Source organism: Amblyomma mixtum, chromosome 9 (genome assembly GCF_055824585.1).
Source record: "Amblyomma mixtum isolate Tamu chromosome 9, ASM5582458v1, whole genome shotgun sequence".
Taxonomy (NCBI): domain Eukaryota; kingdom Metazoa; phylum Arthropoda; class Arachnida; order Ixodida; family Ixodidae; genus Amblyomma; species Amblyomma mixtum.
This window is the reverse complement of record NC_143020.1, coordinates 63182675-63308795: the sequence shown is the minus strand read 5'-3', so window position 1 is coordinate 63308795 and position 126121 is coordinate 63182675. Positions and strand designations below refer to the sequence as shown.

The window sequence follows — 126121 nt, the reverse complement described above, 5'->3', positions numbered from 1 at the left end:
TTCCGGAGCCCTTCACTAGTACGTCATCTTTCCTAGCTTGAGTCGCTTTAGGACATTAAACCCCCCATATACTAAACTAAAACTGTTATAAAGCTAACTTTATCCACACAATGTTTTCTCTTTTTGATTTATGCTGGCTCCCAATTTGATAAAAGAGAGGGCTCGTAAGCAGCGTCATTAAGGTCATGGTTCTCACTTGCAGGGATCCCATTTGTTGTTTTAAAATTGCATGGACAAAAGAGGAAGCCCTTCTGACTTTGCACAATGCACGGGTGACTTTTTTCAGCATGTACACCACAACTTTGAAGTGCTTCATCGCCATAGATGATGTTATGTGAGTGGTCACATGCATAGCATCACATCACAGGAGAGGGATCTTGCTGTCAGCCTTGAACCACCATGGCAGTTGCCTGTAAAATATACTGTGGTGTAGTAGTGCACAATACTGGCACCCTGGTTTCGTCACCTGGTGTGCAACACCATGTGTGGGACAGGTTTGCCCATTGGTGCAAAGTCAACAAACAGATGAACATGAGTGCGGGCATATTTTTGGAATGGATTCACATTGTTGTATGTTAACATCACTGCAGTGTGACGAAGTTCAGTGGTGCGTCAGAGTTCGTTGCTCGGCTGCAGGGACAGAAGCTGGCATTGCTCCGTCTAGTGCACTTCTGTGCAGTCCAGAGCTGTATTGTTGCTGTGAATCATGAAACTACTGACATACACTGGAAGGCTTTCTGTTGGTGTATCATGGCATTGCTGACAGACATAGAAAAGGTAGCCTTTTTTTTGTTATAATACAGGTGCAGAAAAAGCACAATATCTGAGCAGGACAATCAATCAAGAACTCAGCCAAGCAATGAATGCAAGGAAAAAAACTACAAAGGTATTGTCTTTGCGTTATTTATCATGTGCGCTTGTCACATTTCGACGCTGGGAGGCTTGGACCTCCTGCGCAATTCTGTGTTCTCTTGGTGTACCTTCCCACATATCACATGTGATGAGAGTAAGATGGCCGACCACCCCTTTCGAACAATCGCAGCGCAAAAGCCTGCAGTCTTTTATTGAAGTGAAAGCTTCACTACGGGACCTCGTGCTTCGATCGCCGGGTGCCTAGGTTTGACTTTCAGCTGAACTATAGGTCAGACTATGGAAAAGAGAAAAAAACAATATCCGTGATTGGGAGTCGAACTCGTGGCTGCTCGAACAAATCTTCTTTAAGGGCCACTCAGTGCAACCATATCGCCGCAGCCAACACGCCTTTTATTAAACTGCACCACACTGTCGCGTTGTGCATTGGAGAGCATTGTCTTCATCAACTTCCGTCTACTCCGTCCCGTGGCACTCCCTGTTCACCGTCATGGACTCTACGTAGCACAAATCCTTGCTTTCCTCCAATTCGAATCTAATAAACATTCTATGTAGTTTTTTATACACCATGTGATACATGCTTAATGCCCACACCCACGGCACTCATATCGTTGCCTTCACAGCTCTTCTAGCATGCGCTCCGCTATCTCTTGGTAGGCTTAGGTACGCGGGAAAGCCCACTTGTTGGCTTTCGCGTGGGGTTCCCGATGAAGGGGGGGGGTGATCAAGTGGAAGCGATAGTGTAAAAATCCCACCTATTGCATGGTACATTGTAGTCCATGCACCTGTGATGTGCCTACAGCAAAAGTAGTGCCAACGATGGAAGGGTCCTTGCTGCTAGGCCAAGAAATGGCCTAGACGTGTAAATTCAGTTTGTTAGCCCGTGGCGAGGCTAAATGGATGTTGACTGGCTTCCAATGGGCACTGAAACTCTCTTAGACATGCTGTGGATGTCCATGGGACGTCCAAGGGAGTTTCAGTGCCCTTTGGATTGTCTTGTGCCTTATGTTTTTTTTTTATAAGCGCTCTCACCATTTTGACACCGATGTGAGTTCCCATCAGGTCTGTCCGCCTTGTTCTTCTGGCAAACCAAAGCTGCTTATCAGGTGCTGTTTGAGCAACGGAGCCTCCTCATAAGTTATTGACACATTTTTCGGCAGTTTTTATATTTTTTAGGGGGGTGACATTTGATGGGTTGACCTTCGGATAATTCAGGCATTTCTTCTGGTCTTTTCAAATGAGAGTTATGAAGGTTTTACTACCCATCATGATATTAATTAGGGGCCACTTATGTGTCAGTTCATAGGTTTAAATTTGTCACTCATTTTCCATCACCACATCACAGGTTGTATACTGTTTATGCTGCTTAAGCAAGAAGTGGACACTTCTATGCACATGGTGTTTTTTTTTTCATTTGTATTCAAAAATTTCAATATTTGCATGCCTAAAATTTATATGCCTGTATGGCACAGAGGACCAGTGCATCATCTGTTCTGTATTTGGTGTCCTGATGAGATTTCATTAGTTTGAAGTCTAGTGTTTGACGGAAACCCGTCTGGTCGGGATGGTACATGACGAAATTAGAAGGCGCCGACCAAAAGAAAGGATGAGATGACGTTTCGGCTCCCCCTCGGGAGCCTTGTTCACAATGAGGCAGAACGTAGCTGCGTTGTCCATTTTATACACGGCGCAAGAGCGAACCCAGGCACCTGGCACCTGACGGAAACTTGCCCCCAATCTACGCCAGGTGCCTGGGTTCGCTCTTGCGCCGTGTATAAAATGGACAATGCAGCTACGTTCTGCCTCATTGTGAACAAGGCTCCCGTGGGGGAGCCGAAACGTCAGCTCATCCTTTCTTTTGGTCGGCGCCTTCTAATTTCGTCAAGATTTCATTAGTAAGCCATAAGTACAATTTTTTTCTAATAAATTTTAAGAATGTATTGATGACAGCACTAAAGAATATTGCAAACACAAGTAGTGTTTTGACCAAGTTTCTCCAAGTTTTTGTGTCCTACTACAAAAGGGTCATACCATGCAAGCAGCGAAACAGCAGTGGATGGTAATGAGTTGGTTTACCAGATGAGATTAGGATATTTTTTGGGATGAGTTGGCTGTATCTGTCTAGAAAAGCACAGGGTGTATTTGGGGTGAGCGAGAGAGACTTTTGTTGTGCAGTGGATGTAGTTCAATGCACAGAATTGAAGAGAAAATGTTATTCAGTAATTATACCAGTCGCCTTGTTTCCTTGAAGCCACACTGAAGCCGCCATTGCAGCAGAGTGGCTCTAAACACTGCCGTTTTCTTCACAGACCTTTGACCGTACAAGCTCCAGGCTAGGAGCGTCCCTTTGGACACGCTAAATTTATTCTTTTACTTTCTCTTCCGAGCGCAAAGTACAAAGAAGAACAACATAACAGGCCCTCTTGGACAGTTCAAACTGGCTGGAGTAAACGGAGAATGAAAGGGCCAGTCTGCCTCCATTTGGGCTCCAGGAACCACTGGGCACTGGTTTGTCAGTCTACGCACATCCCCCTTATGCATGGCTAAGTCTACGAGCCTCCTTATGATGAAGGCTCCACTTCAAAAAAAAAGAAAACTAACATGGCTGTGGGGCATCACTTTAAGCAACAGTGAATGAGAAAACAGAACGCTGAGAAATAGGGGTATGAATGCAACCTATGCTGTGAGCTTAGGCCAGTGTTACTGTCCTATAGTTGTATTAAGGGAGTAATTACTCCTTGACATCCACCTGACCACAGCCATACGGCTACAAAGGAAACCTACTCCACCTTGGGGGATTCCCCTAAACTTTTAACCAGTCCTATAGTTATAAGTTGCTGTCACCTTGTGCCCGCAAAGCGATCATAAAAGAACATTGGAGCATAGAAGGAGCCCAAGGTGCTTCCCACAGTGAAGCCAGCAATAAGAGTGAATGTTGCTTTCAAAACTTTAATGGCATCAAACAGATAAAAGGCAGGTAGTGGAGCTATCGGAATCTCCCAGTTCACCTTCAAGAGATGTGAGAAAGACTAGATGCTGCAGCAGAGAAAAATTTGTGCTTTGAAACCACTAAAGATTGAATGCAGCAGAGGGAGTATATACTCTGATGGTTAAATTCAGGAGAATGTGTGAAATACCTTGGATCAAATTTGAAGGAGAATGTCAAGTACTGTCAGTAGCTCAAGCCAGCCTCCTGGAACACACGTCAGTAACAACAGTTTGAAACAGAACTAAAAGCAAGCTCCACTAAAGAATTATGCACCACAGCCAATGGCATGCAAACTACTCATTCGGGGCATTGGTTTCAGATTCTTGGTGCATATCCTGAACTGAGTACACAAGTAGCGTAGTACAATATGGGGTGATTCACGAGAACTAGGTACAGATTACGAAGACGTCCATACAAGAAACGCGTTTAGTTCAAATGTACTCTGCAAAAATTGTACTGCCCTCTGATGTCACATGAGTATCCCCTATCAGGCTACTCTATTTAAACATAGCTTCATGCGTCTAGTGCTGTCTAGCACCAGTTGTTGCAATTGTATAATTTAACCTGTTCTCTTACCTAACTGATGTCTGGACATAAATTTTGATTTCTTGACTAATGTATTTGTTTGACAAAATCCTTGCACACAGCTCAATATACAGTCAATGTTTGTTAGCCTTGGTATGAGTGGTATCCATTCCCAGGCATGAAGCAAGGAAAGAAACCTTCTCCTTTACCAGTAATACATTTCTAGCCTACCAAGACTTCCTTTTATCATGGAGTATATTTCTAGCACATCTGTTGCATGGTCTCAATAGTGTAGCTGATCAAAATGAGAAGTGCCGAGCAGTCTGATAGATTTAGCTATCTGGCAAACTAACAAAGATGAGCGCATAAGTTTAGTAGACCGTTGAGAGTTTTTCGCGTGTTTACTGCTGGTAATTGTGTTCCTCCATTGTTGCATACCATCTTCCGAATGTATATGCTGCTGTAAATTGGCGAAAGAACTAAAACTGTGGAGCTGCGCTGAGTTTTCTTAATAAAACAGTGATCATTGCAATGAATATCATTCACTTTTAATGTGTCTTTGACGAATTACTGTAATGCATCAGAGCCAAGGCAACTGGTTCGTTATAACAAACTCCTATTTATCACATATGCAACTGACATCGGCATCTGCAGAGACTGCCGTAGTTATATGCTGGATTGAAAAGTTCCTGTATGCAAGCTCTGACCTAATCATGAGCAAACATCACTCACAAAGTAGCAAATTATGGTTCGTGGTCTTTGAGATGTAACTAGACACTGGTAATTGCTTGCATTTTCTGGAATTAAGAAGAAACTCCTGTTGGCTGTGTGTACAGTGTCCGCAGATGTGAGCCAATTAAGCATCGGATCCGACAGGCTGCTTCACCTGCCAGGCAAAAAAGCAATAGACATTCTGGATCGGTGACTGGACGAGTTTTGCGCCTGTTTTGCCGTATGTATCACATTTTTGCCGTGTTTTGGTTAGAGGAGTGATGGCTCTTCTTTTGGCTTTAATTCTAGCAAGAAAATGAAATGGCATGTTCAAGAACTGCAAAACTTGTCCCCCTACCGAGCCAATTAAATGCTTGATTCTCCAACTGGCAGTGGGGTGCAGCTCATTGTTTTAGATGCTCGGACAGCCTTTCTGGAAACTGCACTAGTTTTTCATCAGTTACAAAAAATCCAGCCCAGTGCATGTTTTAAATTGCTTCTTAAAGAACGAAGATCATGATGCTATCTTGTACATACTTCACTTTAATGCACATTAACACCGTTTCAGAAAAAATAAACGGCTAATGAACATTATATTACAAGAGTGTTTAGGAAACTAAAAATACGATGAATATGCAGCATTTTATGACAATGGTTCAAAATCAGAATGCTACCTTGGAAGTGCCGTAGTACAAAACAATTGGGAAAGAGCAGAATACGACTATCTCAGAGTGAGTCCATCTTTGCTGCAGAGTGTTAGGCCCTCTCTGAGGCTGTAGAAAAATAATCAATGATATATAATAATATCAACAAAATCATTTCAACTGACTCTCTGGGCATACTCATGTACCTAACTTCACCATACAAATGCAGTTGCACCACTAACCTGAGGCACAACGTAAGACCCACAGCATGTGGACACGACAAAATTTTGTAGTTTCAAGCGAGACTTTGGAATCAGTGGCAATTGGGAAGCAGATCAAGTTGCTGCACAAGCTCGGCACGAATAAATCAAGAGTGAACATTCCCTACAAATGGTACTCTATAAGCTCTATACTTGATAAGCTTTCAACCACCATCGTTGAAATCGAGCAAGGTGGGAGCGAAAGGAGAGATAGAGGTCGGCCTATGGCTTCATGTGCCTTCAGTGCCGCGTTTCTGGGCATGCAGCGCACATCTGTCACTCAGCATGATCGACTCAGGTGTTCACTGTCCCAGGGGGCCAGTTAAGCGTCTTTCTTTTGCTTTTGAAAGCTCCCGCACTTCATATGTTTCAGCTAAAAACGCGACTGTGTCCACTGTTTCAGGGGGCCAGTTCTGCACCTTTCCTTTGCTCTATCTCAAGGGCGAATGAAGGTGAAATATCTAGACACGGTGACCTTGGCTTTACTTAGCGTAGTGAAGCTTTCGGTTCAAAACTCTGCGCATGATCAGGGCCTTGTAAACAAAGGCCCTGGCCATGTAACGACGTGCGTCGTACGTTGCGCGTGGTGGCACCTAACTGCACGCGTTCTAGCGCTGCGCATTCAACGCCTCGGCGGAGTGTAGTTTCAATACAGTGGAGAAATATCTCCGCATATGGTTTCTATTCGCGCAGTACGCAATGACGTCGATGAACCATTGCACGTAAAAGTTGCGCCCCATCGGTTGCGATATCGAAACAAACAGTGTCGTACTTTGGTTTTGCTTTCGATCGCGTTGCAAGGCCACACCTGACAGCCAGTTTTCAATTAACTATGCCATTAACTATACTTTGCGCGCAAATCAAACTTTTTTTGTCACTAATACTTAAATGAGCTTGTCTACATGATCTTGATATGTTTATTTTTATTTATTTCAAGTGCCCACGCCCAACGTTGCCCACGCCAACCATGCAGGGAAATTGTACGATGGCACAAGCTGCATTGCGGGCGGCATCAATTATTGCACACATTTCGTGTGTTGCCAGTTGTGCCAGTTATTCATACTATTGCTTTACATGTTCGTTGTTGTTTTGTCAGTCTGTGAGAAGAAGAAGCTTTGTAGAAAGGAATCTATGCGCTTACAGAGCAAGGATTACTTTGTGCGATCCGGTGAACGTCACTTTTGCAGCGTGCGCGTGTGAAGACATGGTCCGTCATTGTGCCCGCGTGCCCAAAATGTCACCGCGCTGTCACGAGAATTCGGGCTTATTAACGCCTTTACCAGGGAGATGAGAGCCGTAAAAGTGTATAACCACAATATAGAAAATATTGCTTCCGTGAAACCTTCCGGATTTATTCCTTTAAACGTCTTACTTGAACACTTGCATCTTCGAGAGAGTAGATGCAATAAATTGCAAAGCTGTAATTGGAGTTAAGTTATTTAAATTCGTTAGGTGTCTTCAGCCATGACCATCTCACTGACTAGGTCGCCAGTGAACTTTCCAGGCCTTATTTATCTTGTAGCAGGCTTTAGCAAAGACGGGATGGTCTTGGAGATCGCGCACATTCGCATTTCTTCTCGGATGTCTGCGTTCGTATGTATTCGTAATCGCATAGCAAATGCAACAATTACATCTTTTGCAGTCTATAGCTTTGCCGTGAAAAGGTGATGCTTAATGAATTTTGTCGCGGTATGTGTGACAGCCATTCATGGTACGTTATGCTGACTTTTGGAAGCCGGTGAACCGTATCTCGATGGCGGTACCTGTAACAAAGTTTACGCCGGAAATTGGTACAAACAGCTTCTAGTTGCACCGTACCACCAGGCTTTTTTTTTTTTTGTATACGGATGTAGTCTCCTTCATGCTCGCATGACATGCAAGTGTAAAGGTATCTTTCGGCGTCCGAATATAGCCGCTTCATAGGAATGAAAAATACATGTTACCCTTCGATTGCAGTAAATGATATACTTTAAAAAGCAGCACTACGTCCCAAAGCCATATTGAACAATGCTGGAGTCATTTTTTTGTGTGTTTTGAGCCCATTTAGTTTGTTCTAGTTTTGCAGGCATTGGAGGGGCACCAGTAACCAGGGAAAAAACATTCCAGCGGAACTGCTGCTAGCCTATGCCGACCAATAGCTTGATTCTCCTATCCTGTAAAATATGTATTTCAGGATGTGTCTTTGTGCCGCGCACCATGAGATCTCCCCTAGATACATAGATAACTGTTGGCATCCCCTTTGTATCAGACCTATGGTGAGGGCCACCTCGCCTAGAAAGTTAAAGTGGTTCATTGTTTTATTTTTCTACTGGCCATTCTTATTTGTAAGCTTTGAATCCTGTTCTGTTTATTTTTCTACCATTCAAGGCTATTTTTTGTATTCTATGCGATATTCCGTCGATTTCTGTGATGTGTTGTGCAATTTATTCATTCTGTTGTTTCTCGGAGTCTGATGGCTCATTAACCATTGTGTGCTTTTCTGAGCGTTCCTTGCAAGTTACGCTCTAGCACCTAGGTTCACAAATTGTTCTGCCTTTCTTAGTTGTGATTATGTCTCTTCTTCTACTCATCATTTTATTTATTTCAGATGAAGATATTGTATAAAAGTAATGCAGGAGTTGTTTTTGCAGTGCAGATTGATACTAAGCTTGAAATAACAACTACAGCATTCTTTTTCTTGTTCAGCAAATCATATGTTTGGTAGTGCACATGTTTCTCACTTCCGGGATTGAAAATGCTGTATTGAATTTGTTTTGGATGGTTGTAGTGCATGAATATTGCCATATTTTTATGTTTAATCATACCTTCGAAGAGTCAGTGGAGGACATCTCATCCTGACCTATGTACTGTGTTGCCATATGTCACGACACCGACCATTAGGCCACAGCCACAAACGTAGTCATGTGGCATCAGATACCAAAATTTTTCTGTCACAAAGCATAGGGTCGCATTGTAAGCTGGCAGGCAGTCGGTTCCATGGTAAAAAAAACCCCTCAATTATAGACGCTCTGCATTATCCCCTGACGTCCCAGCAGCCGCGTATGTGGCCAGAAAGCATGACCAGTATCTCATCTTTTTATCGGCTGCCTGCTTGGTAATGTGGTCATACTTTTCGGCCTTGCATACGTGTGGCTACAGAGATCCAAATTAAGGCTCACGAATGCACCTTCTTGGTCTGACGCTCTTTAGGTTAGGTTTGTATCCTAATGTTTTCAGTTACATGTTTCAAGTTGCATGGGCCGCATTTTTAAGCTTAGTGCAGATATGTGCTATTTTGCCCTTGTGCCAGAATTAGACAGCTTTTATACGTGTCATGATATATCGGTTGCAGATCATTGTGGTAATATGAACTCTAAGCAGTTTAGCTTGAAGGGACTCGATAAAAGCTACTGCACTCATGTTAACTAGCAATGAGGATGGGACAAAACGCCCTTCCTTGCTTCCGTGGAATCCCCTTCTTCGGTCGCCCGCAGACGTTGCCAGCGTCCTTGGTCGCAGCAGTTAATCATTCTTCGTCTCCACTGTTGATAATGAAGGAGGTATAAAAATATAAGCATGTAACGTCGTTACATAAACACAGATCGTAATATGAGCCTGACCTTGACTCGCTGATGGCTCAGATCACGAATGTGAGCCTAGATCCGACTTGCTCAGCACTGAGATAATCATCTGAATATGAGCCGGTGTGAGTCTACTCATAACTCACTCTGCTGATCTAGGACTGCCTGATACGTATTCAATACACAAAGTTTATAAACAATGCTGCTGTGGCCTTGGAGACTTCTCACGCTACTACTTTCTTACGATACTACGCAAGTTGCAGGCATGAGAAGCAGTATTAGGAGGACACAGAGTGTATGCTTGAATGCACCTTATCTTCATTTGTGTGTGCGTGCAAAGTTAGGTGCATGAGGATCCATCTATCTGTGCCGCGAGAACTGTCCAGACCAGCTGTGCTAAAATTATCACAAGTGACATTGCATTTTAGCTGGTAGAGAACATCAGTTTCAAAAATTTGTACTCGCAGTTAACAGTAGATTGTCATTTCACTTCTCTTTCCTTCTTCATATCCTTTCGTTGTGCATGCAGAAAAAAAAAGAAAACAACAGAATGTGTAGTCAGACGTGGATTTTGTGCATTCTCACTTTCTGGTTTATTGCCATTTGCATAAAAGAATAGACCCCGTTACTTGTGGCATTTGTGTTTGTTTTGTAGTGATGCTCATTTGTTCTCCATTACTTTGCAGGCCATAATTGATAAGCCAATGTGTACAAGGTTCCAGAGGAAGATGCCTTCAATACCACACCTGACAACCTTGCAGCTCTCTATTGCTTGATGCTCATAAGCTAGAAAATTGCAAGTGCAATGATGCCAGTGCACTGCGTTTATATACAAAGTTGAGATGCATGGGTTTTAAGGATTTTGCTCTAATACAAGAATTTAAATAATAAGGAAAATAGGGACTGCACTCAAAAAACATTTTTTAGTGAACTCGTTTTGAAAATTATATAATTCTTTTAAAAGGAATGGCTTGGGATAGACAGAGAAGGAGGGAATAACAGAAATTAATATATGCACCAAGTTTTTCCTTATTCTTAGCTCAAGGGTTGTGTAGCAGGACTCATTGGCATGCATTGGTTGAACAGTTTGAATCTTGGATGCCCCACTCGAGCTGTACTGTGCATTGTGCCATGCGCATGTGATTGTTTTCAACCTAATTAGTTGAACACACACGTCCGACCTGCGCATATGTTAATATGTCATTATGTAAATAGATTTCTTGTATGTGTATCTCTCCGCCCTATCCTTTCCTAACTGTCTCCTAACCTCTTTCATTTCATTTCTGCACCCTGCCTGCTATCCAATTATTTCAGCTGCCCCAGCTCAGGTGCTTCACGTAGCAATGGCAGATGCCGGGGCTAGCAAAAATCTTTTCCTTCCTTTTATTATATTTATTAAAACCACTACTACTACTACAGTTTAAATTAAGCTCTCAGTGGGATTCTCATTTCAGTCGTGTTATTAACTGAACACCTGACCACATAGAAGAAACAAGTGAAGCCTGCAACATGTGTACCCTTGTTGTGGGCAGTTGATAGTAGTAGTAGAATCACATTATTTGGTCACTCAGAAGCAGAAGGGCCATGGGGCATTCCAGAAGACAATGGGTCGAATTGGCATACATTTTAAGACAGTTATATCATTCAAGAGGTGTTGCATATTATTGTAAGAAAGTCTGTGCCGGTGCCAGCACGGTGTCGCACGTCACTTTCTTGAGTAACTGTGATTTGGAGGACTGAAAGAAACAAATAAGCACTGGTGCGCACCTTTAATAAAGAAGGTCCATTGGTTCCGAAATATTATGTATAATCAGAAGTATAGTGGCAGAAAATGGTGCCTTGATTTTTGGTGCAAAATGGAATGAATCAGACCCCATCCTGTTATTCACAGATAAAAGCGAGACCACCTCTGAGATGATGGTCATTGTGAACAACTTCATGTGTGACATGGTATTAAAACACAAAATGCAGTTGTGCTAGATGTGTGATCATTCTGTTCAGCGTGCAAAGTGTTTCTTTCATTTATGCAGTATTCTTTCATGTTTCTCACTCGAAGCGCAAACATAAAGGGTGAAAACTGTGTGCGTTAAAATAATTGGCCTTTTGTTGCATCTGTGTTTGACACATCAATCTTTGTCCTCATTCTTGTTCTGTATGGCCTCGAAATTTTGCGAATGCTTGCTTACGTCATTCAGTGTGTGACTCCAGTACTTTGCACTTCTGGTTGGGGCTTTTTGATGACTCTACATACCTCTGCAAAACCTGTGCTGTATCATGTGGTGTATTCTACATGCTACTGTATTTTCTGCTATTCACTGGTTTATGGGCGTCCTTATTAGCTTGCTATGATTCCTTGGTAAGAAGTGACTGACCTCATTTTCATCATGCACTTAGCATTACTGACTCTATCCAAACTACATATATTCATTGCTGTGTTGTGCATTTAGCGTGCATTCTGACATCTTTCATTTTATTTTGGGGCTTTTTTTGGAGCAGGCAACATTTGGCTCTATGGACTGTACTCTGACAATCTTTTTTTTAGTCTTCTACGAATACTGAATGTTGATCTCTACATCTGGAATTCATTGTGTATGGGTTTCATTTCATGATGGTGGTATCGGCTTTGATTTGTTTTTGAGCTGGAAATTGTTTTATTCGCATAGGAAGCCATTTTAAAAAATTGACCTATGCTTTTTTTTAAGCTGTGTGCTCTTGTGATACTGTATACTATTGCACAATGCAGTGCCAGTTTTACCAGATTTACTGAGCCGCACTCCAAGGCTGCCCCATTTTTTTGGCAGTGATAACATTTCATGCAGCCTAAATGTTTTTTATTGCCTGCGTGCAGAATGGACTGTAGGGACATCTTGGTTCAGGCATGATTTCTCTTTAAGGCAGATCTGTTGAATAAACCTTTTGATAGACATCCACCACTTCTGATGAGTGTCCTCTGCATTCTGCTTTTGTTCCTAATTCGTAGTGAACTGTTGATTGTTGGTTCATGCAGTTTATTTAATGTACTCTGCTTGTGCAACACAGGTTCAGTCGTGACACAGAGCGACCATGGCGCACCTCCTGTGCAAGACTCAACCAGTGAAAGGCACCCTGTGAGCCGCTCCATGGAATCTACTCCTTCTGGCTTGCGTAACCACCGGGGTGATCCAACAGGAAGTAAGGTTCACAAATGCACCCACTGCAGCAAGTTATTCAAAAAAAGATACCATCTAGTGCAGCATCTCAGAGTCCATACCGGGGACCGCCCATACCATTGTAATGACTGTGGAAAGAGCTTTACACAAAAGTGTTCCCTACAGCTACACCAGCGCATTCACACAGGCGAGCGTCCTTACCGTTGTGATCACTGTGGAAACAGCTTTGCACAAAAGGCCCATCTGGAGGCACACCAGCGCACCCACACAGGTGAACGACCTTACCGTTGTGACCATTGTGGTGACAGCTTTGCACGCAAGTTCACTCTAGAGCAACACATGCACCTTCACACTGGTGAACGTCCTTACCATTGCGACCACTGTGGTAGCAGCTTTGCACAGAAGTTTACCCTAAAGCAACACCAGCGCACACACAGGTGAGCATCCCTATTGCTGTGACCACTATGGTAGCAGCTTTGCACAGAGCAGTCACCTGGTGACACACATCCGTACCCACACAGGTGAAAAGCCGTATCAGTGCCAGCTGTGCCCCATGACTTTTGCGGTACGTTCAGGTCTTGTGACTCACGTTAGATCCCATAAGGGTGAAAAGCCCTACCAATGCGACTTGTGTGAAAAGAGATTCACTCAAAGGCATAATTTGAACCAACACAAGATGGCTCTTCACAAAAAATAGCAGTGGTTCGTGATGACCTTAGTCAATGTGTTTTGCTAGCTACCATTTTGTTTGCCAGCTAATGAGATACTAGCTGACTACCCTATGAAAGGTGTTGGTAGCTAACCTCATCAACTCCATCATGCAGTTTTCATCATTAACTCCTGATTGTTAACTCTCATCATTAGCTCTAATGCGGTTTTCAGAAAACATTTGTTCCCTTGGGCAACACACAGACAGTCACCCAGTCTTTCCTGAACACGGAGAGAGAGCCTGTTCTGCTCATAAACCTGCATGAATGGAAATAACATCTCGGTAGTATGTGGATGGCATCACTTTTTGTTGGAGAGACACTTTCAAACACTTTGTATTGAATGTTTATTGCTGGTGCCAGTTGTCGGCCTGCCTCGGTGAAGAAATTTCGTGGGGTAAAAGTGCTCAAAATTTCTTTTAATCTTTTAGCCTGCGGGGGCTAATTTTTGTGATAAAAATATATATTCGCTCATTTATGTCACAACCTTTAAATGTTTGTATGACAACAGAGAAAACTTGACTTTGTGTAAATTTTTGTGGGTTTATTCTTCAGTGTTTGTGGCAGGAATCATTAAGGGCGAGTAAGTGTCCAGTCTCAAATGGATGTGTCTTGCGTACGTTTTGTGGTTTTAAGAGTTCTTAGTAGTTTGAAGCGGAAACTAGCAAAAGAGTTCACTAACATCTGATTTATCATTTCTTAGTGCATTGTCTGCGCTGAATTTAAATGACGTATTTGAGGATCATTGTGTCGGCACCTTTTTTAATCTGTTTTGGTTGTCTGAATATCTGGTGTTAGTGACCATTTCAAATTGTGCTAGCTTCTTTGTTGTGTTGGTGTTACTTGAAAAGGGCCTTCTTCATTTATATAAGGTTTTCTCGATAACAAGCTGCAAACGTCATGGCTGCTGAAACAAAAAATACTGTGTTTAGTGCCAACGAAAAACATTGTAATCTTGTAGTGCATTGTAAAGTTCATAATTTATGTTAACTCTATGAAACTGCTTAGTGCACATAAGTATGTTGTTGCAATTTTCATTACAAAATGTTCAATACATTCTGGCTCTTTGTAAAGCTCTCTGTAATGTAGCTGACCAAAATGAGAAAAGTGGCCAGCAGTGTGCTAGATTTAGCTATCTCGCAAGCTAACAAAGATGACCGCATAAGTTTAGTAGACCGTTTGGAGTTTTTTGTGTGTTTACTGCTCGTAATTGTATTGCTGGATTGTGTCATATGATCTTCAGAACATATCTTGTTGTAAATTGAAAAGAAAATGAAAACTGCACAGTTGTACTGAGTTTTTTTAATAAAACCGTGATCCTTGCGATGAATAACAGACACTTGGAATGTATCTTTGACAAATTACTGCAATGCATCCGAGCGAAGATAAGTGGCACATTGTAACAAACTTCTATTTATAACCTATGCAGCTGAAGGCGGCGTCTACAGACTTCTTTATTTCTATGCTGGATTGAAAAATTTCTGTATGCAAGCTGCTGACCTGATCATGAGCATACATCGCTTGCAAGGCAGCAAATTATGGCCTGTGTCCTTTGAGATATAATTAAATACTGGTGCTTGCCTTCTGTTTCTTGAATTAAGAAGAAACTGTGGTTGGCTGCGAGTACAGCTTTCGCAGGTGCAAGCCAAGCACCTGATCCAACAGGCTTCTTCATCTGCCAGACAAAGAAGCAAGTGACATTCTGGCTGAGTGGCTGGACGAGTTGCGCGTCTGTTTTGAAAATTACTGTCGCATTTTTGTCATGTTTTAGTGAGACGTGTGATGGCTCTTCCTTTGCCTTTAGGAGGGAAGTGGTCTTTAAAAAACTTCTGCTGATAAAGTCATCATTATGGAATCTTGATGGAAGATGCATTTTTGTGTGCTGATTCCAAATACTACGTAATTTATTTTTATGTAAAACGTCCTGATGCACTTTATGTACATAAACTTTTTTTGCCGAGAGCTTACAAGATATTTTTCTGTAGAGGACTTGCTAGAATGCATGCTGTTGGATTCTCTTATTTATTTTGTAACAAGGGGGTTTATTTAGAGGACCAGGTGAGCGTGGTCACTGAGCGCAGCCGTCCAAACGTTGCTCCGCTGCCTCTGCCGCGACCTCCTCGTCTTCGACTAGTCGCAGAGGTCTACTGCGGGTCATCTTCTTCATCATAATCACCCCTCGAGCAAAGAGGGAGCCATCCTGGCGACTTAAGGGGTAGACAAGGTGGCCGGATCGTAGTACAGCTTCAGTCGCTGCACGTGAACAGTCTCAAGCCCACGGCAGCGGAGGTCGGCAGGAGGTGTGACAGGCTCGACGATATAGTTTACTGGAGATGTCTTTTGAATTACACGGTAAGGGCCTTGTTACTTTGCGAGCAGCTTTTGGGACAGGTGCAGAGCGGCGGGAGGAACCCACAGCCAAACAAGAGAGCCAGGTGGGGAGGTGTTGACCGGCTGGACGCTTTCGCTGCGAGATTGTTGACGGAACTGATGTTCCAACGTAATCGATCGCGCAAGGCACCTGCAGTCTTCAGCGTGCTTCGCTGATTGCGACACAGGAGTAGATTCCGAGGGATCAGGGCTGTACGGGAGGATAGTGTCAATCGTTGAAGAGGGCTCACGTCCATGGAGAAGAAAGAACGGCGAGAATCCGGTTGTGGTGTTCGTGGCCGTATTGTAGGCGAAGGTAACGAAAGGGAGGATGTCGTCCCAATTAGAGTGGTCTAAAGCAATATACATTGATATCATGTCTCCAAGCATGCAGTTGAAGCGTTCAGTGAGACCGTTAGTTTGCGAGTGGTAGGCACTGGTGGTACGGCGTACAGTCCGACATTCTCGTAGGAGCACTTCGAAAACTTCGGACAAGAAAACTCGGCCCCGTTCGCTGAAAAGCTCGCGGGACACGCCGTGACGTAAAACCAGGTGACGCAAAATAAAAGTGGCTGCATCACCGGCAGTAGCGGTTGGCAATGCTGCTGTTTCTGCATAGCGGGTCAGGTGGTCGACGGCCACAATTATCCAGCGATTGCCGGCGGTGGTATAAGGAAGTGGTCCGTACAAATCAATGCCCACGCGGTCAAAAGGTCGGCTTGGACATGGTATTGGCTGTAGCGGAGAAGATGAACGGCTCGGAGGAGATTTGCGGCGTTGACATTCGTAACAGGAGCGGATGTATTTTTGAACGTAGGAATACAGGCCTCGCCAGTCTTGAATACACCGGCATGAGTGCAGTGAGGGCTGAAGTGATAGAATGCACAGACTTCAGATCGCGGATGGCGTGGAACCACAAGCAACCACTTTCACCTGTCAGGGAGGTAGTTGCGACGGTATAGCAGTTGATCTCGAACGGCAAAGTGGGGTGCTTGGCGACGGAGAGCTCGAGGTGCTGAATGTGGCGAAGGTTGAGACAAATAAGTTTGAAGGGAGGTGATCCAGGGATCTTTTTGTTGCTCAGAGATCATGTTGCTGAAGCATACAGAAGACAACAGAGCCTCGGATGATGAAGGCGTCGAAGAGAGGTTGGGTAGCGGGATAGGAGAGCGGGACAAAGCATCCGTGTCAGCATGTTTCCGGCCAGACCGGTAGACAACACGGATGTCAAGTTCGAGGAGCCGGAGAGCCCAAAGCCGGAGAGTACCTGTTCCCTGAAGATTTCACAATTGTGACTTCATTTATAAAATTTTTTTTCTAAGATCCCACTTCTCTTCTTTTTAGCAAGAAAATTAAATGGCATCTTCGAGGAACCGCACAACTTGCCCATCTACTGAGCCAAGCCTTCGGATGCTTCACTGACTGGTAGTGGGGAGCAGCCCACTTTTATGGCTGCTCGGACAGCCTTTCTGGAAATTGTATATGCGAGTGGCACCACCCAGTGGGCAATAAACTCCCTTGGATGTCCTGTGGACGTTTTGGATGCCCATTCGATGTCCAAGTTAGTTTCAATGACCATTGGGCAGTTTGTCATGAGTTACAGTAGGCAAGTGCCAATGTTTTAAATTGATTCTTAAAGAACGCAGACCATAATGCTATCTTGTACATACTTCAGATTACCACACATTAACACATTTTTAGAAAAAATGAACTGTGAATGAACATATATTACAGAAATATTTAGGAAACAAAAAATACGAAGAATATGCAGCATCTTATGCTAATGGTTCAAAATCAGCATGCTGCGTTGGAAGTGCCGTAGTACAAAAAAATTAGGAAAGAACAGTGCGGCTATCTCAGAGTGCGTCCATCTTTTCTGCAGTGTGTTACGCTGCATCTGTGACTCTAGAAAAAGTAGTAAATGATAACATCGAGAACAGCATCATTTCCACTGATTCTCTGAGTGCACTCGCCTCACTTCACTATGCAAATGCAGTTACATCCCTTGTCAGAGACATTATACACAAGAGCCACAATAGGTGGACATGAGAAAATTTTGCTGTGTTCCGAGTGACATAGGAAGCAGTGGAAATCAGAAAGTAGATCAATGTCCTGCACAAGCTTGGCACAAAGAAATCAAGAGTGAACATTCCCTACATGTGGTACTCTGTAAGCTCTATATTCTATATGCTTTCAACCACTATTGTTGAAATACTTATCCCATGCAACATTTGTACGCCCAACTGGAGTATGCATGCACTATTTGGAACCCTAATCAATCTTTCTAATGCACTAGAAGCAATACAAAGCCACGCTGCTAGGTTCATCATCTCTGCTTATTAGCATCCTGAAAGTGTCACCAAACTAAAATGCAATGCTCATCTCACAGATTTAACTAACTGACGTCACATCGCAAGACTATGTCTATATCACCAGTTCGATTATCATGTTCCGCACCGGTCATTTATCATGTTATCCCTGCCTACTGCACCTCCAGCCGCACGAACCATGAAAAGACCCCTTATCCTCCGCCTATCTGCACATCTGTCTTCATTTTTTGTAGGCACTGTGAAAGACCGGAATGACTTGCCCGGCCACATCATGCCCCATTCTGACCAATTGATCACTATTCAAGTCATCAATTGAGGCATTGTTATATGCTCTGTAACCCACTCCCTCATGTAAAACACCTTCAAAGGGCCTTTGAGATAGTAAGAAATAAGTAAATAAAAATGTCTTAAGGAAATATTGAAGTAAATCTTAAGACACACCTAGTAAAACCTTTTATAGCAGAATTGAGGTCATGGTCACTCCGAAAATGATTCATTGAAGTCATTTATATGGATATACATAGAAAAAAATAGGTTTAAAGGTCCTTCAGGTAGGTGCTCAGCTAAATTGGGACCAACTGCGTTTTGACTGAAAAGTATGTCAATTTGATCAAGCAGAGAGAAAGAGCGAGGATTAGAACTTCAATGAGGAACTTAATTGGCTCATATTTTTTTGGCATCATAAAGAAATATAAGCTGAAATAATTTGCTTATCATTAACCCATTAGGGCCCAAGAAAAATCTAACTCAGGGACTTTATTCATTTTTAGCACATAATGCTCTCTTATAAAAAAAAACAGATTACTTAAATTTCGTTACGATTGCTTCATTTGTTCCAAAGTTACACAGGTCTACTTTTTGTATCACGCTGGGTCTTCCCCATAGCACGTGGCTACTGTGCTCCACTCCTATACTGGGTGGCATGAGTTTTGTTAATGTGTCAGTGATTTATACACAGGGTGATATAACACTTCTTACATGCGATCATGAATCTTTTCTGGCTATACTGGCACTGCAGTTATTCTAATTTCCGCAGGAATCATTCTCCTTTTCAAAGAAGCATCATATACGGTTGAGCCAGAGTGTGTGATAACTTCTGGTTGCTGCTTGTGAACGCGTAGGTAATGACAAGTAACGTTCTTCCCAAAGCAAAGATAGTCAGCGGGCTCGTATCTAGCAGTTTGGTAGATTTTTCGGGCCTCTACAATTGCAAAGTGGAGCTTTCGTGTCAACAGCCGCTCCCACTTTTTGTTCCTGATGCCGATGTAGTAGCAGTTGATGGCTTGATCCGAACGGTGTACACCTGCCATACCACTTTTGTAAAAGGGGAGGAGTTTTGGCTTACAAAAGTCCTGTTTTTCATGCGCTCTAGGCAACCACCACTTTACAAACATGTAGAATCAATGCTATTATAGGCGCAGGCCATACTTTCAACACTGTCGTCCTTACTACAATAAAAGCACGTAACCTAAATTATTGAAGCAAGAACCAATTTTTCCTGGCTTCGTCTATTCTGTTCCATTCTTTTGGCCGAGTGGACACTTTCTAAACCCGTTTTGGCGAACGGTTCATGTAGCCTGAGGTTCCTCCGGGTGGAGCGTTATCAAAATGACTTGACGGGTAAAAAAAATGGCCAAAAAAAGATGAAATGGCCTCAAAGCATTGAAATACCCTCAGGCAACGACAGGACAATGCGTGCTTACAAAAGTTTTTTTTCAGTACTCGAGGACTTTCCACAGTAGGTGTGAGATGCATGACAGTAACCGTCTGCTCTGCCGAACATCCAGTTCTTATAACCAAAACTTTACTATAACCAATTAAAATCGCACCATCGTCATATTCAGGATAGCTAGCAATAAGTACAGCAGTCTCAGAGGCCGCGCTGAGCAGACAAAGTGTTTTTTTTTTTTCAAAGAATCACAAGGAACCATGAGATCTATGACTTAGAGTAAATAGGCGCCCTCGTGCACACAGGAAGGCCCAGCGTACTATAGAAAGTACAGCAACATATAATTCATCATAGTGCAAAAAAAGCCAAAGGTGTGGGACATTCAAAGCATCCATTCTTTAATTTCGTCTTTCGTGCTGCTCTATACTTGAAACTATCGTAATATGTACATCAACGTGGCCGTGAAAAATATATAAGGCAGTGACTACTGGTGCAGTTCTCTGGAAACAAACATCGTGAACTTTCACCATGGAAAGGTGACATACTGAGAAGAGGAAACGCGAATTCTTAGTTAAGGGTCATTGACCAATCCCCTGGTGACAAATACGTCTGACTGAGTTGAAAAGAAAAATTTAATCTTTCGTGTTTAAATCATTAAAAAATTAGCTGTACTTTTAAAAGTACGCTGGACCTAATGGGCTAAGTTTTCAGGTTAAAAACTCTTGAAGTTTAATTATTATCAAAGTTACTGAATCAAGCAAAAAACTGTGTAAAGCATATATCAAACCCCATTAAATGTGAAGCTTGCAGGAATGTACTATCAGATGAGTCTGTGCTCACTGCCAAAATGATGCAGAGAAGTGCCAATAGCCCCTATAGAAGAATTTAAATGCCCAGATTACAGTATAAATCTATCATAAATCATCATCTTCAGAACAATGTTTGCAATGTTTCAAATCAGGTCATTTATTTAGCAGAACAAAATAAAAGGTACTGCACTCGTTCTGTGTATACGCTGATGAAAAGGCATGAATGCCTGACAGTGTACCAGTGCTCTTTCCTATAGTAGTCATTATTTAAAGTCATTTTATGCCTCCTTTGCATATATTGGATGAGCACACTACACAGTTTTATTCTGACAAAAGAGGAGTCCTGAGCGTGCGAGTTCTGCGGAGAAGTGGTCACTAAAAATCATATCTTCATGCACAAAGCTGGACAAAGTGAGGAAAAAATATTTTCAACTGTTTTATTCTGAATGTCTGCCGGTCTTTTCAAAAACCCTTGTTTGCTCTTTGGAGAAAGTGTGCTTGTGGAAATGTCTCGTTTTTATATATTTTTAAAAAAGCAAGCTTATCAAACCATGAGATTTTATAAGCTTCCCTGAGGTTTCTCGAAAGCAAACAAAATCTATTCTTTGGTGGGCGCATGGTAGTCGCAGTCGCGTACGCGCCATAAAACTCAACGCGAAGACAAAGACGAACGCGATATATCTTGTTGAGCGATATATCTGCTTTTGAAATTTGCTTCTAGGAATTTTTTTTGTAAAAATCCGGCAGATAAATATGGAAGTCTCTGTATGTTGCGGAAAAGGGAACAGGGAGCTCGCATATCAGGGTAATAGCTCCTCTACTCCACAACGAATGCGCCAAAATCCATTACAACTGCTGGAGTAGAACGTTACCGTCTACAATCGCAATTAACGAAATGTACCTCCAAAGGATCTCGTTGCATAGCGTCACCTTATCGCGTTTTCTGAACATAAGCCCGGACAGGAGCTCTATTTTAAAACTCTACGCCTGGTCAGCTGACACATATGGTTTCTATTCGGGCCGTATGCAGTGGCGACGAGTAAACCATCGCACGCACATGTTAAGCCGACATTCAAGCATTGCGCTCTAACGCGTGCGATATCGAAACCAACAGTGTTTTGCTTTCGATCGCGTTAGGAGGTCACAAGTTTCCAATCAACTGTACCTTGTGCAGAGATCAAACTTTGCTGCATCATCCGAACTTAATTGAGGCTGTCTACATGGTCCTCATGACGTGTTTTTTTTTTCTCTATTTAAATGTACCCACGCCAACCATGCAAAGAAGATGTACGATGGCGCAAGCTGCATCGCGGGCGACATCAACACGCACACTTTTCGTGTGTTTCCGGTTTATGCCAGTTCCACAATCTGTAGCTTACGTGTTGTCAGTCTGTGAGAAGAAGAAGCCTTGCAGAAAGAAATCTATGCCAACACAGAGCAAGTATAACTTCGTGCGACCCATTGAACGTAACTTTTGCAGCGTGCGCGTATGATGACATGGTCCGTCTGTTATGAAAATTGATATGGGGTATGTTTTCAGCCGTGAACATCTCACTGACTCGGTCGCCAGTGAGCTTTCCGCGCCTTATTTTTCTTGTAGCAAGCTTTAGCAAAGACAGCATGTTCGTGAAAATCGCGCCGTGTGGATTTCTTCTCGGATGACTGCGTTCTTTTGTGTTCGTAATGATACTTTGCGGTAAAAAGGGTGATGATTTATAAATTCTGAGCCGCCGCGCTGGCTCAGTGGTTATGGCGCTCGGCTGCCTGCTGACCCAAATGGCGCGGGGTCGATCCCGGCCGCGGCGGTTGAATTTTGATGGAGGCGAAATTCGAGAGACCCGTGTACTGGCGATGTCAGTACTTGCTAAAGAACCCCAGGTGATCGAAATTTCCGGAGCCCTTCACTACGGCGTTCTAGCCTGAGTCACTTTGGGGCATTAAACCCCCCATAAACCAAAACCATATCTGTGGCGTAATGTGTCGTGAAAACCGTTCATATTATGTTATGGTGACTTGTTGAAGCTGGTGTACCATATCACGATGGCGGTACCTGTAACCAGCAGTTTACGCCGAAACTGGTGCAAACAGCTTCAAGGCATATCACCAGTCTCTTTTTTTTTTTGCATACAGAAGTACTAGGAATGAAAAATGCATGATACCCTTCAATTCCATTAAATAGTCTATTTTAAAAGGCAGGACTACATCCCATAGCCATATTGAACAATGCCAGTGTATTTTGTGTGTGTGTGTGCTGTGCTTGTTTTGTGTGTTCTCAGTTTTGCAGGCAATGAAGAAGCACCAGTAGCCAGGGGAAGAACATTCCAGTGGAAGAACTGCAGCCAGTCTTTGCTGACCTACAGCATGATGCTCCTATCCAGTAAAATATGTATTGCGGGAGGTGTCTTTATACCATGCATCAAGATATCTCCTCTAGATAAATGGATAACTGTTGGCATCCTTTTTACATCAGGCCAGTGGGGAGTGCCACCTTGCCTAGGAAGTTTAAGTGGTGAATTGTTTTATTTTTATACTGGCCCTTCCTATTTGTAAGCTTTTGATCATCTGCTGTTTATATTTTTTCCCATTCAAGGCTATTTTTTGTATCCTACGATATATTCTTTCGATTTCTATGACGTACTGTGCAATTTTTTCATTCTGCTTTTTCTTGGAGTCTGATGGCTCATTAGCCATTGTGTGTTTTTGTAAGTGCTCCTTGCTAGTTACGCACTAGCTGCCCAAGGCTCACAAATTGTCCTGCCTTTCTTAGTTGTGATAATGCCTCTACTTCCAGCTGTCACTTTATTTATTTCATATCTCCTTTTTTGTCTGTTTTTTTTTGGCAAAATATTTTTGCTAGGAAGTTTCAGATGAAACGATTGCATAAAAATAAGACAGGAGTCATTTCTGCATTGGAGTTGCAGCTTGAAATTGCAACTGAAGCATTCTTTTTCTGGTTGAGCAAATCTTTGGTTGGTTGTGCACCTCATGTCCCGAATTGAAAATACTGTATTGAATTTGCATTGGCTTATTGTATTGCTTGAATATTGCCATATTTTATGTTTAAATCATGCCCTCAAAGGGTCAGTGGAGGACATCTCATCCTGGTCTGCGTACTGTTGCCACATATCACGACAGCGACCATTAGGCCACAGACACAAACATGGTCATGTGGCGTCAGTAGTCAAAATTTTTCTGTGGCAAGGCGTAGGGTTGCATTATAAGCTGGCAGCTGGTTACTGCCATGTAAAAAAAGCTCGATGTTGGATGCAGTGCATTATCCTCTCACGTCCCTGCAGCTGCATATGTGGCCAGAAAGCATGACCAGTTTGTGAGCTTCTTATCGGCTGCCTGCTTGGTACTCTGGGCAAACTTTCTGGCCGCGCACATGTTTGGCTATAGAGATCCGAATTAAGGCTCACGAATGCATGTTGTTGGTCTGACTCTGTTGGGTTAAGTTTATGCCAAAAGTAGACAGCTTGTCTACGTGTCACAAATGTTGTGCTGATTGCAAATCATTGTAGTAATATGATGAACTCTCAGCAGCATGGAGGGACTCGAACAAAGCTACCGGCTCATTATCTGCACCTGCATAAACTAGCAGTGGGAATGGGACGAAATACCCTCTTCCTTGCTTCCGCGGAATCCCCTTCTTCGGTCACCCGCAGACGTTACCAGACTGCCTCACCCTCAAGCGTTCTTAATAGCGGCACTGAATAATTCCTCTTCTCCACTGTTATTAAACAAGGATGCAAAAAAATGTAAGCTTGCACCATCATTTCAAAAACACAGATCATAATATGAGCCTGAGCCCGAACTATCTCACGGCTAGAATCAAAATCTGAACGTGGGTCTGGATCCGACTTGTTCACCACTCAGATAATCATCTCAATATGAGCCTACGTGAGTCTACTCATGAGTCAGTCTGCTGATCTAGGACTGCATTATATGTATTTGATACACAAAGCATATGAACAGTGCTCTTGTGGCCTTGGAGACCCTTACGCTACTATGTTCTTTTTCAAAATGCAGTCATTAGGACCAATATTAGGAGGACACAGAGTACATGCTTGAGGAAGAGCCTTTGAATGCAGCCTACTGCTACAGACATGCAGAACCTTACCTTCACTTATGTGCATGTGCAAAGTTAGGTTCATCAGAATCCATCTGTCTGCACAAAGAGAACCGTCCAGACCAGCTGTGCTAAAAATATCACATGTGACATTGCATTTTAGCTGGTAGAGAACATCAGTTTCAGAAATTTATACTCGATGTTTACAGTACATTGCCATTGCACTTCTCTTTCCCTATCGATATCCTTTCACATTTTGTGCCTGCAGAACAAAGTGCATGACAGAATGTTTAGTCAGATGTGGATTTTGTGCAATTTTGTTTCTTTGTGCATTGCCATTTGCACACAAGCATACAGGCGTGGCTGCTTGTGGCATTTGTGTTTGTTTTATAATGACAAACAAAAATAGTGCAGGGGCAGAATAGGGACAAGCAAGGACACACACGAGCACTACACAGACTCGTACTAGCGCTTGTGTGTGTCCTTGCTTGTCCCTGTTCTGCCCCTGCACTATTTTTGTTTGGCATGTGTTACCAACAAGCGCAAACTGCCAACTTTATAGTGACGCTGATTTGTTCTACGTTACTTTGCAGGCCATTACCGATAAGCTAATGTGTACAAGGTTCTAGAGGAAGAAACCTTCAATACCACACCTGCCAGCCTTCCCTTACTCCATCGCTTGATGCTCATAACCTGGAAAATTGCTTGTGCAATGATCTCAGTGCATTGTGTCTATGTTCAAAGTGAGCTAGAAGTGTTTTTAATGATTTTGCTTGAATTCCAGGGATTCAAATTATAACGAAATTGGGTGCTGCTCTTAAAACGAATTTTTTTAGTGAACTCGTTTTTGTAAACAGTAAAATTCTTTCCACGCGAATGACAATAGGCTTGGGATGGAGAGGGAAGGAGGGAATAACGGGAATAAAAATAGGCACCAAGTTCTATCTTACTCTTTCCTGAAGGGTCGTTTAGAAAGACACACTGGCGTGCAAAGTTTGAACAGTTTAAATTAAGCTCTCAATGGAATTCCCATTGCTGTCACGGTACTAACCCTGACCACATAGAGCAATTGAGTAAAGCTTGTAACGGGTGTACTCTTGTGGTGGGCAATTGTAGTGCTAGTAGAATCACATTAATTGGTCACTCAGAGGCTGAATGGCCATGGGGCATTTCAGAAGACACTGGGTCAGATTGGAATATGTTTTAGGGCAGTTATGACATTCAGGAGAAAGTAAGAAAGTCTGTGCCGATGTCAGTAGGACATTGCATGTCACTTCGTCAAGTACTTTGTGAGACGGAGAATGGAACAAAAAAAATCTGGTGTCCACCTTTATTGAAGGAGGCCCATTGGTTTCAAAATAGTATGCTCCATCAAAAATGCAAATTGCAAAAAATGATGACTTTATTTTTGGTAAAAAATGGGGTGACTCAGACTCCATCCCGTTATTAAGAGATCAAATCAAGATCACCTCTGCAATGATGGTCGTTGTGAAAAACTTCATGTGTGACATTGCATGAAAGCACAAATTTATGCTGGTACTTGTGTAATTGTTCTGTTATGTGCACGAATTGATTTTTTTTTCATTTATGCAACATTCTTACATTTTTCAATCAAAGAAGAAACAAAGGGTGAAAACTGTGTGCATTGAAATTATTGGGCTTTTGGCCATCTGTGTTTGACACATCAATCTTTATCCTGAATCTTGTGCTGTATGACCTTGAATCTGTGAATGCTTGCTTACTTTTGATGTATCTCCACCACTTTGCACTCCTGCTTTGTCTCCTGGTTGGGCTTTTGTGATGACTGTTGCTCTGCAAAACCTGTTCTGTATCGTGTGGTGAATTTTATATTCTACTGTATCTGCCGCTGTTTACTGGTTGATGGGCATCCTTTTGGCTTTGTGAAGAGTGCACTATGATTAGTGTACTCTTAGCATTAGTGACTTTCTAAACTAAGTTCATTGCTGTGTTCATTTAGCCCACATTCTCAGGTATTCCATTTCGTTTTGAGGCCTTTCTACGAGCATGTTACATTTAGTTCTGTGGAGTGTACTGTGACAATGTTTGTTTTAGTTTTCTAACAATACTAAATGTATATCCACACATCTGGAATTCAGTATGTATTGATTTCATTTCAAGCACGTCATTTCATTGACCTGGAAATTGTTTTGTTTTAAGGCAGAGCCATTTAAAAAAATTGGCCTATGTTTTTGTTAAGCTGGGTGCCGTAGGGATGTATGCACTGTTGCACAATGCAGCACCAGTTTTAGAAAATTTACTCACCCCCAGTTTTTGTTTTTTACTTTTCCTAGACTGGTTTCTTTGCATCTCAAAATGTCTGTAAAACGAGTATAGTGCTGCTGCGATTTCTGCTCTGATTATTACAACAACAGATGACAGGTCGCACTTTTATTCGCTGTTTCTCGCCACATTCACTCTCCCTGCAACGATGGCTTAAACAAAGCCGAAAGTTGGGCAAGTTGGATAGCGTTCATGATGTAACAATAGCGCACAAGGAACACGAGGGACGGAAAGAAAATGACACAGACAAGCGCTTGTCTGCGTCATTTCCTTTCCGTCCCTTGTGTTCTTTGTGCACTATTTTTGCATCATGAACGATGGCCTAGTCATTGGAGCGTGCATCTCACATGTTGGATGTGCAGGGTTGGACTCCCTGTGCCACTGGGTACCCACCAGTGGTACATTATGCAACCTTTGTCCCTGGCTTCTCCTTTGTGGAGTGCCTGGAAATGGGTATTAGACCCACCCCCTTGCATTGACGAAAGTGCCTTGTCTGGAATGTTTGCTTTCAAGCTCACTTGTTTTCAGGCTCACCCTACTCAGTTTACTTCACCTCTAAAAGCTGTTTTTCAAGAGTGTATTCCATATTCACTGTGTTGTACACATGACACCACATGAACTGTTGCACTTGTAATCTTGTATCATAGTGGATGTAATCTGATTCTCACATGCAGGCTTGTGCTCCGGGGACCACAAACATGGTGTACCTTCTGGACATAACTCACCAGGTTAGAATCTGCAGTTTTTCTCCATATATGCTTTCCTGAAGGTTGTCTTTCAAAGAGCAGGTTGTAGGATACGGAAGCTTTAGTTTACTGAACTTTGTTGAATGATGGTAATATTGGCCTTCGATATTCTGCAAAGTTGTATTTTATGATATGTGAACTATACTAATCGAACTGTCTCCGCTGTGAGTTCCGTTCATTGATGCAAGAAATCGTACAGGAGACTATGGGCTCGTCTGGCCTTTAGCCTTTTCCTCCTATTAGACCCTAAGGAGGAAATAAAGGAAAGAAAGTGGCATTTTGCATTGGGTAAGCATAGCTGACTGCCACTTGTTTAGCCATTAAGCCCACCTGTGTGGACTTTAGACTGTGTCCGTCAAGATGTCAGTAATGTAAGCACTAGGGTCAAATGCAGCAACTTTGGATGGATTACAAAGGCTGCCCATTTTTTTTTGGCAATGATAACATCTAATGTTGCCTAAATGTTTTTTTTTTCCCTGCGTGCAGAATTGACTGTAGAGACATCTTGTTTCAGGCCTGAGTTCTTTTAAGGCTGATCTGTTGAATGAGATTTTTGATATACATCCACAGCTTTTGATGAGTGTGTCCTCCGCATTAAACTTTTATTCCTACTTCCAAGTGAACTTTGGATTGTTGATTCTTGCATTTTTTTTTTAAATTACTCTGCCTGTGCAACACAGGTTCAGTCGTCACACAGAGCGACCATGACGCACCTCCTCTGCTAGATTCAACCAGTGAAAGGCACCCTGTGAGCCACTGCACGGAATCTACTCTTTCTGGCATGGGGAACCGCCAGGGTAAACCCACAGGAAATAAGCTGCACAAATGCACCCACTGCAACAAGGGATTCAAGAAAAGATACTATCTTGTGCGGCATCTACGAGTCCATACCGGCGACCGCCCATACCATTGTAGCAACTGTGGAGATAGCTTTGCACGAAAGTTCACGCTAAAGCAACACCAGCTCGTGCACACAGGCGAGCGTCCTTACTTTTGTGACGAATGTGGACACAGCTTTACACTCTTGGCTTCTCTGAAAAGACATGAGCGCATTCACACAGGTGACCGCCCATACCATTGTGATGACTGTGGAAACAGCTTTGCATTGAAGAGTGACCTGGTGGTACACCAGCGCATTCACACAGGGGAACGTCCTTACCATTGCGACCACTGTGGTAGCAGCTTTACACAGAGTGGTCACCTGGTGGCACACATCCGTACCCACACGGGTGAAAAGCCATATCAGTGCCAGCTGTGCCCCATGACTTTTGCGGTACGTTCAACTCTTGTCACTCACGTTAGATCCCATAAGGGTGAAAAGCCCTATCAATGTGACTTGTGCGAAAAGAGATTCGCTCACAGCCATAATTTAATCCACCACAAGAAGGCTGTTCACAAAAAATAGCAGTGGTCCAAGATGCCCCTGGTACAAGTGTTTCGGTAACTACCAATTTGTGTACAAGCTACCAAGATTCTACCTCAGTGCCGTATGAAAAGTGTTGGTAGCTAAACTGTATCATTAACTTTATTTTTAAGTTTTGTTCACTTTAACGCAGTTTTCAGAAAACAACATTTGTTCCTTTAGGCAACACACAGACAGTCACCCAGGAGATTGAGCCTGCTATGCTCGCAAACCTGCATGAATGAAGATAAAATCATGATAATACGTGGATGGCATCACTTCTTGTTAGAGAATGACTTTCAATAACTTTATATCCAATATTTATCGCTGGTGCCAGTTGTCAGCCTGCCTCAGTGAAGATGTTTCGTGGATTAATAGTGCACAAAGCTCCTTTTAATCTTTTGGGCTGAGAGGGCTGATTTTTTTTTTACTATCAATATAAATTCACTCATTTATGTCACATCACAACCTATAAATATTTGTATGACAACAAATGAAAACTTGATCTTGTGTAAATCTGTGTGTTTATTCCAACAGTTTTTGTGGCAGGAATAAGTGGGGACGATTAGATGTCCAGCGTCAAAATGATGTGTCTTGTGTTAGTTTGGTGGTTTAAAGAGTTCTCTGTTGTTTGGAATGAGGACTAACAAAAGAATTCACTAACATCTTCTTTATTATTACTCAGAGCACTGTCTCTGCTGGATATAAATGATATAATATTTGTGGATCAATGTGTGTGCACTATTTTTAATCTATTTTGGTTGTCAGAATAGGATCTGTTTGTGATCATTTAACTTTGTGCTAGCTTCTGTGTTGTGTTGGTTTTACTTCAAGACGCTTTCTCGATTTGCATTAGGTGTTCATGATAACATGCTCCAAGGGTCATGGCTGCTGAAACAAAAAATACTGTGATTAGTGCCTACGAAAAGCATTGCAATCTTGTAATGTATTGTAAAGCTCGTATCTGGGTCAATTGTATGAAATTGCTTAGTGTACACGAGTATTTTATTACAGTTGCCATTACAAAATCTTCAATACAGTCTGGCTCTTTGTAAAGCTGACTTGTTTGACATATTGTGCATTAAAATTGAATAACAGTGCAGTTCTAAGAAAGGGTTTTTTTTAGTCTTATACTTTGAGCATCCTTAGGCATCTCTGTGCCTTGCATCCAGTAAAGAATTGCTATCGTCACTCTTTTTCTCACACTGTGCTGTTCCCCACAGCAAAGCTATATTGTCTGTTGGCATTGCATTTCCAGTGGCACAATAAGTTGTGGTTGTTTTTTTTTGGTTACTTTGGAGAAAAGTTCTCTCCAACTTATCATTCTATCAACCACTGTGTGGTTAGTACATAGGCATGCCGTTACACATTCATTCTAATAAAGATCGATGAGCAGCCTTTTAGGTGAATTCAAAAACAATAACCCTTGTTCTTCTTTGTTTCATGTTGCGCAGTCTTCCCCATGCAGGACACCGCTTTCATGTATAGTAACTGTGAAAGTTTATTTAGAAAAACTTGTACCTGCTAGCGTAGCTTCAAGAGGGTCTAAACTTTTCGTATGCAGGGTTTGTGTTGAGTTGGTTCACTTTTCTGCATTGTATATGTTCAGAAAGATCGGCAGTTTTAAAATTCATCCCCATCGAATACATTCTAATTCTGCAATAAAAACAAAGCATTTCTGGCACTTGTCATAAGGAAACCACCGCGCGTGATGAGAAATGCGATTTTAAAGTCAATGTCAAAAGTTTGAAGATTTATCACACTTCGCAGGTTGTGAATCTGCCCAGTATCCTACGTTGTAGGACAGCTTAAAAATTGGCTTTGAGAAAAATATTTCCGCCACTAAAAGGATAATTCTGATTTGTGGTTGAAATAAACGTTATATCAAAATATTTAAATTCTTCAAATTTCTGAAGTATCGGCATATACGAGTTCAGCTGTGTACCTTGAGAATGTTACGTTGTGTACTCAAAGAATGATTACAAAGCATGTCGCAGCTACAAAGCCGCTGCCTCAGTGGTTATGGCGCTCGGCTGCTGACACAAAAGACGCAGGTTTGATACCCGTAGCGACGGTCGGTTTTCAATGGAAGTGAAATTCTAGAAGCCTGTGGACTGTGCAATGTCTGTGCACATTAAGAACCCCAGGTACTCAAAAATTTCCGGAGCCCTTTAATACATTGTCCCTCATAGCCTAAGTTGCTTTGGGATGTTAAAGCCCCATAAACTAAACTAAACTATCTACAATGCCAACTCTGTACAGAAAATGCCCTCACTTTGATTACATCAAAAACAGATCAGGTGATTTTCATTTGTTATCGCTCACGATTTCATGATAAGAGAAAGGGCTTGTAAGGAGCATCATTAAGGTCTTGATTCTCACTTACAGGGATCCCATTTGTTGTTTTAAAATTGCATGGACAAATGAGGAATCACTTCTGACTCTGCACACTGCACGGGTGGCTTTTTTCAGCGCACACACCGCAACTTTGAAATAAGTGAGTGCTGACATGCATACCACCACATCCTTCACACAGCAGAACCACAGGGGAGGGATCGTGCTGTCAGCCTTGCATCACCACGGTCATCATCATCAGCCTGACTAGGCCCACTGAAGGGCAAAGGCCTCTCCCATCAGAAGGGTGTATGCTTGGGCTTGTTGGTTCATATTTGAAAGGTAAAAACATCGCGCAAAGAAACAAGGACACAGAAAGACAAACAACACACGGCGCTAACTTCCAACAGTGGTTTATTTCAGAAAGGAAAGGTGGTTTTATATCGACATCAAGACCAACGCGCCGTCAAACCATGCGCTAGCGAAGCGTATCAGCCAGATATGCGAGCTCTTTTGCCAGCAATGAAACAGAGGGGGTACTAACACAATCATCTTTCAAAAGTGATATCCATTTCGCTTCTATGATTTCTCATGTCAACTGGTTATTGTGCACTTTTAAAACCATGCATTGTTCAAGAAGCGGTATGCAGTGACACACACGGCAGTGGGCTGACAACCCTTTTCCACGCATATCATCTACGTCACGCCCATGCTCTCGAAGCCTATCATTCAGGCATCTACCGGTTTGCCCTACATACTGCTTGCCACGGAATCTGATAAATTACATTTTCAATACAATTGACAAACTTTTTCCTATGTTTTTTCGTACAACCAACACCCTTTTTAGATTTTTTGAAATGTTTCGTACACAGATGACTCAACTTCTTAGGCGCCGAAAAAACCACTATAGCTCCCAAACGTTGCGCTATTTTTTTGAGATTATGAGAAAGTTTATGAAAATAAGGAATGACGGCAACTTTTCCTTTCTTACTCATGGCTTCTTGGTTATCCTGGCCTTTTTTATTGCAGACTTTCTTCAAAACCCCTTCCGCCACAGACACTAGGACATGGGAAGGGTACCCAGCATTCGCAAGCCTCTTACACTGCTGAGAAAAACTTTCATGCATGAGGTGCGGGCAAGACTTCTTCAAACAATTCAAAAATGAAAGGCTAGCAATAGATCTTTTTACGAGCTTAGAATGGGCTGAATGGAAAGGTAACAATGGTTTTTTGCCACGAGGTTTGAACATCCAGCACGTCCGGTCATGATGCATTGTGATGCTGATTTCAAGGAATTGGATAACCCTGTTTTCAGGTAGTTCAAACTTTAGTTCAAGAGGACTAAACTGGTTACGAAAAAGAGTGAGAACATTAAGAACATCATCCATAAAGGAACTGTCATTACTGTTAAGTACAATCAGAAAGTCATCAACGTACCTAAAAATCTTGATTACATTGGTATCTTTTACAATATCAGCAAAAGACCTGTCCAAACGGGCTAAAAACAAATCGCTGAGGATGGGTGCAATGCATGAACCTATACAGATGCCATCTTTCTGAAGATAAGGTTTTTCATCCCATACTATGAACGCTGACTTGAGATATAATTTCAAAAGTTCTATAAATCCATTCACCGAGATGCCAGAAGCATTTTGAAAAGCAGTTCGCCCTTGCTGGTCTATACATTCTTTAATACAGGATAACAAAGCATCATGCGGAATGGAATAATACAGATCTTTTATGTCCACAGAAAAACCGCATAGGCCCTGTCCCTCATGTGACTTGAAAAAATCTAGAACCTGCTCAGAATTACAGACTAGAAAGGGATCCTGAACGGAAAGTAGCTTTAGTTTTTCTTGTAGGAACATGGCAACCGATTTTTGCCAAGTACCATTTTCCGATACAATGACTCGGAAAGGAACATCAGTTTTATGGGTTTTTGCATTGAAGAAAACGTGAAGAAAGTCCTTTTTACAATAAACCACTGTTGGAAGTTAGCGCCGTGTGTTGTCTGTCTTTCTGTGTCCTTGTTTCTTTGCGCTACGTTTTTGCCTCTCCCATGTCTCTCCAATTAACCCTGTCCTTTTCCAGCTGCAGCTCAGAGCTGTAGTTCGTAGTGAATCATGGAACTGCTAACAAGTACTGGAAGGTTTTCTGTGGGTTGATCATGGAAATGCTGACAGACACAGGAAATCTAGTCGTTTTTGTTATACGACAGATGTGGAAAAAGCACAATATTTAAGCTTGTACATTCAATCAAAAAATCAGTGAAACAATAGATGTTAAGAAAGCAGTACAAAGATATTGTCGTCGCATTAGTTATGTCGGCCTACCTCGTTTGGATGCTGTGAGGCTTGGACCTCCTGTGCAATTCTGTTTGTGTACTTTCCCACATATCACATGTTATGAGATTAATATTGCCGACCACCCTTTCATACAATAACTGTGTGAAAGCCTGCAGTTTTTGATTTATCCATAATATGATGAATGTTTAATGCCCATACCCACGGCAGTCGTTTCGTCACCGTCACAGCTTTTCTAGCATGAGCTCCGCTATCTCTTTGTAAACTAAGGTATGCGGGAAAGCCCACTTGTTGACTTTCGCACAGGGTTCCCGAAGGAAAGGGGGCGGTGAGTCGAGGTGTCACTGGCAGTGCAATGGATAGTGTAAAAATCTCACCTATTGCATGGTGCATTGTAGTCCACACACCTCTGCCTGAAATAGCCTAGACATGTAGATTCAGTTTCTGAGCTACGCTGTTGCCTGTAGCGATGCCAACTGCACGTCATCTGACTTCCAATGGTCACTGAACTTCTGTTAGACGTCCTGGGGACATGTATGGGACATCCAAGGAAGTTTCAGTACCCATTTGGTTGTTATGGGTCATATCTTTTTTTTATAAGCAGTCTCATCATTTTGACGCCAGCGTGTGTTCCTTTCAGTTATGACCGCTTTGTTCTTCCAGGACACCAATGCTGCTCATCAGGTGCTGCTTCCTGTTTGCTGCAGGAATTTCGATTTCTCACTCATTTTGCATGACCAACCACTGCGGTGCTCTAGTCATTAGAGCATCCGCCTCGCATACGAGAGGTGCAGGGTTCGATCCTCAATGCTGACAGGTACCCACTCTTGATTAAGCGGGTACAAGCTTTCCCCTGCTTCTCTAGGGTGAAATGCTTGGGAAGTGGGTCTTTGACCCCACCTTGAGTAAAAGAAGGAACTTTGTGCCATGGTGCTCTTTGGCCACAGATGCCCTCACGCCGTAAAAATTAATCATCATTTTGCATGACCACATCGTAGGCTGTATACTGCTATGCTGACTAATCAAAAAGTGCTCAGGAAGTACGCACTTCTGTGCACATCATGTTTTTTTTGCTTGGTGCTGTGTCAGTATAGCTTTGTTTACTTGGGTTCCAAAGTCGATGCATTGTTTTTAAAATAAGAAAGGCATTCGCTCATTGATCATTTTCTGAAATTTTTTTATACTGAACAGCCTAAGCTGTGAGCTTCAGGCAGAGTTGGAGCCCTAAAGTTATATGCTGCTGTCAGCTGATGCCTGCAAGGTGACGATATAGTATCAATGGAAAGAAGTAACCCACAGTGCTTCCCAATACATCGAATCAGCAACATGTGCTGTTACAAGAGGGGCATCATCGAGCCTGAAAACATTGCTTCAAAACCTTTATTGGCATCAAACAGAGAAAAGCCAGATAGGAGAGCTACATGGGAAACTCCCAGTTCATCTTCAACAGATGCGAGAAAAAGTATATGCACAGAAAAATTTGTGTTCTGAAACTTCTAAATGTAGACTCCATCAGAGGGAGTGCATACACAGATGGGTAAAGTTAGGAGCACATATGAAGTACCTTGGATTAAATTTGAAGCTGTATTATATGTACTGTCAGTATCAAGCGAACCTCCTAGGAACAGATAAGGAACAATAGTTTCAAACTGAATTAAAGACAAGCTCAAGTTTCCTTCAAGGAATTATTCATCATATCAAATGGGATGCAAACTGCATTCGGGCATTAGTTTTGGATTCTTAGTATACACCCTGCATTAAATTAAAATGTATGAAAAGCATTAAATTCAATTGTACTCGGCAGCAGTTATCCTGTCATCTCAAATCACATGAGTACCACATATCAGGCTACTTTGTTAAACATTGCTTCATGTGTCTAGTGCTGTCTATCACCGGTTATCGCAATTGTTTTCTTCAATCTCTATTCATGCTTTACTGATATTTGGACATAAATTTTGATTCCTTCACCATTGTATTTGTTCAACTAAAATCTGGCAGATATCTCAAAATACAGGCAATGTTTGCAAGCCTTGCATTGTGGTCTGTATTTCCATGCATGTGGTAAGGAAACAAACCTTCTCCTATGCCAATAATAGACTTCTAGCCCACATAGACTTCCTTTTATCATTGAGCATATTCCTAGGTCATCTTTTGCTTGCTCTGAATAATGTAGATGACCATAATGAGGAAAGTGCCCAGCAGTCTGCTAGATTTAGCTATCTCGCATGCTAATAAAGATGAGCGCATAAGTTTAGAAGACCGTCGGGAGTTATTCGTGTGTTCACTGCCCGTAACTGCGTTGGTCCACTGTGCCATCCCATCTTCCGAATGCACCCTATTGCAAATTAAAAAACAAAAACTGCCGAGCAGTGCTGAGTTTTCTTAATAAAACATTGGTCATTGCGATGAATAATGCTCACTTGGAATATGTCGTTGATAAATTACTGCAGTGCATCAGAGCCAAGATAGGAGGGGATATCCAAAAGTTTTAATTATAACAAAGAAGTCTTAGAGATATTTTCATGAAACATTTTATGCATAATCAGTGCCTCTGCCATGCATAATGATGCAAATATCAAATCTTTGTCTGAAGTAGTTTTCTTTCCATAGGCTGTAGAAGACATCAACCTGCATGATGAACAAAATTGAATCCCGAAGTGTTATACAGTTCCTCCATTTGAAGGGTAACAATGCACGTCATATCCACGACAAAATGAAAGCTGTGTTTGGGGATGAAAGCCAATCATGTGACCCGGTTGTGAGGTGGAAGAGGAACTTTCAAAGTGGTCACATGTCTCTGACACACAAGCCACGAGTGGGTAGACCCTCAATCAAGGATGATCTTGCCATGCTGAATAAAGTGGAGGCTGTTATCCTCAACAACAGAAGATCTACCATTTAAAGAGTGATGGCGGAGACTTGACTAAGTTTCGAACTGCGTGGAGGATTATTTATGGGGAACTGGACATGAATAAGGTGTCTGGCCGCTGGGTACCTTGCTTTTTGACACCTCTTCAAAAGGAAACTGGCACCGACTTTTCCCAGATGAATTTGACTCTGTTGGAGCGAAATGAAGGGGATTTTTTTGCTCGTCTCATCACTATGAACAAGTGATGGGTGTATTTCTATGAATCGCAGACCAAAGAAATGAGCACGGAGTGGAAACATCCATCCTCCCCCCTCCCAAGAAGATGAAGGTCCAGAAATCTGCCGGGAAGAAGATGCTATCCGATTCTTTGGGATAGTCATTGGTTAATAACCGACTACGTTTCGAAGGGCGGGACCCTCAACAATGATTACTACTGCAGCCTTGCGGAGAAAATGCGTGATGCATTGAAACAAAAATGTCTTGGCATGATCAGCAAAGGCGTCCGTCTCCTGGTCGACAATGCACCTGTCCATTTGGTTCAAGCACCCGTTGTCACCGCCCACCCGTTAGGCTATGAACCTTTGCAGCATTCACCTTATTCACCTGATCTTGCTTCAATCCACTTCTTCCTCTTTCCTGAGATGAAGGGACCAATTCGTGGTCTGTGATTTGGCGACAGAGGGGATGCCATTTTCGAAGTGGAACAGTGGTCTTTGAGCAAAGCGGAGGAGTTCTACAAAGAAAGCTTGAATCAGGTGAAGAAATGGTGGCAAAAATGTCGACTCTGCAGGAAGAGACTACGTGTAGAACTAACTTTTACCATTGCAAGTGAGTGTTGTATGTTTTGATTTCATGGTGATAATTAAAAGCTTTGGGTACTCCCTTGTAACTGGTGCGTTATGACAAACTCCTATTTATCACGTATGCAACTGACGCTGGTATCTACAGAGACTTGTTTTTATGCTGGATTTAAAAGTTTCTGCTTGTAAGCTACTAACCTAATCGTGAGCAAACATTGCTCACAAAGTAGCAAATTATGGTCTATGTTCTTTAAGATATAATTAAACATGGTTGCTTACCTGCAGTTTCTGGAATTAAGAAGAAACTGCTGTTCGCTGCGAGTACAGTTTTTGTAGATGTGAGCCAAGCATCTGATCCGACAGGCTGCTTCACGTGCCAGACAAAGAAGCAAATGACAATCTGGCTAGGTGGCTGGACGATTGTTGTGCCGGTTTTGAAAATTATCATATGTGTCACTTTTTGTCGTGTTTTGGGTGGAGCAGTGATGGCTCTTTGGCTTTAATTTTAGCAAGAAAACTAAACGGCATCTTTGAAGAACCGCACAACTCGACCACCTACTGAGCCAAGCAATTGCTTGATTCTCCGACTGGCAGTGGGGTGCAATAGTTTGCTTTGGCTACTTGTGCAGCCTTCCTGGAAACTGTACTTGTAGGTGGCATCAGTTTTTCATCAATTACAGAAAGTCTATGATAGTGCTGATGTTTTAAATATCTTCTTAAAGATTGCAGACCATAATGCTATCTTGTACATACTCCACATTACCATACATTAGCACATTTTCAGAAAAAATAAACAGCGAATGAACACATATTACAAGAATGCTTGCTTATCGACAGGTGTGTTGTGCTGAGCTGAGATGGTCAACAGCAGATTAGAACTTCATTGAGGGACTTCAGTCATGTATGATTACTAAATTGGCCTGATAAAGAAATAAAGATAGAGATAGTTTGCTTATGAGGCTGAAAGTTCTTGAAGTTTGTTATCAAAGTTGATCAAGCAAGATAACTGTGGAAAGCATATATTGAATCCCATTAAAAGAGAAGGCTGTGCTCACTGCAGAAATGATGCAGACAACACAGTAAGTGCAAATAGCTCCATTTAGAACAATTTAAATGCCCAGATTGCAGTATAAATGTCCAGTGCAGTATAATTAATAATTAATTACTAACCACTGACTGATTAGTAATCAATGTATATTTACTTAATAGTTATTACTACTTAATGCCTAATTACTAATAAATTACTATTCACTAATTATTCCTAATTAATGGCCAATTACTGATGACTACGCAATGTGCTTAATGACCCAGATGTAAGTATTCCATCAATGATGTGATCAGAGCTATAGTGTGACAGAATTTTGGCCAACAGTATACGAGCCATTTGAAGGGTTTCATTTTAAAGTGCTTGCAAACTCTCAAATGAGGTCATTATTAAGGAGAACAAAATTAAAGGTACTGCACTCATTCTGTCTATACTCGATGAAAAGGCATGAACGCCTGACAGTGTACCTGCGCAGCTCTTTCATATATATAAATCATGAAGTCATTTTATGTCGCCTTTGGGCAGTTCTGTTATAGTTTACAATAGTTCTATTCTTGCAAGAGGAGGCATCAACATGAGAGTTGTGCAGAGAAGTGATCACCGTAAATCGAATTTTATGTTCATGCGCAAAGCAGCACAAAGTGCGGAAAAAACATTTTCCACTGTTTTATTCTGAATGTCTACCCGTCTTTTCACTCTGTTTGCTCACTGGAGCAAGTGCACTTGTGAATGTAACTTAGGAGGGTAGATGTGTAGGCCAGTTGGTGAGACATGAAGGAGCTAGACACCGCAGCAGACACGGGACCGCCCTGTGTCGTCTTCTTTCTCTGTCCCGTGTCTGCTGCGGTGTCTAGCTCCTTGTGAATGTGTCGCGCGTGTTTTGAATAAAAAAGGCTTATCATACTTTGAGATTTTAAGCATCTCAGAGGTTTCTTAATAGCAAACGAATTCTATTCTTTGGTTGACGCATATGCTAGTCACATATCGCTATGCGCCAAAACTCAAAGCAAAATAAATGTGCACTATATCTAGTGAGTGATATATTTGGTCGCTTGATATTTGCGCTGATGAATTTTTTTTTTAATCCGGCAACTAGATAAATAGGGAAGCCTCTGTATGTTGCTTAAAAGGTAACAGGGAGCTCGTAAATCCTCCTTTACTCCACAACGAAGGCGCCGCGATATCCATTACAACTGCCGGAGTAGAGCGCTATACCATCTACTACAATCGCAATTAACGAAGGGTACCTCGAAAGGATCTCGTTGTATAGTGTCACCTAATCGCGTATTCTGAAAACATGCCCTGACAGGAGCGGTGTTCAAAACTCTACGCATCATCAGGTCCTTCTCACAAAGGCCCTGGCCATGCAAAGACTTCAGGGTACGCGCGTTGCGAGTGGCGGCAGTGCTGCGCATTCAACGCGTCGACGGAGTGTAGTTTGAGTACAGTGGAGAGGAATCACCACGTACGGTTTCTATTCGCGCAGTACGCAGTGGCGACGAGTAAACCATCGTACGTACACGTTGCGCCCCGTCGGGTGCGATATCGAAACCAACAGCGTCGAAATTCGGTTTTGCTTTCGATTGCGCTGACAGCCAGTTTTCAATCAACTACACTTTGCGCACAGATCGGACTTTGCTTCCTCATTAGTACTTAATTGAGACTGTCTACATGGTGCTCTTTATTTTTTATTTTTTTGTATTTAAACGTGCCCACGCCAACCATGGGGGAAGATGTATCAAGGAGCAAGTTGCATCGCGGGACGCATCAACAATCGCACGTATTTCGTGTGTTGCCGCATGTGTGCTTTACATATTCGCTTTTGTGTGTTGTCAGTCTGTGAGAAGACGAAGCTTTTTGCAGAAGGAAATCTTTGTGCCTACAGAGAAAGGATAACTTCGTGCAACCCGGTGAACGTCACTTTTGCAGCGTGCGCGTGTGAAGACATGGTCTGTCTTTGTGCGCGTGTGCCCAAACGTCACCGCGCAGTCACGAAAGATTCGGGCTTATTAACGCCTTTACCAAGGACATGAAAGAAGCAGAAGTGTATAACCGCAATTCTGGACAAATTTTCTTCAGTGAAACTTGCCGGTGTTATTCCTTTAAACGTGTTACTTGAACACTTGCATGTGCGGGCAAGTAGACGCAATGAATTGCAAAGCTGTAATTGGCGTTAATTTATGTAAATTCATTAGGTGTGTGTCTTCAGCCGTGACCATCTCACTGAATTGATCGCCGGTGAACTTTCCACGCCTTATTTCTCTTGCAGCAGGCTTTAGCAAAGACAGCATGTTCGGGGAGATCGCGCCGTTCGCATTTCTTCTCGGATGTTTGTGTTATTCTGTCTTCGTAATCGCATAGCAAATGCAACAGTCAGTTATTTTTCAGTCTGTAGCTTTGCGGCAAGAAGGCTGATGATTTATGGACTCGGTGGCGATTTGTGTGATAACCGTCCATCGTGTGTTGTGGTGACTTGCTGGTGAATCATATCCCGATGGCGGTACCTGTAACCAGCAGTTTACGCCGGAAACTGGTACAGACAGCTTCTAATTACGGAATATCAGCAGGCCTTTTTTTTTTCTTTTGTATACGAAAGTAGTCTTCTTCATGCTCGCATGGCGTGCTAGTATAAAATCGTTTGTCCGCGTCCCTTGCCCCAATGCCGCTACAGAGGAATGAAAAACGCATGCTATTCTTCGACTGCACTGATTGGTGTACTTGAAAATCGTTTTAGGCCTGTTTTGTGTGTTCTCAGTTTTGCAGGCATTGGAGGGGCACCAGTAGCCATGGGAAAGAGCATTCCAGAGGAAGATCTGCAGCCAGCCTATGCCGACCAATAGCTTGATGCTCCTGTCCTGTAAAACATTCTATTGCGGGGCCTGTCTTTGTACCATGCACCAAGAGATCTCCCCTAGATAAATGGATAACTATTGGCATCCCCTTTGTATCAGGCCTGTGGCCAGACCCACCTCGCCTAGTATAGTTAAAAGTGGTTAATATTTTCTGCTGGCTGTTCTTTTTTCTGAGCTTTGATTAATCCTGGTCTGTTTATTTTTTTTCCCCATTCAAGGCTATTTTTTATTCTGTGCTGTATTTCCGATTTCTGTGATGTGTCAATTTTTTTATTCTGTTGTTTCTTGGAGTCTGATGGCACATTAGCCGTTCTGTGTTCTTGTAAGAGTTCCTTGCAAGTTACACACTAGCTCCTCCACGCTCGCAAATTGTCCTGCCTTTCTTAGTTGTGGTAATGCCTCTTCTTCTAGCCATCATTTTATTTATTTCATATCTGCTTTATTGCCTGTTATTTGGCTAAATATTTGGGCTTGAAAGTTTCAGATGAAATGAGTAAAAGCAAGGCAGGAGTGATTTTGCATTGCAGTTGGATATTTAGCTTGATATTGCAACTGAGGCATTCTTTTTCTTGTTGATCAAGTGTTTGGTTGGTTGAGCACATATTTCTTATGTCCTAAATTGAAAATACTTTACTGAATTTGTATTGGTTGGCTGTATTGCATCAATGTAGCCATATTTCTATGTTTAATCATACTTTCAAAGGGTTAGTGGAGGACATCTCATCCTGACCTACGTACTGTGTTGTCACATGTCACGACAGCGACCATTAGGCCACAGCCACAAACGCAGTCGTGTGATGTCACAAGTCAAAATTTTTCTGTGGCAAAGCGTAGGGTCGCATTGTAAGCTGGCAGTTGGTCAATGCTATGGTAAAAAAAAGCTCAGTGTTGGACGCGCTGCATTATCCCGTGAGGTCTGTGCAGTCGAATATGTGGCCAGAAAGCATGACCTATTTGTGAGCTTCATATCGGCTGCCTCCTTGGTAATCTGGTCATGCTTTTCGGTCTGGCTTTAGAGATCCGAATTAAGGCTTGCGAATGCATGTTCTTGGTCTGACGCTGTTTGGGTCAAGTTTATGCCAAAAGTGGACAGCTTATCTATGTGTCACGAATGTTATGCTGATTGCAAATAACTGTAGTAATATGAACTCTCAGCAGCCTGGAGGGACTCGGACAAAGCTACCGGCTCATTACTGCACCCACGTAAACTAGCAATGGGAAAGGGACGAAATACCGTCTTCTTTGGTTTCGTTTAATCCCCTTCGATCGCCCGCAGTAGTCACCAGCCTGCCTCGCCCTCAAGTGTCCTTGATTGTGGCAGTAAATCATCCCTCTTCTCCGCTGTTATTAAACAAGGAGGCTTAGAAGTCTAAGCGTGCACCATCGTTGCAAAGACACAGATCATAATATGAGCCTGAGCTCGGACTCTCCTGCGACTCTGATCATAATGTGAGCCCAGATTTGATTCACTCACCACACAGATAATCATCTGAATATGAGCCTAAGTGAGTGAGTCAGTCTGCTGATCAAGGACTGCGTTATCCTTATTCAATACACAAAGCATGTAAACAATGCTGTTGTGTCCTTGGAGACTTCTCCTTATGCTACTATGCTCCGTTTCAAATTGCAGGCATGAATAGCAGTATTAGGAGGACGTAGAGTACATGCTTGAAGAAGAGCCTTTGCATGCAACCTACTGCTACGAACATATGCAGAACCTTACCTTCACTTATGTGCATGTGTAAAGTTAGGTGCATGAGAATCCATCTGTCAGCTGTGCTAAAAATATCATGTGACATTGCATTTTAGCTGGTGGAAAACATCAATTTCAAAAATCTGTACTCGCAGTTAACAGTAGATTGCCGTTGCACTTCTATTTCCCTATTCATATCCTTTCTCATTTTGTGCTTGCAGAAGAAGGAAAACAGCAGAATGTGTAGTCGGACGTGGATGTTGTGCATTCTTACTTCTTTGTGCTTTCCATTTGCGCAAAAGCAGACTGGCCCCACTGCTTGTGACATTTTTGTTTATTTTATAGTGACTCGTATTTTTTTCTCTATTATTTTGCAGGCCGTTGTTGATAAGCCAATGCATACAAAGTTCCAGAGGAAGAAACCTTCAAAACCATGCCTTCCAGCCTTCCATGACTGCACTCCTTGAAGCTCATAACCTGAAAAATTGCGTGTGCAATGATCTTACTGGACTGTGTCAATGTTCAAAGTGACATGGAAGTGTTTTCAATGATTTTGCTTGAATTAAAGGGATTTAAATAGTGATGATAATGGGGACTACCTTCAAAGTAGAAAATTTTTTTAGTGAGCTCGTTTCGAATTTATTATCTTTCTGCAGGATCGGCATTAGGCTTGGGATGAAGAGGGAAGGAGGGAATAGCGGAATAAAATTAGCACCAAGTTCTTTTCTTCTTCATAGCTCAAAAGTCGTGTAGCAGAAATCACTGGCATGCGTTGGTTGAACATTTTAAATAAAGCTCTCGGTGAGATTCCCATTACAGTAGTGGTACTAACAGAACACCTGACCGGATACATAAATCAAGTGAAGCCTGCAACGTGTGTACTCTTGTGGTGGGCAATTAGTAGCAATCATAGAATTACATTAGTTGTTGGTCACTCGGAGGCTGAACGGCCACGGTGCATTCCAGAATACAATGGGTCGAATTGGCGCATGTTTTAGGGCAGTTATGACATTCAGAAGATGTTGCATATTTTTGTAAGAAAGTCTGTGCAGGTGTGTCACTTCGTCAAATACTTTGTGACACAGAGAATTGAAAAAAAAAAATCTGGTGCGCAGCGCACGTTTAATGAAGGAGGCCCATTAGTTCCAAAATATTGTGCTCAATCAAAAATACGAAATGGCAGAAAATGATGCGTTTATTTTTGGTGCAAAATGGCGTGAATAGGATTCCATCCTGTTATTAAGTGATCAAAGCAAGATCACCTCTCGGGTGGTGGTCATTGTGAAAAACTTCATTTGTGACATTGCATGAAATGCAATTATCCTGGTACTTGTGTGATTGGTCTGTTATGTGGACAAATTGATTTTTTTAATTTATACAATATTCTTTCATTTTTAAATCAAAGCAGAAACATCAATGATGAAAATTGCATGCATTGGAACTCTTAGTGTTTTGCGCCTCTGTGTTTGACACCACAGTCTTTATGCTGATTCTTGTGCAGTATGACCTTGAATCTGCGAATGCTTGGTTATGAAATTCATTGCAACTCCACGACTTTGCACACCTGGTTAGGGGTTTGTGATGACTCTAGCTCTGTAAAACCTGTGCTGTATCGTGTGGTGAATTTTATATTCTATTGTACTTGCCACTGTTTACTGGTTCGTGAGTGTCCTTTTGGCTTTCCTGAAGAGTACACTATGATTCGGTGTCGATCACTAGTGACTGACCTCATTTCGTCGATGCACATGGCATTACTGTCTCTGTCCAAACTATATCCATTGCTGTGTGCATTTAGCCTGCATTCTGACATCTTCCATTTCGTTTTGAGGCCTTTTTAAGAGCAGGTTACATCTGGCTGTGTGGAGTGTGCTGTGAAAATGTTTATTTTAGTTTTTTAACAATACTGCATATGTATCTGCACACCTGGAATTCATAGCATATTGGTAGTAGAGACTTTTATTTGTCTTTAAGGTGAAAAGTGTTTTATTATAATGCGAAGCCATCTAAAAAAATTTGTCATTGCACATAGCATTAGTGAAGTTCCTTACTATATTCCTTGATGTGTTCATTTAGCCTGCGCTCTGAGATGTTGCATTTCGTTTTGAGGTCTTGTTAAAAGCAGGTTACATTTAACTGTATGCAGTGTAACGCAACAGTGTTTGTTTTGGTTGTCTAACAATACTGCATGTATATCTGCACACCGGGAATTCATCGTGTGCGGATTTCATGTCATGGTGTTGGTGTTGGCTTTGATTTGTTTTTGAGCTGGAAATTTTATTATAATGCGAAGTAATTTAAAAAAGTTGGCCTAGGTTTTTGTTATGCTGTCTGCTCTATAATGCTATACATTATTGCACAATGTAGTGCCAGTTTTACGAGATTTACTGGCCCACAGTGTTCATTTTTTAGTTTTGCCTGACTGGTTCCTTTGCATCACAAAATGTCCGTAAAACGAGTAGTGCTGCTATGATTTTTGCTCAGAATAATGCAACAACTGGTGACAATTGTCGCACTGTTACTCGTTTCTCGCCACATTCACTCTCCCTGCAACGGTGGCCTAGTCATTGGAGCGTGCATCTCGCATGTGGGGTGTGCTGGGTTGGATTCCCTGTGCCACTGGGTACCCACCAGTGGTACAATACGCAAGCTTTTTCCCTGGTTTTTGCTAGATGAAATGCCTGGAAATGGGACCCACCCCCTTGTGTTGATGAAAGTGCCTTGTGCCGCGATGCTCTTTGACCAAAGCTGTCCTTGCGTCATAAAATGTCATAATCAGCTTTCACTCTTATTGCTTTCAATGAGAGCATCATCAACCTCATCATCATGTTCACAGAAATGGTCTTCAGTGCCATCCATGGTGTTAGAAAAGCTGGTCACAAATCTTTTTCAGAGCAGCTTATTAAGAAACTCGGTCACTATAGTTTCTTCCTTTTTCCCCCCGCTGGTTTCTCGTCCCAAAATTGGAGGTGCTGCTACTGCACAAGTAAATGTGGTATGCTCTAACTGCACTTAAGACAGAATAGTGTAAACCTTCAGGTGTGCTTCTACTCTATTAATTGCACTATTAAAGACGGTGGGGGCAGAACATCACGTTGGGTAAATTGGCAACATTCGTGGGCAGCTTTAACCTGGACGTTTTTACTAGTAGCCTTTTTCTTGAAGCTTTTTTTTCTGTGCGCAATACAGCTACCACAAATGGTTTAATAAAAAATACTGGGTGTATCAATGTTTTTTGTCATTAGGCATTAATGACACTTGCTGTTAAACTTTTGTAGGCAAACTTTTACTGTCCTTCCCATGAAGACTGGAATTGTCCAGATTCATTCTTCAATGCAATGGCTGTTGGCTCGGTTTGAGTAGGTCTATAAATTAGTAGGCAGTTGTCAGTTATTTGAGCGTAGGTATAGCAGTCATCTCCATGCAGACTTAAAAGTCTGGAATGTTTGCTTTCAAGTTCACTTCTTCTCAGGCTCGCCTTACTCAATTTACACAACTTGGAAAAGCTGTTTTACGAGAGTGTACTCCATATTCACTGTGTTGTACACATGACACCGCATGAACTGTTGCATGTGTAATATTTTGTCTTAGGGAATGTAATCTGCTTTTCACATGCAGGCTTGCGCTCCAGGGTCCAGAAACATGGGGTTCTTTCATCGCTGAACTCTCCAGGTTAGAATCTGCAGTATTTCTCCATGTATGCTTTCCTGAAGGTTGTCTTTCAAAAAGCAGGTTGTAGGATACAGACACTTTAGTTTACTGAACTGTGGTGAATGACAGTATATGCCTTTGATATTCTGTGATGTGTGAACTACTGACCGAACTGTCACCCTTGCTAGTTTAGTTCATTGATGCAAAAACTTTACAGGGCCCAAGGCCTCATCCGGGTTTTAGCCTTTAGTCTTTTCCTCCTATTGGACACTGTGTGAGGAGCAAATAAAACAAAAAAAATGTTACTGTCCTCTGTGCTAAACATACCTCACTGCCACTTTTAAGACTACCTGTGTGGACTTTGTACAGTGTCTTTCATGTTGCCAGTTGTGTAAGCCTTAGGATCAAATGCAGAAACTTTGGATGGATTACAAAGGCTGCCCTATTTTTTTGGCAGTAATAACATTTCTTGCAGCCTAAATGTTTTTTTTTTTTTGCCTGCATGCAGAATTGACTGCAGGGACATCTTGTTTCAGGCCTGCTTTCCCCTTAATTGAATATAACTTTCGATAGGTACTTTTGATGAGTGTGTCCTCTGCATTCAACTTTTATTTCTCATTCTAAGTGAACATTGGATTGTTGGTTCATGCAGTTTATTTAACTTACTCTGCCTGTGCAACACAGGTTCAGTCGCGACCGACCATGGCGCACCTGCTGTAGAAGAATCAACCAGTGAAAGGCGCCCTGTGGGCCACTGCACAAAATCTACTCCTCGTGGTATGCGTAACCACCGCGGTAAACCCACAGGAAATAAGCTGCACAAATGCACCCACTGCAGCAAGGGATTCAAAAGAAGGCACCAGCTAGTGGTGCATCTCCGAGTCCATACCGGCGACCGCCCATACCATTGCAATGAGTGTGGAAAGAGTTTTGCACAAAAGTTTACCCTAGGGCAGCACCAGCGCATTCACACAGGCGAGCGTCCCTACCATTGTGACCACTGTGGCAGCAGCTTTAACCAATTGACTACTCTGAAGAGACATGAGCGCACTCACACAGGCGACCGCCCATTCCATTGTGATGACTGTGGGAACAGCTTTGCATTGAAGAGTCACCTGGTGTTACACCAGCGCACTCACACGGGTGAACGTCCTTACCGTTGCGACCACTGTGGTAGCAGCTTTGCACAGAGGAGCAACCTGGTGGTGCACATCCGTACCCACACGGGTGAAAAGCCGTTTCAGTGCCAGCTGTGCCCCATGGCTTTTGCAGTGCGTTCAAACCTTGTGAGTCACGTTAAATCCCATACGGGCGAAAAGCCCTACCAATGTGACTTGTGCCAAAAGAAATTCAGTGAGAGGAGCAGTTTGAGCTACCACAAGAAGGCTATTCACAAAAAATAGATATGGTCCGTGATGCCCCTGGTACAAATGTTTTGCTAACGGCCAATTTGTGTACAAGCTAGCAAGATTCTAGCCGACTACCCTATGAAAGGTGTGGGTAGCTAATCTGCATCATTAATTACATTTTAAGCTTTGTTCATGTTGACAAATTTGTCAGAAGGTAACATTTTTTGTGTCTTTAGGCTACACATCTGCTCCGAGTCATTCCTGAAGACGGATAGGAAGCCTGCTATGCTTATAAACCTGCATGAATGGGATAAATATCACGGTCATACATGAGTGACATCACTTCTTGTTGGACGGAGACTTTCAAGAACATTATACCCAGTATTATTCACTGGTGGTAGTTGTCACCCTGCCTCAATAAAGAGATTTGGAAGAGTGAAAGGTCGCATAACAATTCATTTTATTTGTGCATTCTGAGTGGGATAATTTCTGTGACCCTAATTATAAATTCACTTATCAAGATCTCTGAACCTATAAATGTTTGTATGACAATAAAAGAAAACTTGTTCTTGTGTAAATCTTTATGTGTTTATTCCAGCAGTGTTAGTGGCAGGAATGAATAGCAAAATATAGGTGTCCAACATCAAAATCATGAGTTAATTTGCAGGCTTTAAGAGTTCTCTGTTTTTTGAAACGAAAGCCAACAAAAGAGTTCACTAAATCTGCATCACCATTTCTCAGAGGACTGTCTCCGCTGAATATAAATTGCATAATATTTGCGGAATATTTCTTCCACACCATCTTTAATCTATATCATCTGTCAGACTAGAAACTTTGTGACTATTTCACATTCTGCTAGCTTCTATGCTGTGATAGTGTTATTTAAAAAAGCCTTATCGATTTACATAAGGTGTTCGTGATAACATGCCGCAAGGGTTGTGGCTGCTGAAACAAAAAATACTGTCATTAGTGCCTGTGAAAAACATTGTAATCTTATAGTGTAATGTAAAGCTCGTAATTTGGGTCCATTGTGTGAAATTGATCAGTGCACATTAGAATTTTATTGCAGTGTCCATTCAAAATGTTGAATACATTCTGTGGAGTGAAAGGTCGCACAACGCCGCCGCGGTGGCTCAGTGGCTATGGTGCTCGGCTGCTGACCCAAAAGACACGGGTTCAATCCCGGCCGCGGCGGCTAGAATTTCTTTGGAGGAGAAATTCTAGAGGCCCGTGTACTGTGCGATGTCAGTGCACGTTAAAGAACCCCAGGTGGTCGAAATTTCCGGAGCCCTTCACTACGGCGTCTCTCATAGCCTTAGTCGCTATGGGACGTTAAACCCCATAAACCATAAACCAAACCAAAGGTCGCACAACGATTTGATCCCGGCCGCCGCGGGATCAATGTCAGTGCACGTTAACGAACTCCAGGTGTTAAAAATTTTCGAAGCCGATTGATACGCCATCCCTCATAGCCCGAGTCCCTTTGGGATGTTACACCTGCATAAACTAAACTAAGATAGTTACAAAGCCAACTGTGTACACGCAACGCCCTCTCTTTGAATGTGTAAAAAGCAAATCAGGTGCTCTTGAGTTCTTCTGCCCCATGATTTCGCGATAACAAAAAGGGCTGCTAAGCAGTGTCATTAGATCTTGGTTCTCGCTTACAGGAAATATCAGTTGTTGTTTTAAAAATGCATGCACATGACTTTGCAAAATGCATGAGGGACTTTTTGCAGCGTTCACACCACAACTTTGAAATGCTTCATCGCCATAGGTGACGTTAAGTGAGTGTTCACACGCACACCAGTACGTTCTTTACATAGCAGAACCACAGGAGAGGGATCTTGCTGTCAGCCTTGAACCACCGCGGTAGCATGTGAAATACACTGCGGTGTAGTTGTGCACACTCCTGGCACCCTAGTGTCATCATCTTGTGTACATATCTATATTGTGAAACAGGTTTGACCATTGGTGCGAAGTCGACAAGCAGATGAGACATGAGTGTGGGCACAGTTTTGAGTTTATGTGTATTGTTGTCTGTTAACATCGCAGCAGTCGTGCCTTACAGTTCGTTGCTCGGCTACACGGGCAGAAGCTGCCATTGCTCTGTCTAGTGCACTTTTGTGCAGTTCAGGGCTGTATTGTTGCAGTGAATCATGGAACTGCCGACATGAACTGGAAGACTTTCTGTTGGTTGATCGTGGCAGTGCTGACAGAGAAAAGATAGTCGTTTTTGTTATATTACAGGTGTAAAAAAGCACCACATCTGAGCAGGTACAATCAATCAAAAAAGCACTCGAGCAATAAATGTTAAGAAAACAGTACAAAGGTATTGTCTTAGCATTATTTATAATCTGGGCCGGTCACATTTTGACACTGGGAGGCTTGCGCCTCCTGCGCAGTTCTGTTAGCATGCCTTCCCACATATCGCATGTGTTGACAATAAGATGGCCGACAACCCCTTTTTTTGCTTTTAGTGGTAAAACCTATTATGCATGACCCTTCCTCAAACACATGCACACACGGTAAATTCTCGTTATTTTGTGCTCGCGTTTTTAGCTCAAACTTTTGGTCAAATTCTATTCGAACTAAGGGTACCAAGAGTGGACACGTGTGTGTGCGGCACGGTGGTTTTGTAGCTGCATGCTCTCTTTAAGCAGTCTTATATTTGTTTGTTGCAAGTAATCTTTTGAGATTTGCGAAAGACTTTTTAAGATGAAGACGATACATCCAATGGCCATTATGTTTAGGTCCAAATTGTGCACGTGTCATGGAAAGGATATATATCGTTGCAAGGCCAAGCACCAATGGTCGGGCATATCTCGACGTCTCGATATTTCAAACTGTTAAGAGACTGAAAATTTCTTCAAATTATGCCGATTTGAAATTAAGGGTAAGGGGACCGAAAAAGACACAGAGATCGGAATGAATGAGTGCCCAATCAGACAGTTTGATGCATTCACGGGTCTTTTAATTCGTCCTATGCGACCGCTCATCACCACTGAGAGCATTAATAGTGGTGCCTCATAGATGCCACTCGATCGGCCCCGCATGTTTTAAAATAAACTCATCCCACGTTGTGACAAAGAGCAGAGAAAAAAAAACTGCTGTGAAGCAGCCACAAAGGCCACAACCCACACCAGGCAACTCGCGCATGTAATGGCCTTTCATAGACTATCAGCCAGAGGGCCTTCGAAAGCAAGATGGCCGCGTGCAGCACGCTGCATTGCCATGCTTGATCATCGGTCAGGACAGCTAAGCTGTACGGCCGTTGCATACGCTCATACTACCGGCAGTTTTGTCGCACTGAAATAAGTGATTTTGACCGCACCAAAGTACCAGTTTGTAAATATGGCAGGTTTGAATTAAGCGATTTCCATGTGTGTACAGTACACACCCTACATACCTCTCTGGCAATAATGGACCTTAGCAGCTGAGAAATGTCAGAAGAAAAAATTAATCTGACATTATCGGGTGATGCAAATTCAATCAGCCACTGTTCTGCTTGAGGAAAGATGGGTCAGAAACAGCAAGAGAAGACTGTCAAATTTACCCAACATCATTTAGGGCCGTTTGTTAACAGGTAAAAGCCGATATTACCCAGTTTGTGCAGCTGAAGCACACATCATGAAAACCAGGATAAACCTAATTTCTGCTCAAAAAATTGCTGATGGTTTATCTTTAGTGAAGCCTGGCTTGTAAGCAAAAGCTTCATTCCCCTGGCTATGCTAAGAGTGCTGCTTGTGGTTGAAGCAATGACGAGACTCATAGTTTGGCTTAGGGGAGACACACTGATTCTTTGCTTGTGGATATTCCTGTGAAGGCACTCCGATGGTCAGTGAAGAAGTGAGACTTGGTGGTTGGGTGAGCAACCTCTCGCGACCAACCATAAATTTAACTCCCACCTGCCAGGGTGGGTGCACTGAACATCCAGTGTGTGCAATGCACTATGCGTTAGACGGCAAGTCACGTCTAGTTGCCCAATACACCACAGCTTTTGCTCTCTGACCAGATTGAGCAGCAGTTCAACCGCAGGCAATTTACTGTGCGTAACCATGTGCAATGAAGCTTTCGTGTACACACTTGGTTTAACCACAGCTAAACCACCAGCAACTTTTTTTTTTTTACCTTACGGCCACCATGGTGTAGCACCAAAGCAACACACCACGAGTCCATTATGGTTTGAGCTCTAAATTGCTTGAAGGTGAAAACCGCAAGCACCGCAAAGAAAGCCCGAGGTCCCGTAGTGAAGCTTTCGCTTCAAAAGTGCGTTCAGGAGAAATGTAGTTTGCCAGTGCAACGGGCTGGGCTACAACTCGCAGAATAACGAGCGCCCTCTACAATTTTCGAACCTAAAACCCTTGTACGCAGACGGCAGTCTCACATTCTTCTTCGAAAAGGGAGAGGAGAGACGTCCCTTTATCTGTATGGGAAGGAAATTGTTGAAAGGAAACAATAGAGCCAAGGCGCGAATGACAGAAGCGGATCGAGACAGGTACTCGTCAAGGGAATTCATCACTGTAACCTTTGCACAACTTTCCTTTACACTCTACCTCGAAAGCTGGAAATATCCAGTGGGGCTTCAGGTTCACGCAGATTTGAGGGCAGCCCCGCACACCTTTTCGAAGAACGACACAGTGCAGGGCTGCTGACTCATCTCCCCTCACGCTAAACCCTTCATGCAGCATTGCAGGAAACGAAAACGTGTCTGTTAACGAGGGTTTTTGGTTGGAAAACTTCTTCCTGTAAGTCAGCTTTCCCGCAATTTTGCAAGGCAGATGTCTTGAACTTTGAAAGCAATTGATAAATTAGCCACGTGAGGATTTCCATGTCATGTTACACGTCATGAATTACCGTGGAACACTGTTTTGTTTACGCTCTTTTAGAGTGCAGTTTAGGGTGATGCCAATTTCACAAACTGCCAGCGACAGCCAAGTGCTAGAGAATCCACCTCGTTTGCTGTGGGTTGGAATCCCAGTAGTGCTAGGACGGTTGCCTTGCCTTTCTCGAATACCTGCAAAGACCTTTCAACTCAATGCACCCAGGTTACAATATTCAGCAAGAGCTTCCCAAGCGCTGTCAGCACTCAGATGCTGAATGAGGTGGCTGTATATGTAGAAGCATCCCACACCAAGGGATGGTGCAATTGGAAAAGGCGCTACCTACCAGTAAAAAAGTTGAAATTGGCCCCTCATATGCATTAAAAAGTAGACATGTGCAGTGCTCACAAACGTCCTGTTCATTACCTGATTTACATTTTCACTGGGCTTCAGTACCCTTTTAGCAGTAGTCTCAGAGCAACTTGGTCGTGAAATTTCTTTTCCTCATTAACTTTGAGCAGCATTTTCTGCTGCAAGGGCATAAAGAGGAAGGCAATATGCGGCTCTACACAGGAAACAATGCATTGGCTGGGTATGGTCTCAAAAAACCCAATGTTTTGTAACATGGTTTTGTTATAGGGCCAAGGAAGTTATTAATAATCTATTCATACATGTCACTGATTACTCACAAGACATGTTGGTAGGAATACTTTATTTCGCACAGAAGTTCTGGCCGACATGGGTCCACTGTCACTCTGCTTGTGGGCCAAGGTGCAGACCTGTGAGCACGTACTTGAGCCAGCAGCCTGGAACGATGAATAGGAGCCTAGGACCAGAGAATGACGCGCCCTGCATGGTCTGTTGCTGCAGTCCATCCACTAGTGTCAGCCATATGCAGGGTTGGATGCCATGAAAACAGAAAAGTGTGCAAGCTCAGAAAAGTATAACGCAACTAATAAACCGCCAAGAGAAACCACAAAATGCATAAAAAAAAATGGAATGCATGCAAGAGAGAAAAAAGATAAGGTAATCTCATAACAGACTATCGCAGCAGCCTACGCACTTCTGTAGTGGACATGGACATCAGAAAGATCCTCAAAAAAAGGATAAAAGCAACATTGTTCAAGATCTGTCAAAAAAACCACACACAAAAAGAAGTGTGTGCAAGGCAGAGCTCAAGAATGAATGAAAATAGTCAAGAGAAAGAAAGGGTTTCACTGGGTCAGACCACTACTAATCAAAGGAATGAAAATATCAGGTTTCAAGTCTTGGCAGTTAAGCTTGGCCAAACCACAACGCTGCCGCATTCCTTTTTGCGGCTTTTGACGCTGGCACACGGGGGGTCACAAGCTCCAAATGCTAAACCCATAACCTTAAAGGATAGATGGAGGGGCAGACACCAAATTTTTTGGTTGGCGTCCTTGTTTCAAACATTGTGTATTGCCCCAGGGCACGTGATACATGCTGCACAATTCATATATGCGCAATGAATAACTTATTAAAGTGTTATGTATACCGAGTGATTTCGGTTTCAGTTTCTGAGCGCTGGGGTGTGTTATGACGTCACTCCTAAGGAAAAGCAGCAACCCTGGTCACGAGCACTCCAAAAGTGGTCCAGCAAAATGCCGGCCGGTACTGCGATATGCTGAGCAAAGCCAAGCGGGCGAGGGGCAACATAAGAGTTCTGAAACCAAGCAGCTCATTTGGAACGATCTCAGTTGGAGTAAGCGATTTCTGCATTGTAGTAACAGTAGTAAAAGACTTTTATTCGACCATAATTTATAGGCCGAGCATGTCGACCGCCTGGGCGACCAGAAGCCGCTGTTCTTCTTCCCCTTCAGCGCCAAGCCAGTCGAGCGAGGTGGTGATGGATAGAGAGGGTGGGGGGAAGGAACCCGACTGCTGAGCAGCCGGGCAATAGAAGAGGCAATGGGCCAGGTCCGCACAGATACAGGGGCAGTTGGGACAGGAAGGGTCCGATCGATAGCGATAGAGGAAGAGGAGAGACGGGGTGATAACTGCATTCATTTAGATGTGCCGAAGAAGGCGAGACTCCGGCACCGTGAGTGATGGATGAGGGGGAGGGTAAAGGCGTTTGCCGAGGCGGAGCTCAAGGTAGACCTCTTTTATGGTGCGGCGAAGGGTGAGTCTCCCACCGTCCTCCGAGGGCTTGGGCCAGGGGATCAACGGTGCCCGGAAAAGTGTGTCGCGGGCAAGCTGATGGGCCAGCTCATTGCCGTCAATCCCTGAATGCCCAGGGACCCAGCGGAGGAAAACGATGGAAGGCTGCAGTGCGGAGACCGCTCGTTCGACCTCCTGTTGGAGAGAAAGGGTCAGGGTGCGTTTCTGTATGTGGTGTATAGCGGCTTGTGAGTCCGAATAGACTGTGTACTCTTGGAGAGAGGGAAGGAGGGAAAATGACTGGAGGGCATGCGCAATGGTGAGGACCTCGAGGGACAATGCGTCTGGAGGGTGTAGATACGGCCCGCTGGTGTGGGTTTCAGGAGCAGGGAGGTGTGGATGGTACAGGGCGTAGCCGCAGGAACCTCGAGGAGCCACGAAGGAGGCATCCGTGTAGGCTACACCCTGGGTATCAAAGAGAGGGGAATGGTGCTGCACGGCCGCATGACGACGGCCGGCGTTCAGGACGGGGGACATGTTGGTCGGGAGAGGAAGGATACGAAGATTGGGAGCGGGGGTGGGAATAGGAGGTAAACGGGGAGATTAGAATGGGCAAGATACCCGCTTGAGTCAATAACCACTGACCCTGACTGGTAAGGGAAAGCCGGGCAAGCTGCCAGTCACGATGGAGACTGAGAAGAGAACGAAGAGGATGGAAGAGGGCTGTGGCAAAGAGCTTAGTGGTAGAGGTAGTGATAGGGAGGTTGAGAGATGCCTTGTAGAGGCCCACAAGGGCAGTCTCGAGAGCGTTAAGTTGAGTCTGAGTGAAGGAAGCGTAGGGTGCAAAGTACAAGACCTTGTTGAGGGCCAGCGCGTGGGCAACTCGGCACGCGTGAGCCTCGTGGAGACCTGAGCGTCGAGTGACCACGCGCCGCAGGAGGTGAGTTACCGAGTGACAGGTGGTGACAACGCGGTGGAGGGCTTGCACATTCTTGGCCGCATGCAGAGGGAAGCCAAGAATTTTGCACTGTGTGACGACAGGAATGGGAGAGCCAGAAAGGTGGAGAGAGACGAAGTGGTTGTGTGAGCGCTGGTAGGAGGAATGGTTGAGAAGGAGAAGCTCGGATTTCTCAGCAGCAGGAGAGAGGCCAGCGGTGGTGAGAAAGGAGTCGATGAGATATAGGCCACGTTGCAGGGTGTCCTGTACAGGACCGGGAGAGCCAGATGAACACCAGAGAGTGATGTCATCGGCGTAAAATATATGATGCAGGTCAGGAATTTCAGCAAAACGTTCAGTTGGGCGAGTTGGTAGATATTCATGATGTAAACAGCGCGAACTACAAGGGACAAGAAAAGAAGGGACACAGGACGAGCACTGACTCGCAACTAAAAGGTTTATTCACTGAAACCTTCTTATATGAAGAAACAATCAAAGGGAAGAAACAACACAAAAAATTAAAAATTAAAAACCATGAAACGCACATTCGTCAGGTGCTCCCGAGAAAATTCATCTCCCTATCGCAAAGGAAAACAGATGGTTTGCTGACGCAATTCAGTTGATCCCCTGCGATGTGAAAAGCCTCGACAACTTCTCGTGTCGTCTGATCACTGTGGGTGTATAGTACACGTGTTTGATTGAATAATGCAGTGCATTTTTTCTTTTTCTTTTTCATGACTTTACATTCTAGACAATGTTTGACCAAATGTGAAAGGTCATCACCAATGTTTAATTTGTTCCTGTGCTCTTGTAGGCGCTTGTTAAGGCAACGCCCGGTCTGACCAATGTAACGCGCTCCACAGGAAAGGGGTACACTGTATATAACACATGTTTTACAGGCCACAAACTTATCCCTGTGCGCAACGCCACATCCTTCTTTTTTCTTCTTGGCCTCTTTCTTTCTTTCAATGGCAGGGCATATCTGTTAGAGCTTGACGCGGGCTGAAAGAAACACGCCAACTTTGTACCTACTTGCTACGTTCTTTAGTCCGTGGGAGACGCGGTGTACATATGGCAAAACGGCAAATTTCTTCTTTTCAGGCTGGACGTCTGTCGTAAGCGGAGTGGCCTGACGCTTTAATGACTGAATTGACCGAGAACACGCCCCTGCGTGGGCGTTTTCCGGCTCGAATGATTGACATTCTAAAAGTGTTCAGGAAGTGTGGGTCGGGGTTACAGTTCACTTTTGAGGCACCAGTTAACGACGAACTGCAGTTTTTAGACCTGCGGCTACATTTCGAGCAGAACCATGTTTGCTGGAAGTATAACCCGAGGTCGTCAAAGACACTTCTTAATTCTCACTCCGGTCATTCCAAATTGGTAAAAAATAGCATAATCAGTTCCTGCTTGCGAAGTGCTTTGACCAAATCCTGTCATCACACCATTCAAGATAGCTTCCAGACCCAGTTGTCTAGGGTTAAGTTTGCTGGATATCAAGACCAGATGATAGCAGGGGCGTGTTCTCGGTCAATTCAGTCATTAAAGCGTCAGGCCACTCCGCTTACGACAGACGTCCAGCCTGAAAAGAAGAAATTTGCCGTTTTGCCATATGTACACCGCGTCTCCCACGGACTAAAGAACGTAGCAAGTAGGTACAAAGTTGGCGTGTTTCTTTCAGCCCGCGTCAAGCTCTAACAGATATGCCCTGCCATTGAAAGAAAGAAAGAGGCCAAGAAGAAAAAAGAAGGATGTGGCGTTGCGCACAGGGATAAGTTTGTGGCCTGTAAAACATGTGTTATATACAGTGTACCCCTTTCCTGTGGCGCGCGTTACATTGGTCAGACCGGGCGTTGCCTTAACAAGCGCCTACAAGAGCACAGGAACAAATTAAACATTGGTGATGACCTTTCACATTTGGTCAAACATTGTCTAGAATGTAAAGTCATGAAAAAGAAAAAGAAAAAATGCACTGCATTATTCAATTAAACACGTGTACTATACACCCACAGTGATCAGACGACACGAGAAGTTGTCGAGGCTTTTCACATCGCAGGGGATCAACTGAATTGCGTCAGCAAACCATCTGTTTTCCTTTGCGATAGGGAGATGAATTTTCTCGGGAGCACCTGAAGAATGTGCGTTTCATGGTTTTTAATTTTTAATTTTTTGTGTTGTTTCTTCCCTTTGATTGTTTCTTCATATAAGAAGGTTTCAGTGAATAAACCTTTTAGTTGCGAGTCAGCGCTCGTCCTGTGTCCCTTCTTTTCTTGTCCCTTGTAGTTCGCGCTGTTTACATCAGAAATTTCAGCTAGCTGGGAGGCGAGAGAGGCCATAGCAAGATTGAAAAGGGTAGGAGAGAGAACAACACCTTGAGGAGTGCCACGGGTGAGGTGGTGTGGGTTAGACAAGTGGATGTCTACTCGAAAGCGAGCCACACGTTTAGAGAGGAATGAACGGATATAGGAGTACATGCGGGAGCCACAATCCAAAGAGGAGAGTTGAGAAAGGATGTGATCGTGGCAAACACCGTTGAAGGCCTTGCGAACATCGACGGTCACAAGTGCGTAAATTTGAGTGGGTGTAGGGGACAGGAACGTTTGCTGGAGAATCAGAAACATGTCCTGTGCACAGACGCGGCGTCGGAAGCCAATGAGAGAATGGGGGAAGAACTCTCGTTCCTCAAGAAAATTAGAGAGGCGAGTTAGAGCCATTCGCTCAAGGGTCTTACCAATGCACGACTTCAGGGAGATTGGGCGGAGGTTAGAGAGAGAGGGAGGTTTGCCCGGCTTTGGAATCATAGAAATAAGGGAGGATGTCCAGGAGCTCGGCAAGCAGCCGCTCTCCCAGGCCTCATTGTAGGTTTGAAGGAGGAATTCTTTGGCACAGTCAGGAAGGTTACGAAGTGTGGTGTATGTAATGGCATCCTCACCGGCAGCCGAGCGTGTAGCATTAGCAGCCAGAGCAGATTCGAGCTCCCGGAGAGTGAAGGAGTGGTCCAGATCGGGGTTAGGTACACCGCAGTACACCGGGTAGGAGGGTGCCAGAGGAGGCGGGAGGTAGAGAGAGGCGAGTTGATCAAAAACTTCGGAGGGAGTCCCCTGAGTGAGGGCTTTAGCTAGAGTGGGAGCAAGGGCAGGCTTAGTGCCAAGGAGGGATTTAAACGCACAATTTTCAGGGAACGGACGCCCAGATTACAGATTTTCTTTGGTCCAGGTACGTCGGAAGCACGCAAGTGCCACCCTGCACCATGGTATATTCAGGGACAAGGAACTCGAAGCTGGATGAACCGATAAAAGACTACGAGGTATACGCGGCTGCCAGGTCATTCACAAGGAACACAACACCGGGAAAAGATCAAGTAACAAATGCAATGATCAGAAACCTCAGTGATGACCAAATCGAAAGCCTGACTGGACTAATCAACGAGCACTGGGAAAGGGGCACGGTCCCGGCAGAGTGGAAACACGCTGAGATTATCGTGATACCTAAACCAGGGAAAACACCCAGTTTGGAGAACCTTAGGCCCATTTCACTAACTTCATGCCTCGGTAAACTATACGAGAAAGTGGTCAAGACTAGACTGAGCATTTACATGGAGGACAACGGTCTGTTTCCGGATACCATGTTCGGGTTCAGAACGGGGCTCTCCACGCAAGACGTGATGCTCCAGTTAAGAGACACGGTACTAAAACAAATATCGGGCACTCGTCAAAGGCGTAATCTTGGCCGTAGACCTCAAGGGGGCCTTCGACAACATCGGCCACAATGCCATTCTCACAGAACTCTCGGCAACAAACTGTGGGGAAAGGATCTTCGCATACGTAAAGGCCTTCCTGTCTAACAGAACAGCAACGATCGGCATCAACAACATTAGGTCAGAAAAGAAGACGACGCCAAACAGAGGGACGCCACAAGGATCCATCATCTCACCTTTGCTCTTTAACATAGCAATGATTGGATTAACTAGGAGACTGAAAAACATCAAAGATGTAGAACATTCAGTTTATGCGGACGACATCACAGTGTGGACGACAAAAGGATCGACGGGAAACAAGCAAGAAATACTGCAAAGAGCGGCGGATGAGATCGGTCAATTTGCTTTATTTAGCGGGATGCAGTGCTCCCCAGAAAAATCAGAATTTATTAGACTTCACAAAAATAAAGAGGACAGGGGAACGATAGAATTAGAGATAGAAGGACAACCCGTAAGAAGGACAAATAAGCTTCGCATCTTGGGAATGTGGCTGCAGGAGAAAGGCAAACGGGACCATACCATCCAGCTCTTGGAACACTCCACGAAACAGATATGCAGGATGTTAAGCCGGATTACGAACAAGAGAAAAGGGGTGAAGGAGCGAGATGCGTTACGGATCACTTCTGCGCTCATCATACCGAGGATGACGTACGCGCTTCCGTACCTACAACCTAACAAAGGGGAAAAGAACAAAATGGAAACATGCATCAGAAGGGCGTATAAGCAAGCCTTAGGCGTCATGACCTGCGCCTCGACAGAGAAGCTGATGAACATGGGGGTGTACGGCACCTATGAGGAGCACAGCGAAACCATGCTCAGATTTCAAATGGAAAGACTTAAAAGAACAGCCGCTGGCCGCGCACTACTGATCAAGCTAGGATACCCGGCAGAAGACGAGGGCGAAGACAAGACAGACATTGACAGCCAAATTAGGAGCACTTTCTTGGTTAAACCAGTGCCCAGAAACATGGACCCGAAGAACCACGAAGGAAGACGGGCGGCGAGATCATTGGAGTTGGACAGGTTCCTAAAGAAGAAACAGATGGTTCTGTATGTTGACGCGTCCAAGTACAGAACGAAGGAAAACGCTAGGGCGGTAGCAGTAGTGAACGCCAATGGGAATATAGTTACTGGTGCATCAGTGCGCACAAGGACAACACAAGCAGCGGAAGAGATCGCCATAGCTCTAGCCCTGACTGAAGCCAATCGGCAGGGACTGAGTTACTGGATAGCCACGGATTCTCAGGCTGCAGCAAGGGCGTACAGAGATGGAAGGATCGGCCGAAAAGCCGCGAGTATCCTCTTCGAACAAAAACAACACAGACATGGATCAAACAACACAAGCATTCAACACACCATCATTTGGGTCCCTGACACTGGGGTTGAGGGAAATCTCATGGCAGACACCGTTGTCCGAGGGTTCACGAACCGGAGGGCGGGTTTGCCGGTGGAACCCTTCAGCACGCCAGAATCTTACGGGGAGGCAATGAAGGCGTTGTTGGGAGCGCGCAAGAAGTACTCGGCTCCGGCGGATATCCTTGACAGATAGCAGGCCACCACGCTCAGACAACTACAAACAGACACCTACCCAAGCAGAGCCATGTATCACAAAATGTGGCCGAACAGATACGCGAAAGAGTGCGTGTGGTGTGGGGGCTACGCCACAATGTACCACGCCACCTGGGGCTGCGAAAAAAGCCCTTTACTACCAAAGGTAAATAGCCCTAGTCTAGAGCAGTGGGAGGCCCTCCTGGCTGACTCCGACCCGAGCACACAGCTTATGCTGGTGACGAGGGCCAAGGCAGCGGCGGAGGCCAACGGTATCCTGGACTAGGGAAGACCGACCACTGTAGCTCCACATCTATCTATCCCCATCCCCCTACTCCCTAACTCTTCCTTTTGAAAAAAAAAATAAATAAATGTTTTTACTACTACTACTTAAAGAGAGACCATGTGGATCCCGAGTGCAATGCAGAGTCAAGGCCATCACAAAGAGCACTCCAACGAGAGTGCTCGAGGGAGGCGCAGTGGGCGACGATCTCGGCCCGCAGAGCAGTGATCCGGGAGGAAAGTTGGGCATGGTGTGGTTGGGAGCAAAAGGAGCGTTGAAGACGTTTACGGCCACGCCATAAACAGAGAAGGTAAGGATCTGGGTCTTGGATTGGGTGACGAGAGCGAACGCGATGGCTACTGGATGTGAGCGCTGCAGAGATGCGCGACGTCCAGTTGTCGTAGGATTGAAAGGAGTCGGAGGCGAGATTAGTGCGAAAAGCATGCCAGTCAGTGTGAACAACCGGATGACAGCGAGGGATGTGGGAAAGAGAAGTGGTGATATGGATGAGAAAGTGGTCACTTAGAAGAGTTTCGGCTGTCACCTGCCAGTGAAAGGAAAGTGAACCCCGAGAGAAAGTGAGGTCGGGTGTCGGGGGGGGGGGGGGGGGGGGTTGTGAGGCAGTTACCGCTTGAGTAGGGGAGCCAGGAGTATTAGAAGGGTTAGGTGGCGTTCCTGTGCCAGACAATGGAGGAGGCGGCCAGGTTTGAGGGTTTGTGGGTAGCCCCAGAGTGTGTGAGGGGCATTAAAGTCACCACCAAAGAGGAGATGGGAGGTAGAAGGAAGAGAGTGAAGGAATTTGCCCAGAGCAGAGAATAAAGAGGAAGTGACAGGGGGGTTGTAAAAAGACAAAAGGACGAGTGAGATGCGGGAAGAAGGGTGGTAATAAACCACACCAACTAAATATTTAAGGAGGGTGGAGGGGATGTCAATTTGCTCTACGAGCACGTCACTGCGTACATAAATAGACGCAAGTGGTGTGGCCGTAGTGGCATGGTAGGCGCGGTAGCCTGGGACAGTGCGGGCCTTCCGGGTCTCCTGGAGAAGGAGAAAATGGGGCAGGGAGGGGCGGGTGAGTAAATACTGGTGGAGGGGGGTCTTATTGTGGCACAGATTTCGGCAGTTCCACTGCACAATCTCGAGGTCCTCGCCAAACGCCATTATGATAGTTGAGAGGTAGAGGCTCGTGATGGTACGTGTTCCTTCTTTGGGGCAGTGACTCATGGACGGATTGGAGCATAGATGCGAAGGATTCCAATTGCTTTGATTGTGCTTGGAGGGTGGTAAGGATCTGGAGAACCGAAGTTTCCAGCTGAACCAAGCGAGTGTGATGTGCCTGTGTGGTGGTTTCTACAAGGTCAGCCAAAGGGGCGACCTGGGCGCTGGAGGAAGCAGTGGTGAACGTGGCAAGGTGCTCATTTAGCTTGCTAAGCTGGGAGGTAAGAGAGGAGGTGGTTGTCTGGAGGGTTTGAGTCAAGGCATGTATCTGCTGTTGTAGATCGTGGGAAATGCGCTGCTGCTCTCGCTGCTGGCGTTCCAGCATTGCCAGCCGGAGGTCGAAGGAGCGGCTCTCGTCAGTCAAGGATGGAGAGGGTGGTGTAGTGGAAGAGAGGGACGCTGGCACCGAGGATCCTTTAACTATGGCGGCGTAGGAGCCTGGTGGTGACGTGATCGGAGCTGATGGAGATTCATGATTAGAGAAGGAGGAGGAGGGGGTGGTGGGTTGAGTGGCCCGGCGCAAAGCTAGGCGTCGGAGGTATGCAGCTTTGGCACACGCGCGTTGTTTAGCAAGGAGGAAGGGGCAAGTGGGGTCGAGGGAGGGGTGGGTGTTCACCTGGCAATGAACGCACCAGGGCCGGGCACACACATGAGCGGAAGGGTCAGCGGGTAGAGAACCAGCACAGCAACGGCACTTGGCCGGAACGCTGTGCTGGGGCATTGGTGGGCGCAATGGCCTAGAGTGAGACAACGGGTGCAGATGGGAGGCTTAGGTTTACGAGGACGGCACCGGAAGGCAACGCGTTTGAAATATACACAGTGGGGGATGACGGTACCAGCGAACGTTACGAGCACTGATTGAGTGGATCCCATCATGCGAGCAGCGAGAATATCTGTTTTGAAAGATTCCAGGTCATGCATGAGCTCATCAGGAGTGAAGTGGCCACCGACGTTATGGATGACGCCGAGGCATGAGATGGGAGGATGGGGGGCATAAGTTTTGATGCTGACAGGCTTACCGTGAAGGTGAAGGTGCGTGATAGAAAGTAGGAGGTGGGCGGTGAGAGGGGAATGAGTTTTTAAAAACACAAGGCTTTGGGCTGGCTTGGCCTGAAGGGTGATGTCGGCACTGGTCTTGGAGGAAAGTTGTGCAGCGGAGGTGACTGCGGCGAGCACGTCGTAGAGAGGCAGCTTGGCGTTGAGGGTACCAGGAGGGAGTTGGATGGCAACAGTGATGAGCTCGGAGCGGGGTCGGGTGGCGGAAGCAGGCTTACGGCTGGCACCGGTGGTGCTCTAGCCGATTTTCGGGGATGGAGTGTCGTCTACTGGGGACGCCATGAAGTCCATGTCCACAGACGAATTTGTTTTGTACAATGCATTTTTAAAATAAATCTTTGCTTTGCTTGTGCTTTGCTGTGTACAAAATTAGAGTTAGATCTTACCAATGCTGTTGTTCACGTTGCACTTTGCATAACCAGCTGCAATTTACATGCCAACTCAGAGGAGCAGCATCTGCTTGCATTGGATGAAAACTCGAAGTCTTTGATGCAACGCCTCATCATTAAGAAAGCCAGCCCTGAGCACCATACGTCTCGAAGGGTACCAAATACATCCCAACCTGAGAATGCTACTTGACTAAGTGCAGTAGCAGCACTACTACTGTTGTCTGCATTAAGATGAGACGCTGCAATGGCCTAGCCTGAGCAGAGTCCTGTCACCAATGAGCTGGCTGCTCAATGGCTATTCATATTTTCACAATGCAGCCTCCCTTATTTTAGGCCAGCATTTTCAATTCTTCACAACGGATACGACATTAAAAAAAAAAAAAACACTGAAGACATCCATTGACTCAAGCAGAATTGGATCTTTGTCAGCAATGATCTCAATCACAAATAACCTGGAGCAATTACAGTAAAACCTCGGTAAGGCACACTCGCTTAAGTGGTAGCCCCGGTTAGGAAGTAGTTGCAGGAATCCCAAACTCACCTTACATTATACCTCATGCATTTGGACCCCACTTACGACGCGGTAGCTTATCCGAACATTTTGGTTAGCCTGTACCCATCGTGTGCAACACTGAAGGGATTTCTCATAAAACAGCCGTGAAAGTGCACGAGGGCTCTCAATGCATACACCACACTGACAAGTTGAGACATGCTGGCGACATGATGCAGCGCCTAGGCTGAATGCAGCTGCTTGACGCGTCTGGAAAGAGAGCACTCTCCCCTCCCATAGTGGATGGGGGGGGGAGGTGCCAGCCTGTCCTCACCACACCCAGGCCCCATCGTCAACCTGCTTGCAGGTGCTGGTGTACGAGCAGTCACGGCCCTAGCCATGCAGATGTGCCCATTGCTGTAGCTACTGCTTATCGCTGTCACATGACTTGGCCTCTCTGCAGCAGATTTCAGTTTTCCTCCATGTGCCGCACCTACCATTGCTGCGTTGCCAGCTGATCTGTGCCACTGTGCAGCTGTGGTCCAGCCCCATCTCACTGTGGTGTCATATTGCCAACGTTGTCATGGATAGCGTGCTTCCCAAAAGAAATAAGCTGCACTGTGTCTCACATCAGGGCGAAGCTTACCTTACCTGTCACACACTGCAACAGCGCCTTATAAGCTTTATGCACTTCACAAGCTTCCAAAAAATCAAAGGACATCAAGCACCTTGTCCACAATGTTCACTCCTTAAGCTCAGAGGCCTTAAAAGGGAGCTTGCTTTTCCAGTTGCCCGAGGTGCTCCATGCTAGTTAGCCACCCGTGTCCGAGCACCTTCCCCGTGTAAAACCGATGCTCAGTGCAGGTGGCACAGCACTAGTTTTAAAATTCACAGAGGGTGGAGAACTCACCTCGTGGTGCCTTGAAGCCTCTGCTGATTCCGCATTTTATCCCCCCATTTGTTCAGCCTCTGCGCCAGCAAGCGAACGCCGGACTCGAAGCAGGAATCGGGAAGGTCCGTGCATACGAGCAAACTGCATTTCTGTTCTTCAAGTGCCGTTTTCTGAAATCAAAATAAATTTAAAAGAAGAACATGTTTACGCGCTGCAGACACCAAAGCGTAACCGCTTATCTCGCGGCAATTAGTGCACCCGTTTCGGAAATCGGCTCGTACGGATTCACAGCAACACAATTGTAAAATGAACCATTAAGTCACTGCTCTACACACCTTCCTAGCAGCGGGGCCACAACAAATCAGACCGCGTACAAAACTCATCGCATAAACGGTTAGTTCAACTGGACTGTTGTCAAAAGTCTCCCGCCTTTTTTCTCGGACGCTCGCAAAATCTGGTAATCACGCGTGTTTCACATGGCCAACAGTTACGCTGGGCGGGGCTGGCAAAAGGGATAGAAACATATTTAGAGCGTATTCTTTTCTGTCAAGCTGCACTGAGCTTTTGAACAGAACCAGCAGGATAGAACAGATGAGTTTCACCATTAGGGCCCTTGTCTCCACTGTCTGGAAAGCGGGCTCAGTGCTAGTCCTGGGTGATATGCTAACACAAAATATTCGGGCGCAAGCAAGTTGACAACGAAATGCCGAATGTAGTACATACAGAAAGACAGAAAGAACACAGAAATTGCTCACAGTAGGTTCCACTCAACGGCCAGACTGCTACTGCAAGCTATGCTCGGCTTGGCTCAACCATGACTTCAACAAAAAAAAAATCACCAGACGTGACGTCATTTTAGAAATAACGCTTGCGTTATTTCGACCTTTTTCCAATCACTTATACCTTGACCACAAATCAAAATTTGTTGCGGCATTAATACTAATTCAGGTTCTTTACATGGTTTTATTATGTTTTTTGTTGTATTTGAACTTCCCGACTCCAATCATGGCATGGTGGCTGGTATCAACAATAGCACAATCCAATCCAATCCAAAAACGCCACGGCCGCTCAATGGAGAGCTCAATGGAGAGCGCACTGGGTGCGGCCCGTCGCGTCGCCCGAAAGAGCCGTATTGCGCCTAGTTCTCATCGCCACCGCTGCGGCGCCACCGCTCCGGGACGAGTCCGGGCGGAGAGCTGTGCGCAGCGGCCGAGGCAGTGCTTTCGTTTAGGCGTCCGCGCGGTAGGCGCTTTATAATTTTAGCATTTATGAGCTGCGTTTCACACATTATGGTCATGCCACGTGCAAGTTTGCTACTGATAGCATGATAGCGGCATGTCACCATCACTGCGCTTTTCCAAATCGCACGTGCATTTACACCGAGAATCGAGGCAGGAGTGCGCTTCGCCGAGTCGTCATCCATTCAGTTACGGGCGTTTCAACCACTGTAATAACTTATTACAACAAGGTTTCGGGCCACTTATTCAATGTTCACTCTCTGTAGACTTACGTTTGTGGTCGTAACGTTCAGCATTATAGTTCAGCCTGTTGCTCCGTTTTCGCTGAAAATAGTTTCAAGTGGGTACCACCAAGTACGAGGGCCATCCCAAAATTAAGGTTTGCAGTTCTTTTATAAATCGAAAGATATGTTTACTTTAAGCAAATTACAAATCACTTAAAAGGGACACCATTCTTCTACTGGGGCAGTTTTTGTATGCCCATGTCATACCAGCTCGCCGCTATGCCGTTGAGGAAGCGTTTGACCGCATCTTTCACTTCGTCATCATCAGTGAAGCGCCTTGCAGCGTAGTGTTCTTTTAGCTTTGGAAACAAGTGGTAGTCACTTGGTACCAAGTCCGGACTGTAGGGTGAGTGGCTGATGACGTCCCATACAAACTGTTCTAGAAGAGCGATGGTTTGACAGGCAACGTGGGAGCGAGCGTTGGTCCTCTTCTGCGATTTTGAATGATCCAAGAAGTCTACCAACAATACCCATTTTCGATCCCAAAACGCAGTTGCCTTTGCCGGCAGCCTGTGTTCGCTTGAATTTTCGCGCCTTGGGCGAAGATGAGTGCCGCCACTCACGTGATTCTTGCTTGGTCTCAGGCGTGAAGTGTAATGTCTAGGTTTCATCACCCGTAACAAAAGAATCCAAAAAAGGTCTCCTTTTCATCTCCAGAACGCGGAAGAAATTCGCGGGAGGAGTCAACGCGTTGCCGTTGATGGTCGTCTGTGAGCATTCGCGCAACCCGCCTTGCGCACACCTCCCGATATTTAAACTTTGCTGTCGAACTCCTATGAATAGTGCTTCTAGAAACGCCAGGAACCAAAATGCAGAGTTCGTCGAGTGTGATCCTCCGATCTTGCCGCATCATTTCTTCGACCTTGGCGTCTGTCTCATCAGAAATTGTCAGTCTTCCGCTTCTTCGTCGTGAATTCCAGTGCTACCAGCTGCGAACTCCCTACACCACTTGCGCAAGTTTTTAACATCCAATGCAAGACTCTCCGTACACTTCCGTCAAGTGACGATAATTTTCGATTGGTTGAACGCCATTTGCGTGAACTTCGCTCCTGGCGGTAGCGACAAACGGGAGCTCCATTTCTAATGGTTGCCGGGCCAAGATTGACAGTCCTTTCGCGCTGAGTCATGGCTTCTTTGGAAGACGGGGAACAATGAACATAGCAGAGCAGCCACGCATATAGTTTCCCTGCGGTCGCAGCCCTTTGGAGACCTTACTTTTGGGATTACCCTCGTAAATATACTGCTGACACAAACAGTTGCAAAAGAAACAACACAAGACAGCCAGTTAAACCAGACTCCAGCAGGCTCGGCCAATGTTTTGCGTTTTATTTTGAAGCCACGTGATGTACCGAAGGAATTCAAGCCTATTTTACAAGCGAAAAACTTTCCTCGAAAGCGGTTTATGTGCAAGTATGATTTTTTCCACCGTAAGATTGATGTTTTCTGCCCAACTGGTCAGCAGTGGTCGCATTAGTTTAGTTAGAAAGGCTTTGCAGATGTCCTCGATGTGACTGCGGTCTTCTCTCTCGCAAATCAACTCCGGACATTGCTCAAAATAGGGATGAAGGGCTGAAACCACCATGTTGCATAGCTTGCTGCTTCTGCGGGAACTCATGGTAACCGATCTTCGGATCTTTTCTTTCATTTGTGGTGCACAGCGGCACGCAGCAGTTGCGTGGCATGGTGTCGCATGCGCTTAGGACGCTGTCGACACAGGCACCGATGATAAGCACGCAGAACTAGCAGAACCACGCGGTCATGCAGAGCAGTTACAGCGAAAACACACGCCAACACCGCCAGCGCACTCCTTCCGCGTCGTCTGGCCGTCTGTGCCAGCGGCGACTTGTCACGGAGAGGTGGCGCCCCCGCGGAGAATAACGGCGGAAACTTGAACTTCTCCCAATACGCGCTTCCCCAGCCATTGAGGCGCGACGCGGCGGGCCGCACCAAGTGCGCCTCTATTGAGCGGCCGTGCCATAGCTGTGTTGCCGGTTGTGTGTGCTCCTAAATCTGTTGCTTTACATATTCGATTTTGTGTGTTTTTCAGTCTGTGAGTAGACGAAGCTTTGCAGAAGGAAATCTATGGGCCTACAGAGCAAGGATAACTTTTTGTGACCCGATGAACGTCACTTTTGCAGCGTGCGCGTGTGAAGACATGGTCCGTTTTTGTGCGTGTGATCCGAAATGTCGCCGCGCAGTCACGAAAGATTCGGGTATGTGCCATTCTGTCGTAGGTTACAACAACAACAACAATTCGGGCTTATTAGCACCTGTACCAGTAACATTAAAGCCGCAGAAGTGCGTAACCACAATGTAGACAAATATGCTGCAGTGTAACCTGCTGGAGTTTAAGCCTGCTACTTCAACGCTTGCAGCTGCAAAGCTGTAATTAGCGTTAATTTATGAAACTTAATATGGCGTGTGTTTTCAGCTGTGTTTTCGGATGGGGTGTGTTTTGTAGATTTTTTTTTTTTGTGGGTGTGCGTGTGCTGTGCCTTTTTTGTGTGTTTTCGGTTTCGCAGGCATTGGAGGAGCACCAGTAGCCAGCGGAACCGCTGCCAGCCTGTGCCGACCTATAGCTGATGCTCCTGTCCTGTGAAATATGCAGTGGCGTAAATCGCTGGAGGGAACAGGGGTTCCTGCCCCCCCCCCCCCCCCCCCCCTCCCTTCGACATTCGTCCTGGGTCTCCTCGGTCGGCATTGAATGATACGAGCAGTACTTGCAACACAGGGAAGCAGTGGGAGCGAGGAGGCCTCTTGCCTTCCTCAGAATGGCTGAGTCAAGAAACAGTCCTGGAACGTCGCTGAAATTCGCTGAAAGGTCGGCGGCGTTGAACAGAGACCGAAAGCAACAACTTAAAATCATATAGGGCATCGGGAGTGACGAAGGCATGTTTTTGCTGTTCATGTCCATCAACCTCTATCTTCTAGTTCCTGCTCTTTAAATCAGTCAAGGAAAAATATTTGGCGTCGTCAAGTCGATCAATTACAGTCTGCCAGCAGTCAAAGGACATACCATGACTGCATGTGATTGCTCTTACTTTTACTTCAAGCCTCTGCTTTTCTGGCATTGAGTCAGTCTGTGATTGAGATAGATGTGAACGGGTAGACGCGCCTGCGTGTTCGTGGCTCGGTACCGCGCAAACCCTCGAAGGTTTCTTAGGGGTTTTTCTCTTCTTCGAACTTGGCGAATGTTTTACCAGGGCGCAAGACAGGCGCTGATGGATACCACTTGACAGAATACGTAAAACTGCTTCGTATCAGCTGGCCATCTTTATTCAAAAAAGGGAAATAAGTGTACCACTGAGCAGTATCAGCCACTGTCATTTTCAGTCTCTTAAAACTGCTTGTCCAATTAAAAAATTGGGAATGTCCCTTCCAAGTCCAACATCTCTGGTCCACGCCTTCTCTGAGTAAAAAATAAAGCAGCATGGATGCTGTGCTTGTGGAATGAGAAAGCAATGCTGGTTAAATGCTGATGAAATAGCATAACTGCTGTATTGTATTTGGATGCTTAAATGGCTCAAAGCAGGCTTTAGATTCGAGGAAAGCTACAAAAGATAACATTATACTCTGCGCTCCAGGTCTGCACGAACCAGTATCACAGACTAGTTCCTACTCAAGCTGAACGCAACCGGAAAAATCTGGCTATTAAAAGATCGCTGCATGCCATCCTTTCTTTTTCTCGCTCATGAGGAAACACTTCCAAGAGAAAAATTTAAAAAAAAAAAACATTTAGCACAAGCGTAACCCATTCCTGTCACAAGAGCACTAGGATGCTTAGCGTCCGAACGCACTATGAGTGCACTGTTACGGACCTAGCTTTACTTACATTGTGCGGAGATTTCGTACAGCAGTAAGAAATATAAAATAATGCTTTCAAATAAGGAGAGAGCCCGCTTCAAACAGCACTGGTAGATTTATAAAGGCCGAACACTCTCCAGTTCCTGAGAGGGGGATTAGGAACCCCTAGGAACACGTCCGCATTGGTTATGAATGCATCTTCTTGGTCTGACACTCTTTGGATTAGGTTCCTACTCTGATGTCTTCAGTTCGATTTTCCAAGTTTCCTAGGCTACATTATTAAGGTTAATGCAGATAACTGCTATTTCACCTTTATGCCAGAATTTGATAGCTTATGTACGTTTCACAAATGATATAGTGATTGCAAGTCATTGTGGTGATATGCACTCTCGACAGCATGGAGGAACTCGGCAGCAGCATGGAGAGACTCGGACAAAGCTGCCGGCTCATTACTGCACCCGCATAAAGTTAGCAATGTGAATGGGACAAAATGCCGTCTTCCTAGCTTCCGCAGAATCCCCTTGTTCTGTCACTGGCAGACGTTGCCAGCCTGCCTCGCCCTCAAGTACCCTTGGTCGGAGCCGTAAATCATTCGTCCACTCTGCTGTCAGTAGACAAGAAGGCATAAAAATTGAAGCATCCATCATTGTTGTGAAAACACGAATCATAATATGAGCCTGAGCCCGGAATCACTCATGACTTGGGTCGCAATCTGAATTTCAGTCCGGACTGACTCGTTCACCACTCGGATAATCATCTGAATATGAGCTTAAGTTAGTCTACTCATGACTCAGTCCATTGATCAGTCCATGACTCAGTCCTTGTGCTTTGCCATTTGCTTAAAAGCACTAAGACCCTGCTGCTTGTGGCATTTGTGTTTGTTTTATTGTGATGCTTGTTTTTTTCTCCGTTACATTGCAGGCCGTTACTGACAAGCCAATGGTACAAGATTCGAGAGGAAGAAACCATCAGTACCACAACCGACAACCTTGCATGACTCCATTGCTTGATGTTCATAACCTCGAAAATTGCATGTGGAATCATCTCAATGCATTGTGTCTATGTACAAAGTGAGATGGAAGTGTAAATTATTTTGCTTGAATTACAGGGATTTAAAATAAGGAAAATGGGCACCTCCCTCAAAACAAAAATTTATTATTTGAACTCATTTTGAAACTATCATAATTATTTTCACAGAAATGTCAGTAAGCTTGGAATCGAGAGTGAAGGAGTGGTTAACGGGAATAAAAATAGGCACCAAGTTCTTTTCTTCTTCTTAGCTAAAGAGTCGTATAACAGCACTCGCTGGTGTGCAGTGGTTGAACATTTTAAATAAAGCTCTCGGTGAGATTCCCATTACAGTGGTGGTCCTAACAGAACACCTGACCGGATACATAAGTCAAGTTAAGCCTGCAACGTGTGTACTCTTATCATGGGCAATTAGTAGTAATCATAGAATCACATTAGTTGTTGGTCAGTCAGAGGCTGAATGGCCGTAGGGCATTCCAGAATACAATGGGTCAAATTGGCGCATGTTTTAGGGCAGTTACAACATTCAGGATATGTTGCATAGTTTTGCAAGGAAGTCTGCGCAGGTGTCAGCAGGAGATCGCGTGTCACTTCGTCAAGTAACTTTGTGACGCAGAGAATGGAAAAAAAAAATCTGGTCTGCACCTTTATTGAAGGAGGCCCATTGGTTCCAAAATATTATGCTCATTCGAAAATACTAATGGCAGAGAATGATGCCTTTATATTTGGTGCAAAATGGGGTGAATCAGACCCCATTCTGTTATCCAGAGATCAAAGCAACATCACGTCTGAGGCGATGGTCATTGTGAAAAACTGCATGTGGGACATGGCATGAAAGCACGAAATGCAGTTATGCAGGTACTCGTGTGAGCATTCTGTTATGTGGATGAATTGATTTTTTCATTATATTCAATATTTTTTCATTTTTCAATCTAAGCAGAAGCATCAAGGATGAACATTGCATGCATTGGAACTTTTAGCCTTTCGTGCCTCTGTGTCTGCCACATCAATCTTTATCCTGATTCTTGTGCTGTATGGCCCGTAATCTGCGAATGCTTGCTTAAATCATTCAGTGTGACTTCAGCACTTCGTTCTTTGTCTCCTGGATGACGCTGTGTGAAGACTGTAGCTTTCCAATACCTGTGCTGTATCGTGTGGTGAATTTTATATTCTATTGTACTTGCCAATGTTTACTGGTTTTTGGGCGACCTTTTGGTGTTGCTGAAGAGTACACTTTGTTTTCTTGTCGTTGGTCACAAGTGAGTGACCTCATTTCGTCTGTGCACATAGCATTAGTGACTCTGTCCAAACTATATCTATTGCTGTGTTCATTTAGTCTGCATTCTGGCATCTTCCATTTCGTTTTGAGGCCTTTTTAAAAGTAGGTTACATTTGGCTGTATGGAGTGTGCTGTGCAAATGTTTATTTTAGTTTTCTAACAATATTGAATGTGTATCTGCACACCTGGAATTCATAGCGTATGGATTTCATTTCATGATGGTAGTACAGGCTTCTATTTGTCTTTAAGGTGAAAAGTGTTTTATTATAATGCAAAGCCATCTAAAAAATTGGCTTCTGCTTATTTTTAAGCTGCGTGCTCTAGTGATGCTATACATTGTTGCTCAAGGCCGCACCAGTTTTACCGGATTTACTGACCCCCCAGTGTTCTTTATTAGTGTTGCCTGACTGGTTGCCTTGCATCATAAAATGTCAACAAGTATAGTGCTGGTGTGATTTATGCTCAAAATATTGCAACAACTGATGACAAGTCGCACTTTTTCTCTCTGTTTCTCGCCATATTCACTCTCCCTGCAACGGTGGCCTAATCTTTGGAGCGTGCATCTCGCATGTACGATGTGCTGGGTTGGATTCCCTGTGCCACTGGGTACCCACCAGTGGTACAATACGCAAGCTTCCCCCCTACCTTCTGCTGAATGGAATGCCTGGAGATGGGTATCAGACTTCCCCTAGTGTTGACGAAAGTGTCTTGTCCCACAGTGCTCTCTGACCAAACCTGCCTTTGCATCATGAAATTTCATCACTGTCGTCATCAGCTCTTAGCTCGTTGGTTCCGATGAGCTCACCTCATCACCATGTTACCAGGGATGGACTTCTGCCGTGTCATCCATGGTGTTAGAAAAGCTGGTCACCTTAAAGGGATACTGAGGCAGTTTTCGCATCAGCTAACCTTCTAGGGTTTTGAAGTGTTGTCATTGCTGATCACGTCTGTGAAGTTACTTGTGAAGTCTGTGAAGTTGCGGGATTTTAGCTAAAGCTTAAATATCCCGCGCTAGCTGAGAGGGAAACCTCGTCCATGTCGGCCAATGTAACGTCACGTTGAGGAGTCGGCGATACTTCGGCGCACCTGAACGAGCGTTGTTTCTCGTGCTGCATGCGTCGTTCTTGGTATTGCGGGTGTTGCAACGTGCAAAGCGTGTCAGCCGACCTTGAGCATCGCGTTCAACACGGGCTACTGCTCTGCGTTTGTGTCCACGAACAACTACGGCCGTGTCTGTGTCTTCCCCCACTGTTTCCCACAAGATCTTAACCTTGCAGCGCAGGAGCTCGCTGCTGTGACGAGGGAGAATTCAACCCGACCAAAGCAAGCGTACTCTGCTCGAGCTTTGACCTTGGGCCTTTTGTTTTGGATGACGCTCTTTCGAACGAGCCTGGTGGCGTCCGGTGGTTGTAACTGGCTTGAGTATTGTTCGCACCCCTTCGTTTTCGAGAATACGAGCCGAGGTTGTGCTGGCCCCTTTTACGCATGGACTTGGTTAATGGAACTCCTGGAGATGGTGGACGCGGTACATGATGTTGGGCATATTGGCTACATTCGTGGGTGGGTGCTGTAACCTGGGCTTTTTTACCAGTAGTCATGCTCTGAATCCTTTTTCCTGTGCACAGTGTAATTAATGGCTATAAAAATTTTAATAGAATAATAATGGCTCTAACAATGTTTTGTGTCATTAAGCATGACTGAGACTCGTTGGTTCATAAGTCTTCATCGGTAGACTTGAAATGTCCTTCGCATGAAACCAGAAATTGTGCAAGTTCTTCAGTGCAATAATGGCCATTGGCTCGGTTCCAGTAGGTTTATAAATTTTCAGGCAGTGTCAGTTTTTCTGGAGTGTAGGAGTCGTCTGCACGCAGAATTAAGAGTTGAGAAGTTTTGCTTTAGAACTCTCTTCTTTTCAGGCTGTCCCTATTGAATATACGTAATCTGAAAAAGCTGTTTTACGAGTGTGTCTTCCATATTTACCGCCTCGTGCAGGTAACACCATGTGAGCTTTTGCACTCGTAATCTTTTGTCCTAATGAATACAATCTGGGTTTCACATGCAGGTTCGAGCTCCGGGGACCACAAACATGGTGTACTTTCATGGCAGAACTTACCAGGTTAGAATCTGCCCTTCTCCATATATGCTTTCCTGAAGGCTGTTTTTCAAAGAGCAGTTTGTAGGATACGGAAGCTTTAGTTTACTGAACTGTGGTGAAGGATGGTGATATGTGCCATCGATATTCTGGAAAGTTGTTTTCTGTGATATGTGAACTATACTCACTGAACTATGACCGATGTGAGTTCTATTCATTGCTGCAAGAAATTGTACAAGAGACCAAGGCCTCGTATGGCTTTTAGCATTTAGCGTTTTCCTCCTACTGTCTGAGCAGAAAATAAAACAAAAGGAAATGGCATTGTGCTAAGCATAGCCAACTGCCACTTGTTTTGCTGTGAAGCCCACCTGTGACTGTAAAGACATCTTGACTGTAGAGACATCTCATTTCAGGCCTGCGTACTCTGTTGCAGATCTATTGATTAAAACATTTGATAGAGATCCGCAGCTTTTGATGTCCTCTGCATTCAACTTTTCTTCCTAATTCCTAGTGAACTGTGGATGGTTGGTTCATGCATTTCATTTGAAGTCTTCTGCCTGTGCAATGCAGGTTCAGTCGTCACACAGAGCGACCATGGCGCACCTCCTCTGCAAGATTCAACCAGTGAAAGGCACCCTGAGGACGACTGCTTGGAATCTACTCCTTCTGGCATGGGTAACCACCGGGGTGTTCCCACAGGAAATAAGGTTCACAAATGCACCCACTGCAGCAAGGTATTCAAAAAGAGATGCCAACTAGTGGTGCATCTCAGAGTCCACTCTGGCGACCGCCCTTACCACTGTGACGATTGTGGGAACAGCTTTGCATATAAGTCCAGTCTGAGGACACACAAGCGCACTCACACTGGCGAGCGACGTTACCATTGTGACCACTGTGATAGCAGCTTTCCACAGAAGGCCCATCTGGAGGCACACCGGCGCACTCACACAGGCGAACGTCCTTACCTTTGTGACCATTGTGGTAGCGGCTTTGCAAAAAAGACCCAGCTGGACGTACACCAGCGCATACACACTGGTGAACGTCCTTGCCGTTGCGACCACTGTGGAAAAAGCTTTGTACAGAGAAGTCACCTGGTGAGACACATCCGTACCCATACGGGTGAAAAGCCTTTTCCGTGCCAGCTGTGCCCCATGGCTTTTGCGACACAGTCACATCTTACAAACCATACTAGATCCCACAAAAAGGCGACAAAAAGGTGTGCCAAGGGACATTCAGTGATAGGCGAAATTTGAACCTCCACGAGATGGCCTTTCATAAAAAATAGTAGTGGTCCGTGATGCTCTTAGTCGATATGTTTTGCTAGCTGCCACTTTTTATGCATGCTAACGAGATTCTAGCTCTGTACCCTATGAAAGGCATTGGTAGCTGACCTCATCAAAATTTCATTAGTAAGTTTTGTTCACTCTAACGCAGTTTTCAGAAAAGAACATTTGTTCTACGAATTGGAAAAACAGCGCAATCAAAGACGAGACACAAGAGAAGGACAAAACACCAGCGCTGGTGTTTTGTCCTTCTCTTGTGTCTCGTCTTTGATTGCGCTGTTTTTCCAATTCGTAAAACATGTACCAACCAGCCCGTATTTGCCCTCTTCTGGAACATTTGTTCCATTAGGCAACACATGCACAGTCACTCAGTCTTTCCTGAACACAGAGAGTGAGCCTGCCATGCTCGTAAACTTGCATGGATGGAAATGAACTCACTGTCATACGTGTATGTCATCACTTCTTGTTGGAGAGTGCCTTTCAAAAACTTGATATCCAATGTTTATCGCTGCTGGCAGTTGTCAGCCTGCCTCAGTCAAGAAATGTTGTGGAGTAAAAGTGCACACAATAATTATTTTTAATCCTTAAGCCTGAATGAGCTAATTTTTGTGACAATCAGTATAAATTCAGTCATTTATATCACTGAACCTATAAATGTTTGTATGACAACCGAAGAAAACATGTTCTTGTGTAAATCTTTGTGTGTTTATTCCAGCAGTGTTAGTGGCAGGAATGAGTGAGGACAAGCAGGTGTCCAGCCTCAAAGTGATGTGTCTTAGGTTAGTTTGGTGGTTTGAAGAGTTCTCTGTTGTTTAGAACGGGGACTAACAAAAGGGTTCACTAACGTCTGCTTTACCATAACTCGGAGCACTGGCTCTGCCGGATATAAATGTTATAATATTTGTGGATCATTGAGTCCACAACATTTTTATTCTTTTTTGATTGTGAGAATATCAGCTGTTTGTGACCATTTCACACTGTGCTAGCTTGTGTGGTGCTTTGGTGTTTCTTGAAAAAAGCCTTCTCCATTTACACGTGTTCATGATAACACGCTGCAAGTTTCGTGGCTGCTGAAACAAAAAGTGCTGTTGTTAGTGCGTATGAAAAACGCTGTAATCTTGTAACGTATTGTAAACCTCGTAATTTGGCTCCATTGTGTTAAATTTCATAGTGCACATGAGTAGTATTTTAAGGCAGCTTCCATTAAAAAATGTTGAATACATTCTGGCTCTTTGTAAAACTCTCTTGCTTGACATATTGTGCATTAAAATTCAAAAGCTGTGCAGTTCTTCAAAAAGCTGCCGTTCGCTTTTCTTTTTTACTGTTATACTTCGAGCATCCTTAGACATCGTATTGCCTTCATTCCAGGGAAGAACTGCTATCACTTACAGATGACAGCACTCGTAGCAGCACTAACTGATAGCACTAATTTATGGATTCCAGCAGTAAAGAATACCGCAAACACAGGTAGTGTTTTTTCAGAAGCTTCTCCAAGTTTTTGTCCCGTACTGCAAACGGGCCGTATCTTGAAAGAAGCCAAACACAGTATTGGATGGTAATGAGTTGGATTACCAGATGAGATTAGGAAGTTTTTTGGGATGAGGTTGCTCGATCTGTCTGGAAGAGAACAGGGTGTATTGGGCGTGAGCGAGAGAGACTTTTGTTGTGCTGTGGATGTAGTTCAGTTCACAAAATTGAAGAGAAAACGTTTGTCAGCAATTATACCAGTCGCCTTGTTTCCATGAAGCCACACTGAAGCCACCATTGCAGCAGAGTGGCTCTAAACACTGCCGTTTTCTTCGTAGACCTATGGCCGTACAAGCTCCAGGCTAGGAGCGTACCTTCCGACGCGCTAAATTTATTCTTTTACCCTCTCTTCTGAGCGCAAAGTACAGAGAAGAGCCTCATAACAGCCCCTATTGGACAGTTCAAACTGGCTGGAGTAAACAGACAGTGAAAGGGCCTGTCTGCCTCCGCTTGGGCTCCAGGAACCACTGGGCACTGGTTTGTCAGTCTACGCACATCCCCTTTACGCATGGCTAAACCTACGAGCCTCCTGATGACGAAGGCTCCACTTCAAAAAAAAAAAGTGGCTGTGATGCATCACTAAGCACTTTCGTCTGGGCGAGTTGGTTCATAACAGCAATTAAAGGAATAAATTTGCGCAAAAGGGTTGAAGAAGAAAAACGCAAGAGGCGTGAGGACAAACTTCAGACTATTTTTTATTTCCGAGACACCAGCTGCTTATATAAACCGCTGCTTATATGCGCAGCGTTTTTTTTTTCCTAAGGTATCTCTTTTGGTTTGGTTTGCTGTAATGAGATAGGGGCGGTGTTCCGCCTTGCTTGGCAGTTGGTGTTTTTTTGCTGGTTGAGTGCACATCGGTTTGCCTGTCATCCCCCTGATAATTGAATCTTTGGTATATTAGCAGCTGGTGTCTCGGAAATAAAAACTAGTCGGAAGATTGCGCGCTGTCCTGTCCTCACGCCTCTTGCGTTTTTCTTCTTCAACCCCTTTGCGCAATTTTATTCCTTTAGGTGCATAACTGTATGGGAGAGTGAATGGGAAAAGCAGAATGTTGAGAAGTAGGGGTATGAATGCAGCCTATGCTGTGAGCTTAGGCCAGTGTTACAGCCCAAGACTTGCTGCTGTCAGCTTGTGCCTGAAGAACGATCGTAAAAGAAGAGTGGAAGAAAAGAAGGAACCCAAGACGCTTCCCACTACCAAGCCAGCGATACGTGTTGTTTCAGGAGGAGCATCCATCCTGCAAATGTTGCTTTCAACACTTTAGTGGCATCAAATAGAGAGAAAAGACTGATAGGGGAGGTATGGGAAACTTCCAGTTAATCTTCAAAAGATCTGAGAAAGACTGGATGTCGCAGCAGAAAAAATTTGTGCTTCGAAACCACAATGAGTTGAATGCATCAGAGGGAGTGCATAGTCACGAGTATGCACCGGCAGGTGATGTGATGGCTCAACAGGAGTGATGGCTCTTCCTTTGGTTTTGGGGGGAAGTGGTCTTAAAAAAAATTTATGCTCATAAAGAAATGATTATGGAATCTTCGTGGAAGATGTTGTCTTGGGTACTGATTCCAAATATGTAATTTAATTTTTTGTGGAAAAAAACCTCTTGTACACTTTATGTAACTTTTTTGCCGAGAGCTTTCAAGAAATCTTTGTGTACAGAACTTGCTAGAATGCATGCTGTTCGATTCTCTTGACATTAAGCTTTGCAAAAAAAGTAAAATTATCCTGATTATTGTAGAAACTACAATGTTTTTAAGTTGCCTCTTCCTTCGTGAACGGGAAGAGAAATACGTATTCCTGTTTCTGAAGTGTGAACTTCAAAATCCTATAACTTAACTTGTATGACAGGCAGGACGAGAATTGTACCCTTATTGTATAGCTTGATGTCAAGAGAAAGCAATGGCTTGCGTTCTAGAAAGTTCCTTGCAGCAAAATTTCTATAAAAGACGCAGAAAATGTTACATAAAATATTGCATTAGTTGAGAAGCACTTATTGTAGATAAAATTAAACACAGGACAGCAGAGAAAAAAACTGCACTGAAGCAGCCAAAAAGGCCGAAACCCACACCAGGCAACGCGTGCATGTAATGGCCTTTCATAGACTATCGGCCAGAGGGTCTCCGAAAGCACGATGGCCGCGTGCAGCACGCTGCACTGCCATGCTTCATCATCGGTGAGGACAGCTAAGCTGTACGGCCGTTGCATGCGCTTATACTACCGGCAGTTTTATCGCACTGAAATAAGTGACTTTGACCGGTCCTGACCAGACCAATTTTGAGAGTACAAACCGTCGCTGGCACTAATGGACCTTAGCAGCTTAGAAATGTCAGAACAAGACAAAAATTAATCTGACATCATCAGGTGATGCGAATTGAATCAGCCACTGTTTTGCTTGAGGAAAGATTGGTCAGAAACAGTAAGAGAAGACTGTCAAATTTATCTAACATCATTAAGGGCCTTTTGTTGAACAGGTAAAGCTCGACATTACCCAGTTTGTGCAGCTGAAGCATACATCATGAAAACCAGGATAAACCCAATTCCTACTCAAAAAATTGCTGATGGTTTATCTTTGGTGAAGCCTGGCGTGTAAGCAAATGCTTCATTCCCCTGGCTACGCCAAGAGTGCTGCTTGTGGTTGAAGCAATGACGAGAGTCATGGTTAGGCTTAGGGGAGACACACTGATTCCTTGGTTGTGGATATTCCGATGAAGGCACTCCAATGGTCAGTGAAGAAGTGAGACTTGGTGGTTGGGTGAGCAACCTCTCGCGATCAACCATTTAACTCCCACCATGATGGGTGCACCGACTATCCAGTGTGTGCAATGCACTCAAGAGTTAGACGGCAAGCCACGTCTAGTTGCCCGATACACCACAGCTTTTGCTCTCTGACCAGATTGAGCAGCAGTTAAACCGCAGGTAATTTACTACATGTAATTATGTGCAATGAAGCTCTTGCGTGAACCACAAAGCTAAACCACCAGTAATTTTTTTTTGTTTCACCTCACGGCCACCTTGGTGTAGCACCAAGGCAACACACCATGAGTCCACTATGGTTTGAGCTCTCAATCGCTTGAAGGTGCAAAACCGCAAACACCGCAAAGAAAGCCCGAGGTGCCGTAGTGAAGCGTTCGCTTCAGAAGTGCGTTCAGGAGAAATGCAGTTTGCCAGTGCAACGGGCTGAAGCTACCATATAGAAATTGGCAGACATCTAGAACTTTCAAGGCAACTGATAAACTAGCCACATGATGATTTCCATGTCATGCTGCGTGGCATGAATTAGCGTGGAAAACTGTTTTCTTTACGCTCTTTTAGAATGCAGTCTAGGGTGATGCCAATTTCACAAACTGCCAGCGAGAGCCAAGTGCTAGGGAATCCGCCTCGTTTGCAGTGGGTTGGAATCCCAGTAGTACTAGGTCGGTTGCCTCGCCTTTTTGGAATACCTACAAAGACCATTCAATTCAAAGCGCACAGATTACAATATTCAGCAAGAGCTTCCCGAGCACTGTCAGCACTCAAATGCTGAATGAGGTGGCAGTATATGTAGAAGCATCCCACACCAAGGGATGGTGCAATTAGAAAAGGCGCTACCTACCTGAAAAAAAATTGAAATTGGCCCCTCATATGCATTAAAAAGTAGACATGTGCAGTGCTCACAAACATCCTGTTCATTACCTGATTTACATTTTCACTCGGCTTCAGCACCCTTTTAGCAGTGGTCTGAGAGCAACTTGTTCGTGAAATTTCTTTTCCTCATTAACTTTGTGCAGCATTTTATGCTGCAAGGGCATGAACAGGAAGGAAATACAAAGCTCTGCACAGGAAACAATGTGTTGGCTGGGTATGGTCTCAAAAAACCCAATGTTTTGTAACACGGCTTTTCTATAGGGCCAAAGAAGTTGTCACAATCTATTCATGCACTTCGTTAATCACTGACAAGACATGTTGGTAGGAATACTTTATTTGGCACAGAAGTTCTGGCCGACATGGGTCCACTGTCACTCTGCTTGTGGGCCAAGGTGCACACCTGTGAGCACGTTCTTGAGCCAGCAGCCTGGAACGATGAATAGGCGCCTAGGACCAAAGAATGCGACACCTACTGCTTATTGCTACTGCTTATTGCTGTCACATGACTTGGCCTCTCTGCAGCAGATTTGAGTTTTCCTCCAAGTGCCGCACCTACCATTGCTGCGTTGCCAGCTGATCTGCGCTACTGTGGTCCAGCCCCACCTCACTGTGTTGTCATATTACCAACGTTGTCATGGATAGCGTGCTTCCCAAACGAAATAAGCTGCAGTGTGTCTCACATCAGGGCGAAGCTTTCAGTACTGACACCCACCAGGGCCACCGCCTGTGTGAAAGGGCTCTTTGCAGATGCTCTGCAGCAGGATGACGTTGTTGGCATCATCATCAGCCTGATAGCACCCACTGCAGGGCAAAGGCCTTTCACAAGAAGCCCTTTGCCAGCTGTGGCCGCCGTATCCCAGCAATCTGCTTAATCTCATCCACCCACCTAACATTCTGCCACCCCCTGCTATGCTCGCCCTCTCTTAAGCACCCTTAAGGACCAGCTGGTAACATAGCCTTCGCATTACATACCCTGCCCAAACCACCTTCAAGGCTGCACTAGTAGCTATGCGATTAAAAGGTTTCGCATGCACATTTTTTACAATGCCTCAGGTATTACCTTTTACCAGGTAAGTGGACATATACAGGGTGTTTTCAGTTTGGGGATATTGCCGCTTTGCACACAGTTTTTCAGTAGTGCCACGAGGTATGCCTTAACGAGGTTTTACTGTACTTATAAGTAGTAAGGTTGCTGAATTTGATGCGTCTAAAGGTTAAATCTGAACCGATTGGTAAACCTCCAGCAGTGAGGCCCATGACCCAACTAAAAATTGAAGTTCTGACCTACTGCTACGCGATGCATTCAGAACAGGTGCTGCCCCTGATGGCCTCACAGATAACCTTGACACCAATGGTAACGGAGACATCAAAGTTTGCCTTCGAATTCCACCATTGGTGGCATGTTTACCGCTGCTGTACCATCATTCTCCACAGTGGCCCACTCACAACTCGCCTGAGTTCTTACCGCGGTACCAGTCCAACACACAACTCTTACGCGGTACTGTTCGGATGAATTTTATGGCCATGCCACTGCTCTAATTACGTCACACAACTTTCTCTCAGTCCCATGGCGACATTCCTAGCAAAGGTGGTATGGTATGTTTGGTATGTCAGGGTTTAACGTCCCGAAGCAACTCAGGCTATGAGGGACGCCGTAGTGAAGGGCTCCGAAAATTTCGAGCACCTGGGGTTCTTTAACGTGCACTGACACCGCACAGCACACGGGCCTCTAGAATTTCATCTCCATCGAAATTCAGCCGCCGCGGCCGGGATCGAAGCCACGTCTTTCGGGTCAGCAGCCGAGCGCCATAACCACTGAGCCACCACGGCAGGGTCCTAGCAAAGGTGGGGGAAGGAGGAAGTTGGAGCACCACTAAAGCCAAATGTACAACAAGAACATAGTGCAGTGGCCTCACTTAAGGCCTCACTCCTGCCCAGAGCACAAACAGCACAGGTGTTTCTGGCTGAGCTTACAACTTTGTCATGCCCAAGTTGACAGCTGAGCAGCCATACACAGTGACAGTTCGAAAAAATTTCGGGGGGGGGGGGGGGGGGGGGGGGGGCTGACGCCTATAAGCCTGCTTAACAGTGAATATTTCCAAGTTTTCTTTGTTTCTTTTCTTTCTTTCTGACGACTAGAGCGAAAAACTGTCGCCCACCCGATGCATAGCAAATAGCCACATAATCATCATTACCACAATTACCTGTCACACACTGCAACAGCGCCTGATAAGCTTTATGCACCTCACAAGCTTCCAAAAAATCAAAGGACATCAAGCACCTTGTCCACAATGTTCACTCCTTAAAAAGGAGCTTGCTTTTCCAGTTGCCTGAGGTGCTCCATGCTAGTTAGCCACCCGGGTCCAAGCACCTTCCCCGTGTAAAACCGATGCTCAGTGCAGGTGGCACAGCACTAGTTTTAAAATTCACGGATGGAGAACTCACCTTGTGGCGCCTTAAAGCCTCTGCTGATTCCGCATTTTATCCCCCCATTTGTTCAGCCTCTGCGCCAGCAAGCGAACGCCGGACTCGAAGCAGGAATCGGGAAGGTCCGTGCATACGAGTAAACTGCATTTCGGTTTTTAAAGTGCTGTTTTCTGAAATGAAAATAAATTTAAAAGAAGAACATGTTTACGCGCTGCAGACACCAAAGCGTAATCGCTTACCTCGCCGCAATTAGTGCACCCGCTTCGGAAAGCGGCTCTTATGGATTCACAGCAACAGAATTGTAAAATGAACCATTAAGTCAGTGCTCTACACACCTTCCTAGCAGCGGAGCACGACAAATCGGACCACGTACAAAACTCATAGCATAAACGGTTAGTTCAACTGGACTGTTGTCAAAAGTTTACCGCCTTTTTCTCGGCCGCTCGCAAAGCTGGTAATCACGCGTGTTTTACATGACCAAGAGTTACGCTGGGCTGGGCTGGCAAAAGGGATAAAAACATACTCAGAGCGTATTCTTTTCTGTCGAGCTGCACTGAGCTTTTGAGCAGCAGCAGGATAAAACAGATGAGCCTCCCATTGCCGGGCAAGCGGGCTCAGTGCTAGTCCTCGGTGATCTGCTAACACAAAACATCCGGGCACAAGCAAATTGACAACGAAATGCCGAATGTGCATACCGAAAGACAGAAAGAACAGAGAAATAGCTCACAGTACGTTCTACTCAACGGCCAGACCGGCCAGGGAGGGACTAGAGTGTGCCGCTAGTACCGCTACTACAGTGTCTAGTTCACTGCACCGCTACTGCAAGCAATGATCGGCTCGACTCAACCAACTCAACCATGACTTCAACAAAAAAAAAAAAAAAACACCAGACGTGACGTCATTTTAAAAATAACGCTTGCGTTATTTCGACTCTTTTCTGATCACTTATACCTTGAGCACAAATCAAAATTTTCTGCGTCATTAATACTTAACTCAGGTTCTCTTCATGGTTTTATTATGTTTTTTGTTTTATTTAAATGTCATCGCGGTTGGTAATAGTAAGAAACTCTATGGTATCAACCATCGCACAGTGTAGGGTAGGAGTTGACGTGAGTTATATGCAGGATGGTCAGAGGGTAAACCAAGTGTTGGCTGGACTAATGTATGCGGATGACATTGTTCTACTAGCAGACAAGCGAGATAAGCTGCAGGAACTAGTTAAAATCTGTGGTGAGGAGGGCAACAAGCTAGGACTCCAGTTCAGTAGAGAGAAGTCAGGGATAATGGTCTATAATGATGAGAAGGGGGACCCACTAGAAATACAAGACACTACTATGATAGACCATGTGAGTACGTATAAGTACCTAGGTGTATGGCTAAGTGAAGGAAAAAAAATATCTGGAAGAGCATGAGAGGATTCTGAAGGACAAAGGAAAAAGGAATTCAGACATTATGAAGCATAGAGCACTATGGAACTATAATAGGTATGAGGTGGTTAGAGGGGTATGGAAGGGAATCATGGTACCGGCCCTCACATTTGGAAATGCAGTCCTGTGCATGAAATCAGAAGTACAGTCAGGGCTAGAGGTCAGGCAAAGAAGTGTAGGAAGGCTAGCCTTGGGAGCCCATGGGAACACTCCGAATGAGGGGGTCCAGGGAGATATGGGTTGGGCGTCCTTCGAGGTTCGGGAGGCCATCAGCAAACTGAAATATGATCAGAGACTAACTCAAAGGGAGGAAACAAGGTGGGCAAAAAAGGTGTACAAGTATCTGTACATGAAAAGTATTAACACAAAATGGACTAATAGAACCCGAAAGCTAAGAACGAAGTATTTACGGGTGAGGGATGGGACGCAACAAAAGACTAACGTGAAAGTGGAGGTAAAGGAGTCGGAAAGAAAGATGTGGAAAGAAAGAATGCAGGAAAAATCGGCGCTAGGCATATATAGGACACGAAAACAGGACATCAAAAAAGAGCGATTATTCGATAATTCGCGGGGCAGTTCACTGCTTTTTGAGGCTAGGACAGGGACTCTGAGAACAAAAACGTATAGGTCCAAATTTGAAGAAGTGGATATTTTGTGCTCTGCATGTAAAACGGAAACGGATACCATAGAACACTTGGTTCTGAGGTGCGCAGAACTCCGCCCAGCCCTCCCAGAGGGGACAGCAACGACCATAGAGATAGCGCTGGGATTTACTGGGGAGGACGGGCGAGTGGATGGGAAAAGCGTGACATTGACGAAGGGGAGGTTGGAGGATTGGTGGCGGAAATCAAGGGAGGCGTGAATTTCGAGGGTAAAAGGATAGACAGATTAGATATTGTAAGAGCGAAAGGGAAAAGAAAATTAAATTAACAATGGGGGAAGTATAGGCTAGGTAGCGAAAGCTACCGCCCGGTACAAAGGGTAAAGCCATTATCATCCATCCATCCATCCATCCGTCCAATCCATGTCCAATCCAATCCAAAAACGTACGCTGTGTTACGACCATGGAGGAAGGTTACGACCTTGGTTACGACAGAACAATATCTGTGTTGCCGTTTGTGCATGTTCCTAAATCTGTTACTTTACATATTCGATTTTGTGTTTGATTTGTTTGATTTGAAGCAGCGCAAGGCCAAAAGCCAAAGAAGAGAGCAGAGAAAGAAACGGACGACACAGCGCTGAACTAACAACTGACATTTATTTGGCACGCTGCTGGCATGCTGCGTGTTTTCAGTCTGTGAGTAGACGAAGCTTTACAGAAGGAAATCTATGTGCCTACAGAGCAAGGATAACTTTTTGTGACCCGGTGAACGCCACTTATGCAGCGTGCGCTTGTGAAGACCACAACCTCGAACCACAGCCGAGTGGAACGCCTTACCCTATGAAGTAGCTGACATGCCCTCAGTTGAATCTTATGTTACGGCCGTGTCACCTTATCTATGATGCAGCAAGTATTTCTTTACAACGCTTCTTGCTTTGCCGTCCGCCTTTCAAAGTGTATTCCTTCTTTCTTTTTTTGTGTGTTTTTTGATTGTGCACATTGCTTGGTGGCTGATTGTCAATAGCATGTTTTCTTTCTTTGCCGCTGTTAAACTCACCTTAGCAATTGTTCAAGAACAATATATCCACTCCTGCTTTGACTGCCAAGAGGCAGTTGGCAGTATTTCATAAATAAATAAAGTAAATAAAAAGACATGGTCTGTTTTTGTGCGCGCGTTCCGAGATGTCACCGCGCAGTCACGAAAGATTCGGGCTTATTAGCGCCTGTACCGGTAGCATTAAAGCCGCAGAAGTGTGTAACCACAATATAGACAAATACGCTTCAGTGAAACGTGCTGGAGTTATTCCCTTAAGCCTGCTACTTCAACGCTTGCATCTGCAGGGAAGTCGGCGCAATAGGCTGCAAAGCTGTAATTAGTGTTAATTTATGAAACTTAATAAGGCGTGTGCTTTCGGATGGGGTGTGTTTTGTAGTTTTTTTTTAAAGTCTGTGTGTGCGTGTGCTGTGCCTTTTTTTGTGCGTGCTCGGTTTTGCAGGCTTTGGAAGACCACTAGTAGCGAGGGGAACAAGGTTCCAGCGGAGCCGCTGCCAGCCTGTGCCGACCTATAGCTTGACGCTCCTGACCTGTGAAATATGCAGGGGCGTTAATCACAGGAGTTCCTGCCCCCCCCCCTCCGACATTCGTCCTGGGTCTCCCCGGTCGGCATCGAATGATGCGAACAGTGCTACAAGCAACACAGGGAAGCAGTGGGAGCGAGGAGGCCTCTTCCCTTCCGCAGAATGGCTGAGTCAAGAAACAGTCCTGAAACGTCGCTGAATTCATATAGGCCGAACACTCTCTAGTTCCCGAGAGGGGGATTAGGAATCCCTAGGACCACGTCTGCATTGGTTATGAAAGCATGTTCTTGGTCTGACACTCTTTGGATTAGGTTCCTACTCTGATGTCTTCAGTTCGATTTTCCAAGTTTTCTAGGCTACATTTTTAAGGTTAATGCAGATAACTGCTATTTCACCTTTATGCCAGAATTTGATAGCTTGTGTATGTTTCACAAATGATATAATGATTGCAAGTCATTGTGGTAATATGCACTCTCAACAGCATAGAGGAACTCGGCAGCTGCATGGAGAGACTCGGACAAAGCCACCGGCTCATTACTGGACCCGCATAAAGTTACCAATGTGAATATGGGACAAAATGCCGTCTTCCCAGCTTCCGCGGAATCCCCTTGTTCGGTCTCTCACAGACGTCGCCAGGTTGCCTCGCCCTCGAGTACCCTTGGTAGCAGCAGTAAATCATTCGCCCACTCTGCTGTCAGTAGACAAGAAGGCATAAAAATTGAAGCATCCACTATTGTTGTGAAAACACGAATCATAATATGAGCCTGAGCCCGGAATCACTCATGACTTGGGTCGCAATCTGAATTTCAGTCCGGACTGACTCGTTCACCACTCAGATAATCATCTGAATATGAGCCTAAGTGAGTCTCCTCATGGCTCAGTCCGTTGATCTAGGACTGAATTACACGTATTCAATGCACAAAGCATGTAAACAATGCAGTTATGGCCTTGGAGACTTCTCCTTACTCTACTACTCATTGTTTCGAATTGCAGGCATGAGGAGCAGTGTTAAGTTAAACCCCCATAAACCAACTAGCCAGTTTCATAAATTTGTACTCCCAGTTTACAGTAGGTTGCCCTCGCAGATCTTTATCCCTGTCGATATCCTTTCACATTTTGTGCCTGCAGGAGGAAGAAAACAACCGAATGTGTAGTCGGACATGGATTTTGTGCATTCTCGCTTCCTTGTGCATTGCCATTTGCTTAAAAGCACAAGGACCCCGCTGCTTGTGGCATTTGTGTTTGTTTTATTGTGATGCTTGTTTTTTCTCCTTTATTGCAGGCAGTTACTGACAAGCCAGTGCGTACAAGATTCGAGAGGAAGAAACCTTCAATACCACACCTGACAACCTTGCATGACTCCATTGCTTGATGCTCATAACCTCGAAAATTGCATGTGAAATGATCTCAATGCATTGTGTCTATGTACAAAGTGAGATGGAAGTGTTGTAAATTATTTTGCTTGAATTACAGGGATTGAATTACAGGGATAAGGAAAATGGGGACCGCCCTCAAAACAAAAATTTATTTTTTGAACTCATTTTGAAACTATTGTAATTATTTTCACAGGAATGTCAGTTGGCTTGGAATCGAGAGTGAAGGAGGGGTTAACGGAAATAAAAATAGGCACCAAGTTCTTTTCTTCTTCTTAGCTAAAGAGTCGTATAACAGCACTCGCTGGGGTGCAGTGGTTGAACATTTTAAATAAAGCTCTCGGTGAGATTCCCATTACAGTGGTGGTACTAACAGAACTCCTGACCAGATACATAAATCAACTTAAGCTTGCAACGTGTGTACTCTTGTCGTGGGCTATTAGTAGTAATCATAGAATCACATTAGTTCTTGGTCACTCAGGCTGAATGCCCGTGGGGCATTCCAGAATACCATGGGTCAAATTGGCGCATGTTTTAGGGCAGTTACAACATTCAGGATTATGTTGCATAGTTTTGTAAGAAAGTGTCTGTGCAGGTGTCAGCAGGACATCGCATCTCACTTCATAAAGTAACTTTGTGACGCAGAGAATGGGAAAAAAAAAAAAAACTGGTCCGCACCTTTATTGAAGGAGGCTCATTGGTTCCGAAATATTATGCTCATTTGAAAATACTAATGACTAGAATGATGCCTTTATTTTTGGTGCAAAATGGGGTGAATCAGACCCCATCCTTTTATCCAGCGTTGAAAGCAAGATCACGTCTGAGGTGATGGTCATTGTGAAAAACTGCATGTATGACATCGCATGAAAGCACGAAATGAAGTTATGCTGGTACTCGTGTGAGCGTTCTGTTATGTGGATGAATTGATTTTTTCATTATATTCAATATTTCATTTTTCCATCAAAGCAGAAGCATCTAGGATGAAAATTGCATGCATTGAAACTTTTAGCCTTTCATGCCTCTGTGTCTGCCACATCAATCTTTATCCTGATTCTTGTGCTGTGTGGCCTCGAATCTGCGAATGCTTGCTTACATCATTCAGTGTGACTCCAGCACTTCGTTCTTCGTCTCCTGGTTGGCGCTGTGTGAAGACTGTAGCTTTCCAATACCTGTGCTGTATCGTGTGGTGAATTTTATACCCTATTGTGTTTGCTGATATTTACTGGTTTTTGGGCGTCCATTTGTATTCGCTGAAGAGTACACTTTGTTTCTTTGTCATTGGTCACAAGTGACTGACCTCATTTCGTCTATGCACATGGCATTATTGACTCTGTCCAAACTATATCCATTGCTGTGTTCATTTAGTCTGCATTCTGGCATATTCCATTCCGTTTTGAGGCCTTTTTTAAAGCAGGTTACATTTGGCTGTATGGAGTGCGCTGTGCAAATGTTTATTTTAGTTTTCTAACAATATTGAATATGTATATGCGCACCTGGAATTCATAGATTATGGATTTCATTTCATGATGGTATTTCATTTCATGATGGTAGTAGAGGCTTCTATTTGTCTTTAAGGGGAAAAGTGTTTTATTATAATGCGAAGCCATCTAAAAAATTGGCTTCTGCTTATTTTTAAGCTGCGTTCTCTAGTGATTCTATACATTGTTGCTTTAGGCCGCAGCAGTTTTACTGGATTTACTGACCCCCAGTGTTCTTTATTAGTCTTGCCTGACTGCTTGCCTTGCATCATAAAATGTCCACAAGTATAGTGCTGCTGTGATTTATGCTCAAAATATTGCAACAACTGATCACACGTTGCACCTTTACTCGCTGTTTCTCGCCACATTCACTCTCCCTGCAACAGTGGCCTAGTCATTGGGGCGTGCATCCCGCATGTACGATGTGCTGGGTTGGATTCCCTGTGCCACTGGGTACCCACCAGGGGTACAATACGCAAGCTTTCCCCCTAGCTTCTGCTGAATGGAATGCCTGGAGATGGGTATCAGACTTCCCCTAGTGTTGACGAAACTGTCTTGTCCCACGGTGCTCTCTGACCAAACCTGCCTTTGCATCATGAAATTTCATCACTGTCGTCATCAGATCTTAGCTCGTTGGTTCTGATGAGCTCACCTCATCACCATGTTCCCAGGGATGGACTTCTGCCGTGTCATCCATGGTGTTAGAAAAGCTGGTCACCTTAAAGTGATACTGAGGCGGTTTTCGCATCAGCTAACCTTCTAGGGTTTTGAAGTATTGTCATTGCTGATCACGTCTGTGAAGTTACTTCTTTGATTTTAGCTAAAACAATGGTGCAGTCGCCAATTGAAAGCGCGATGCTTAAATATCCCACGCTAGCTGAGAGGGAAACCTCGTCCATGTCGGCCAATGTAACGTCACGTTGAGGAGTCGGGGATACTTCGGCGCACCTGAACGAGCGTTGTTACTCGTACTGCGTGCGTTCTTCTTCGTGTTGCGGGTGTTGCGACGTACAAAGCGTGTCAGCCGACCTTGAGCATCGGGTTCAACACGAGGTACCGCTCTGCATTCATGTCCAAGAACAACTACAGCCGTGTCTATGTTTTCTCCCACTGTTTCCCACAAGATCTTAAGCTGGCTGCTGTGGCGCGGGAGAATTCAAGCCGACCAAAGCAAGCGTACCCTGCTCGAAACACTTTCCTCAGAGTGGCTGCATGCAGAGCTTGTCCTTAATGTGATCTCTAGAGATTTCTGTCAAAAAGGCATGGCTGATCGATTACAAAGTTCCTTTGATTTTCTCGCGTATGGGATGCATGTCACCCTTGCCATGAAATGCCCCTTCTGAAAGTAGAAACATGCTCACTTGGCCCCTGCGGAACGTTTATAGAGGCTCAAACATGCATCGCTCTCCTCAGCTTAGGCGCGGCCAGACCACCGGAGGTGTGCTCACAACGCTCGGTTAGTGACTTTAGGCTCGGTTCTATGCGTCCAAGCAAGCAAGCAAGCATCGAAGCTACTGATATACGGCATCTCGTTTAATCATAGCTAAGCGATTAAAATGAAAGTGTTCGGCTGAGGTCTGTCTGATTTGGGATGCAAATTTGAGAGAGAAATGAACGCCAACCAAGTTTTTGCATAAAAACACGGTATTTCGCAACCTTGCTCGGTTTCTTCATCAAGTTGTGGCAGCGGGCGAGTAGCAGCTAGCCTGTCTTTTAAGCCCACATGTAGTTAATCACAAGGTCACTGAGCCTAAACTGCAGATCTAGGGTGGGCAAACGTTTCCAAGGGAGCGATTAATATTTCCCAGCATCTGCTGAACGCGCCACGGCTGAAGCAGCAGCCTTGTGCGCGTATTTGGCTTGGTTTCCAGCACACGTTGATTGCGTTACTATCCTGTGGTCACATGCCTCGCAGTGCTGGGCCACTGCACTTCTCTCATTTTGACATCAGCTTTGTGCTGCTTCATCGTTTCTTTGAAATACTTTGTTGTTGCCCCAACCTACAATGTTGGGCACTGAAAACAGGATTTTTTGTACACTTTCTTTTTCTTTCTTTTTCTTTTGGATGATGCTCTTTCGAACGAGCCTGGTGGCGTCCGGTGCTTGTAACTGGCTTGAGTATTCGCACTCTGCAAGCCGAGGTTGTGCTGGCCCCTTTTACGCATGGACTTGGTTAATGGAACTCTTAGAGATGGTGGACGCGGTACATCATGTTGGGCATATTGGCTACATTCGTGGGTGGTGCAGTAACCTGGGCTTTTTTACCAGTAGTCATGCTCTGAATCCTTTTTCCTGTGCACAGTGTAATTAATGGCTATAAAAATTTTAATAGAATAATAATGGCTCTAACAATGTTTTGTGTCATTAAGCATGACTGAGACTCGTTGGTTCATAAGTCTTCATCGGTAGACTTGAAATGTCCTTCGCATGAAACCAGAAATTGTGCAAGTTCTTCAGTGCAATAATGGCCATTGGCTCGGTTCCAGTAGGTTTATAAATTTTCAGGCAGTGTCAGTTTTTCTGGAGTGCAGGAGTCATCTGCATGCAGAATGAAAAGTTGGGAAATTTTGCTTTAGAACTCATTTCTTTTCAGGCTCGCCCTACTGAATATACATAATCTGAAAAAGCTGTTTTACAAGCGTGTATTCCATATTTACCGCCTCGTGCAGGTAACACCATGTGAGCTTTTGCACTCGCAATCTTTTGTCTTAATGAATACAATCTGGGTTTCACATGCAGGTTCGAGCTCCGGGGACCATAAACATGGTGTACTTTCATGGCAGAACTCTCCAGGTTAGAATGTGCACTACTTCTCCATATATGCTTTCCTGAAGGCTGTTTTTCAAAGAGCAGTTTGTAGGATACGGAAGCTTTAGTTTACTGAACTGTGGTGAAGGATGGTGATATGTGCCTTCGATATTATGGAAAGTTGTTTTCTCTGATATATGAACTATACTCACTGAAGTGTCAGGCAGTGTCAGTTTTTCTGGAGTGTAGGAGTCATCTGCATGCAGAAATAAAAGTTGGGAAATTTTGCTTTAGAACTCTCTTCTTTTCAGGCTCTCCCTACTGAATATACGTAATCTGAAAAAGCTGTTTCACGAGCGTGTATTCCATATTCACCGCCTTATGCACTTAACACCATGTGAGCTTTTGCACTCTTAATCTTTTGTCCTAATGGATACAATCTGGCTTTCACATGCAGGTTCGAGCTCCGGGGACCACAAATATGGTGTACTTTCATGGCAGAACTCTCCAGGTTAGAATTTCCGCTTCTTCTCCATATATGCTTTCCTGAAGGCTGTTTTTCAAAGAGCAGTTTGTAGGATACGGAAGCTTTAGTTTACTGAACTGTGGTGAAGGATGGTGATATGTGCCTTCGATATTACGGAAAGTTGTTTTCTCTGATATATGAACTATACTCACTAAAGTGTCAGGCAGTGTCAGTTTTTCTGGAGTGTAGGAGTCATCTGCATGCAGAAATAAAAGTTGGGAAATTTTGCTTTAGAACTCTCTTCTTTTCAGGCTCTCCCTACTGAATATACGTAATCTGAAAAAGCTGTTTCACGAGCGTGTATTCCATATTCACCGCCTTATGCACTTAACACCATGTGAGCTTTTGCACTCTTAATCTTTTGTCCTAATGTATACAATCTGGCTTTCACATGCAGGTTCGAGCTCCGGGGACCACAGATATGGTGTACTTTCATGGCAGAACTCTCCAGGTTAGAATTTCCGCTTCTTCTCCATATATGCTTTTCTGAAGGCTGTCCTTCAAAGAGCAGTTTGTAGGATATGGAAGCTTTAGTTTACTGAACTGTGATGAGGGATGGTGATTATGTGCCTTCGATATTCTGGAAAGTTGTTTTCTGTGATATGTGAACTATACTCACTGAACTATGACCGATGTGAGTTCTATTCATTGCTGCAAGAAATTGTACAAGAGACCGAGGCCTCGTATGGCTTTTAGCATTTAGCCTTTTCCTCCTACTGTCTGAGGAGCAAATAAAACAAAAGGAAATGGCATTGGGCTAAGCATAGCCGACTGCCACTTGTTTTGCTATGAAGCCCTTCTGTGATTGTAAAGGCATCTTGACTGTAGAGACATCTTATTTCAGACCTGCGTACTCTGTTGCAGTTCTGTTGAATAAAACTTGATAGACATCCACAGCTTTTGATGAGAGTGTCCTCTGCATTCAACTTTTCTTCCTAATTCCTAGTGAACTGTGGATGGTTAGTTCATGTACTTTAAAGGGATACTGAAGCAAAATCTGAAAATTGAACAAAGAGGCTGAATATAGATTCTCTGAATGTGATTACATCGAAATCTAGTCATCACTGCGCATATATTTCAGTGGATGGTTTTATTTTCGACGTTTCATGAGCGCGCGCCAAGCCCTGCCGGTCGGTGCGAGGTGGAAAGCGTGACGTCATGGCACCCTTTCGTGGCGACAAATATGGCGGCGCCCTTCGATGCATGAAACCTCGCTTCGGACTGGTTGCGTCGTTGCTTGCTTCTTCAGCGCGTTCACTGGCCATAAATGGGCCACCAGTCTTTCGCTTCATCTCCTGTTGCACATAAGAAAACTTATGAGTAATAAATTTGCTTTATTTTTTATTTAGAGGGACGATTCTGCTCCCTTTAGGCTAAGAGGGGTGTCGGTTTGTTGACAACAATGCTTCCCCTCCTAACCACCAGATGGTGCCACTAGTCTGAACATCGTCGCGCTTCTGTTTTAAAAGCGAGAATGCTAGAAATGGCACAAGGTCCGGAAAAAGTAGCTACATTTAGCGGACGTAAGCGTGCAGACAGCGTCGATTAACATTTTAACATATCTGTGTACGCCGTGAGCAGACGACAGACATGGAAAAGCCGCGAGTAGCGATGGCAATCGTGCTTCTGCGGGAACGGTGGGCGCGCGGGTGTTATGACGTCTAGTCGCAGCTTCCACAGGCGGCCACCAGGTGCAACGATACGGCAATAAATCGCGAAAAAAAGCGTGTTATCCGCCTTTTTCGCTAAAATGCTTGTCATATTTATCAGTTTTAGCAGTCAAGCTCTTGTTTACATGCAAAAGAGCAGCTCCAAAAGTTTGGTTAAGTATCCCTTTAAATTACTCTGCCTGTACAACACAGGTTCAGTCGTCACACAGAGCGACCATGGCGCACCTCCTGTGCAAGATTCAACCAGTGAAAGGCACCCTGAGGACCACTGCATGGAATCTGCTTCTTCTGGCATGGGTAACCACCGGGCTGTTCCCACAGGAAATAAGGTTCACAAATGCACCCACTGCAGCAAGTTATTCAAAAAAAGATACTATCTAGTGCAGCATCTCAGAGTCCATACAGGCGACGGCCCATACTATTGTAACGACTGTGGAAATAGCTTTGCAGGTAAGTCCAATCGGGACAGACACCAGCGCACTCACACAGGCGAGCGACCTTACCATTGTGACAGCTGTACTAGCAGCTTTCCACAGAAGGCCCATCTGGAGGCACACCAGCGCACTCACACAGGTGAACGTCCTTACCTTTGTGACCATTGTGGTAGCGGCTTTGCACAAAAGACGCAGCTGGAGGTACACCAGCGCACTCATACAGGCGAGCGTCCTTACAGTTGCGACCATTGTGGTAGCGGCTTTGCACAAAAGGCCCATCTGGAGATACACCAGCGCACTCATACAGGCGAACGTCCTTACCGTTGTGACCACTGTGATAGCAGCTTTGCACAGAGAAGTCACCTGGTGAGACACATCCGTACCCACACGGGTGAAAAGCCATTTCAGTGCCAGCTGTGCCCCATGACTTTTGCGATACAGGAAAATCTTGCAAGGCATACTAGATCCCATAAGTGCGAAAAGCCCTTCCAATGTGACTTATGTCAAAAGACATTCAGTCAGAGGAAAAATTTGGAACAGCACAAAAAGGCGGCAAAAAGTTGTGCCAAGGGACATTCAGTGATAGGTGAAATTTGAACCTCCACGAGATGGCCTTTCAGAAAAAATAGTAGTGGTCCGTGATGCTCTTAGTCGATATGTTTTGCTAGCTGCCACTTTTTATGCATGCTAACGAGATTCTAGCTCTGTACCCTATGAAAGGCGTTGGTAGCTAACCTCATCAAAATTTCATTAGTAAGTTTTGTTCACTCTAACGCAGTTTTCAGAAAAGAACATTTGTTCCTTTAGGCAACACACGCACAGTCACTCAGTCTTTCCTGAACACAGAGAGTGAGCCTGCTATGCTCGTAAACTTGCATGAATGGAAATAAAATCACTGTCATACATGTATGTCATCACTTCTTGTTTCAGAGTGCCATTGAAAAACTTGATCTCCAATGTTTATTGCTGCTGGCAGTTGTCAACCTGCCTCAGTTGTGGAGTAAAAGTGCACAAAACAATTATTTTTAATCCTTAAGCCTGAATGAGCTAATTTTTGTGGCAATCAATAAAAATTCATTCATATCACTGAACCTATAAATGTTTGTATGACAACCGAGGAAAACTTGTTCTTGTGTAAATCTTTGTGTGTTTATTCCAGCAGTGTTAGTGGCAGGAATGAGGGAGGACAAGCAGGTGTCCAGCCTCGTAGTGATGTGTGTTGCGTTATTTTGGTGGTTTGAAGAGTTCTCTGGGGTTTGGAACGGGGACTAACAAAAGAGTTCGCTAACATCTGCTTTACCATTTCAGAGCACTGTCTCTGCTGGATATAAATGGTATAATATTTGTGGATCATTGTGTCTGCACCATTTTTATTCTTTTTGATTGTGAGAATATCAGTGGTTTGTGATGATTTTACATTGTGCTAGCTTCTGTGTTGTGTTGGTGTTACTTGAAAAAAGCCTTCTCGATTTGCATAAGGTGTTCATGATAACACGCTGCAAGGGTCAGGGCTGCTGAAACAAAAAGTACTGTTATTAGTGCCTATGAAAAACGCTGTAATCTTGTAATGTATTGTAAACCTCGTAATTTGGCTCCATTGTGTTAAATTTCATAGTGCACATGAGTAGTATTTTATAGCAGTTTCCATTAAGAAATGTTGAATACATTCTGGCTCTTTGTAAAACTCACTTGCTTGACGTATTGTGCATTAAAATTCAAAAGCAGTGTAGTTATTCAAAAAGCTGCTGTTCGCTTTTATTTTATTGTTATACTTTGAGCATCCTTAGACATCGTATTGCTTTGCATTTCAGGAAAGAACTTTGGTTTGGTTTGGTTTAGGGGGTTTAACGTCCCAAAGTGACTAAGGCTATGAGAGACGCCGTAGTGGAGGGCTCCGGAAATTTCGACCACCTGGGGTTCTTTAACGTGCACTGACATCGCACAGTACACGGGCCTCTAGAATTTCTCCTCCAAAGAAATTCCAGCCGCCGCGGCCGGGATCGAACCCGCGTCTTTCGGGTCAGCAGCCGAGCACCATAACCACTGAGCCACCGCGGCGGCTCAGGAAAGAACTGCTATCAGAGATGACAGCACTAGTAGCAGCACTAACTGACAGCACTAACTTATAGATTGCAGCAGTGAAGAATACCGCAAACACAGGTAGTGTTTATTGAGAAGCTTCTCCAAGTTTTTGTCCCATACTACAAACGGGCCATATCTTGAAAGAAGCCAAACACAGTATTGGATGGTAATGAGTTGGATTACCAGATGAGATTAGGAAGTTTTTTGGGATGAGGTTGCTCGATCTGTCTGGAAGAGCACAGGGTGTATTTGGTGCGAGCGAGAGAGACTTTTTGTTGTGCTGTGGATGTAGTTCAGTTCACAAAATTGAAGAGAAAACGTTTGTCAGCAATTATACCAGCCGCCTTGTTTCCATGAAGCCGCACTGAAGCCGCCATTGCAGCACAGGGGCTCTAACCACTGCAGTTTCTTCGCAGACCTATGGCCGTACAAGCTCTAGGCTAAGACCGTCCCTTCCGATGTCCTTAATTTGTTCTTTTACGCTCTCTTCCGAGCGCAAAGTACAAAGAAGAGCATTATAACAGGCCCTCCTGGACAGTTCAAACTGGCTGGAGTAAATGGTCAATGAAAGGGCCTGTCTGCCTCCGCTTGGGCTCCAGGAACCACTGGGCCCTGGTTTGTCAGTCTACGCACATCCCCCTTAAGCATGGCTAAATCTACGACCTTCCTGGTGACAAAGGCTCCACTTCAAAAAAAAAAAAATAATAAGAGGCTGTGGTGCATTACTATATGCAACAGTGAATGGGAAAAGCAGAATGTTGAGAAGTAGGGGTATGAATGCAGCCTATGCTCTGAGCTTAGGTCAGTGTTACACTCCCATAGTTATGTGCTGCTGTCAGCTTGGGCCTGAAGAACAGTCATAAAAGAACAGTGGAAGAAAAGAAGGAAACCAAGACGGTTCCCACTACCAAGCCAGCATTGCGTGTTGTTTCAGGAGGAACATCCATCCTGCGAATGTTGCTTTCAAAACTTTAGTGGCATTACCGTGGAACACTGTTTTCTTTACGCTCTTTTAGAGTGCAGTCTAGGGTGATGCCATTTTCACAAACTTCCAGCGAGAGCCAAGTGCTAGGGAATCCGCCTCGTTTGCAGTGGGTTGGAATCCCAGTAGTGCTCGGACGGTTGCTTTGTTTCTTTCGATTACCTACAAAGACCATTCAATTCAAAGCGCACAGATTACAATATTCAGCAAGAGCTTCCGAAGCACTGTCAGCACTCAAATGCCGAATGAGGTGGCAGTATATGTAGAAGCATCCCACACCAAGGGATGGTGCAATTAGAAAAGGTGCTACCTACCTGTAAAAAAGTTAAAATTGGCCCCTCATATGCATTAAAGTAGACATGTGCAGTCCTCACAAACATCCTGTTCATTACCTGATTTACATTTTCACTCGGCTTCAGTACTCTTTTAGCAGTGGTCTGAGAGCAACTTGTTGGTGAAATTTCTTTTCCTCATTAACTTTGGGCAGCATTTTCTGCTGCAAGAGCATGAACAGGAAGGCAATATGCGGCTCTGCACAGGAAACAATGCGTTGGCTGGGTGTGGTCTCAAAAAACCCATTGTTTTGTAACTTGGTTTTTCTACAGGGCCAAGGAAGTCATAATCTATTCATGCACTTCATTAATTACTGAAGAGACATGTTGGTAGGAATACTTTATTTGGCACAGAACTTCTGGCCGACATGGGTCCACTGTCACTCTGCTTGTGGGCCAAGGTGCAGACCTGTGAGCACGTTCTTGAGCCAGCAGCCTGGAACGATGAATACATGCCTAGGACCAGAGAATGACGCGCCCTGCAAGGTCTGTTGCTGCAGTCCCTCCACTAGTGCCAGCCATATGCAGGGTTGGATGCCATGAAAAGAGAAAACAAGTGTGCAAGCTCAGAAAAGTATAACGCAACTAATAAACCCCTAAGAGAAACCACAAAATGCAAAAAAAAATGTAGTGCATGCAAGAGAGCAAAAGATAAGGTAATCTCATCCCAACAGACTATTGCAGCAGCCTACGCACTCCTGTAGTGTCCTTGTGCATGGACATCAGAAAGATCCTCAAAAAAAGGATAAAAGCAACATTGTTCAAAATGTGCCAAAAAAAACCACACAAAAAGAAGTGGTACAAGGCAGATCTCAAGAATGAATGAAAATAGTCAAGACAAAGAAAGGGTTTCACTGGGTCAGACCACTACTAATCAAAAGAATCAAATTATCAGGTTTCAAGTCTTGGCAGTTAAGTTTGGCCAAACCACAACACTGCCGCATTCCTTTCTGCGGCTGTTGACGCTGGCACACAGGAGGTCACAAGCTCCAAACCCAATGTTGTCAGGGTGGAACCAGCGGAACACACACGCAGGACAAGAAAAAGGAGGAACACGCACCACACTGCTGGACTTGCAACTGATTTATTTCCAAGAAAACCACCACATTTAAAGGTTTCCCTGCGCAAGCGCACACTCTGGATGATGGGAACAACTGTATTAAGATAAAACAAGAGGAGAGGGTGAAATTCTTGAAGGGTTTCTAATCAGGAAAAACAAGGAGAAGTGTGTCAGCGATCCCTTGGTTTTTATCATGGATAAAGAATATAACTTTCTTTTATCTTAATACAGTTGTTCCCATCATCCAGAGTGTGCGCTTCCGCAAGGAAACCTTTAAATGTGGTGTTGGCATCATCATCAGCCTGATAACACCCACTGCAGGGCAAAGGCCTTTCACAAAAAGGCCTTTGCCAGCTGTCACTGCCGTATCCCAGCAATCTGCTTAATCTCATCCACCCACCTAACATTCTGCCGCCCCATGCTATGCTTGCCCTCTCATAAGGACCCTTTAAGGACCAGCTGGTTACATAGCCTTCGCATTACACACCCTGCCCAAACCGCCTTCAAGGTTGCACTTTTCTATGTTATTAAAAGGTTTCGCATGCACATTTTTTACAATGCCTCAGGTATTACCTTTTACCAGGTAAGTGGACATATGCAGGGTGTTTTCAGTTTGGGCATATTGCCGCTTTGCGCAGTTTTTCCATAGTGCCACGAGGTATGCCTTAACGAGGTTTTACTGTACTTATAAGCAGTGAGGTTGCTGAATTTGATGTGTCTCAATGTGAAATCTGAACCGATTGATACACCTCCTGCAGTGAGGCCCATGACCAAACTATAAAACGGAAGTTCTCATCTACTGCTACGCGATGCATTCAGAACAGGTGCTGCCCTTGATGGCCTCACAGATAACCTTGACACCAATGGCAACGGAGACATCAAAGTTTGCCTTCGAATTCCACCATTGGTGGCATGTTTACCGCTGCTGTACCATCATTCTCCACAGTGGCCCACTCACAACTCGCCTGAATTCTTACCGCGGTACCAATCCAACACACAACTCTTACGCGGTACTGTGCGGATGAATTTTATGGCCATGCCACTGCTCTAATTACGTCACACAACCTTCTCTCAGTCCCATGGCGACATTCCTAGCAAAGGTGGTATGGTATGTTTGGTATGTTAGGGTTTAACGTCCCGAAGCAACTCGGGCTATGAGGGACGGCGTAGTGAAGGGTTCCGAAAATTTCGACCACCTGGGGTTCTTTAACGTGCACTGACATCACACAGCACACAGGCCTCTCTCCATCGAAATTCGGCCACCGCGGCCGGGATTGAACCCGCGTCTTTTGGGTCAGCAGCCGAGCGCCGTAACCACTGAGCCACCACGGCAGGCTCGTAGCAAAGGTGGGGGAAGGAGGAAGTTGGAGCACCATGAAAGCCAAATGTACAACAAGAACATAGTGCAGTGGCCTCGCTTAAACTCTTGCCCAGAGCTCAAGCAGCATAGGTATCTCTGGCTGAGCTTACAACTTTGTCATGCCCAAGTTGACAGCTCAGCAGCCATACACAGTGACAGTTCGAAAAAATTTCAAGGTGGGGGGGGCTGACACCCTATAAGCCTGCTTAACAGTGAATATTCCAATGTTTTATTTTTGTTTCTTTCTTCCTGACGACTAGAGCGAAAAACTGTCGCCCACCCGATGCATAGCAAATAGCCACATAATCATCATTACCACAATTACCTGTCACACACTGCAACAGCGCCTTATAAGCTTTATGCACTTCACAAGCTTCCAAAAAAAAAAGGACATCAAGCACCTTGTCCACAATGTTCACTCCTTAAGCTCAGAGACCTTAGCTTGCTTTTCCAGTTGCCCGAGGTCCTCCATGCTAGTTAGCCACCCGTGTACAAGCACCTTCCCCATGTAAAACCGATGCTCAGTGCAGGTGGCACAGCACTACAGAGAATTCCGTTTTTATGTGCGGGAATTTAAAAAATTCCTGTGAGCAAACTACTGGCCTAATCGAGAGCAAACTTCGCTCACGGGGTAGCATATTATGGTCTACGTTATTTGAGATGTAATTAAACGTCGGTACTTGCCTGCATTTCCTGAAATTAAGAAGAAACTGCTGTCAACTGCGAGTAAAGCTGTCGCAGACGCGAGCCAAGCGGCTGGTTTGACAGGGCGCGCCATCTGCCGGAAGGCGAGGCAAACGACGTCCCGGCTCAGTGGGTGGGTGGGAGCGTAGCGCGCTGTCTTCGAAGATGCGGCTCGTCTGCTCGTCGAAAAGAATGCGACAAGGAAGAGACGTCGCTGATAACACTAAAATCCACGGTGAAAATGTGACATATCGATAGCACTGCACACAATAACGCTAACTTGTCGCTTGTGGTCGAGCGTTCGTTTCGGCGTCGTCTGCTAGTGACAGTTGGTTTGTTCTGACGACTTTGAGTTGCTTTCCGTTCTGTGCCTGCGGGAAAGATTAACAGTTTGTGTTTGAATCGTCACGTATCGTATTTTCTACGAGTGTGGTGATATGCCTGCGTACTCAACGAACCAAAAGGCTGCAGCTGTGTCGTGGCTCCTTGAATCTGGCTCGATCCGCTTCGTGCGCACAAAATTCAAAGAAAAATTTCAGCGTCGCCCTCCCTCTGAAAGATCTGTGCTGAGATGGAAAAAAACCTTCCTGGGAAGAGGCAGTGTCGAGAGAAAGAAGAGAACCGATGCAGGTAAAACCCATCGCAGCATCGCCGATGCCCTTGAAGGCGCATTTTTGTCTGACCCGCAGTTGTCCTGCAAGCGCGCTGCGCTGTTGTTCGGCGTGTCGCCGACAACTGTTCATCGAGCTTTGAAACTCAAAGGCTACTATCCCTACAGAATGCGAACTGCGCAAGAGCTGTCGGAAGGTGACAAGGAGCGTCGCCTTGACTTCTGCCGCTCGGAACAACAGCGCATAGCCGCGGGTGGACATCTCCAGTTTCTATTATTTTCAGATGAAGCCGTTTTCCATCTTGACGGCCGGGTGAATAAACAAAACACACGGTATTGGGCACAGACTAACCCAAGATTTTTTTCAACAAGGAATGTGCAGTCCCCACGCACAGTTGTTTGGTGTGGACTCTGGCGCGAAGGACTCGTCGGTCCATTTTTTTTTCGAAGACACAGTTACCGCTGATGAATATTTGGACATGCTCAAAAATCAGGTCCTTCCCGAGCTGGAAGACAGACACATGCAGAAGGAAGTATGCATATTCCAACAGGATGGGGCTCCGGCCCACTACGCTAAAAGCGTCCGCAACTGGCTCAACAGCACTTTTCCGAACATGTGGATGGGACGAGGCTCGCCCAACATGCCATGGCCTCCCCGTTCGCCTGATTTAAGTCCGTGCGGCTTCTTTCTGTGGGGCTATTTGAAAAGCAGAGTTTACAGCCGGGGCCGAGTGCCAACCTGTACCGAGCTCGAGCAGCAGATTGAGGATGCATGCTCGAAAGTCACGGACCGCATGAGGGCATCGGTTTTCAGAAGCTACGAAGAAAGGCTGCAAAGATGTATTGACGCTGCAGGAGGGCACTTCGAAGTTTAAGCACATCTTCTTGCAACCTCCAGGCCACGTCCTATACACATCCTTTTCAGACTGCAGCACCATGTCACTTTGACACAGGTGAAACGCAAGAACGCCCGTGTACTGTGTGATGTCAGCGCTTGTTAAAGAACCTCGGGTAGAAATCATTCCGGAGCCTTCAACTGCGGTGCCTTTCATGGACCACGACGCCGAAACGAACGCTCGACCACAAGCGATAAGTTAGCGTTATTGTGTGCAGTGCTATCGATATGTCACATTTTCACCGTGGATTTTAGTGTTATCAGCGACGTCTCTTCCTTGTCGCATTCTTTTCGACGAGCAGACGAGCCGCATCTTCGAAGACAGCGCGCTACGCTCCCACCCACCCACTGAGCCGGGACGTCGTTTGCCTCGCCTTCCGGCAGATGGCGCGCCCTGTCAAACCAGCCGCTTGGCTCGCGTCTGCGACAGCTTTACTCGCAGTTGACAGCAGTTTCTTCTTAATTTCAGGAAATGCAGGCAAGTACCGACGTTTAATTACATCTCAAATAACGTAGACCATAATATGCTACCCCGTGAGCGAAGTTTGCTCTCGATTAGGCCAGTAGGGCAGAGTTTCGGGAGACGTACCCGCCAGTAGTTTGCTCACAGGAATTTTATAAATTCCCGCACATAAAAACGGAATTCTCTGTAATTTTAAAATTCACAGAAGGTGGAGAACTCACCTTGTGGCGCTTTAAAGCCTCTGCTGATTCCACATTTTATCCCCCCATTTGTTCAGCCTCTGCGCCAGCGAGCGAACGTCGGACTCGAAGCAGGAATCAGGAGGGTCCGTGCATACGAGTAAACTGCATTTCGGTTTTTCAAGCGCTGTTTTCTGAAATGAAAATAAATTTAAAAGAAGAGCATGTTTATGCGCTGCAGACACCAAAGCGTAACCGCTTATCTCGCGGCAATTAGTGCACCCGTTTCGGAAATCGACTCGTACGGATTCACAGCAACACAATTGTAAAATGAACCATTAAGTCACTGCTCTACACACCTTCCTAGCAGCGGGGCCACAACAAATCAGACCGCGTACAAAGCTCATCGCATAAACGGTTAGTTCAACTGGACTGTTGTCAAAACTTTACTGCCTTTTTCTCGGACGCTCGCAAAACCTGGTAATCACGCGTGTTTCACATGGCCAACAGTTACGCTGGGCTGGGCTGACAAAAGGGATAGAAACATACTCAGAGCGTATTCTTTTCTGTCAAGCTGCACTGAGCTTTTGAACAGAACCAGCAGGATAGAACAGATGAGTCTCACCTCTAGGGCCCTTGTCTCCACTGCCGGGCAAGCGGGCTCAGTGCTAGTCCTGGGTGATCTGCTAACACAAAATATTCGGGCGCAAGCAAGTTGACAGCGAAATGCCGAATGTGCATACCGAAAGACAGAAAGAACACAGAAATTGCTCAACGGCCAGACTGCTACTGCAAGCTATGCTCGGCTTGGCTCAACCATGACTTCAACAAAGAAATCACCAGACGTGACGTCATTTTGAAAATAACGCTTGCGTTATTTCGACCTTTTCCAATCACTTATACCTTGAGCACAAATCAAAATTTGTTGCGTCATTAATACTAATTCAGGTTCTTTACATGGTTTTATTATGTTTTTTTTTTGTTGTATTTGAACTTCCCGACTTTAATCATGTCATGGTGGCTGGTATCAACAATAGCACAATCCAATCCAAAAACGTACGTTTGTGTTACCATAGCTGTGTTGCCGGTTGTGTGTGCTCCTAAATCTGTTGCTTTACGTATTCGATTTTGTGTGTTTTCAGTCTGTGAGTAGACGAAGCTTTGCAGAAGGAAATCTATGTGCCTACAGAGCAAGGATAACTTTTTGTGACCCGATGAACGTCACTTTTGCAGCGTGCGCGTGTGAAGACATGGTCCGTTTTTGAGCGCGCGTTCCGAAATGTCACTGCGCAGTCACGAAAGATTCGGGCTTATTAGCGCCTGTACCAGTAACATTAAAGCCGCAGAGGTGTGTAACCACAACGTAGACAAATATGCTGCAGTGTAACCTGCTGGAGTTATATCCTTAAGCCTGCTACTTCAACGCTTGCAGCTGCAAAGCTGTAATTAGCGTTAATTTATGAAACCTAATATGGCGTGTGTTTTCAGCTGTGTTTTCAGATGGGGTGTGTTTTGTAGTTTTGTGTGTGTGTGTGTGTGTGTGCTGTGCCTTTTTTGTGCGTGCTCGGTTTTGCAGGCTTTGGAAGAGCACCAGTAACGAGGGGAACAAGGTTCCAGCGGAACCGCTGCCAGCCTTTGCCGACCTATAACTTGATGCTCCTGTCCTGCGAATTATGCAGGGGCGTTAATCGCAGGAGGGAACAGGAGTCCCTGCCATCCCCCCCCCCCCCCCCCCCCTTCGCTTAGCGTGCTTGTGAGTATAACCCCTCCCCCCCTCCGACAGTCGTCCTGGGTCTCCCCGGTCGGCAACGAATGATACGAGCAGTACAGGTGCCCCAAGAGTAATACGGAGCACGCGAGCGGTGGCCGAAATGGAAAAAACTGCATGCCAGCGCGCTCTATCAGCAGATGCGCGGCGAAGAGCGGAAGGGCGTCGGCACATCCGGCTGACCCATCTCGATAACTTGATGATCGCGTTATCGCCGCCACGAGCGAAGTTGCGCTGCTACCATCAATGCTCGCCAGGGGCACTTTCAATACATCAGGCAAGCGTTTGTTGCTTGTCCGCGCAGTGTAGAAAGTGGCGTTCGGCAGACTGCACTTTTTGCTTTTTCAGGAATGCCACCATTTTCAGCCTGCGAGTCCGCCGTGGTTCGCTTTTCACTTCGCGGAGTTTGTGACAGTGGAAACTGAGAAAACTTCACGCAGGACACAAAAAGAGAAGACAAGACACAGACGCTGATATAACCATGGATCGTCTTACCCTGATCGTCTTCCCTTTCTGCGTTCGTCATGAAGTTCGCGCTGCTTTTATCGTGACGAACAAGCTCATGATGTGTTCGCAAGTTTGTGCGCGAACCATAGATGCTTAGTCCATCGGTTTGGCAAGTGTGATCAACTTTTTCATGGTTCAAGGAAGTGCATGAAGAAATGAATAACATTCATGTGTTGCCTTTGCTGTTTTCATTGTAAAGATAGAAGCTCAATAGTATAGCAACTGAACTAATTAAGGATCACTTCCCTTGGAACAAATTTGCTTTCTTACAATGAAGGAAAAAAAGACAAATGGAAAACGAGCTTGTCTCTCATTTAGTCGTCCCCTGTCGGCTATATTTTGCAAACATGCAAAGGAGAAAAGGGCAACAGGGTGGAGGCGATTAAAAAAAACTTCCAAAGGCACTTTTCATGGAAACTCAAAGTTTAATGCCGGGTGAAGCTCCCGCTCACGTTAATAACATCGAACATGCGTCGACGAAGGGACTCGTGTAATGAGTCGACATATCCGGGATGCTCTCGAAAGTTGTCCAGTGTAAGAAAGTGAATTTGTGCGGAAGAAAATGGTCTTGAATTATTAGCCCACTTGCTATGCTGTTGAGCACCTATTGTTATCAAAGACAGCCCATGCATGCTATTGTTTTTGTTTTTTTGCTTGTCATGCATTCCCTAGAGCGGAGAAAAGTTGTCACCGCATTTGCCAAAACGCTGCTCGAGTGCTTATACCCGTCAGTGCACAAACTCGCCGCCATGTGTAGCACAGACTTCGGCTGCTCCACAGACAAAGATAATGCAGGTCCTGACGAAGGATAAAGCGCACGGTGCCGATGGCAAACATTTCTGCACGGCCCGGACGAACAACAAACCATGAGGTATTGGAAGCGCCCCTGGCGGGCAGGGACGGTAGCAGCGCAGCTTCGCTCGTGGCGGCGATAACGCGAGCACCAAGTTATCGAGATGGGTCAGCCGGATGTGCCGACGCCCCTTAGCTCTTTGCCGCGCATCTGCTGATAGAGCGCGCTGGCACGCAGTTTTTTGCATTTCGGCCACCGCTCGCGTGCTCCGTATTACTTTTGGGGCACCTGTACATGCAATGCGGAGAAGCAGTGGGAGCGAGGAGGCCTCTTGCCTTCCTCAGAATGGCTGAGTCAAGAAACAGTGCTGTAACATCGCTGAAAGGTCGGCGATGTTCAACACAGACCGAAAGTAACATCTTAAAATCATACAGGCCATCGGGAGTGACGAAGGCAGTTTTTTGCTGTTCATGTTCAACAACCTCTTCTAGTACCCGCTCTTTAAATCAGTCTAGGAAAAATATCTTGCGTGGCGAAGTCGATCAGTTGCAGTCTGCCAGCAATCAAAGGACATGCCATGTCTGCATGGGATTGCTCTTACTTTTACTTCAAGCCTCTGCTTTTCTGGCATTGAGTCAGTCTGTGATTGAGATAGATGTGAACGGGTAGACGTGCCTGCGTGTTCGTTGCTCGGCACCGCGCAAACCCTCGGAGGTTTCTTCAGGGTTTTTCTCTTTTTCGGACTCGGCAAATGTTTTACCAGTGCGCAAGACGGGCGCTGATGGATACCACTTGACCGCATACGTAAAACTACATGTCAGCTGGCCATCTTTATTCAAAAAATGGAAATAAATATAACACTGAGCAGTATCAGCCACCGTCACTTTCAGTTTCTTAAAAATGCTTGTCCAATTAGAAAAATGGGAATGTTCTTTCCAACATCTCGGGTCCACGCCTTCTCTGAGTAAAAAATGAAGCAGCATGGAGGCTGTCATTATGGAGTGAGAAAATGATGCTGGTTAAATGCTGATGAAATAGCATAACTGCTGTATTGTATTGGGATGCTTAAATGGCACAAAGCAGGCTTTAGATTAGAGGAAGGCTACAAAACATAACATTATACTCTGTGCTCGAAGTCTGCACAAACCAGTATCACAAACGAGTTCGTACTCATCCTGGGCACAACCGGAAAATTCGGGCTATTAAAAGATTGCTGCATGCCATCCTTTTCCTTCGCTCGTGAGGAAACACTTCAAGAGAAAAATTTCTAAAAACAACGGATTTAACACAAACATAACCTATTCCTATTTTAAGAGCACTAGGATGCGTAGCGTCCTGACGCACTATCAGCGCATTTTTACGGACCTAGCTTTACTTACACTGTGAGGAGATTTCATACAGTAGTGAGAAATATAAAATCGTAATACTTTCAAATAAGTAGAGAGCCCGCTTCAAGCGGCGCTGGTAGCTTTATAAAGGCCAAACACTCTCCATTTCCCAACAGGGGGATTAGGAACCCCAAGAACCTGCGTATGCATTGGTTCCGAATGCATATTCTCGGTCTCATGCTCTTTGGGTTAGGCTTCTACACTGATGTTTTCAATTCCATTTTTAAATTTTCATGGGCCACATTTTTAAGGTTAATGCAGATGAGTGCTATTTTACCTTTAATGCCAGAATTTGATAGCCTATGTACGTGTCACAAATGGTATAGTGATTGCAAGTCATTGTGGTAATATGCACTCTCAACAGCATAGAGGAACTCGGCAGCAGCATGGAGAGACTCGGACAAAGCTGCCGGCTCATTACTGGACCCGCATAAAGTTAGCAATGTGAATGGGACAAAATGTTGTCTTCCCAGCTTCCGCAGAATCCCCTTGTTCGGTCTCTCGCAGACGTCGCCAGGCTGCCTCGCCCTCGAGTACCCTTGGTAGCAGCAGTAAATCATTCGTCCACTCTGCTCTCAGTAGACAAGAAGGCATAAAAATTGAAGCATCCACCATTGTTGTGAAAACACAAATCATAATGTGAGCCTGAGCCCGGAATCACTCATGACTTGGGTCGCAATCTGAATTTCAGTCCGGACTGACTCGTTCACCACTCAGATAATCATCTGAATATGAGTCTAAGTGAATCTACTCATGACTCAGTCCATTGATCTAGGACCGAATTACGCGTATTCAACACGCAAAGCATGTAAATAATGCAGTTGTGGCCTTGGAGACTTCTCCTTGCTCTACTAGATGTTATTTCGAATTGTAGGTTTGAGAAGCAGTGTTAGGAAGCAGTGTTAGGAGGACGTAGAGTACATGCTCGAGGAAGAACCTTTGAATGCAACCTACTGCTGCGAACACGTGCAGAACCTTCCTAAGAGAACTATCCAGACACACTGTGCTAAAAATATCACAAGGATCATTGCACAATAGCTGGTAGAGAACAACATTCCAGAATTTACCCGCCGTTGTGGCTCAGTGGTTACAGCGTTCGGCTGCTGTACCAAAAGACACGGGTTTAATCCCGGCTGCGGCGGGCGAATTTCGATGGAGACATAATTCTACAGGCCCACATACTGTGGGATGTCAGTGCACGTTAAAGAACCCCAGGTGGTTGAAATTTCAAGAGCCCTTCACTATGGCATTCCTCATAGCCTGAGTCACTTGGACATGTTAAACCCCCATAAACCAACTAACCGGTTTCATAAATTTGTACTCCCAGTTTACAGTAGATATCCCTTGCACTTTATCCCTATTGATATCCTTTCACATTTTGTGCCTGCAGGAGGAAGAAAACAACCGGATCTGTAGTCGGACATGGATTTTGTGCATTCTCGCTTCCTTGTGCATTGCCATTTGCTCAAAAGCACAAAGACCCCGCTGCTTGTGGCATTTGTGTTTGTTTTATTGTGATGCTTGTTTTTTCTCCGTTACTTTTCAGGTCATTACTGACAAGCCAGTGCGTACAAGATTCGAGAGGAAGAAACCTTCAATACCACACCTGACAACCTTGCATGACTCCATTGCTTGATGCTCATAACCTGGAAAATTGCATGTGCAGTGATCTCAGTGCATTGTGTCTATGTACAAAGTGAGATGGAAGTGTTTTAAATTATTTTGCTTAAGTTACAGGGATTTAAAATAAGGAAAATGGGGACCGCCCTCAGAACAAAAATTTATTTTTTGAACTCGTTTTGAAACTAATATAATGATTTTCACAGGAATGTCAGTAGGCTTGGAATCGAGAGTGAAGGAGGGGTTAACGGGAATAAAGATAGGCACCAAGTTCTTTTTTTTCTTAGCTTGAGAGTCATGTAGCAGGAATCTTTGGCGTGCAATGGTTGAACAGTTTAAATAAAGCTATCAGTGAGATTCCCATTTCAGTAGTGGTACTAACGGAACACCTGACCACATGGAGAAATCAAGTGAAGCCTGCAATGTGTGTACTCTTTTGGTGTGCAATTAGTAGCAGTAGTAGAATCATATTATTTGGTCACTCAGAGGCTAAATGGCCTTGTGGCATTCCAGAAAACAATGGGTCGAATTGGCGCATGTTTTGGAGCACTTATAACATTCAGGAGATGTTGAATATTTTTGTAAGAAAGTCTGTGCAGGTGTCGGTAGGACATTGCATCTCACTTCGTCAAGTAACTTTGTGATTGGGAGTATTGACAAAAAAAATCTGGTCCGCACCTTTAATGAAATGGCCCATTGGTTCCGAAATATTATGCTCAATCGAAAATACTAATAGCAGAGAATGATGCCTTTATTTTTGGTGCAAAATGGGGTGAATCAGACCCCATCCTGTTATCCAGAGAATTGCACACATTGGAACTTTTAGCCTTTCGTACATCTGTGTCTGCCTCATCAATCTTTATCCTGATTCTTGTGCTGTATGGCCCGTAATCTGCGAAATCTTGCTTACATCATTAAGTGTGACTTCGGCACTTCTTTCTTTGTCTCCTGGTTGGCGCTGTGTGATGATTGTAACAATGCCAAGCGTGTGCTGTATCGTGTGGTGAATTTTATATTCTATTGTACTTGCCAATGTTTACTGGTTTTTGGGCGTCCTTTTGTCTTTGCTGAAGAGTACACTTTGTTTCTTTGTCGTTAGTCACAAGTGACTGACCTCATTTCGTCATGCATATAGCATTACTGACTCTGTCCAAACTATATCCATTGCTGTGTTCATTTGGTCTGCATTCTGACATCTTCTATTTCATTTTGAGGCCTTTTTAAGAGCAGGTTACATTTGGCTGTATGGAGTGTGCTGTGAAAATGTTTATTTTAGTTTTCTAACAATACTGCATGTGTATCTGCACACCTGCAAATCATAGTATGATGGTAGTAAAGACTTTTATTTGTCTTTAAGGCGGAGAATGTTTTATTATAATGCGAATCCATTTAAAAAAATTGGCCTATGCTTTTTTTTAAGCTGTGTGCTCTAGTGATGCTCTACACTGTTGTTCAAGGCCGCACTAGCTTTACTGGATTTACTGACCGTCAGTGTTCTTTTTTTAGTGCTGCCTGACTGGTTCCCTTGCATCACAAAGTGTCCGTGAAACGAGTGTAGTGCTGCTATAATTTCTGCTCAAAATATTGCAACAACTGATGACAAGTCGCACCTTTTCTCGCTGTTTCTCACTACGTTCACTCTCCCTGCAATGGTGGCCTAGTCATTTGAGCGTGCATCTCATGTGTAGGATGTGCTGGGTTGGATTCCCTGTGCCACTGGGTACCCACCAGTGGTGCAATACACAAGCTTTCCCCCTAGCTTCTGCTGGGTGGAATGCCTGGAGATGGGTATCAGACTTCCCGTAGTGTTGACTAAAGTGCCTTGTGCCACGGTGCTCTCTGACCAAACCCGCCCTTGTGTCATAATTCATCATTCTCGTCATCAGCTCTTACTCTCGTTGGTTCCGATCAGCTCACCTCATGGCAATGTTCCCTGGGATTGACTTCTTCCGTGCCATCCATGGTGTTAGAAAAGCTGGTCGCCTTAAAGGGATACTGAGGTGGTTTTCGAATCAGCTAACCCTCTAGGGTTTTGAGGTATTGTCATTGCTGATCACGTCTGTGAAGTTACTTTTTTGATTTTGGCTAAAACAGTGGTGCAGTCGCCAATTAAAAGCGCGATGCTTAAATATCCCGCGCTAGCAGAGAGGGAAACCTCGCCCATGCCGGCCAACGTGACGTCAGGTTGAGGAGTCGGGGACACTTCGACACGCCCGAGCGAGCTTTCATTGAGCGTTGTTTCTCGTGTTCCGTGCGTTGTTCTTCGTATTGCGGGCGTTGCAACGTACAAAGCGTGTCAGCCGACCTTGAGCATCGGGTTCAACATAAGGCACTTCTCTGCGTTCGTGTCCAAGAACAGCTACGGCCGCGTCTGTTGCCTCCCGCTGTTTCCCACAAGATTTTAAGCTCGCAGCGCAGGAGCTCGCTGCTGTGACAAGGGAGAATTCAAGCCGACCAAAGCAAGCGTACCCTGCTTGAAGCACTTTCCTCAGAGCGGCTGCATCCAGAGCTTGTCCTTAATGTGATCTCTAGAGATTTCTGTCAAAAAGGCACGGCTGAACCATTACAAAGTTCCTTCGATTTTCTCGCATATGAGATGTGTGTCACCCTCTCCATGAAGTGCCTCTTCTGAAAGTAGGAACATGCTCACTTAGCCCCTGCAGAACCTTTATGGAGGCTCAAACATGCATCGCTCTCCTCAGCTTTGGCGCGGCCAGACCACAGGAGGCGTGCTCAGAATGCTCGGTTAGTGATTTTAGGCTCGGTTGGACGCGTACAAGCAAGCAAACGTTTCCGATGGAACAATTATTATTTCCCGGCATCTGCTGAACGCGCCACGACAGAAGCAGCAGCGTTGTGCGCGTATTTGGCTTGGTTTCCAGTGCACATTGATGGCGTCACTATCCTGTGGTCACATGCCTCGCAGTGCTAGGCCACTGCGCTTTGCTCATTTTGACATCATCTTTGTGCTGCTTCATCGTTTCTTTGAAATACTTTGTTGTTGCCCCAACCTAGCATGTTGGGCACTGAGAACAGCATTTTTTGTACAGAACGCCTTGGGCTTTTTCTTTTGTATGACGCTCTTTCGAACGAGCCTGGAGGCGTCTGCTGGTGGTCATTGGCTTGAGTATTGTTCGCACCCCTTACTTTTCGAGAGTACGAGCCGAGGCTGTGCTGGCCCCTTTTATGCATGGACTGCATATGCGTCTTTCATGCTGGCGTGTGCTTGTGCTAGGCGTAGAAATTTTTTATTGCATCTTTTTTGGTTTCGGCAAACATTTGGAGAGAACAAACTGTAGTATCCTTTTCTTTGAAGGTCATTGAAAAAAATTTTTCCCATATTCACTTTCACAGCACCACGAAAAGCTGAGATCTTTACTCAACGAAGCGCCGAATCCGTATCGGTAGCTTCTCCAGTCCTCAATGTGTCGTCACAGCCTCTTTGACCAATCACGGGCGGCGTCGCAATGCACGGTGTGTCCCGCTGCACAGGCCAGATATTTCTGCTAAAAAAGGCAATTTGTGCTTGTTTTTGCCTTTACTGAATGCTGCCAGTGCAATTTTTAAAAAAAGTGCTTTAGTGTCCCTTTAAACCTTTTTCAGAGCACCTCATTGAGAAACTCGGTCTTGATAGTTTCTTCTCTTTTTTCCTTGTGCTTTCTCGTCCCAAAATTGGTGGTGCGGGTACTAAACGAGTAAATATGGTATGCTTTAACTGCACTCAAGACACAGAAGTGTGCAGTTTCAGATGTGGTTCTACTGACTTGGTTAATGGAACTCTTGGAGATGGTGTACATGGTACATCATGTTGGGCATATTGGCTACATTCGGGGGGTGGGTGCAGTAACCTGGGCTTTTTTACCAGTAGTCATGCTCTGAATCCTTTTTCCTGTGCACAGTGCAATGGCTATAAAAAGTTTAATAGAATAATAATCGCTCTAACAATGTTTTGTGTCATTAAGCATGACTCGTTGGTTCATAAGCTTTCATCGGTAGACTTGAGTTGTCCTTCGCATGAAACCAGAAATTGTGCAAGTTCTTCAGTGCGATAATAGCTGTTGGCTTGGTTCTAGTAGGTTTATAAATTTTTAGGCAGTTGTCAGTTTTTCTGGAGTGTAGGAGTCATCTGCATGCAGAATTAAAGGTTGGGAAATTTTGCTTTAGAACTCTCTTCTTTTCAGGCTCGCCCTACTGAATATAGGTAATCTGAAAAAGCTGTTTTACGAGCATGTATTCCATATTGACCGCCTCATGCAGGTAACACCATGTGAGCTTTTGCAGTCGTAATCTTTTGTCCTAATGGATACAATCTGGCTTTCACATGCAGGTTCGAGCTCCGGGGACCACAAACATGGTGTACTTTCATGGCAGAACTCTCCAGGTTAGAATTTCCGCTTCTCCGTATATGCTCTTCTGAAGGCTATTTTTCAAAGAGCAGTTTGTAGGATACGGAAGCTTTAGTTTACTGAACTGTGATGAGGGATGGTAATATGTGCCGTCGATATTCTGGAAAGTTGTTTTCTGTGATATGTGAACTATACTCACTGAACTATGACCGATGTGAGTTCTATTCAGTGCTGCAAGAAATTGTACAAGAGACCGAGGCCTCGTATGGCTTTTAGCCTCTAGCCTTTTCCTCCTACTGAGGAGCAAATAAAACAAAAGGAAATGGCATTGTGCTAAGCATCACTGACTGCCACTTGTTTTGCTATGAAGCCTACCTGTGACTGTAAAGACATCTTGACTGTAGAGACATCTTATTTCAGGCCTGCGTACTCTGTTGCAGATCTGTTGATTAAAACATTTGATAGAGATCTGCAGCTTTTGATGAGGGTGTCCTCTGCATTCAACTTTTCTTCCTAATTCCTAGTGAACTGTGGATGGTTGGTTCATGCACTTTATTTAAATTACTCTGCCTCTGCAACACAGGTTCAGTCTTCACACAGAGCGACCATGGCACACCTCCTGTGCAAGATTCAACCAGTGAAAGGCACCCTGAGGACCACTGCATGGAATCTACTCCTTCTGGCATGGGTAACCACCGGGGTGTTCCCACAGGAAGTAAGGTTCACAAATGCACCCACTGCAGCAAGTTATTCAAAAAAAGATACCATCTAGTGCAGCATCTCAGAGTCCATACAGGCGACGGCCCATACTATTGTAACGACTGTGGAAATAGCTTTGCAGATAAGTCCAATCGGGACAGACACCAGCGCACTCACACAGGCGAGCGACCTTACCAATGTGACAGCTGCAGTAGCAGCTTTCCACAGAAGACCCATCTGGAGGCACACCAGCGCACTCATACAGGCGAACGTCCTTACCTTTGTGACCATTGTGGTAGCGGCTTTGCACAAAAGACGCAGCTGGAGGTACACCAGCGCACTCATACAGGCGAGCGTCCTTACTGTTGTGACCACTGTGGTAGCAGCTTTGCACAGAGGAGTCACCTGGTCAGACACATCCGTACCCACACGGGTGAAAAGCCGTTTCAGTGCCAGCTGTGCCCCATGACTTTTACGATACAGTCAAATCTCGCAAGGCATACTAGATCCCATAAGCACGAAAAGCCCTTCCAATGTGACTTATGTCAAAAGACATTCAGTCAGAGGAAAAATTTGGAACAGCACAAAAAGGCGACAAAAAGGTGTGCCAAAAGACATTCAGTGATAGGCGAAATTTGAACCTCCACGAGATGGCCTTTCAGAAAAAATACTAGTGGTCCGTGATGCTCTTAGTCGATATGTTTTGCTAGCTGCCACTTTTTATGCAAGCTAACGAGATTCTAGCTCTGTACCCTATGAAAGGCGTTGGTAGCTAACCTCATCAAAATTTCATTAGTAAGTTTTGTTCACTCTAACGCAGTTTTCAGAAAAGAACATTTGTTCCTTTAGGCAACACACACACAGTCACTCAGTCTTTTCTGAACACAGAGAGTGAGCCTGCAATGCTCGTAAACTTGCATGAATGGAAATAAAATTACTGTCATACGTGTATGTCATCACTTCTTGTTGGAGAGTGCCATTGAAAAACTTGATCTCCAATGTTTATCGCAGCTGGCAGTTGTCAGCCTGCCTCAGTGAAGGAATTTTGTGGAGTAAAAGCGAAAAAACCTTTTACCAGGTAAGTGGACATATGCAGGGTGTTTTCAGTTTGGGCATAATGCCGCTTTGCACATAGTTTTTCCGTAGTGCCACGAGGTATGCCTTAACGAAGTTTTACTGTACTTATAAGTAGTAAGGTTGCTGAATTTGATGCATCTAAAGGTTAAATCTGAACCGATTGGTAAACCTCCAGCAGTGAGGCCCATGACCCAACTAAAAACTGAACTTCTGACCTACTGCTACGCGATGTATTCAGAACAGGTGCTGCCCTTGATGGCCTCACAGATAACCTCGACACCAATGGCAACGGAGACATCAAAGTTTGCCTTCGAATTCCACCATTGGCGGCATGTTTACCACTGCTGTACCGTCATTCTCCACAGTGGCCCACTAACAACTCGCCTCAGTTCTTACCGCGGTACCAATCCAATACACAACTCTTACGCGGTACTGTGCGGATGAATTTTATGGCGCCGCCGCGGTGGCTTAGCGGTTATGGTGCTCGGCTGCTGACCCAAAAGACGCGGGTTCGATCCCGGCCGCGGCGGCTAGAATTCCTTTAGAGGAGAAATTCTAGAGGCCCGTGTACTGCACGTGCGATGTCAGTGCACGTTAAAGGACCCCAGGTGGTCGAAATTTCCGGAGCCCTCCACTACGGCGTCTCTCGTTAAACCCCACAAACCAAACCAAACCAATTTTATGGCCATGCCACTGCCCTAATTACGTCACACAACTTTCTCTCAGTCCCATGGCGACATTCCTAGCAAAGGTGGTATGGTATGTTTGGTATGTTAGGGTTTAACGTCCCGAAGCAACTCGGGCTACGAGGGACGGCGTAGTGAAGGGCTCCGAAAATTTCGACCACCTGGGGTTCTTTAACGTGCACTGACATCACACAGCACACAGGCCTCTCTCCATCGAAATTCGGCCACCGCGGCCGCGATTGAACCCGCGTCTTTCGGGTCAGCAGCCGAGCGCCGTAACCACTGAGCCACCACGGCAGGCTCGTAGCAAAGGTGGGGGAAGGAGGAAGTTGGAGCACCATGAAAGCCAAATGTACAACAAGAACATAGTGCAGTGGCCTCGCTTAAACTCTTGCCCAGAGCTCAAACAGCATAAGTATCTCTGGCTGAGCTTACAACTTTGTCATGCCCAAGTTGACAGCTCAGCAGCCATACACAGTGACAGTTCGAAAAAATTTCAAGGGGGGGAGGGGGGGGGGGGGGTGCTGACATCCCATAAGCCTGCTTAACAGAGAATATTCCAATGTTTTCTTTTTGTTTCTTCTTTCTTTCTGACGACTAGAGCGAAAAACTGACTGGGGGGTGGGGCTCACATCCCATAAGCCTGCTTAACAGAGCATATTCCAATGTTTTCTTTTTGTTTTTTCTTTCTTTCTGACGACTAGAGCGAAAAACTGTCGCCCACCCGATGCATAGCAAATAGCCACCTTCCCAATAATCAGCTCGATGAGCCTTTGGCAGTGAGACGCCCACGCAGGAAGCGAGTAGCACCTGCCAGGTTGCGAGACTTTGTTCCTTGAAAACAGCCATCGTCTGTGTTTCCATCCTCTGTGTGTGTGTTGTTAACTTCTGCCATTTTTCTTTACTTAACTAGGACGTTAAGACTTCAGGATTTCCGAGTGTAGACTTTTCCTTACCAGCCGTTTGCTAACGCCCCCTACGTTAGGGAGCCTGCATGGCGCTGTTGAGGCACGGCTGGGAGGTGAGAGGGGACAGTGTGCGCGAGTGTGTGTGTATGACAGGGGAAGGCGGTCCGTCGACGTGCGTTCTTGGTGGACGTTCCCGTGAGTTTGTGCGATAATCATGCGTTTTCTCTGTACCACGTTAATGTGCGAAGTCAGTAAACCGTTTTTCTATATTTCCTAACTGGTGTGACCTAAAGTGTTTACAAACTGGACTGTTGTCAAAAGTTTACCGCCTTTTTCTCGGACGCTCGCAAAACCTGGTAATCACGCGTGTTTCACATGGCCAACAGTTACGCTGGGCTGGGCTGACAAAAGGGATAGAAACATACTCAGAGCGTATTCTTTTCTGTCAAGCTGCGCTGAGCTTTTGAGCAGAACCAGCAGGATAAAACAGCTGAGTCTCACCTTTAGGGCCTTTGTCTCCACTGCCGGGAAAGCGGGCTCAGTGCTAGCCCTGTTTGATCTGCTAACACAAAACATTCGGGCGGAAGCAAGTTGACAACGAAATACCGAATGTGCATACCGAAAGACAGAAAGAACAGAGAAATTGCTCACAGTAGGGTCCACTCACCGGCCAGACTGCTACTGCAACTGCAAGAGGGGCGGGACAAGGGCACGGCGAACGAAAAGGAAGCAACCTCTCAGTGTTGGGTTCATTAACATGCAAGGGGGAAGAAGTCGAATTAAATGGGATGAAATCGAAGAACAACTAAAATCTGAAAACATTGGGGTATATGGGTTGCGTAAACTCACCTGAGAGACATGGAAGAACCGCCACACATTGCAGGTTACACCTGGATAGGGTGTAACAGAAAAGAGAAAGACCGTAAAGGTGGAGGCCTAGGGGCATTAGTAAAGGGGCAAGATTGGGAAAGGGTAAGAGAGAACTGCAGAGAGCATCTATGGCTCCAGGGCATAGTGGGGAGTCTAAGAACAATAATAGGGTTTGTATACCTTAAAACAGGTAGTGAGTCAAGTGAGGAGAATAAAGGGCATTTCGAATGTATGTCTAAAGACATCAGGGACTTAGGCTCGTATCAAGAAATAATCATGTTGGGAGATATGAACGCTCACTTGGAATACTTTGACGGAGCTACAGATACAACGGGGAAGATGTTAGGAGAATTCTGCGATGCCCATGATCTAGTAATGGTGAATACGGAAATAAAATGCGACGGGAAAGTAACATGGGTAAGAAATAATTCGCACTCAACTATTGACTATTGCCTAATGTCACACAAACTGTATGACAGGTTAGGGGACACGAAAATTGATGAAGAAGGTATGAAAAGCCTGGGAAGCGACCACAGAAGAATCAAAATTACATTTGGTAGCGCAATACCAGCGGTAGGAACTCAAAGGAGGGAAAGCAAACATAACCTCACTGATGCACAACTGCAGGAAGTGTCTGGACACATTGAAGACATAGTGTCCAGGCAACCGGATAGGGAGTGGACATATGATGCCCTCGTGGGGGTTTTCCAAGGGGAGTTAGAGAAGGCCCAAAGAAAAAAGGGAAGAAGAAAGGGAAGACACACGCCAAAAAGCTGGTGGGACAGGGAAGTGAAGACAGCCATAGCGCGACGACAGGAGGCATCCAGGGAACACAGATTTGCAAAGAAAAGGGGGGCCCCACCAAACGAAGTGGATGCAAAATAGAATGAATACCTTGAGAGCAAAAGGGAGGCAGCGACATTAGTCCAAGCCAAAATAGGAAAGGCAGGAGTCCAGTGGATGATGGAGGTAAATAAGAAAGATAGGAATGCTGCAAAAAGGTTTTGGGAGCACTTAAGGCTACAAGGGAAGAGGACAGAGGGCATCCAACACACTCTGACCACACAGGATGGAAAAAGGGTAGAGGGAGAGGAAGCACAAGAATTTATCAGACAAACAATTGAAGCAGCATTTGCAGAGCCTGTGGCGGATGGTCTAGGGGAGAGCAGGGACAGCAATGGGGCAGGGGAGGAAGAGCCTAGGGAGAGAACAGCAGGGGACTGGGACAGAATAGAAGGCAAGGTTCCCATCGGAACAGCGACAGGACCAGACGGCATACCTATGAGATTAATTACCATACTAGGCAAAAAAAAAGCAAACTGAAATTACGACAGATCATTGAAAAAGTAGTAGAGGGAGGAGACGTTCCAAAAGACTGGAAAGTGAGCAGGATGAGACTAATATACAAAGGCAATGGAAACAGGGACATTAAATCCTACCAACCAATTACGGTCACATCAGTTATTTACAGGCTAGCAATGCAGATGGTGAAAATGAGAATGGAAGAATGGGCAGAGCGCGAGGAGATCTTGGGAGAGTTGCAGAACGGTTTCTGAAAGGACAGACGGTTGGAGGACAATCTATTTGTCATAACGCAGTGAATAGAGATAGCTGAGGCAAGTCGGAGGCCTCTATGGATGGCATTTTTAGACATTAAAGGTGCCCTGCGACGTAGATAAAGCATGGGGTCTTTATTCTTTGTATGCAGAGTAAGGGACATTGTGAGTCCCGAATGCACAATGAGGTCACCGAAATCATAATATTTGATATTTTAATCTTCGCTAGAAATGCTTGTTTCGAGCCGATGGTGTCGCAACGCGGCGGCCATTTGCGGCAGCGGAAATGAGGTGGCATCCAGATAGGGCGCTGCCTTGCTCATTGGTTGGGCGTCCAGTTTGCATATTGTTCCTTTATACTTGCGAAATGAATCCAAAATATTATGCCTCTGAGCACTCAAAAGCTTTTCGCATGCCACAAAAACTGGAAAGAAGCAGGGAAAGCAAACGAAAACTAACAAGAATACAGCTAGGGGCGACACTTTCCATTCCGCTTCAAACCTTCGTGGCGGCCAGCGCTGTTCAAAAAACGTTGGCTCAAAACAGGAAAGCGCGCGCGTCGAGACCGGCCGTGACCATACTCGTACCAAGACGGCAGCGAAAAAAAAAGCCAGTCGACACACCTCGCCCAGAATTGGGAAGAGAAAGGCCCGGGAGTCGAGTTTGGGGGGGAGGGGGGCTACTGTTCACAGCCTTTCGGGGAGCTTCCTTTGTTGTTAGTCACCCCTGCCCTGACTACTGCGCCCTGTACACAGGGGGAAGACGCCGTCAAAATGCGCTGCTGTCTACAGCCCCGACAAAGCAACAACTGCATGCACGCTTCCGCTGCGTGGGCGCTAGGTGCGGTTCTGATTTGTAGCGCCCAATCTCGGTACTGGGTGAGTGAAATGGGCGAGTGAAGTGCGTTTTAGTCTGAGCTTTTCATTTCGAATTTTCAGAGTGGAATAACTTTCGTTCGCATGCTCCGATTTCAATAATTCTTTTTGCTCTGATCTCTGAAAAGCGTGACGAATCTATTTAATGATATTAACTGGTACTGAGGAAATCATCGCGGGGCCCCTTTAAGGGGGCATATGACAATGTGAATCAGGAAAAACTTTGGGACCAATTGAAGGGATATGGTGCCGATAGAAATCTGGTTGAATATCTACAACGAGGATATTCAGACAATGAGGTCGTAGTAACCTGGAAGGGAGAAACTACAAAACCAGCTAAAATTAAGGCAGGGCTGCCCACTATCATCCCTACTTTTCATGGTATACGTGAGCCAAATGGAAAAGAGGTTGGAAGAGAGTAGGGTAGGAGTTGACGTGAGTTATATGCAGGATGGTCAGAAGGTAAACCAAGTGCTGGCTGGACTAATGTATGCGGATGACATGGTTCTAGTACTAGCAGACAAGCGAGATAGGCTGCAGGAACTAGCTAAAATCTGTGGTGAGGAGGGCAACAAGCTAGGACTCCAGTTCAGTAGAGAGAAACCGGGGATAATGGTATATATAATGATGAGAGGGGAGACCCACTAGAAATACAGGACACTATGATAGGCCAGGTGAGAACTTATAAGTATCTAGGTGTATGGCTAAGTGAAGGGAAAAAAATATCTGGAAGAGCATGAGAGGATTCTGAAGGATAAAGGAAAAAGGAATTCAGACATTATGAAGCATAGAGCACTATGGAACTATAATAGATATGAGGTGGTTAGAGAGGTATGGAAGGGAATCATGGTACCGGGCCTCACATTTGGAAATGCAGTCCTGTGCATGAAATCAGAAGTACAGTGAAGGCTAGAGGTCAGACAAAGAAGTGTATGAAGGCTAGCCTTGGGAGCCCATGGGAACACTCCGAATGAGGGGGTCCAGAGAGATATGGGTTGGGCGTCGTTCGAGGTTCGGGAGGCAATCAGCAAACTGAAATATGATCAGAGGCTAACCCGAATGGAGGAGACAAGGTGGGCAAAAAAGGTGTACAAGTATCTGTGCATGAAAAGTATTAACACAAAATGGACTAATAGAACCCGAAAGCTAAGAACGAAGTATTTACAGGTGAGGGATGGGATGCAACAAAATACTAACGTGAAATCGGAGGTAAAGGAGACGGAAAGAAAGATGTGGAAAGAAAACAGGACATCAAAAAAGCCATAGAGATAGCGCTGGGATTTACTGAGGAGGACGGGCGAGTGGATGGGAAAAGCGTGACATTGACGAAGGGGAAATTGGAGGATTGGTGGCGGAAATCAAGGGAGGGGTCGAATTTTGCGGGGAAAAGGATAGACAGACTAGACATTGTAAGAGCGAAAGGGAAAGAAAGGGAAAATAAAAATAAATTAACAATGGAGGGGGGGGGGGGAGTACAGGCTAGGTGGCGAAAGCTACTGCCCAGTACAAAGGGTAAAGCCATTATCATCCATCCATCTATCCAGCTCGGCTCAGCTCATAGCTAATCTCTATGGCTCAGCTCAACTCTTGGAGGTAGGAAAATTTTTCCTTCCTCCATGCCTTCCCATAGAGTTTCTTACTATTACCTAGAGGGAAAGCTGGCAGCCCGTCTATGGGAGTTTGCATGGCGACCCCTCGAGACCACTTCAGCCACCATGGGCGCTCAAAGCATCATGGGGCGGTGAGCTACTTTTGCGGAACTGCAACTTTTGGCCAGAAAATAATAGAACAATAAAGCTGTTTGACAACTACAAACGTCATAACTATCAATATCTTGTCTAATAATTGCAACAAGCAAGCAGAAAAGCATTTACGTGCAAAGTTTGCCCAAAATAACAGACGACTCGCTCTCCTATTGGCCAAGTAATGAACACTATAAAAACTAATATTTTGTAATTAACAAGCGCATTTTTAAAAGTAAATATGTTTTCAAAAAAAATTTAGTTGCTTAAACACTATAAGAGGTTTTTAATGGCATTTTGTAAAAGTGAAACCTTTTATTGGCGTCGTGTGTCTATGCGTTTTTACTACTATGGTTTTTGCACACTGCGTTCGCGTGAAAGTCGTCTGCGCACACACGAACAGCGTTTTCGGAATGAAACATCTTAGTAGTGCCACTCCGTGCTCCCAAAAAATTACGACTGTGCCGCAACAAGTAGCTCACCGCCCCATGATGCTTTGAGCGTCCATGATGATGATGATGATGATGTAGCCTTTCCTTTGTAACGGGCGGGCGCCTACCCAAGGAGGTTATATTAAAACTTCTGGAGTGGAGGCCCCCTATGCATGCAGGCACAAACAGGTGAAGCCAGCCAGACCGACCGGCGGCCATCTTGCCAGGGGCAAAAACAGGCCGTGGTGAAATGGGCGCCAGCAGAGTACGACTAATTTTGCCGATTTTTCCCCTTCATCCGCAAGATTAAGTGGGAAACATCTTCTGTTAGGGATGTTGCTTCTAAGGGCACTAAATTCACTTGTATAACCTCCCCGATTTCTGCTCGAGTTTGCCTGAAAGGCTCTGTTGGCGATTCCTCTAGTCAGTGTCGCTGCCTTGAAAAGCTGATAATTTTCTCAATAAATCGCGTACAGCGTGTCGTTTCAGCTAATCATGCAATGAAACATTGGCAGTGATAGGACGAAAAATTAACTGACAAACATACTCTTCACTGGGAAGGACTATACAATTCAGGGTTTACAATTCTATAACACATGGTAGGGTTCTCGAATACCGAAAACATGTGGAAAGAAACGAAAGCAACTGCAATGGTACAGCAGGCTGCCATTGCCTCCTGGATTAAGATCTGCCTCACATAGCCCAGATCACCAGTAATACTGACCCATATGGCCCTGCAGTTTAATTTATGAATGCCAAAACTGCTTCATGGTGCCATAAAGCTGTGTATGCAGTGTATGTTTCAATTTAAGCCCAAAGGTTGTTTAAACATCTGCTGAATCTGTTGTTTCAGCAGGGGTATTCGCTTCAGTGGACGCGATTGTTGCGCCGCGCGTCTCTTCTTTCACTCTTTCTTCAATTATTTTTTACTCTCTCCTTCTATCTGCATGTGGCACGGCTGGAGCCAGTAGGCAGGCCCGTGCACTTTCCTTTTCATCCTTCTCTCAGTCGCATACAATAACACATGAACAAGAAAACCGCGCTTTACTTTCATTTAATCAGGGTTTATTCATTCTATTAGAGAGTTCCATGGCAAATTAAAGTAGACAGGCAAACATGAAAAGCAGCAAATTACGGAAACGAAAACTGACACCTAAAGAGCACTCTCAAGAACAGTAATGCCGACCATCTAAATCTGGCATATGTATACTGCATTGAGTAATGCATATATACACCAAAGTCACTGATTCTTAAATATAATCAGTCTGGACAAGAGAGTGCACACCTTCTCTTTGCAGTTTCCTCGGTTCATCTCCTTAGCAATGTGATGAATTCTGATCTTCAAATAGAGTTGTGCAATTTTCTTGGATGTGTTGTAAATGTGGTTGTCTAACGGGTCGCAGTCCAACAGGTGAGGTTCAAGTTGCGCAAACCAAGCCCTCTCAATAACTGCGGTCAGAATTTCCACTACAAGGCGTTGGCATTGCGCATGCAGCAGCCTTAAGTCTTTGTACTGAACTTGCAGCGCTCCGAGTCCCTTTTCAGACACCTCGCAGATCTGCAAGACGTTCTTGGATGGTACTATAAGCCCACCACGGCTCTTTGCACGAATGAGGCCAGTCAGCTCACTATAATGCGGTGCTGCCACACAGTCCTCACATTGTGTTCTAGCAGCAACTTTTGCAGCTACAAATGCTTAAATATAGGGAACAACAGAGAAACAGTGCACTAGCATAACCGCAATAAAACACCACGTAGCCACTAAGCTATACCGTTGACGCTACATGTTCTGGCTGTTTTCTGCCCCTGGCAACATGGCGCCTCGTCAGTAAGCGCCGGCTTCACTTTTCGAGCGCCGCCTCCACTCCAGAAGTTTTAGTATAACCTCCTTGCGCCTACCATGCGCCTACCAAAGGTGCCCTGGCTGGATAGATACACACATAAAAACACCACTATCATGGTGGCTGAAGTGCAGCGCCGCCAGCTTTCCCTCTAGGTAAGAGTAAGAAACTCTATGATGCCTTCCTCCATGGCTCAACTAGGGTTTCTAGCTCAACCATGACTTCAACAAAAAAAAATCACCAGCCATAACGTCATTTTGAAAATAACGTTTGCGTTATTTCGAGCTTTTTCTAATCACTTATACCTTGAGCACAAATAAAAACTTTCTGCGTCATTGATACTTAATTCAAGTTCTCTACATGGTTTTATTATGTTTTTTTTTTGTATTTAAACTTCCCCACTCCAACCATGGCATGGCGGTTGATATCAACA

General features: G+C 44.8%; 3 protein-coding genes and 2 long non-coding RNA genes across 6 annotated transcripts; 3 read left to right on the top strand and 2 right to left on the bottom strand.

Annotated features, from left to right (window-relative positions):
* Positions 1-27418: 27418 nt before the first annotated feature.
* On the top strand, positions 27419-48445 carry LOC149329347 (uncharacterized). The gene is made up of 5 exons (XM_089559230.1): positions 27419-27691; positions 28390-29099; positions 31584-31608; positions 46623-46676; positions 47340-48445. Exons 2-5 carry the CDS (start codon positions 28491-28493, stop codon positions 48056-48058), a joined length of 1407 nt encoding a protein of 468 aa, XP_089415356.1. The 5' UTR covers positions 27419-27691; positions 28390-28490; the 3' UTR covers positions 48059-48445.
* Positions 48446-53517: 5072 nt separating this feature from the next.
* Positions 53518-66320, bottom strand: LOC149329346 (uncharacterized). 2 transcript variants are annotated; one of them, XR_016285799.1, is made up of 3 exons: positions 66268-66320; positions 65531-65682; positions 53518-53702 (listed from the first exon to the last, which is right to left on the bottom strand). It is a non-coding gene; the product is annotated as an uncharacterized LOC149329346 (long non-coding RNA). The 2 variants fall into 2 exon arrangements; XR_016285800.1 differs by having other exon boundaries at positions 66236-66287.
* Positions 66321-68290: 1970 nt separating this feature from the next.
* LOC149329345 (uncharacterized) lies at positions 68291-76721 on the top strand. Its single transcript, XM_089561923.1, has 3 exons — positions 68291-69247; positions 75209-75262; positions 75809-76721. Exons 1-3 carry the CDS (start codon positions 69154-69156, stop codon positions 76489-76491), a joined length of 831 nt encoding a protein of 276 aa, XP_089418049.1. The 5' UTR covers positions 68291-69153; the 3' UTR covers positions 76492-76721.
* A 7014-nt stretch (positions 76722-83735) lies between these two features.
* Positions 83736-116653, top strand: LOC149329343 (uncharacterized). Its single transcript, XM_089559229.1, has 7 exons — positions 83736-93349; positions 93762-93815; positions 94228-94281; positions 95693-96526; positions 99685-99741; positions 114946-115038; positions 115587-116653. The coding sequence occupies exons 1-7, from the start codon at positions 93268-93270 to the stop codon at positions 116339-116341; spliced, it is 1929 nt and encodes a 642-aa protein (XP_089415355.1). The 5' UTR covers positions 83736-93267; the 3' UTR covers positions 116342-116653.
* On the bottom strand, positions 99656-105530 carry LOC149329344 (uncharacterized). The gene is made up of 2 exons (XR_016285798.1): positions 104624-105530; positions 99656-99838 (listed from the first exon to the last, which is right to left on the bottom strand). It is a non-coding gene; the product is annotated as an uncharacterized LOC149329344 (long non-coding RNA).
* Positions 116654-126121: the final 9468 nt, after the last annotated feature.

What these genes read in the sequence shown, in the direction of transcription:
- LOC149329347 (XM_089559230.1), top strand. Translation starts at nt 28,491, where the DNA reads ATGGGGAACCGCCAGGGTAAACCCACAGGAAATAAGCTGCACAAATGC. An exon ending in TAATCCACCACAAGAAGGCT is followed by an intron (nt 29,100 to 31,583) that starts GTTCACAAAAAA and finishes GGCTTTTTTCAG; the next exon opens with CGCACACACCGCAACTTTGA. An exon ending in TTCATCGCTGAACTCTCCAG is followed by an intron (nt 46,677 to 47,339) that starts GTTAGAATCTGC and finishes TGTGCAACACAG; the next exon opens with GTTCAGTCGCGACCGACCAT.
- LOC149329345 (XM_089561923.1), top strand. Translation starts at nt 69,154, where the DNA reads ATGAACGTCACTTTTGCAGCGTGCGCGTGTGAAGACATGGTCCGTTTT. An exon ending in CGCAGTCACGAAAGATTCGG is followed by an intron (nt 69,248 to 75,208) that starts GTATGTGCCATT and finishes TTTCACATGCAG; the next exon opens with GTTCGAGCTCCGGGGACCAC. An exon ending in TTCATGGCAGAACTTACCAG is followed by an intron (nt 75,263 to 75,808) that starts GTTAGAATCTGC and finishes TGTGCAATGCAG; the next exon opens with GTTCAGTCGTCACACAGAGC.
- LOC149329343 (XM_089559229.1), top strand. Translation starts at nt 93,268, where the DNA reads ATGAATACAATCTGGGTTTCACATGCAGGTTCGAGCTCCGGGGACCAT. An exon ending in ACATTCAGTGATAGGTGAAA is followed by an intron (nt 96,527 to 99,684) that starts TTTGAACCTCCA and finishes TATTTGGCACAG; the next exon opens with AACTTCTGGCCGACATGGGT. An exon ending in TTCATGGCAGAACTCTCCAG is followed by an intron (nt 115,039 to 115,586) that starts GTTAGAATTTCC and finishes TCTGCAACACAG; the next exon opens with GTTCAGTCTTCACACAGAGC.